Genomic DNA, 112640 nt, shown 5'->3' with positions numbered 1-112640 from the left:
TTCAAGGCAGCTGCCCTCTGCCAAGTACAAGAACAGCTCTCAGCTTCCCGACAGGCATGCAAAGGCTCACTGCCCACACCTCTGTGGTTTCCAGCAGTGCCCTGCTGAGCCTTGGCAAGCCAAGCATCCCTGTGGCTGGCCCTAGCGTGTGCCAGTGCACTGGTGGCAGTGTGGCCACCGCTCAGCAGTCCCCACCACTGACCACACATTGGCAAAGATCTTCAGGCCCCAACATCCTGTTTATGCTGGCTCAAAGTCTGAGTCCTTTTGGCATAACACAGCAAGCAAGTGTTGCAAATGCGTTTTAAAAATGTAGCAGGCAAATTCCGCAGATTTTTAGTGTTGAAGTACATGATATTCTCGAAATAAAGTATTCTATATACTTGTATTTTTTTTTTTCAGTTAAGATTTTCGCCCACCTTTCTTATCCTAAATATTGTATTGTACATCCTACTGTGAGCAGCTCTTAATTAGCGTGTCAGTCAGCATTTTATCACCAGGGTGCACAGCAAGGAGGCTCCAGCTCTGCAGTGCAGAAGGCAGTCCTTGGGTTTACTGCTGAACCTTGCAGTGGTCTGTACTGGAAAAGGAAGTTTCCCAGTGCAGCCTGCCTCTGTGTCACCAGTTCACATAATTTCCAGCACAGTGGGAATTTCACCCCGCTCTAGGATATTCCAGATTGCTACTGGAATAGACATGAATGATAAAAGAAGGAAAAAATCATGACCCAGCTTCTGAGGAGAAAAAAAAAATAGAAAAGCATTAAGACATTGTTATTCTGAATGCACCTGGAAACAAACTGGGCCACATGTAGAGCACCTGCAATATTGTCCTCTTGTCAAACCAGCTGTACTGAGGCCCAAGGGCTTCTTTTGCTTCCAGAGGAACATTGGTTAATTTATTTCCCAATCTTCAGTTCTTTCTCTCTCTCCTGCTTGCTTTTTTCTTTTTTTTTTTTTTTTCTGGCATTATGTTTTTAATAAAATGCTGCCTGTGGCAATTTTTCCCTCTGGCCACAAAGAAGATGGAGTGAGTTCAGTTCCAGACTGTCTGCCTGTTCCTGAATGCAGTTTGGCTGCCTTCATGCTGCTTATTACTTGGCAAACACTCCTGCAAGTCGGTGCACACCATGTGCGTGTTGAGAAGGCTCTTGCTGTGGGGGAGATGGCAAAAATTCGAGTCTCAGCCTGGGTCAACATAAATGATGCACCTCATTGCAGGATTTTGGTGCTTGGTTATTCTTTTTCTTTCAGACACCTGTGTCCTACTGGGTTACATTTCCCAGCACAACCCACAAGACTCAGCTGGCCTGAGCCCATGGTGCCCCACCCTGGTGGTCTGGACCCTGTTTCCTCTCCATGCCTTGACCTACTGGCCGCTCTCACCTATTTTTGACCTCTGGATGCTGAATGGCATTGCTCATGGGCAGAAAGCTGGAGACAGTCAGTGGTTTGTTGAAATAAAGCCAAACTGTGAGGCGCCTGAGAGGACCAAGCCCAGGAAATAGATTTAAAATTCTTGACTAATGAATGCTTTGAGCACCATCTAATCACTTCATGAAGAGGCAAAGGCAAAAGGCAGCTCATAAATTATCTGTTGTGAATTATTTGCTCAGCTGTAATGGTGATAAAACAATCTCTTCAGACAGTTTAATTTAGGCAGCTAAACTTTTAAAAAGATTAGACAGTCACCTGATCAAGTTTGGCATGATTAAACCCCCACTGCTGAAATGCCTCTCTTGCAAAGATGTTGCCATGTGAAAACAGGGAGAGCAAAGATCCCTGGCATTTCTTTCCAGGCTGACCTTGTCCTGTTGTCACAGGGGGGAGCACTCACAGCTGAAAACACTTTTTCTCCTCTGCTGCAGCAAGGATTTTCTGTGGAAGAAGAAACAAAAAGCAATTCACCTGACTCTTTGTTGTCTCATCCACGGTTTCAAGCCCAGGCTGCCAGCAGCCCCTCCTATCCCCTCCTCTTCCCCAGCACCTTCAGCTGCCCAGCAAGGGCTGCACCGTGACCTCACTCTGCCTCCAGTTTTAGATCAGGGTGCTGGTCTTTCTCTCACAAAAACTCCCCTCCCTGTTTGTGTCTCAGAAAAAAGACCTGCAGCAGACATTGAATGACCTCCCAAAGGACACCTCACCATTGTTTCTTATCAGTCTGGAGCTGTGCCCTTCCTCCTTGCACCCCTCTACCGCTCAGCCTCATCTTTACCCCAGCAGAGACCGCCCTGACCACCAGGGTCTGTCCTGCAGAAACAGCTCCCGAGCAAGCAAACCCACGGCATACACCTGTTTAACACACTGTGCCTTGGCTCACCGAGGGCAGAAGCGATGCAGAGGAAGCAAAGCCCAAGAGAACCACATATCAGATGTGTATCTAATGGGCTTGCATGGACATGGTGATGACGTTTCTAGCCAGGTTTGCTGTCTTTCTGCTCCCATGAGTGGTTTCATGAGGCTCCCTGGACCACAGTTGTCTTCTCTTTCTGAAGGAGCAGACAACCACATAATCTGCTCCTGGTACCGCTGGGGTGAAGCTTCCATCAGTTTGTAATACACATGAGCAACTTGCATTAGGCACCCCAACCTCATCCTCAACTCTTAACCCCCTCCACATGAATCCCAGGTGCTGAGCCAAGAATGAAAATAGTCCTACAACATTTCCAGCCCTGCTGGAGCAGGAGTTTCTGTATTTCACAGCTCAGCCGCCTGCCAGTGTAACAGAAGGCTCTCTGAAATGTCCCAGTTTTTACAGAGTGCTTCAGCCACCAGCTGGCAGCGTGTACAGCATAGGTAAGTGCTTTATTTTGGATGAACTGAACCAGCTTGAGATGCAGGACCTGTTATCAGAGCTGTATGCTCTGAGCTGCAGAAAGGGAGCTGTATGCTGAGCTACAGAAAGGGAGCTTCCCCCCACCCCAACTCAATAAAGCCTGTGCTGCACAAAGAGCTCCAGAAATAGAATCCCCTCTGTTAAAAATATGCCAGGGTCTTCATGATTCAACCTTTTAGGAGGCCGTTTAAGGTTAGAATTTTTTTTACAGAATCTATTGATTACATCTAATTCCTGATTTTGCTTGATGGTGAAAACTGTCTTTCTAGTTCTCAAACAGAAGCCAGTATAAACTTCTCCTCAGATAAACATCTGTGTGTCTGTGGCTGCAAATGTTCAGCTCTTAAGGCTGGGCTTTATCTGCCTTCCTTGTGCATGTATGTGAGTGCTGAGAGGATCTCTGCACTCACTGATCAAGGCTGTCTATACTATGACTACTCAGTAAAAAAGGATTTTAAAGATATCCATATTAAATTTAGAATACATTGTTTGGCAAAATATAAGAAATGTTTTCCCAAAACCAGAAGTGCTGAGGGTTGTTGCTTCAGAGATTGAGATGGAACTACAAGCCCTATTATGGGGTCTCTCAGTGCATTCTCACATGACTTTTTGAGAATCTAAAATACTATTTTTTGAAAGACCAAAGATTTTTGTATTCCTAGAATGACAAAAAACAGTGTTTCATCTTTGATCCAACAAAATTGAAATAAAGGCTGTCAGGAAAAGGATCCAGTAAAAGAAAACGCAAAGCCCATCTGCTCAAAACTGCTGCCACCAAGGAGAATTACAATTTGCAGCACATGGGTTAGCAGATAGCATATTCAGGAGCAGACCATCAATAAGACAGGCACTAAGCAAGTTAAAAATAATAACTGCTGATACTTGAATCCAGACATTTCTGGAAAGATGAGGTTTCCTCCTTTCATCAAATTAAAGTCAAGCTACTGATTCTTTTCAAGAAAAATACTTGCTTTCCGTAAACCATCTGGTGCTCCTAGAGGCAGAAGAAAATCGGCTATACCTTTAATTAGCTAAAAAAATTAGACAGGACATAAATCTCATACCAAGACTTTTTAATTTTCCAGTTGGTAAGTCCTGTACAATTCTATGCAGACTCACTCATGTACTTTGGCTACCACCCCTTTTGTTCATCTAATCCCCATGTGAGCAGCAGGAGCAGTGTTTCTGTGACCTGACATCACTGACACTTCAGCCCCAACACTGAAGAAGAGTCTGCAAAAGCAGCTTGCAGGGGGAAAAAGTTCTTCCCCCTGAGGGTGGTTGGGCACTGGAACAGGCTCCCCAGGGAAGTGGTCACAGCACCAAGCCTGACAGAGTTCAAAAAGTGTTTGGACAATGCTCTCAGGCACATGGTGTGACTCTTGGGGCTGTTCTGTGCAGGGAGTAGGACTTGATGATCCTGATGGGTCCCTTCCAACTCAGCCTATTCTATGATTCTATGATTCCAATACTGAGAATGCCATAGTGGAATACTCCTGCGTTTTGAGCATAAGGACACCTCCCATTAAGCAGCAATTTGTTTAGCTTGTGTACATCTAGAAAGGACACATAAGCCTTATTAAATGGGGTGGGGAGGGGGGAACTGCCATAATTTCCTTTTAATTTAAGAATGTTAACATTCATTTTGTTGCCTTGAAATAATTTCTGGAATAGTTGCTTTAAGAACCTCACCTTATGAAAGCTGCAGAAAATGGAAGAAAGAATTTAAATTAACTTGTTTCAACATTTCTCAACTGTTTAGGTTAATCACAGTAAACCAAACAGGATCCAGCCATACTTAAACACAGCCTTTGCCCAAGTATAAACTGTTTACTCTAGCCATGACACACAACCAGACAAAATTAATTCCTGATCTGGGGAAGAGTCTAATTTGCTTTTATTAGGCCTAGATGAAAACATTTTGGCAGAATAAGGTTTGCTTTTCAATGTGAAAGAGTCTCAAAGTATCCCGGGAGCAAGCAGGCAATGCAGCAGTCTCACCATCCTCACCACATCAACAGCTTGGCCCAAATGTGGCTCCTGTGGCCGGTTTGGAGCAGGGCTGTGCAGGGAGCTGGGGGAAGCCTGAGCATGGCAGCAAAAGGTCCCACAGCTGAAACCTGGGGAGGAGAAGCCTGCTTTATGTTCTCTCATGGGCTCGCTTTGAGACCATCCCTTCACCTCACCAACACACTCAGGTCAGTAGATTTGACTTCAGCAATTTGAGTTCTCATGTCTATGGATTGCAGGCAAATTTTCAGCACTGACACCATGCTTTGCCCACCAACACAGGCAGAGTGCTCACAAAATAGCTTAAAGGCTGGTTGTTCCATCCTTTAGGAGCCTTCACATTAGTGCTAATAATACAAAGTATTTAGCTCAAAAATACAAGCAAGAAATACAATGGATTTTTACAAAATTTTTTGCCTTTCAATTTTCCAATGTGCATTTTGACAATGCTTGCTGAGGCCTGATTGCCATGTGGAATGGCTAGGCTGGAGCTCTCTATTTTTGCACGACTTGTCCTGATGTTCAAAGTCAATCATCTTAGCTTCTAGAAGAGATGGAAATTTTTTTTCATGGACAAATGCATGAAATAAGCTTTGGATACAGGGTCAGAAAGGTCAAATGCTGATGTTCATCTTTTTCATCTCCTTTTCTGTATGCACAGCCAACACATTAGCAATAGGAATGTATGAATGCTATGAAGTCAATGCCTTCTCTTTACCATCATAGCAACACACTTCTTGCTTGAGCCACATATCTTGCCAATCATAAAACTAACTTGAAGATATGTGCTGGATTTGGCTGAGGTAATTTTCTTCGCAGTGGCTTTTACGGAGCTGTGTTTGGATTTGTGCTGAACACAGGGTTTATAATAGGGAGATGTGTTTGTTGTTGCTGAGCAGGGCTTACACAGAGTCAAGGCCTTTTCTGCTTTCTGTACTGCCACACTGGCACGGAATTTGGGAATGTATGGGAGGTTGGGAGAAGACACAGCTGGGACAGGTGACCCAGACTGACCAAAGAGATGTTCCAGACCTTAGGACATCATAGTCAGTTTATAAAGTAGGGGAAGAAGGAGGAAGCGGGGACATTTGGAGTGATGGTGTTTGTCTTTTTACGTCACTATTACATGTGTTGGGGGCCTGCTCTCCTGGGGATGGCTGAACAGCTGCCTGCCCATGGGAAGCAGTGAATTAATTCCTTGTTTTGCTTTGTTTGTGTTTGTGCGGCTTTTGCTTTCCTATTAAACTGTCCTGGCTTTATGCTGGCTGGATGCCAGGCACCCACCAGAGCTGCTCTATCACTCCCCTTGTCAGCTGGACAGGGGAGAGAAAACACAGTTCATGAGTGGAGATAAGGACCAGGAGAGACCATTCATCAATTATCATCACAGGCAAAAGAGACTTGAATTAGGTAAATTAACTTAATTTATCACTAATAAAAATCAGAGCAGTATAATGAGAAGTAAAACAAATCTTAAGACACCTTCTGCCTACTCCTCCCTTGCTTACAGGCTTTACCTCATCCTCCACAGTGGTGCAGGGAGACAGGGAATGAGGGTTACAGTCAGTTCACCACAGGTTGTTCCTGCCACTGCTCAGGGAGAGGAGTCCTTCCCCTGCTGCAACCTGAGTCCTTCCCATGGGCTGCAGCTCTTCACAAACTGCTCCAGCATGGGTCCCATCCATGGTGTGCAGAATTGCGTTTTTAAATGACTGCTTTAATTGTCTTCCAGTAGTAATTAAAATGAAATCATAGGTATTGTGAGCTGCATGTTGTGCTTTGGTTAAGACAGTAATTATGGGGAAAGAGCACTTAATTGGAAGGGTAATTGTTTTTTTGAGTGCCATATCTCCTACATGTTTGTCTCATCAGGTTCAACACTCTGGGTCCAGAGCAACATCTTTGTCCTCCAGTTCTAAAGAAACCTGGCAAACTAAATGCTGAGGGTATGCTTTATTAAGAAAAACATAAAAAAGTATCAAAAACACACAGAAAATAAAACCCACCAGGAAGAACTGAAAAAGAGAAAAGTATCTGGAAAGGTCAAACTGTTTTGCACTTGTTTGGCTATATTATTCTTCTCTCTAGCTACAATCAGACAATCAAAGATTAATTTTATAAATAGCACAGGATAACAAGAAGGTGAAGAATGCTTAGAGTATTTTATTGTTTCAATTTCAACATGACTATCTGGGTGAAATACATTCTCACAACCTCATACGTAGCCTCAATTCTCTTTGACTCTGACTTTCCTGCATAAAATGAGAGTACATGTCTGGCTCCAAATCCGGATGCACATCCCAACCACATCATGACTCTGTACCAAGGCAGGATTCCACTGTTCCCCCATCTTTCCCTTCCCATGTTCTTGCTTTCCCATGGAGTCAGCAGCCAGGCGCATGGCCTTGATAGGCCTTCTTGCACCTGCCAGCCTCAGCTCCACCAACATACAACCTGAGGTTCAACAACTTCAGGACCAAATTCTCCTAGCTGCAACATGCCCCCAAGAGGATTTCTGCAGCTCCACATCTTGATCCCATGTTGTCCAAGGGGCACAGCTGGCACTTGTCATTTGAAAGAGTGCAAGAGGAGCTGGGGAAGCCATTCAATCCCCTGTATCTCAGATAATTACAAGGGGTGGGAAGAATCAAACTGTTGATAGACAACTGGAAATCAATGAGAGAAGAATAGGAGACAACATGGATTTAGGCAGCATTTGAATATGGTTCCACAGCGACTCTAGTTCCTATCCATTCTTTTAAGTAATAGCCTAGGTGATGGACAAAAATATCAGCTTATTAAATCTGCAAACTGCATCATGCTGGGAGAGGTTGCAATTGTGCTGCAGGACAGACAGACTGTCAATTCAAATTGTTCTTGGCAGATTAAATAAATATTTTGAAAAAGCATTATTCTCTTTAGTGGAAACGCTAAGGACTAATTAAATGTTCAGATATATAATGGGGAAAAGCCACTTGAAGCAGTTGGCCAAAGCAGCTCTAATGCCCAGGAAGGATCACAAACCTGGCAAGAATCAATAATTTCTTGCTGTTACAAAAGAAGGTGAACATCACACTGTGGTGGATAAACAGCAGTTGTCACTGAGAGATGTACAGAGTGATCCTGCCACTCTTTTAAAACCTGGTAAGGTTCCAGAGGACTCCTCTGTCTTGTTTTGAACAAAATAATCAGAAGATTTAAAAACATGGCCTCATGAGGCCTCTCATGAGGAAACATGAGATCAATGACTGCAGTGCAGGACTAGACAAGAAGACAATTAAGGGGGAATAAGACTATAATCTTTGAAGATGTAAAAAACACAAAGGGGGAAAATACTTGTTAGCCCTAATCATGGTGCTGATCAAGGACATAAGAAAAAATCTGAAACATCCATTACAAAAACCTCATGGGAAGGCTGCAGATTTTCCAGAATTTTTGGTCATGAATTATAGACTAGAAAAGGTTGGACACTAGTTCTCTGATGTCATTTATCCTGTTTCAGGATGGAGGTCATATTTTTTCAATGAGATCTTGAGATCTTTTCCTGCCACAGTTCCAGGGCTGTGTTCAATCAATGCCTCCAAATGTCTCAGTTCAGAGTGGCCAAGAAGCTGGAAATTTTGTTCTGTGGGAAATTGCAAAATGTTCTGGAGCAGGGGGGCAGGACATCCTCTTTTGCAACTCCCTATAGAACTTTGATATTTCTCATGGAAAGGAAAATATAAAAAAAAACCCTGATATTTGGATTGCTTCAGAATAAAGGTCCTTCATTACTCTGTTCTGGTGAAGACTCATCTGGAGTTGTGGGTGCAGTTTTGGGCACCACAATGTAAATAAGACATTAGGCTATTAGGGAGTATCCAAAGGAGAGCCACAAGGATGGTGAAGGGTTTGGAGGGGAAGACTGGTAATGACCAGTGATGGAACTCAAGGAAATGGCATGAAGCTGGGTCAGGAGAGGTTTAGGTCAGATACCAGGAAAAAGTTTTTCACCCTAAGGGTGGTTGGGCACTGGAATAGGCTCCCCAGGGAAGTGGTTACAGCACCAAGCCTGACAGAGTTCGAGAAGTGTTTGGACAATGCTCTCAGGCACATGATTTAATTATTGGGGTGTCCTGTGAAGGTCCCAGGAGTTGGACTTGATGATCCTGATGACCCTTCCAACTCAGCTTATTCTATGATTCTAGGATAAAATCAAGCCTGGAAACTGAGCATTCTGAACCCATAAATCTTAAAATAAATTTATATACTCCTAAACTCCTTTTTTTACCTTGGTAAAAAGCAAGGGTAAGGAATTAATGCTCAGCTGGATGGTTCAGAATCAGGAAAGTGAATTTTTCATGTTGCCATGAGTTCCCCATTGCTCATCTTGGATGCCTCAAATACACCAGTGTCATAATGGGTTACACAGCATGGAAATATTCTGATCACTATTTAGGCAGGATAAAAACAAATAATCACTGGTCTGCATATTTTTCCCCAAAATCCATCGAAATCCAATGCTTTCAAAGGAGACTGCCAAAATCAAAACAACTTTTTCTTAAAGATCATGTTTGTCAAAAAAATCCCATGATCTTTCACTTCCATTCCCTCCTCTGCCACATGTGAGAGGTCCAGGAGTGCTCTTTGGAAGAGACTTCCTGAGTGTGGTACAAGTGGGTTACCAGAGGATACACCAGTAGATGGAGCACATGACTTTGCAGAGCTATGCTTTGGCTCTGTAGCACCAATTAATATTTTCACTGTTCACTGCTCGCAGCTTGAGGTACAACAGAGCAGGACCAGACACTGCTGTCCAGTTAGAGTTTCCTTGCTGCTGTTCTCCATATGAGAGGCTAGGTCTGCTTTGATGATCACTGAATTTCTTGGCTGAGTGAATTTATTTACATGTCATTTAGGCTTAACTCATACACTGCTTTTATGCCATCATTATACTTATTTTCATAATTTTCTGTTTAGCAGGTGTTTAGTTTGTCCTACCTTAAACAAAAAGAAAAATGCTTGCTGCTTTTTTGCAAGTCCTCAAAAATTTTGCACTTTTTTTTTTACTGTCTCCTCTGCCACACATACTTACAAATCACCTAGTTCTCCATGAACATCAAACTCTAAAATTTCCAAGAACACAATTTCACAAACATATGTGTGATCTTTCTGGAAAGGTTAGTGATGACAGTATGAAGTTAGATTAGCTCAGAATCAATACCAAAGTATCATCCTGTCCCCATTACTCATCTTTCACTAGTAGTCCCCTTCACTTTACATTTTCAGTTCTGCTTCCCATCTTATGTAGATTGTCCCAAATGATAAAACAGCAAATACTTGAAGAGTTCAGTCTAGAAAATCAAGATTTTATTTCCATAAAATTCTCTGGCTAGTCTAGCAGCACTCACTCTGCTAAGCCCATATCAGAGTACGCCCCATTTTTCACTCACTGCTGTTAGTGACTTCTTCCACAATTTTTCTAAAGCTACGGTACAAGTTTTCACAAAAATAGAAGTTTTAAGTTCCTTCTGTATCATTCATCTGTAGAAGAGGACAAATAACATTTCTCTCTGGCACTCATTGTCTTACTCAGTTTCTCAAGGCCAAACTGGTCTCCCATGCGAAGTCTTGATTTTGGTGTTACCATAGTTCATCAGAAGCTGTGGCTGCTCATCATCTGAGCATCTGGACAAATCCATTACTGGAAAAAGGAAGGTAAAACATCCCATCAGGATAACCTGAGCACAACATTTGCTTCAACTTTCAATCTTAGCCCTTATGCTACTCTGACATTTTTCCTATAGCTCCAAATACTGAAAATACCCCTCCGAAAAATAATTTTACAGGCATGAGAGAGGGTACAGAAACAGAGAAAGAATAAAAATCCATATCAACTGGCATGAAAAGAAAGGATGGATAAAGCTGCCAGTGCCAGCTGAAAGCTTTCAGTGCCTGACAGATTTAAGGAGTCATTTCCCAGAATGACAAGCTGGGTGAGAGTTTCTTGGAAAAATGGTGTTGTGCACAGTCCTAAAGAAAACCGTTACTTTCCATGGGTCTGTGCTATTTCATGGCAAGTACTTTCCATTTTTAAATAGTTTTTTACAAGTTATAAGAAAGAAATTACTTCATCAAAACAAAACATCTGTGTTTGACAGAATTATTGAGTCCATATCTTTCTATTATTTGTCTTCATCCTTGATAAAATTAAAGATTTTACAAGTTTTCTTTCATGAGTTTTAGAAATGTGATCTACTGTTTTTTAGTTGTACATGAGCTACCAAGGCTGAAAGTGGTCCCCTCTATTGGACTTTTTAAAGATTACCCCTTCAGAATCACTTTTCTTACTAAGACCAGTTTAAAAAAACTTTACCTTGATACATACAAAAATCATCAATGTACTGCAAAGTGTCCAGACTTCTGGAAGGGCTTCTCTAGGATAGTGGATGGGCCATGGCATGCTGGAGCAGATTGCTGCAGTGCCAGGGTGTGTACAAGTTCTTTGATGATTCCATGACTGGAACAGCTTCCCTGCTCCACTCCCGCAGCACAGACACACAGCAATCCACTTAGCAGAGGTTAATCATTCACACAGCCATTCTGTGGGCTTGCCTTGAAACCTTTGATATTCTCTTTTTTGTTCCTCTTGAAGAGCAAATTTCCTTGTTTTGTTTTATTTCTCAAAATAATTTTTGGTTGATTGTTGTGCAGTTACAGAATTAGGGTAATAATATCTAATTGTACATCTGAAGAAAAAAACGTAATTGTGGAAGACTAGATTCAATTTAAAGAAAGAAAACCCCTTCATGAGGGCTTCTTGTGGTGTACACAGTGCATTTGCCAGGCAGTGTGGCTTTGATTGCATCTAACCCGCAATTAGCGTGAGCAATTAAGACAAAATTAACCTGTGCAATTGCATTATTTCAGGATTTAACAGTAGCAATATTTAGCAGTTACTGCACTAGATACAGTGCTCATAAGCTCAAATAATTACCAGCATTTACCAGTTATACCACAGAAAAGAGGACAGGAATGAGTGGGCCGTACCTGCAACATCTCATTTCCAACAACTGATTTTCCACACATTACTCAGTCAATGAAAAATCATGAAAGCAGCCAATGGGGAAGAGAGGCTGGGCAGATTTGGCACTGTAGAAAATATGGGACTCAAATCTCACTTTTAGCTCACTTTTGGCACAGAACTCATGTGTGACCTAACAGAAGGGAGCAAACTCAACATTTAGTAATTCTGAATTATTCTCCTCTTCCTTCAACATTTCATATCAGTTTTATAAGCCCTATCATGACACCTGGAGATTTAAAAATAAAATCACTTGAGCATGAATCAGTGCTGTGGGCTGTGTGTATGAGGAAGCCACATGCACGTAACAGGTTTTTACATACTCTTGGCATTCTGGAAATGCAACTCTTCCAGTTCTATTAGGCTTTTCTTAAAGAACATTTCTTGTCCTTTAAGGACAGGTCAAATGATATTTGAAAAGCATCTTAATGCATCACTGAAGGATACAAATGAAAGTACGCTTCAATTCAGTCTCACAAAAATAAAGATAAATCTAAATCTCTAGGCACGAACATAGAGTAGATAAACTGAGATGTTCAGAGTGCCAAACTGGTGTTGAAATGAGAGATCTCAGTGATAAGATTCAGGGTCCAATCCAGCAAGGGTTTCCAGTTAAATCAGTGGGACCTAGAAGCACTAAAATCATATGTAACCAGACTCTGAGGATCAGTGCTCATTTATCACAGAAAATCATAATAGAAATACTGAGACAGGGACTGCTGGCTCTAGGCACAATGATTTATGTGGGTGATTTTGCACATGGACCCATCACAAAATGCCCAAAGTTCTCACAAGATGCAGCCATGTAACTAAGAGTAAAATCTACCTCTGTATCCTTTCTGTCTAAATATTTCTTTCCCTTTCTATTGAAAAAATTATTAAAGGTAGACACAAGAAATTACAGGCAACAAATGGATCAGCTTCTATACTGATTTATGCATGTACCTCACTACTTCCAGAACTTTGTTTAGCATCCTGAGTGATGGAGCTTGCCAGTAACTAGGAGAGGGAGCTCATGGGCCAATCCCACCTAGCTAGAATAGCAAAAAAATAATAAAAATTCAATGTCCTTTTGCACAGACAATTTATCTTCTGCATTTGAAAGCAGGAGTAAGATAAATCATTACATATTTTCACCCAAAATGTTTATTAAAGATTATAGGCAGAGCACACAGATAAACCACATCCTGAAACAGGGTTAAACTAAGTTTCACATTTTAAAGCCGAAGTGCTATTTATCCGGAGTGCTTAGAGGTACCTTCTACGCTTGTATATGCAGTTTTAGATTGATAAATGACAAAGACAGCCTGTATTTATAAGGGTGTCATTTACTTCACTTTTTATTAAAATCACTGGCTACAAAATAGACATTTTGTACATACTACCCCTACATAAGCAACTATGAGAAAATTACATTAGTCCTGAATTTAAACCATCATATTGTGCACCTGCGACATGGGAAGGGGTCAGAAATAATGGAAAATATATGGAGATTGGATAAGGTACTCACATCACACTGGAAGGTTAACCTATATCTTCAAAGAAATCAGTGCACATGTTGATCAGAGACTTATTTTCTGCAACTATGAAAAAGGTTCCAGTTTACTCTCATTTAAAAATACTATAGCCACTACCAATACAGAAAGGAACTGTGTTACTTCCGCCTGACATGTGCCAGAAGTGTCTGGAAACAGAGAAACGCACTGAGAACATGAAGAGAAATAAGACAGTAACACTTTTTTTGATCGTGGTGGTGTCACAAAACACCACAGACCAAATTCTTAGCTGATGAAAGGTGTTATAACTCCTCTATGAATCAAAAAATCAGGTACTCACCAAGAATCTGGACCATAAACAAAACATCCTGACACTGTATTCTGTATTTCCCTTCAAGGTCAAAAAAAGAGAAGGAGAAGGGGTAATGGTCCTGTCTAACTTAAGATGAAAGAGCAAAGTTGTCCCCTTCATGCAGCATTCCTTGTGCCCTCTCCATTCCACCCTGAGTGACTGGGAGGCAAAAAAAGCCTTATGGGCCCTGAATTTAGGCTTTCCAAGATCAGGAGAACTGGTATAGCCAGAAGCATACTCCATCAACAAATGATGGAGTGATTTGTGGGTATTGAAGGGCAAAACCCTGGGGCCATGTTGTGACATTCATTTAATTATCAACATGGGTTTTGTTTAAAGTCCGGTGAGTCACTGTGGATATTCTCAGTTCAGTCAGAGAGAAAAAGAGAAGGTTTTCTAACCAGGCGAGAGCCTGGGAGACAGTTGGGGAAGAATGTAAATAATTCTCTAATCTATCTTGTTGTTCACATTGTTTATAGATATGTTCTGCCACTGTGCGTCATTCACTGCACACCAATGGTGTGAGATGTTTTTACTCTAAGACCAATGAAATTAGTCCGCACGATGTTCTCTATATATAGAGCAGTGCATTTGAAATAAATCAGAGTTCATTCTCTTTGCCTTTGATTTGGAGTCATTCTCGTTACCGTCCTGCTCTACAGCGACAGATGACTATGATAACACAAGTATATCCACTTCCAGGACACTGTTAAGGGCAACTGTCAAGGGCTGCAGGTGACCCTTGCTTTTAACTACTGCTCTAACAGTGTGACCTCCTTGGTTATCATGACCTTGTTAAGCTTTGCACACCAACATCCTGGAGACTGGAAGTAGGAATTTCATCCAATGTTGGATCCTAGTACAATGCACGAAATGAAAACAGGGAAGCCTTGTGTTTAAAAACAGCTTTCAGGAGGACAGAAAACATTATAGCAGAAAGGTTTCATACTGGTCAGTGCTACCTCAAATACAGAATAAGGAACAAACAACAAAACATTAACGTTGAGCAGATGTTGATTACAAAGTGAAAGACATGGCTATTTCCATTGGTTTGCTGCAACAACTTCATCACAAGAAATACATTTCTATCTTTAAAAAATGGATTATTTTTATGGAATAAAAAACAGATGAAAAGTATAGCCAAATTCTTACCAGAAAGATAAAATGCAGAACTTAATTTTGTAATTTAAGATTGACCAAAAATATTCAAACTGTTCATATCCTAAAATCACAGGAAGACCTTCTCTGATCACCACTACTGCAATAGCAGAGTAAAATTAGAAATTATACACTGATAACATAAGATGGAGTCATCTCAAATCTGTAGGAAAATACAAACAAACAATGACAAATAAGCAATTTCCTATATTATTAATATAAAGTAATCATGCATAAAAAATATGTATCTTCCAGGTAAATATATATATTTTTTTCTCTGTTAAAATTTTAAAGTGCATCTAAAAGCTTCTAAATAAATCTTTACATTTTAAAAATAGATTAAGGTAAACAGCAATTCAGAAATGATAGGTAACTCCCGTTGACAAAGAAGTAAAAGTTCTAAATGTTATTCCAATATTTTCAACTCTCCTAAAGTGGTGATATTTTGGATGGGCAACCCTGGCAAACACTGACTGGACGAAATGACTGTGTTTCACAGAATCACAAAATCCTACAGGTTGCAAGGGACCTTAAAAAGTAATCTGGTTCAATCTGCTCCTAGCAGGGTCAATATTGGCTACTCAGGGCTTTGTGCTTTGTTCCTCCTGGTGTGATGACTACACTGAGCCTTATTGTACTGTCTGCTCGTGCTCACAGCAGAAAACCCAGGCAATGCACCTAGTCAGGTGGCCTTGAGAAACTCTTTTCACATAAGTTCACAATTTCCAGTCTTATCATGTTAATTACCAAACTAAAATATTGACAGAGTAGATAAGAGAATTAACGAGCATATTAAGGCTCACTGACAAATCCACTTGTAATAGCAACTTCAGAGGAATTTTGCCTGCATGCATAAGTGACCAGTTTGAGCTACACTGTGCACGGGCACCCAGTGAATAGCTGCCTTTCCCGGGGCATAGACACCATTTTCAGAAGCGCTCCCTTCTTCAGGAAACACTTCCCAGAATGGCAGCAATGGTGCTGGAAGCACCTGCCTGCCCCCCAGCCCCTGCCAGCAAATGCTTTCCTGTGAAGGGGTGTTCTACCTGCAGAGTTCTCAACACCAATCTGTAAAATGACAGTTTCCAAACTATATGTCAAGCTTTTTACTACCTTTCACAAAATAGCATCAGAATGCTGCTGCCACTCTCTCTCCATAACTATCACACGTGAGCAGCACCCGATGCTGTGGAGCTACAGCTACAAGTCCTTAGCAAGAAGTTCAATTTCATCCAGCAGGAAGTCCATGTCCTCTCGGCTAACTTGCGGGCTGATAACCACCTGGCGGAAGAAGTTGACTTTGCCCCAGTGAGGCTGGTACCCAAGCATCATGCTGCCCTTCTTCATCATCCTCTCCTTTATTACAGGAGCAACCTGAAATAGAGAAAAAAAAAAAAATAAAAGGTTTGATGTCACACCCAGAAATACAGCATGTTTGGGCAGGAAGTGTATTTTGTGACTTACAGAGTTTTTCTGAACTGTCTGAGTTTTGCACTCCTTGCCTGACTTCCCCACTGCCTGTCCCAAGGAAAGCCAAGCTCAGACCTGCAGGTTTAAAGCACTGGGACCCTTGTGTTCTGTAGGTCCTGAAAGAATTGAAGCAAGATCTAAACCTTAGTGCTTGAGGCATTCATCAGTGACCTGGAAAAGGCTGGGTTAAGGTCCTTAGTCTTCCTACTTTAGATCAAAGGTTTGAACTCAGGAAAAGCATCAGCTGCAGCTGGTTAAAGGCAGGGTTTGTCTCCTTGTGCTAACCAGGATAAGCATGACTTCTTGCCCTTGATGACCCTTCTCCACCACATCTGCAAAGCAGCTGTCCCTAGAGGACATTCTGCATTGAACCCCTGTGAAACTCAAGTTGCCAAAAAACTCAGTGTGATGCAATATTAAAGGACAAGGCCCAATCCTGACATGGAAGATTTCATCTCGTAGATTTACACATGAGTAGCTTTTGGCTACACTAGTCTTGTGTTGCATGGAATGAAATCCCACAGCTGTCTTACTGCAGAAAAAACCTATGAGCGAGACTGGCAGAGTCAGATCCTTATAGCAGAGCATTTGATCTTATCCCAGCAGGGCTGTTAACTTTTGCCAATCAATCTTGTGCATAGTTTAAAGCATGTGAGTAGTTCTGTATTGTCATGCTTGAAATTACATTGCTAGACTATTCCTTGGAAGGCAGAACTAAGTATTTTGACAGGAGTATTTTTTAAAAGATCTTGCATTTTAATATATTAGTAATAACACCAAAGTATTTCAGAAGAGTGAGCTCCTCTCCTTCTCTTTGTGATGGTTTGGCTTTGAACTTAGAAAACAGGTGTGTGACCTAACCTTGCTTTCTGCATTAATTTCTTTCAGCTCTTAAACTTTGTGCCCGATTTGCAAAAGAAAAATGATAATGCCAAACTTACCAAATAGCTTTATTTTTACATGACATATTTCAGTAGCCTTTTTTGCTTAGATAGAAACAGATAAAGTTCTCAACACTAACAGCCTAGCTTTACTGTGTTTCTTTAGTGGCCAAGTTCGCTGAGAATGGGTCACAGCAGCAGAGAAGCAGCTGCCATTTCCTCAGAGCAACATCCCAACAGCGCAGACGTGAACTGCAACTAGTTACTTCTAAATGTATTCATCTAGTTGGCTTGTGGGAGTAGCGTGCAAATTAACAGCAAATTAAATTAAATTTGTTTCTTTAAAAATAAAATAAATTCCTCTCCACTTTAGACCAAACATTCCAAACTGCACCTGCACCAGCTGCGTCCTGACATTACTTTGACACTAGGGCATGGTTCCCCACATGTGGTGTGCAGGGCACCATGTACACACAGAAAAAAAATCCTCCACCTCTGTCCTTGACAGAGCCCCCAGGTGACTTTTGCTCATGGAATAAAGACACTACAAGTGCAAGGGGAGAAGTGAATTCTTCTTAATACACTTTCTCAGGCTCTTCTTTAAGATTCAAATCCCTGTGGCAGCTTTTAGCCTTTATTGATGTTCCATCACAGTTATTTCATCTTTTGTATCACACTATTGATTTTCTTCATCCCAACACCTGGTGCTCCATAATCCATCATCCCAAAATGTGCAGTAGTACAGAGGCCATGAAAGCAAAAACATTTACAGCTTCAGTAATTTGAGGACTGTAAATATACTGCATTTCTGTAGGTCTTCTCTCGTGGAAAAGATAGGTAGAAAAACCACACTTTCATGATCTCGTTTATTATCTCATCCATCCTCCACACTAATGAATCTGTCCTCTTAATTTGAAATGTATTCATCCCTTTTTGAAAGCAAAACAAACTCTTCCTACATACATAAAACAAAACAAAAAACTGATTTATAAGCTTTTGATGGGATTAGTTTTGGAAAGACTTTCCATGACATATTTTGCATGTTCTTTTTGCTAAAGTGGTGCAGTCAGTGTAACAAAACTGTCAAGGGTCCTATGCACAGAAAACAATAAGGAACAGAAACTGTGTTCGAATGTTTAAGCACATGTCTCACAAAAGAACAATTAAATGATACCTGCATGTTGAGGCTTGGACTTGAGTGGCACAGGGTATGACTGCTAACAGAAGGGAAAAGCAGCTACCACTTTGCAGCAGAAAAAAATAAACCTGTAAGAAACTAATTGCCTAGTGAGGAGTTCAATGAGTTTAATTCTCACTGAAGTCAATGAAAAATGATGATGCTCAAATATCAGAAAGAGCTGCACAGCCCCATTCAGGATAGGCTCCTTGGAAACCAATTTAGTGAGAGTGAGATTGCTTCACCAGTCCAATTATTCTCCTACAGAATTTGTTCAAATTGTATATCTGATTCTTTATGTGGCCAATCCATGGAGCAGTCTCAGAATTTTAAGTGTAATATATCCTAAACCCAAAGGTGTCTTCTCTTCTTTGCTCCCTGCACCTCTTCCTTCCCACTGCTAGTCTCCCCTGCCAATCTACCCTAGGGATTATTGTTTCAAACACTCACTACAGCAGAATAAAAGCTATCAGACAGGTTCTTCTTTCACCTCGGAATGTGGGGAGTAGGTGCTGTGTGTGCTAGGCCATTCTACGCCAGTTTCCCACATTGCACTGTGCAGCCAGCACCCAGGGAGCTTTTCCTAAGGATTGATGGGTGCATCACAGTCTGCCTGTGCAGAGCTACACAGTGGCTGTAACAGCTCATACTTCCCTTACTCCTGATAGCAGAGCTTTTTAAAACAGAACAAAGATTGCAGAATACTTTAGCTCCTTGTCTGCCTACTTGAGTGACAGGGTAATCTCTTTTCCCACTCTCAGCCAGGACTCAGCCACACTACCAACAATAAAAAGTTTTAGCCCTAAACTTTAAGCTGTTTCTGTCAAGAGTCCAGACCACAGCTGATCCTCATACATATTTACATGGAAGATGACAATGCTCCTTTCCAGCATATATACACACAGAGCAGTATAATAATTAGCAGGGATCAGCTTAGACACTACAGCTGAAGTATCTGGTGCACCAGAAGAGCAACAGATCTGCTTCTCCATATCTCAAGTATCCTTGAGAAATGTGATTCTGCACAGTACAACATTTTTTTACCTTTAAACCACTGTGTCCTACTAATTGATTCATCAATGACATTTAATCCAAATTTCTCAAACACTTTAAGAATCTCCATCAGGCTCAGATTATAACAGCAAAATAAACTTCAGCAACCACCATTACAGTCTGACTCAACAAAAGGATTGAGCACATTCTCAGCAGGAGAATCCCATACCCAGTGTCTCCAAGAGTTATTTCCCAAATTTGGACAATAAAAATCTATTCAGAGGATTTGATGAAATTCCTATTTGAGAAACTTTCTTCTTCCAAATAGCAAGGCCTCCAAAACCATTCTCGCCTTGGTCAAGCTATGCAAGCCTTGTTCTTAGGCCAAGAACAGCTTTCTAGCACATGGGTTTTTTGTGCAAAGGGCAGAGCAGCTCTGTTAAATAGGAAATGTTCTCATTCCATTAGTCATGACACAGTATTGTGCTTTGGAATTCAATCACCATTAGCTGCCTTTTGGTGAACATTATGGACATTTGTAAGAAGAACTGGTTTGTAAGTTTTATTCTAATAACAAAACAAAAAAGGAAAATCACAATAAGATTAAAAAGTGCTTAATTTGTTCAAAGCACATAATCTTATTGACTTCTAAAATACATACCCCACTATCACCAGTTTGAAGTTCAAGTCATACACTTAGTCCAAAATAGCAGATACCTTCTGAAGCGAAGGAACAGAACAGAGTAATCTGGCTCCTTTGCTCAAACGAGGTAAATGCACCGAGCCCCAATCCCACTGCCCTGGTGCTGCTGGGTATGGATAGCTAAATAAGTTGTCCTAAAGAGAAGCAGAATTCCCAAAAAAACATGCTCTCTTGGGTTTGTTTTTTTTTTTGTTTTGTTTTTTTTTTTTTGTTTTTTTTTTTTTTCCTGAAACAAAGAAATCAGCACCTACTGGTTTTAATTAACCCCCTACTTCTCCATGCTAATGCTGTCCCTGGCAATTGCAATTAACAGATATGCTGAAAGTGCAAGAAGTCTGGACATCTGCAGACTGGCTTGCTGATAATGGAAGACCATGTCAACCTTGATTATAAATTTATTTCTCTAGTATCCTCCTTTAATCTGTAAGTGACCTCATTTTAGACCTAATTGAGAATTTTCAAACTGTCCCATCACAAATTATATTCCCTGCCCCGACACATCTGTTACCTGGATGCCACCACGTTTGCCCTCATTCTCACAGACTCCAGCTAGATTTTTCTAGTCATGCCTGATGTTACATATCACAATAGTTTTTCCAAACTGTAGGCTAGAGGCTATAAACTCTAAAAGCAACATAATGTTATTTTTTTTGTTTAAGCACTAAGGCAAAAGGAGTGAGTTGCAAAATTGCTAACAATGCTGGGTAAAAGTATTCTGCTAAGCAATGATTTTATGAAAATATATTGCTTCAGGAGAAGAAAAAAAATGTGAATTTGAAAAATAGCCTAAGATATCATCAGCCAGTAAAATAAAGAGACCAGAAAAGACTAAACTTTTTCTAAACTTTGGAAACAAACATATTTTGAGTATTTGTTTCAAAATACTGTTTTCAATTAAAACTTAAATTCAATTGAAAACTGACCCATTTTTATTAAAGCCCATAGAAAAGGACTGAGAAAATTTAAACTATGTAAATTGCTTCATTTTAGCTTGCCTGAAAACAACTTTCTGATCAACTAAAACCAAGAATTTCTTCCAGTTTCTCAATTCAATGGCCAAGCAAAAAAGAAATTCATTATTTGTACAACCATAAGTATGTGGGATCAAAAGTGCTGACACTGCTGACAATAAAACATCTGTAGAATTGTTGCCCCTCAGAAAAGAGAAGAAAGCATGAGAAAACTCATGAGACTGCCCATTCTGTTGGCCAAACCTGTCTTGACATCCCGTGTGAAGAGTTTTGAGTAGTGTGGATGAGTCTAAATGTGCTAACCCAGCAAGGACTACAAAGACACAACGCCTACAAAAACTAGTGTTAATATTGGCAACTGGTATAAGAAACATTTTTCCAAATCTTTTGAACAGTTCCCAGGTGGCTAAGCATCTCTGCAACACAAAGCTGAAGAGTTGTTCCAGCTGCTGGCAGCAGTATCTCCCAAACACGGGACCCCATTCTACTTCCCCTGATATTAATTTCCAAAGTGCCGTGGATTTCAATGGAAGCAGAATGCAATTATCTAAATTTCCTGCTTGAGCCTCTGCTTCAGGTGGCAGTTTGCAGCCTTCAGCTTTTTCTACAGAAACCACATTCACAGTAAATCAATAACCTTTCTAGGGATCCATAAAAGCAGGCTAGACAGCTTTGGAAGAACAGGAGCATATTAGCAGCTCAAACTATTTCTCTTCCTCAAATACAGCCTTGATTAAATTTTCCAAGGTACAGAATGCCATATGAGGAACTGGCTGAAGATTCGTAGCTAAAAGACAAAAAAGCTGCCCTTTTGACAAAATGGAAAGATCACATTCTCACGATTTTACAGATATGGGAAACACATTTTGTGTCCTTGTCTAAATTGTTCCTTGCAATAGAAGACAAGATTATACAGAACAGTCCTACCCATCTGACCACAAAAATCTATTTTGTCTTCTCTAGAAGGGGCAAATATTCATTTGGAAATTCATGATTTTTACTTAAAAGGCAACTATTGGCTGTTCAAACTCTGACAAGTTATTCTTCCTGCTAGAAATGACCAGTTTGAATTCATGCATTTTCATAACAAAATAATCATTGTATAGCAATTGCCACCAAAGAAAAAAGTCAATAAAACCCCAATTTATGAAGTATTTGGATGCAATCTTAAATTTTCACATAATGATCTATAAATTTCAGGGTTTTTTCACCATACAGTTCCTTATCTTCCTTACATGATAGAAGAGGGGTTTGAAGTACTGGATACAGACTCCACAAATAGAACTGGTGCCAAACCCTGCCAGAGGCTGTTTGGACAAATGACTACATCTCTTTTGGGTAACACGCTTCTTTTTCCCTATATAACCTTCAGAACAGTTGAACATTGAACACCAGAACATTGGTGAGGGTTGGTCTTTTCTCTCAAGTAACAAGCAATAGGATAAGAGGAAAGGGCCTCAAGTTTTACCAGAGGAGGTTTAGATGGGATATATTGGAAAATTTCTTCACTGAAAGGGTTGTCAGGCACTGGAGGAGTCTGCCCAGGGAAGTGGTTGAATCACTATCCCTGAGTATATTTAAAAACCGTGTCGATGGTTTAGTGATGGACTTGGCAGTGCTGGCTTAATGGTGGGACTCAATGACCTAAAAGGTCTTTTCCAACCTACTTAGGTTCCATGATTCTGTGATTCTATCTATTGCAATTGGCCTACCCACTACACCCCGATCCAAGTGGGCAGAGCATCCACAAGGTATGATATATGTATTTTATCATTTCTGTGTTAAGCAGGTCTCACAAAGACCTGCCACAACATGCCTACTGCAATTCCCAGTGTGCTGCAGAAGATAAGCATGATATCAAATATACTAGTCAGTATCAAGTAAGAACAGTAGCTGACATTTTAATATCCATCACTGGATGCAATACAAATGAACAAAACACTTTTCTTGGTTGGCTGTGATCACAAAACTAGCTAAATACTACAAATATTTGGAAATAATAGTGTTTTCATCATATTTTAACACCAAGAAAGTATATTCCCCACTGTTAAATATCTTTTCTTGCCTTTTGCTGCAACATCAGTTGCTGGCTTTAAAACAGGCTTTTCCCCTCCTGGTGATAATTAAAAACAAACTCAGACCATTTTTCAGCTGTCACAGCAACCAGGACAATCGAAATACCAAATATTTGCACACCCAATCACAGCTTTGTTCCTGTAGCCAAGGCTCTCTGTAAAACCCAAACATGTTTTTCTTTTGTCTAGAATTTGTTCTGGGCCCACATCCCTAAACCACTAATAAATTATTGCCTTACACTATTGCGCCAGCGTTCCCTTGTGCCACACCATGCAACAAAAGCAGAAATAAGTGCATTTGTCAAAATAGCAGTAACCACTTCCACGTTCTTTGGGCAAGTAACATATCAAAGAACAGATGCTGCTGCATTTTTGTCCCAGAACCAACATTCTCTGTGTACCTTCGACTCACACTCAGAGCTGTGCAAGATGTCCACACTACCATATATTGCACATCATCTTCCCATCCACTGCTTTTTGCCAGAGGACTTGTTATGAACCCCACAAATCCCTGAAAATTACCTGAATAACAGGAAATGGTGGGCTGGCTTCAGATTTTGACTGTCTACAACAACTTTAGGCTGGTCATTTATAAAGAGATTTATATATAAAGAGGGAAGAGAAAATAGCCTTCAGACAATGTATTGGCTTCTGAAAAGGAGAAGCCAGGACAAACAGCCCCCAGAATAGAATAAGCACTTGAACAAGTTAGTGTGTGTTTTTACTTATAGCTAAAAAGTACATTGGTAAACCTGGTTTTCCAGGTGCTCAGTCACATGTCTTCTTCTTTCTGAGCATATGTGTGCTTTCAAGACAATTCACATGGAATTATTATTATTTTTCTGTAATTACTGTGTTGCTTTACCAAGATCTTATTAACAAGCCATGTAGAAAGTGCAGGCATTAAGAAAACACCAGAAGCTAGCACACAACACTATGATTCCAGTGTTCTGATCTATTCAAAAGAGTTGAGCATTACTGCCTTTATAAAATTATTTTAAAAGCTTTCACAGCATACACAAGTCTCTTTGTGCATCATTTTATTAAGTTCCCATTTTAGTGACTAGGATTTCCAGTCTTTCAACCCTGCCAAAGCTCCCCTTCTCCATCCAAGATGAAAGGGTAGCATGTTGTCTTGAAAGCAAGAGTAACAAAAAAACCTATCCTTTTTCATTTGCATGAACAGGGCTGAGATTCCCCTCTACTCCACTGAGGAAATAAAGAAATCATAGTGCAATGTGAATGTCTGGGGCTGGGAGGGACACTTTACAACAGGAGACAGTTGCATTATGTGGTGACACAAGTTCAAAAACTCAACATGCTTCTAGTATAGAAAAAGGAATGTCACTTCAGAAACTTGGGATTATTCCCCACTGTTAAGATCTTATTTTCTATTTACACAAGTCAGCTTCTGGCATATGATATCAGCACCTTCTGTATTTGTAGTACAGTAAGAACTACAGAGAAGCAATGCATATTCTTTAACTAGATCTAAAGAAAAATGGGTATTTCAACAAAATTAGGTAACTTTCATACCTTCTTTTTTTTCTCCCTAAAATCATCCTACTGACTTTCTCAGAGGCTGCATACAATTCCTTAGGGAGCATAAGGGGATGGTGTCTACCATGACCCAAAATGCTAACACAAAAGCAAGGCAGTTGTCTAATTTGATCATCTAGTTTAACAAAGTCAATAATCCCATTTGCCCCTCCACACAGTGAAATACGAGACCAGTAATTGTCAGTTACCAAAATTATTTTTCTGCCTGACTCCTTTTTGTAAAGCCTGATATGCCAATGAAATAAAAGCCCTATCAAAGTCAACACAACATTTCTCCCATGTACATCTTGCCCCCAAACAATGTTCACTCCAGCTCAGCCTTGCTCCTCTCCTTGTTCCCAGTGAACTATTTTATCGTTTTTTTTTAATCCCCAACTGAAACCTAACATATGTTACAAACCTCTGTGATTAATGCATGGACAACCAGGAAATTGAAAGAACAAAGCAGGATCTCCAGGGTGTCAAAATGTGCAATTCTATTGCAGTCTGAAAGGGTGAAAAATGAAAGGAAAATAATGATTTGCACCTATGAGTATTTGCAAACTAAGGAGTCAGAGTACAGGTAATGATGATTAATAACAGTCTGAAGTAAGTAGAACTAGACTGCAGTCAAACCCTAGATAATTTAAGGTCAGTTGAAGGGGGAACAGCAGACTGGGCACAAAATTCAGAATCCATTTTCCAAGGATTTGTTACCTCAAAGGAATACACAGAATAAAAGATCTGCTAACCTTGGGCCTAAACCCTTAGAGATATAGATATGGCTAAGTATTCAGAGGTGCAGGTGAACTTTTCTAGTCCTGTACACCAAATTGCTCTGAGGATCTTATTCTTTCACCAGTCTGACCAGGTATCAATTTCCCTTAGTGCCACATCTACATATAAATCACACACAATCAGAAAGAAAATAAAAGCAGGGTAAAGTACTGGCATGTTTTTGTTAGGGTCCTGCACCAGCATAGGTATTGTACAGAGAAGGAGAGAGAGTAAGAACAATGTTTTGAGCTCTGAAAGCAATTATGATCTGCTACACAAAACTCATCCAATAAAGTCTGATAGATACCACTTCCTCTATTGAAAAAGTTCTGCAGAACACAAGAAATACAAATAGTCTTCCTTCCAAAATTTATAAATTTTCTGATTGGCCAGTGTGTCTGGAAGAGGTTCTCCACATTAATCAACATTCACCTACAGAACTCTGCCATTGAAATCACAGGGAGTTTTATAGTTAAATTCACCTGTGATAGAGTTAGACTAACCTGTGTTTCCTTATAAATATCACCTATTAAATTATCTATTAAATTTGAAAGGAAGATCTAAATATTGGCTGAATGGATATCAGCCTCAAGGATCTTCAACTGGTTTAGAGGAATGATTCTCAGTTATAATTTTTTTAGACTTGTAGATATTTCTAACCATACTGACCCCTTTACTGACGCCTTTGGAGAGTAACAAGAAATCCCTCCCTTGTAGGCATGAAAAAGAGATATATTCCATCTCATTCCTCTTGAAACTCTTACAGCTAGAAAGGAATTTGTGCTTAAATATCTGAAGCACACAATGAAATCTGAAGTCCTAGAAACAACTTTGTATCCCACTACACATGAAAGAGTAAGATTTCCTCCCACTCATCTCCAAAAATATTTTTGACATCACTCACATCATACAAGTATAAAGACTGCTTAATCACAGAGATGATGCAAGCTATACACCTTTTCTGTGGCATTAATAGTGATTGATTTTTTCCTGAACATTTCTGAAATTTCTTATGAAGCAACAGCAAGGAAGGACAATTTTATGTGAAGAAAAGACAGTTTAAGGCCCTTATTAGACCTTTTTAATTCTATCTGCAAATTCAATGTTTACCTTCAATTCTTGAAAGAAGTGTTTCATGCAGCAGGAGAGAAGTGCAGCTCCCCTCTCCTCCTAGTGAAGTTGATGATAGGAAACAGAAGAGTGCTAACGCAATAAGTAGATACTAATTTAAGTGGACACAAGCTTAAGATTTATTGACCTGAGAGCAAGAGGTCAATATTTATTCAGAGAACAATAAATCTTTATACTTCATTCTAACAGATGTTAATCCAATGTATTATTAAATCCATTCTATTACAGTTAATTAGACTGTGTGTCCTCTTGAGCCTTGTTGCCAATAGTCATTAGTATTGCATGGGTCATTATTACTGTGCTTTGATAATTAAATCATATAATATTCAATAACATTAAATATATGGGGATAGAAATATTTATTTTTCTCTATCATGGCTATATTGTTGTGCATTTCATTAGGTTCTCCTTCATGCTGCTCTAGACCTTTCTTGCATTCTTCTGCCAGGACCAGCACCGCTAAGGAATCAAAAGCTCTGTTTGAACTGCACCATTTTTTAAACTTTTTCATTTGTCTTAAAAACCTGATGCTCTTAAAGCCGCAACCATCTTCTTGTCATGCTCTAGGCAGGTAAGAAGGAGAGACACAAATCAGTAAACAGCTACTGCTAGGGAAAAGAAAAAAAAAAAAGGAAAAGGAGCCATATTCCTAAGTATAAGTGAAAATTTTCTTCTATCTTGGAGTTTCACAGTGCTTTCCATCCTACACATTTCAATGTACTTCTTACATAAGAAGAAATACTATTATCTCTACTTTAATCTCTGAAAGGAACTGAGTCACACAGAAAGGAAATAATGACAGAGCTCTTAATCACAACTCTATGCCAAAGCTAGACTCACTCAGGTACATTAGTGAGCAGGACAGGGTATTTTTAGTGCAAATTGGCCTTGCAAATACTCTTGCAGAATACACATAAACTCATCCAATTTGGGTCAAAGAGGTTTCCTTCCTGGAGGAACCTCAGCTGAACAGCAGCAGCAGGATGCAATGCAGAGTGTCCCCTTGCAGTGCAGATGCCAGCTCCTTCAGTGGGTAGCACTCCACAGCGCACAACCAGGGCTGCTGACTGCTGTGAGCTTCACTCTTGGTGAAGGCTTAGTGAGGGATCACAGAAAATCAAATCCTGGTCACTCCATCTTCTTTATACCACAAACACCGCTAACACAGACTACTATTTCCCAAGTTCCACCTCTGTATATTGACTTAGATTGATCTTTGACAGCATTTTTCCTTCAGGACCCACACTGTTTACAGACTGTAGTTGGTTATTTTTGTAAGAGCCTCACACATAAGGGGAGCAACAGCTTGAGAGGAAGTGTTAGGTACATTGAACTTTACAACATGTTACCCAGAGACACAGCCTCCAGCACTGAGGATAAAATGTGGAAGTAGGAGTCTATTCCCATCATTTTGGCTGTCTAAAGGTTAGGCATCTAACCTGTGCTAGCCATCTAGGTTCTGCCTTTAGTTAAGGGAGAAAAAGAGGCACTGCTAGAGTCATTCATCTCATCCTAGAATAAGACAGGCCTTAAGATAGACAGGCCCAGTTTGGAAAAGCTTCTCTCCTCCTATATGGACTTCAGCAGAAGACCTCTGCCTAAGTTTTAGCTGGATAAAGCAAGGTAAGATGAAGTCCATGCAGACATTTTATCATGAATCAAAGCTATCTAAAACCCATGTTCCTCTGCTGTTTCTAATCTAAGGTGGACTGCCCCAAAAGCTGCACTGGACGAAACAGAGAGAGGATATCCAGAGTACAAGAAGATTCAAGGGGAACCAAGTGTGAAAAATGCATTATGCAATGCCTAAGTGAAGAACCAAAGGTGTGAACAGAGAGAGGTCAGGAGGTCTTTTCCAACCTAAGTGATTTTGTGCATTAAAATACAGGGAAAATAAGATTAACAGGGCAGATACAAACAGACAGATGGTCAGCACCCTTACCTATCTCAATCCTGCACTTAATCACTGCAGACTATCCTTTATTCTTATTAAATCCAGTTTCTTTCTTCTGTGTGGGTGTGTGAACATTAATAAACTCCAAGATGGACAAGCCAGATAGCAGGACAGGAGGTCTGAGTACCTGCAGCTGAGGTGTAAGCAACTGGATAGACTCCATTTCCAAAATCAGCTACTAGAGAGATGGGAATGTACATATATTTCAAGACTTCAGTCCTTACCAGCTGAAGAGAATATGATTGTTTGCAGTGCCCATGTCTGTATGACATGGTTTTAGATGTGTTCATGGGGATGCCAGTAAAGATACTGTTCTCTGTGCTGATCTCTGCAGCAGGCTGTGTGTATATCACCTATTTTCTCTGTGTGTCTGTGTGTGTGTGTGTGTGTGTGTGTGCACATCTTGGAATTTGTGTACTCATTAGACTTGAGGACAGGGAACCACAGTGGTCTCACATCCATTGGGCTGAAAAAGGAGGAATGTTGCTGGGCCCCAAGGCCAGTCACCTTCTGACATTGTCCTGAATTGCCACTGCTCTGAAGTCTTTTCTGTGGTTGATAAGCCAACCCAAACCATTATGCGATTCTGTGGTTTTCACTGAAATGGTCGAAATCTGTGCTTTGAATAATTTTCTGTATGTAAGAAATAATTTGCATTTTATCCCGGGGTCATCCCATTGGTCCCACAAATGTACACTGATCATTAGAAAACTCTGGGGTGGAGCTTCATTTGGCATGAACTTGAAATAGAACTTCAGACTAGGATTAAATCCACATATGTTTTTACCTCATTATTTTATCATATGTTAAGTACTCTAAGATCAAAAACTTAAACTGCACAGAATGAATCAATATGAGGTTTGCATTTCTGATGCTGTTTGAGCAAGAGCCATCTTTAACCAAGAACAGTTGTGAGAATACGTGCTAGCACCATCCTAAGGGTGTGCCTCAACTCTCTTGACGCTATTTCCCTTCTATGTTTGGAGCCAGTTTTTATAAATTTAGCACATACAAATTCCTTTGGTGCACTGCTGCCAAGCTAGCCATGTGTACACGCAAAGATTAATTTTTCCTGAAAGCACAGATTATTTGCATGCATATGTTATATATATGTATACATGCAGCTGTGTAGGATCAATTTAGAATTAAAGTCAGGGCTGCAGTGGACCCCTCCAAAAAACACAAAAAACAAGCCAAAGGAAAAGCTCCATCTTGCATATGGCACAGCTCTCCAAGAGGCTACAGAGCAAATGACTCTCGCATCTAGCATGGCTATAGGCTACTGCCCTCCTACAAGCTTCAAACTGTGGTTATTTTACTTCATTCAGATGATTCCCGTTATAACTGGGATGAGTGCTGAGTGAAAAAGTCAGTGTATGAATCATATCATCAATTCAGTTGTCTGGAATTTTGCTTTTCCATGCATTTCCTCGTTGCTACACAGATCACCAGTGTAAAACACGTTGTAGCTGCATCAAATTTCCTTTTACTCTTTTAACCCTACAATTGCCTGTGAGCAAATATGTATTTGCTGCTATCCAGCTTCCTAACCACTGACGATCTGTGCCTTCACTGCCTGCCTGACAGAAGTCACAAAGAGTTACAAATATGTACACTAAGGTTGAATCCAAGAGGGAATCTCTTTATCCAGCTTCTGGGATAAAGACTCTGCACTGAATGCCTGCATTCTGCTCAGGGAAAAAAAAAATCAAAACAAAACAAACAAACAAAAAAAAAAACCAGATGTTCAGTTTAAACCTAATTTAAACTATGCCATTGCTCCTTGCATCATCAGATCTCATCCATCTTTCCATACTTGGAGGTGGCTCTAGAGCACTGCACCTTTAGCCATCACCCATTGTCACCAGAGGTGACAACCCATGGCACCTCCTCCCACACTGGAGCAGAATGAGTGTTCTCTCCATCAGCTTTTAACCTTGCCAGAGGAAGGATGTATGCATGTGAGTGGCTCTGAGCTCTAGTCACAAGACAGGCTTCTGCTTCCTTACAGATTTACACAGAGAACAAAAAAGAACTTTTCCCTGCTATTAACATTTACTGTTCATGTGACATGCTCCCTCTTTTAACTATTTATTTGATCTATATTTTTTTGGCCCATAATAGCTATAGTACAGTCCAGTGTGTTGTACATCATCACCTTACAGTTCTGTGTTTTGTACTTTTCCCTCTTGCTATCTAAACACTGCACCATTGATATTTTCTACCTACAGTCACTCTGCACTGTACTGTACTAGATTTCCCCTTGTCCCAGATCTGTCTAGGTTCACCTATCAGCCTCCATTCCTGAATATTATACCTTGCCTTTTTCAGTAAAAGAATATTTTTGACTGATTCTCTTCAGTGGAATGCATTTTTTTCCAGCTACAGAATCCAAGACATGTTTTGCAATCTTCCCTTGAAGCCAGTAGTAAGCTGAAAGTACAGGGCTAGAGCAGGTTTTATAATTTCAGGGTGGGCAGTACAGAAATGGTTTTTCCTTAGTTTGCTTTTAATCTTATAAAAAACTGTAATCATGTTTTCAGATGATTTTTCTGCTTTTTCATTACTACCTTGTCTTAGTCAATGGTAATCAATCTGCACATTCAGAGACATAACTTTCATGCCATAGGAATTTTAAGAACTAATATACTTGAATTCCTGTATTGTGGAAACAACACTAAGCCCAGTTGAAGTTATGGAATATTTGATGAATGTTTTACGATTTGACAGAGAGAAGCACCTCCTACACTTTTATCCAACAACTGATTTTTAAATATCACAGTTAGAACAGGATATATGAATTTAGCAGCAGCTCTATCTTAATCCCTAAGATGATTCCACTAAATAAATTTATCATTACTGGACAGCGAGAAAAGTTTAAAAGCTTGGCAGGAAAAACTGTCAGTCTTGTGCTTTCATTTCCCAATGTCAGCTGTGATTTTGGGAAGAAAATATAGCTTGGGCTGCTTTTGATCACCATCTAGTGCATGAATTAAAGAACTGCACATGTTTAAGGACTGAAAGATTTAAAGTTAAGCAGCAGTAGGATTAACAATTCTTTTCATCATTTCTAGAAGACCTCAGATAGGCTTAGTGAATTGAAAAAGCAGGAATTTCCAGATGCCACTAGCTGACTGAAAGATGTTTCATGAAAATACTGTTTTCCAGCAGTCTTGATTATGACGGTCTAGGGATATAAAGAAAGCAAGACCTGCATAGTGAAATAGTGTGTTTTTCAGTCCAACTTACTTAGTGAGAAGGAGCAACATGGTTCCAAGCAAGGAGTCCTGTCACCAAGCCTCTTCCATATGTTTAAATGCTACATTCATTTCATTGTTTTTTGATTTATTGTCAAGTCAGAAACACTATTTGCAAAATTCTTCACTTACAAAAATTAACTGTGTGCATTGTTATAACTAAAGCCCAACTAAATGACTCATGTTCTGATTGTGCTTCAACATTTATTCATGCAGTGGGGAGCACTTCAAGGCTGGTAAATCAGTAGGATAACCAGACAAAGACTACCAGTACCACTGGGGATAAAAGCCCCTGGCAGCTTTAGATGACTCAGGACAACTTGGACTACACTTTTCAACAGTACTAGCCAACCAAGGCCAATTCTTGGATAACAAACTCACTTTTCAGAAGTCATACTGTAGGTCCACCCACAGAAACTCAATATCTTCACCCTTAGGAACTTACTTTAAAAAAAAAACAAAACAAAACAGAAAATATGTCTTTACTAAAACAGGCTCATACCTTCAATATCAAATATTAATATTGTGAATTTCCATAAAATATTAACGGGAGTTTCAGGAGACACTGGGAAGAAGATTTTGCCTGTAGACAGCAGAACAGCCTTCTTTTTAAGGGAAAAAATGCTTCCTTCCCCCCATTTTCTTATGAGGCCAGGTGAAGGAGCAGTCAAAGAAGCTTCAACATCATGACTTACCAGTAGCCTATAGACACTGTTATACAAGATCTACCCATGCTAATAACCTCATACAGCAACAAGCCAGAAATAATGTCTATAGGTATCCCTTTACATCTGAAATTCAGACCATCAGCTGAACTCTCAAGGAAAAAGCAAGAACAAAACAAAAAATAGCACTCAACTGCTGTTAAATATATATATATACACTAGCTATATATAAAAATATAATATCTATATATAAAAATATAATATACCAACTCCTCAAATATTACTGTGTTCAGACTCCATATAAGGCACTCAAATGCCTAGGATGAATTGTAAAATCCTCACAATTTTCATATTTTATTAGACACTGATCTCTCAATGATAATTATTCAATACATCTTATTCAAGGTAACTTTTTAGTCTAAACCTTGCAAATGAATATATAACTTTAAACAAAGGATTGAAAGGGGAAAAAAAGAAAAAAGAAAATAAAGGAAAAGCTAATGGTGCCTGGAAATGCTTGCTAGTTTATTCTTTAACAGCTCATGCCTTCAAATTATTCCAAATAGAGCTTGCAGTATTACTGAGGAAATTATGTTGATTTAAGAAGTGGAAGAAATTCCTTGCCGCGCTCAAGCCCAGGGTTTTTTTTCCGTGACTGCAGCAAAGAGGCATTAACAGCCCGAGCGCTAACCAGCAGCTCCAAGGCATTGCTGTCGTTCTGGTGCCCTCCGATGGTCACCTGGCTCTACTACTACCTGCGGCTGGAGATCTCCTGGAAAAGCCGCGCTCCAGAGGTGACCCCCAACTGCACGCGTAGCTCTTCAGCTGGCTGGACGCGAGCCCTGAGCCCTGACACAGCTACGGACACAGCAGAATTCCCATCCTTGGGATCCAGAACGGGGCATCCAGGGCAGGTCCTCCAGCCAGGTCCTAACCACCATCCCTAACCACTTCCAGCAGAGCACCTTGGCAGCTTCAGCAGTGCAGTCAACACAACCACCTCATAGCTACTGTTGATTGTGAAAAACAACCTGATTCAGAAGCACAAACGCTACACGGAATAAATAGTACATGTTGACCTTTCAAGGTCATCTGGTCCAACAACCCTGCAGCGAGCAGGGAAACTTTCAGCTACATCAAGGTTGTTCAAAGTCCCATCCAGCCTGACCCTGAATCTTTCCAGGGATGGGATAGCTGTAGAAATCTACATTATATTAATCAAACTGAGGCATCATTCACTGAGGTATCCATTCCACATGGATACCCAGCATTGGCCTTGTCTTAACTTCCTCCCCAGCAGTCACCACATCCCGTTACCACACACTGACCCGTCACATCCACAGGCTCTAATTCATACAACAATCAGTTTTGCACACCCTGTCCCAACTCACCAGCAGATCCAGTATGATACATCTTCATTTCCAACCATATTGTGGCCCAAAGAAATTACTCACCGGTCTATAAATCAGCACTGTGAACTCATCACAGCTTCACTATACTCAGTGAAGCCTAAGGAAAATGATGGTCACAATCACAAAGACTGTTTTAAAAGACTTAATTTCCAAAAAACTTCAGGTGGAAAAGATAGATGAAGGCTTAAAGCTCTTTAAGAGATTAGATGGCCAAAAGCTGCAATCCTTCAATCAAGAAAGAAGACAGCCTTATCTAAAAGCCCATCCCGATTTATTGGCAAAGGGAAGATAGAAAAGCAATATTTAACAAGTTGAAAGAGGGAAGCAGATCAGATAGCAATCAATACAAATGTGACATGAAGAAAATTTATCAGAAGGAAAACAAAACCTTGATTGACAGAACTAAAGAAAGAAGAAGCAGTTTAGTATGTACATTAGGGATGACTGAAGCCCTGTGCATGGCTAAATCATTAAAAATACAGGCAAGGCAGAAATGTTCAATAAGCTTTCTTTTTCTGCTGGGAGGGATTCCTACCACAAATCTGATGAGCTTTCCAAGTCATCAGCAGCCATCAGGATGTTAAAGATATACTGAAGAGAATTTTTTAGGTCTATAGGCCTGGATGGCTAAGATTAAAAACAGTTCACTGAAACTGTGGATGATTTTTGAGGATAGTGTGGCAACTTCAGAAAACAAGCACTAGTATTAGAAGTGGTTAAGGAGATAGACCACATGAAATAAGGTTGCTTATTAAGGTGAACCTGAAGTTAAAAAAGAAAAGTTCATCCTGGATTTAATTTATAATGAGTTAAAGGGTAAGAATACATTGAAATTCTAAAATTTATAGAAACAGATTCAAAATGTAGTCTTTTGTGTTCAGTTATATTTATATCTTTGCCAAGCATCATTTTTTGGGTCAGCCCACCTTCATTATTTTGCTGATATTCCAAGTTTTCTTGATGATTTATTTGCACTTAGAACATTAATAGGAAAGCCTTACACAAGCCATTTAAATGAAAAATAGCAGGACCAATTCATGCAGGAACAGCACAAAAAAATTAGGACCACAATAGGAATGCGGTCAAACCATGCAAAATTTGAATGACTAGCATATCTCCCCACACAGGAAAAACAAAATGTCAATCAAACATTGCTGCTAGTGAGGCTCCACAGAGACCAGGATTAACCTTAATGATGATCCTCACTGTTGGTTTTCTGAAAGTCAATAAATGACAGCTGATACCATTTGTAAGTGAGAGACTCACAAAGGGAGAAAAACGAGGAAAACAAGCCATTGCACAGACCTGGACTGCTCAAACTCACTCAAAAGGTAAGTTATGCATGCAAAGAAAAAACCAGAGACAGCTCAAAATGGATGACAACTCTAAAAACAGTGACTCTGAAAAGACTGTAGCAGTCAACAAGAAAACAAAACTCATATGAGCTTCCAGGTCACACATCAGAAGCCAAAAATCCTTCCTGGTAAGACACTGACTTCTCTGCAATTTTTTTTAACTCTACACCCAAGTCAAAATCAGCTTTTAAAAGTTCTGTCAAGAGGCAGACTACAAAGTTTTGCAATTAGGTAATTTATGTGAGTGCTTTAAAATAGTCAAGACTGCTCTTAAACAAAGATTCACAAGATAACAGGACCACTGGTTTATCTGGGATGTCAGTTTGGTTTCCATAGGCCAGTGGGAAAAATAACCCAAACCACTCAAGGTGCCTTGACAATTTATTTTGTTCTCAAATTAGTAATATATACACACAAGAAAATTTTTAATTTCAGCATTAATCACCCATGTATATATATATATATTTTTTTTTTTTTACAGAGCCTCTCAAAGAAATACAGTAGAAGAAAAAATGTAATATGATCCATGATTTTATAAACAAGTGCACAGGCATTAGGGAGACAATTTTATCTCCATATACAGTAGTGGAAACAGAGGTGCTAGCAAACACAGGTGCTGGCATGCAATACCTAGTTCAGATGTTCATTGAGGATTTTTACAATAATGAAAAATGGGAAGGATGATGATGACAGCCACAGTAATAATTCAATGTCTAATGAAGATCTAAAGATATTAATTTATTTAGTTTATAAATAGAAGAATGAGAGGTGACTTGATGATAACTTATGAGAAAAAGGGAAAAACACATTAGCAAAGGCTATTTTAGTGTGGATAGCATTTTTTCACCACCATTTTGTACAGGAAGACTAATTAGCTAGTGAAAGGAGGTACCAAAGAATGTGTTAGTTTTACCATTCCTTGATGTTTTCCAGTCAAGAATAGATGCCTTTCTACTAGATGTGCTTATACAAAAGTCACTGGTCTACCCAGAATGGGTCCCCAAAATACAGAGCTGGCCAAGTAGACAATGACAGTACCCTAAAACAACCTCTAAACAGTTCTTTGATCGAATATTTGTGAACTATGAATTATGATTGCAATTATGTTTTAGAGATGCTGCATTTGCCCAATTGCCCACATCCTTTGAAACTCCACTGATACGGGAGTCACACTTATGCCTGATATAACAAATAGAGCGAAATATTTCCCCAGATAGGCTAAGCCAGTGGTGAAATTGTCACCCATGTTTCAGACTACAGTGGAAGTTTAACTTTACTGTGAGGCAAAATAAAAACTTATTCTGTTCAGCAACTGCTCTTTTCTGGCTGATAAAGCAGGAAAAGTATCTTATTTTTCCATCAAACACACAGTAACTCATGTTGTAGCAGACTGTTAATTAAAGGTGAAACTCAAAGACTTTATTTTCCTTCTGTCCAACTCACTAGGAAATGACCAATAAAAATCACTATGCTATTTATCTCATGATCACTATTACTGCACTATGGTAAATTCACTGCTGTTATTTATTAAACATGTCAAACCAACAGAATGCTGGAAAACACTTGTTTCATTCGGAAACCACAGCAGGTACCAGCTGGCAGGGCTGCTACCCCCACCAATACCACCAGAAAGAACTTTATTGAGTAGTGTAGAAAAGGTTCATTTAAAAAACCACCACCAACAGACCACGCTATTATTCACTGTTCATTCACCCACCTGCAACTTCTGATATTCAAGTACCATTTCTATCTAAAGCACTTAGAGAAGGTCCTGTTACCACACCCTTGCAGAGGGAAAGGCACCAAAAAATGGTGCCTTCTATTCCACAGTGCAGTTTAATTAGTGCAAAAGCCAGACAAATAATGCATTAACAATTAAACAACTGCTAAGAATGATTTTTGCTTGGCCATGCTCTTGGCTTTCACTCTCAGTGTGATTTATCCTATGCATAGGAGCAGGGGGAGGGGTAGATGTTACTGTTATCTTACACATACCCTTCAGCATTGAAATATCAATTATTAGTGAGGTTAATGAGTATCTATAACCATCATAAAGGAATATATATAGCCATCATGTACCAAGCCAGTGGCTCTGGTGGGCAGTTCCCTTACCAGTCCCTAGTGCACGCTAAAATGCTCACCTAAAAATCACCTCAGTCATCAACCCCATTCAGTTCAAACTCCCACTGTAAAACAGATCCTCTGAACTGCATACCAAAATTCTCCCAGTGCCAGGGAGCCACAGCTTGGGCAGCTGCAGGAAGGCAGCTCTAGGAGCAGCTTACAGGCACAAGGTGAAACAATGCAGTGAAAACCTGATGGTCTTTGAGGAGCACCATTAAACTCTCTGAGAGGGGACTGACCTGGGCTGCATGGCTGCCTCGCTGCCCCAGTCAGCCCTGAGGGCTCCAGATCAGCCAGCACAGCCAGCACCAGCCCAGTTCTGGCCCAGTCACACAATGCAGCCCTGGCACACCAGCCCTGTAATACTCAGTCAAGAAAGGTTCAAGGGTCTCAGTCTTTCCAGGATTCCTACAGTTTCATTCCAAGTTTTTTCTCTGTCAGGGTGCTGGAAAGGTCAACTTTCCTTCTACCACATTTAAATAGGAAAAGAATTTATCCCTTGTGCAAACCACAGAACAGCAAGTCCACAAAACCCTTCTGTTACTGCTATTTTTCTGAGACAAAACTATATATCCTCCCCATACCCACACAGGACCACCTGTGCAGCTTCAGGCTTGCAAATTATTGTTTTCCCATCACCAGGAGACCAGTTAGGATCCTTCAGAGAGCCCCTGAGGCTTCTCATATGAAAGGAGTAAATTCAGAGCTGGCAGATAGATAGATCAACTTCACAGACCCAGAGAACATGTTCAGTGCTCCTGAGGGACCATTCTGCAGACACCCCAGACAGAGATGGGATAGTCATGAGTCAAGTGTACTGAAGATACTCTGGAATGCTAATGTCTCTCAATGACTGTTTTTCTCATTTGCAGAAAATTAGGAGGTGGAAGGGGCAGAAAAATGAGTTTATTGTTCCCCTGAACGTCAGATAAAATCATTTAAGTCAGTGCATTAAAATATGATTACAATTTGTAATAAAAAAAAATAGATTATAGGGCTTTCTTCAGGTAAAAACAGCACAGAATGAAGCTTCTAGGGATCTCAGCACCCCAGTACTTAGACATTCCCAGAATGCTTCAATTACTGAGTTCCCCTGTGATATATACTGGGTTTCATTTTGATCCACAGGCTATTAAACATGATCTATGATACTTTCAGAAAAGCAGTAGTTTAGAGTTCAACCTGTAACTCGAATTTTTTTTTTCTTCTATCATTGGTTATTAATGTGCATATGGCACCGAGAGAGCAGAACGAAGGGGTGCACAGATATTCAGGAGCACAGTGCTGCTTTAGGAGAACAAAGTCCATAAGGCCAGGCAGAGCAAAATGTGTTGAGTGTCTTCAAACTCTGCCTTCTTGTTAAAAGCAGTTCTCTTCACAGAGAGGTATAAAAGGCCATTTTAAATATTAACCAATATGTTATAACTCCAAAATGAAGCAAAGTGTAATTAGTCCCATTTAAGCAGAGGGAAATACATGCTGATTGGGCAAACAAGTGCTATGTAGTCAGGAATCTGAATGTACTTTTTCATTGTCAGGGTGATGAAACACCTGCCCAGGGAGATTATGGAGTGTCTCATCCTTGGAGATATTAAATGTCACCTGGACATCGTCCTGGACAACTGACTCTAGGTGTCAAGAGCTCAAAGACCTGCAATACTCCCTTCAAACATCAACTGTTCTGTGATTCCTTTTACAAGTTTGTTTTTTTTTTTTTTACAGTGATGTAATTTGAGTAACACTGTATGTTATTCCATCCTCTCCCTTTCAATAATAATTTTCCTTTATATGATACCCATATACATGTGTATGCATAGGAACACAAATGCATTTACATTGAAACACTGCATATGGACAGTTCTAAAGAGTTTCACAGTGCTGCATTACAAAATATGGGGTTTCTTTCATTTCTATAGCAGCAATGAACAAAATTGCAATACTGTTCTGTGGGGCAACATGACTCCAAGTAAGAAGTACTTATTTTTGTTATGCTATTGGGAAATGATGAAAGGTACAAACAAGGATGAGATTGAAGTGCTCTTAGTGCAAACAAACAAACAAAGAGACACAATAAACCCTTACATTCATTCCAAATTCTCTTTTGTTTTCTATACTCAGAAAATAGTTTAAGATTTGATTGTTAAATATGTCATAATTGACATAGTTTTCATATTAGCTTTTTCAATTGTGCCCAAACACAGAGAAAACTATTTTCTGTTGCCAACCAGCTGCTTAATTTCTATGAATTGCACCACTTCCACATAGTCCCCCCAAACATTCACCTTTCTGGAAAAGAAATGGGGTTGTATTACCCTCTTGGTCTTTCCACAGTTTAAGAGACGCTTAACAATGAGTGCAAAGCATCTGCTGCTCTGGGTAACAGGTTGCATCTATTTGAAAGCCATACAAATGAAAAAATACTGTCTTTGTTCACACAGAAATAACAAGGAGCTCTTACACAGTGCTTAAGTGCCCTTTAGTAAATTGAGTCTATGCGATAAAGCAGAGAATGCAGTTCTACTGAATCCCCACCACCTCCGTCAACCTATCAGTCACAAAATAAGACCTTTTAGAAGCTTCCTGTATACAAACAGAAAGATTCCTTATATATGAAGCTTTTAACAATGCAAATATTTGAAAACAGGTTCTTTTCAATGTCTGAACTGAAAGCTAGAGTGACCCTCAGGTCTAAGGAGGCAGCATGCAAAAATTGTAATATATTGGACAAGTGGAACCCTTGCTTTCCCTGTAAGAAAGAAGCACGCCTACACAAAACATATACCACTGCCATAGGTGATTTGCATTGGTCCTGAAAGAACAGTCATACCAACTGTTCCTTTTTTAACCTGAATTAAGTACCATGTTTAGCCTGTGGCCATATGGCTCCTAGTACCTGAGCCAACTAAGGTATCATCACAGAGCATTACATATTATGATGGAAACACACCCTGCAGTCATGTCCCTGGAAGGTTTGGTCCTTTACTTTGAATCTGTGGGTCTCTTGTGACTTTATTACCTAACGATATTTCTCTCCACTTTGTCTATTGCCCCCAGCTTCATTCCATGCCATTATGTGTATTACCACATGGAGAAATTACCAGACTCTCCATTATCGTTAAAAGCATTTCAAGCAAGAAACGACTGGTGTGAAACCTACTTCATCTCTGGAGATCTGAGCAATCTTGCTCTGCAGGTGGCTTGGGGAAGATGAAATCCTTGTTCAGCTTGAATGCAACATATGGAGTTGCAGCAGACTCCTTCCCACCAGCTTTGATCGTTTCAGTAGGCTGAGCACCAGGGATCAATAGACCTCAGTCCCCAGTGTGCCTTGAACACACACAGCTCAATGTTAAGTCCCTGACAAAAGTTGTCCCGCACTCTCATCTAGTAAACCACCATTCAGCATCAAAATCATTGGGGTTTCTTCTCTTTTTTTTTCTCCCAAGAATTAAGGTGTAGTTTTAGCACCTGTGCAGCAAAGCTTTTAAAATAGAGTTGTTCTGCTGCCAGATGTATTATTTAGTGATATTGATTGCTGTCTATTTGCATCAATTAAGACAGGTACTACTGGCCTAACATGTGTAAAGATCTCTGCATGAATGGGACTGCCTGTAACTGGAGCCCAACTGATACTACACACCCCTGAAAAGTCAGTCTGGAATAAGGAGCAAAGTAGATAGCTAAAACAGAAATATCTATGACTGTCAGAACATTAATTACTACAGTATTACTTACAACTATTATAGAAAGCATGTGCTGGAAGCAGTTCACACCCTTGCCTTGTCTTATTACATCTCCTGTAGTCACAATACAGTCATACAAATATACGTCTGTTCTAGTCCTATACACACACCTGATATGCCAGACATCCCACGGAACAGCAAGTGTGAGATCAGGTCACTCTCACACACCATTATATGTGGCTGAAAGTTAGGCAGGTGTACAACTTCAACAACATAAAATATGAACTGAAGTGCCCCTAACACCTGGGTGGAGTCCTAAGGTGAAATGGGCACTGTCAAGTTCATTGACTCCTACTTCTCCTGATGAAGACTTCACCAGCCAATTCAGGCCCTTGGACTAACACTACTACTTCAGTAATCATGCAAGAATAAATACAAAAGAGAACAGAAACATAAATTCCAGTTATAAGCAGATATACAGTCAGAAACCAAAATATTTTACTTTGAATTAACAATTTTTTTTAAAGCATGATATTTTTGTATTCTTATAACCCAATTCTATGGATGATACATTTAAAACAAAGTAATGTTAAATACCTTGTTTAATTAACAGCTACAGTCACTTTTGTACTGATGAGTTATATAAAACTGCAGAAAAAGACACATATTAAAAGGGAAAGTGTGCAAATCCCTCATTAACGAGGTACTGAAACACTGCTATAATTTTTCTCTGCTATTATATTATACTGTACTGTTTCATTTCATTTATCAAAGCCTAGACCTTTCTTCTTAACAGTAACAGTCATTTGTATGCAGCCAAACTACAAAAATTTTGTTCATCTGCTGCAGTATATTATGCAGTATCAGTTGCAAAATAAGAGATTTTGCTACTTTAAAAAATTAATGCTTATTTTATTATTAAACTTCTAAGCATCACATTCTGCTGACCTTGATTCCCCTGGCAAATCAAATTTCTTCAAAGAGCCCCTTCAGAGGTCCCATCTGATATGCGGAAATGACAATCCACCAATCCCCTGTCTAAAAGAAAGAAAGATTGCCAAAGCAATCTCTTCCACCTGTGCATTTTTGTTTCTTGAAGTCCACAACAGATTTGAAGGGTGGTTTAAGAGAAAGCAAGGACCTTAAGGGATGGCACTAGTGAAGTCTAAATGGACAACACCCACAGCCTTTCCTTCCTCATTAAGCTTGTCCTGAAAGCAATGATTTGGCCAATCTAACTCCTGTATATTTCTGTGCAAATCTTACCTTTTTTTTTCTTGTCATTTTTTGTGGCCCTCCACCAAAACTGGTGTCAAACTGAGCTAGACAATAGAGGCAGTAGGCTACTTGCTACCATAAAAGTTACTTATGTAAGGAAGGTTCACAGAACCCTGTCTCTGTCATTACTCTTCAAACACACACATTAAAGTATCATTTAATTGTTTCCTTGTTCAAGTGTAAGAAAAACTCAGAGTGGTAGACAGGGATGCCAGCAAATCAAATAACATTTCGCACACAAATCCCAAGTAGAAATACATTTGCAGTGACATATTTAGGACCTTTCTTATGCATGAACCTGATTTCACTGCATTTAATACTGTGGTTATAACTTACGTAGTTTTTCTCTTGTTCTTCCAAAATGCGGAGGACAAACTTTGTTAATATTACCAACTGGAAGTCTTGTTTTCCCTTTCAATCCAAATATTGTACCATAATCAATAGGTATTTTGAATACATAAATACTGCTGAATCTGTTCCTTGATTAGTTTTTTTTTTTTTATTTATACTACAAAGACCACAAGATTCAGGGGTTGCCAAGGCAACACCTCTTCAACCTCCTTACATTTATGCTTTGATATGAAATCTCTCATTACACAAACGTATCACAACACCATTCAGCGTGACAGGCTATTTTACAAATATGCCTTCAGATAACAGATATATTGTTCCCCTAAACAGGAGAGAAAGGCTGGAATAGGATTACCTTTTACTAAGGTGAAGAGAGGAAGGGCAAAATGGCAGTCCAAGATATACAAGCTTTAGTAGAACATGACTACTTTAATATGACTTTGCATCCTGAACCTTTTATTAGAGCCAATAAATTTTGTATTACTTGGCCAAAAATCTCAAAAGGAAAGGAAGGAAACAAAACCAAAAATCACCAACTGCATCACAAAAGTAGAGTCTGAGACTGAGATTCTAGAATTTTTGAGTTCCTGAATCTAAAAACTGTGTATAAAAGCTTTACAGAACCATTGGAAATCTAATACTCCAGAATATGTTTTTTAGAACTACAAAGAGAACAAAGTTTAGTAAATCACAAAATACTTACTAGGAACATATTGCCACTTTTTGAACCTGGATTTTGAGGTCTAAAGTGGTACTTAGCAATAAACCACTAGCCTTCTTTACTGAGCAGTATTCATTACATAGTACTCTACCCACAGCTATGCTCCAGGATCATTTGGCAAGGCCAAGGCGCTGCAGGAGGAGGGATCTGTTAAAGTCAGTTACTTATGGGTTGTCTTTTAGTCTGCAAGACCAAAGTCTGAGTTTAGGCAGACTAGAAACTGATCCAGAATGAGTAAGACATGGTTAGCTGACTGGGTTAGCAGCAGGATGGCAACAGGACCATTCCAAATGTATCCCTCCAAACACTTCCTTGTGCCTTAGTATCCTCTGTGCTGCCAGGAGGCTTTCCAGAGATGCTATCACTAACAATCAGATAATTCTACATCATCTGCAGGCATTTCAGTATAAGATGAGAAAGCTGACTTTTCTAAAGGGAGGATTGTTACAAGAAAGAATATGCATAGATATTTGTAGGTATGGAGAAAATACAAAAATTGAAATTATATCTGCTTATGTGTTTTTATTTCTTCCCTCAGTCCCATTTCTGCATTGCAATTTCCAGTTCAGCTTTTCTCACCGTGACCCTGTGACACACCGACCACTCAGCAACAAACAAAATAAATCCTACTGCGTGTCACCAAAGGAAAAGGATAGAAATTCCCACTGGGGGGCGCATACAGCACTAGCAAAGCCAACGCTCCTTCATCCCGACAATCATGTCAGTTCCAGGTCAGAGACAGCAGCCCCCAATCTGCAATGACAAAATAACACCACTGACAGATACTTCCAGTTGGATCTACCAGCAACTCCTCAATTACCACAGAGGACCCGTTTGCAGGGTTTCTACAAGAAGAAATCTCTCCTCACTTGTGAAGAATGGCAATGGAAAACACCTTACCCGGGATCGTTTATGGGCTATACTGTCTGCTATTGCCTCAGCATGCTGCTCAGTGCTCAGGGCATGGACTATCTTGGACCATCTAACTGCACCCAAAGCCTTGCTGCACTGTTTATAGAACTAGTTTCACTACACAGTCAACTGCTGCTGTAATCCCAAAAGATCAAAGTGGTGTCAGACTGTGGATGTGCACAGAATTCCCAATTTCACACATAACAAAGGAATGTACCATTCATGCTGTTCTTTACTTCCCCCACCATCGTGTTGTTTTCTCATTCCCTAAATTGTTCAGGTGATGAATTAAATGACCAGTTAGTGGCTGTTCCAAATCCTTCAGGCTTCTACCACCTCTCTGTTTTGAATGTAGGAGATTCTGAAGGGACCAAATTTCACAGCTGAAGTTGAAAGCTCCAGAATTTAAAACAAACAGCCTACCCAAAAAAAAAAAAAAAAAAAGCTTCTGGGAGACACATTCTATGTAGGACAAGAATCAGGTATCACGCTACAATCCAGTCAGTCCTGACACATTTCCATATAAAATGGGCCACGGAAACTGGAGAAGAGCCAGTAGAGCAGAAAACCTCCAAGTTTATTTTGCATAGGACTATGCAAATTCTTCACAAAGCTTAGGATTTTAGATCTGAACAATTTGCTTATCAACTTTCACCAGCACTAAAACTCATATAACTAGCCTTAGAAGACAGCATGATATTCTGAATGATATTGCCGAACAAGTAGTTGAATACAATCAATTACTTGCCCTAGGGATTTTTAAGACATATGTTTCCTTAATTGTTGTCAGTTATGCAGGTCAACAAAAAGATTGATTTCTGGATAAACAGAATAACTGTGATGTTAAAGTGTGGTGTGAAAAGAAAAATTGTGAATGAAAGCATTTTAATGCTCATTTTCGTGACATTATGGGAATAGTCAGGAACTGCTTGCAAGCAAGAAACTGTCACAGCCCCATCTGTCCATCAACAGTACCATGTAGCAACCTCTCCAGTCTTAATGCTCTTATCATTTACACCTTGCTGATCAGGATGCATTTCTTGTTGTCTTACAATATATTTGTATTGATTAATGTAATGTAATGACCATGCTGGTTGCATCCGCAATGCTAAAACAAATTGATCTTAGCTGAAAAAGTCATGTCTGTCTTATTTTTTCTGACCCAGTGCTGTCATTTCATCTGCTCACTGATGCATGTTGTGCCCCAAACTGGCCCTCAGCATCCAAAAACCAGAGTAACCCCAGACCTATCCCTATAAATAATCAGTGAGGTGAAATAACATATTTTCACTGTGAAACAGGCTCACTTCTGTAGTGTCAAACTGCTTCCCAGCAGTGTCTAAAATAACACAACCAACAATCATCATTTTTTGTTTCCTCCAGGAGATAAATTTGTGCCATTTCCTAGGGAGCTTTTGTCTGTTTTGCACTAGATTTTTTTTTTCCAGGCTTTTATGGGGAAGAGTGAAATTGTTTATGTCTTAGAATTTGGGATTTCTTAGCTTTTCATCAGAGGGGATATAAGAATCAAGAAAATGTCACCTTGCCCATGAAAAGAGTGGTTGAGATCTGCAGCAGTGGTCAGTTCCTGGAAGAAATTGTATGCAAGCTTCTTTCCCTCCACGCTCTTTTCCAAAAACACTGGCTAGGAAATCTGTGTTTCCAGAATCGATCTATCTATATTGGTACATAAAATAAATCTATTCCCTACCCTGGCTAGAAGCACCATAGAGTAACAGAGCAAAGAACCAGTAAGTTACACTCCATAAGCCACTCAAATATACGTGCTCAAAGCCATTTGTTGTGCCTCATCCCTTCCCTCCTTGGTCCCATCTGTAGCCACATAAACAGTGATGGTTGCAGCATTTTTCCTTCTATGTCTTCCAGTTGCTCATTCCCAAATCCTCACTCCTCCATGAGTAGATGAGCTGTTATACAGCTCTGTATACATACATACATACATGCACACACACATATATATACATACACACACACACATATTCACATATAAGATTTCCACTCTAAGGAGAGGATGGGAAGCCCCAAACAAAAGGAACACAACTTTGTGAAAGGATGGTAAATGCCAAGTCCTTGCATCCATACTGTGGCTACACATGGTTCTGGACTACAAAAGTATACTTTCCAAAACAATGCAGATAGGGTTAAGGAAGAAATTTCTCCTAAAGACACTCCAGCAAAAATTGAAAGCAATTCCTGTGAAAGCTGCTGAAATACAAGCAGATGTTACAGGAAGCATGTACATAAAGTATGTATGCTTGTTTACATAGTATGCAGATGATATACACATCTATGTTCTAGTTTAAACTTCTAGTAGCAAATTCTATGAAAAAATAAACACAGAACACCACAGCTCTTCCAGAGATGATTAAACAATGAATTAAATTCAATTCCTCACAGAATAATTTATTCAGTAAAACATAATACCACAATGTCTAGTGGTTTCTTAATTAAGTCTTAACTAACGATTCTCCACTAGAAAATTCAAAATTTTACTGCTGCTTTTTATCCAAGATGCTCATGGTTTTCTATCAGCATGGAAAAGAGTTACCAAAACACTCATCTGTGAAGCTTTTCCCACAGCATTTTCCTATTGTATTCCTTCTGCCATTTATGTTTAACGTCAGAAATATATTCTTAAGCACTTCCTTGCTTGCATTATCATAGATTATCACAGATAATGCAAGCCAAGTTCCAAGGACAGCACTAAGTATATGAAACAGGTAATGAATAATCTGTCTAGACAAGAGATACACCAACACTGTTCCTCTTCTCTCAGTTCTGCCAGCTGCTAACAGCTTGGATAGCAAGCTGAATATTTGTTAATGCTTACATCTCTTACAGTAAGAAAAAAATCAATTAGATTTGTCTAAACTAAGAAAAACCTTAAATCTCACCAACATCTATTTGAGGATTAAATCCCCAGTCTACTGATTGGTTACAATGGTGAGCAAAGCTGAGGGCTATTTCACATTCTCACCTGGCACACAGATTAATCAGTAAGCCTCAGGTAACACATGACACTCACCTGGTGCAGCTTTTGCCAAAATTCAGGTCCATCCTCCATTTTTCTTAAGCTTGGTGGAATGTACCAAAAGCAGACGTTTGCATACTCCGGCTAAACAAGAGAACAAGTGTTTGTTTATAAGATGCAATAGGGATACATATCACAGCTTTTCAAAGAGCTCTGATTTATTTTTTGTGAGGGTTTATACCCTTTCCTTTTGTAAGAGTTTATACCCTTTCCTTTAAAGCTTCCTTCTCCAACTCATCTTTTGTTTCCTTTTTTTTTTTTAACTAGAAATAATTTTTCATATAATCCATTCCTCCTCCTGCTGCCAGGGGCTCCTTTTAAATTTCTTCTTCCTATATCCATCTTTAACTCTGTTTTACTCAGTAAAAAACTTTGTCTAGACAAAGTATAAGAGAGGCACAGAAAGATAACTTACAGAATTCCTATTTGAAGCAACTTAAAAGAATACATTTTAAGTGTTTTGGAGTTTTTAAAATGGAAATTTCCAATGATGCCTTTTACACGAAACACAAAAACTCAATTTTTGTGACCATTTAACACTTCCACACCTCATCATTTTTCTACTGAACAATCCCAATCTCCTCTCATATCATAGAGCCCACTATACAGTGCTGGAGTTAATGCTGAATTTCTCAATTTCCACATTTTATAAGAATCTCAAGACCCCTTGCAGGGTGTGCACCATATCCTGAATGTATCCTGTCTAATATCTAAGCAGGCCTTTTGAGCAAAGACTGAAACATCACGTGTCTGCTTCTCTCCAGGGAAATTTTGCCTTTAAACTCAGCAGAGTTAGCTGCAAGGCTCCCAGCAAAAGTGGCTGTTCACCATGCATTATAAAATAAGGCATTTGGTGCTTATGAGGTTTCTGTATTATATATGATTGAGAAAATGTTCCCAGCAGGCCAGCCCAGTGTCTATACATTTCCTGCTAATTAGAAACTTTTTTCTTGTTTACCTGTAAAGAGAACAATAATATGAGGAATACATATACCTTCTGATCCCATCCCACACAATCCATAAATCACCAAGTAATTCTTGACCTCAACTATTTGCAGCACAGCATTCAGATGGCAACTAGATTATAATATGGATTATGATAATTTGGATTGTGAACTCACACACCCCACTCCTCTCCCACATGCCATCCTCATCAGTACCAGTGGAAAGAAAAAAACAGTGTTAAAAGGGAGCTTGGTAGCTGAGTCACACCATCTCTTTGCCCCACTGTGGATGTGGCTGCTATTATAATCCCAGGCAGTCTCCTGAATTAGGAGCTGAGAGATGTTCTTCCATGAAAAGCCACTGAGAGCTGCTCATATAATTTTCTGCTTCATTCAAAGAATGCATTAAAGACAATGAAATCATCAAGAAGGATGTCATTGTCAGCAGGAACTGAGCTGCAAACCTGCCATGTGCTGCTGCTGGAATAAAGATCAGTTCTTAAAGTCCCATTTCTTCTCCCAAAGAGCTTGCTGTGAGTACACATGTAAACACAGACTCTGAAAAGGCAGCGTCTTCCCCATAAGAGCAAGGACTAGCTCTGTGTTACAGGGTTTATTGCAAAACTATTTAAAATCAGATGGCAGGAGCAGACAGATGGCATACATTACCATATTGCTATTGCCTCTTTTGCCTTCTTGATTATCTCAGTTTCCTTTCACACATCAAATACATCATTGCCTTCTGAAAATACCATTCATCCTAGAAAAGCACCCCCAGCTGTGCTTCATACTCTATTTCTGGTTGTCTTGTCACAGGTCCTATCCAAGCAGGTAAGCAATTATACCACAGAAGAGTTCAAGATGACTCAAGCACAAGTGGCATTTCCAGGCCACAGAGCAATTCTCATTACAGGTTTTTCCTCACTGCATGTATCAGAGGATCATCTTCCTAAAATCCTTGTCTGAAGTCCATCTTCCCTTCAGAGAGGCCTTGCACAGCTGGGCCTCGCTGCCTCATAGCATCTTTTCTTTGAATTCCCATTGCTTATCCCTCTGCACTCCTGAAAACTTTGTTAACCCTTTCAACTTCTCAACTCATAGAAAAACTCATAGAACTCAAGAAGCACAACTTCTTTCTCTTAGTCCATACTACAACACTCCTTTCAAATCCATTTTAAATCCAGGTGTCCTATTCCTGCAGGAACTACACAGTAGTTCTGCTCTTACCAAGAGTTTTCACGTCTACAGCAGAACTGGGCTCTCAGCTAAGGTCTACAATAACAATAAATGGACAGCTTTTAACAGACTTGTCACTTTACTGACCCCATCATGAGCTGCTGGCCTAAAATTCTTCAAGTGATCAGCAGTTTTCAAAGTTAAAGAGAAAAGTTTACATTGTATGAATAGTATAAAATATTTTTCATATTTTGTACTTTGTCTAGCCTAACCTGGGATGCTCATGGTGGCACTTACTCCATTTCTCATCCTCCTCCATGTACTCTCTTCCTCCTGAAACCACACAGCTACCTGTCTCTCATACAAGTATTCTTCCAAAAATGCAAAAGGTTTTTATAAAAATGACATGTCTTTGCAACATCCTCCAATATCAGCGTCATTAACCAAAGAGCAGAGAACAGGTGGAAAAACATTACTCAAGTTCTATTCCCTTCACCCCCTCTCCCCCAAGCAAGATCTCAGGAAATAAGCTGAGAGGTGTAGTAAAATAAGTGAAACACACAACTTTTGTGTAGTTTTTATGAAGATGGGAGTCAAAGTAGAATGAGGGGAAAAAATATGGACTTTAACAATGAAAAGTCCATTTTAAGGATCAAACTATTTTTCCATCCAGCACACAGTCTTATTTGTAAGTCTGGCAAGCACTGTTTTTTTTTACAGCCAGCCTCTTAGCTCTCACAGAAAAGGGCTCCATCTCCACCCCCTGAGGCAATACAGGACCGGAAACTAAGTAATTGGGTAGAATGATGGTAGGGAACACAGCACATGTTATGTGTGTTCAGTCATATCTGTGGACCTCCAATACATAAACTTACTTAGATTAGATACTTTATATACAAGTTGGTAATTGACTAAAAAGAACAAAATCAAACAATTGACACTTCCTAACAATAACAACAACAGTTCAGTTCTCTTTTCACTTACCTCTAAAAGAAGCTGGAATCCATCTCTCTTTTTAATTTCCTCCACTAGATACCTGTAATTAAAAAATCAGGGGTTTAAAGTATAGAACAATACACAGAGACAACAGCAAAAACAGGGTCTTCTTTTTCGGGTTTTTTGGTTTTTTTCCACACTTGGAAAACAATAGAGTTAAACCTCATTTATACCTGCTGTGAAAATGCAATAGCTATCGGTTCCTGGAAACAAAAGAAGGCTACAGCCAGCCAAGGAGCATTGAGGAGAAGCCAAATTCTGTCCTCAGGCGGAGATTTGCAGCAGAGCCACATGGCACAAATTGATCCTATTTGCATCAGGTTGTGAACTTTCCCACTGCAAATTAATACCTCCATCCCTTGTTCTCAAGTGCCAATGCTGGCCTGCCATGTTATTTCATGGTCACTCTGACACCTCTTGCATTCTACTATCACCAGGATCTTTTAGCTTAGCCCAGAATTTTAAAATTTGAACATACTTCAAGCTCAGCAATTTTCCCAGTACTGCCCACATTCCACACAGTACAACAGTGCAACTTTCCATTCAGCAGGCCACTGCTTGTGTACAACAATCCCTGGACCTCCCATGCTAACATGGTATTAACATGGGAATTTCTTTTCTTCCTCACCTGTCACCTGTGAAAAACACAGAAACCTTCAATGGAGAGGTGGGTTTGAATGAAAATTTTGGATACAAGCAGCTTCAATTTACAGAATTTTTTAAAACATGGCCGCAACTTTGCCATGGCACATATTGCACAGGAATTCTGAAGCAAAGAGGACATAGATGGGAATTCTCTCTTCTTCTCCCCCCCCCCCGCAAAGCCTCACAAAGAAAAATCTCAACAAATTCACTGCAAATTCACAGTATTTTTCCATTCCAACAAAATTTTAGTCTTTTACATGAAGATATTGCTGTCTAACATTAATAAACCTGACACAGTTAAACTACTGATCGTGCACAAATCTGTTCTTCTCTTGCACTCACTATTTGGCATTTTCCTGTCTGAAGCTGCATTACTGGTCATCACACTACTAATTCTTTTTGGTGAAAAAGAGAAATATCGTGAGAATAACCTCCCTTGGTCCTACCCACACGCCTGAAACTTGCCCCCAGCAGGGACAACCCTAGCAGAGTTGTCTCTCCAATGCCTTCCCCTCCGCAGACGCGCTGCAGAAACAGGCTGGCTGGGCAAGCAATTAGCAATACCCTAGATGGCACACATTTTTCCAAACAGCGCCTGGGGAGTTGTCACGCTGTTTATCATTACCAAGTGCTGTGCCTGTGACTCATTGCCTCCCCGCAAAGGCACCTCTGCGGTGGAGAGCCAGTGCCCACAGCACACCACTCAGGAGTTGTGCTGTGCACTGGGGAGGGGTTTCCTCTCCCTGGAGCAAGTCACAGTTCTGGTCATTTCTGCCATCACTGCTCAGATGTGCACTTGTTTGTTATCTGGCTGTTGATGTCCACACTACTGCTTAGGTTGAGAGACATGATTATCTGTAAGGTAATTATCTTATGTCAAACAAGCTTGCTAGTTCTGTCCTGTTTATTACAAGATGCTTGTCTGTGCCATAAAACCAATATTCAGCAACATCAGCAGGCTATTCATACGGCAGTGGCCTCCAATTATTTTTTTTTTTAATAAATTATGAAAGTGAAACCTATGCTTTCTCTTTTCTTTTTTTTTTTTTTTTAAGGTCTTGAATTGTTAGAGCAATTTTGAAATGCTTAATATCTTTCCCTCTTACCTCAAGTGCCTTTATTTTACATCACCTAGGCATAAAATCTGACATAGGCTACCTGGTGTCAGTCAGGTTCACAACACTGTTAATCACGTTCTTAACTACACTGCCAATAACCTGAGAAGGCAGCCATTAGAAAATCCATTGCCCATGATTTATCGTGCCAGGATCATTTGATGGCAGTGGAGCAATTTACTTTGTGCATCTCTCCACAGCTGACAGCGAAGTTTTATTATCATGTCACAATTGTAGTATGTTAGAGGGGCTTGAGTCTCAGTGAAGACCAAAGTACACAGAGAAATGTCATTTGCTGTGATTAAGCCTTGCAGAAAATGAGGGGTGGAGATCTGCTGTGAAAGTAGACATATGTCTGCTAACAGTGGGTGTCAGAAGAGGAAACAGGCAGAAATATTCCAAAGAAGCTGAAGCATAAAATGCAGAGGTGCTTATGTAGTAACTATAGCTGTATTCTAAAAAGAGTATATGTCTCTTTTCTTTTTAGTGTACTTTATAAAGCAACATCTCTACATCAAAGACAATTGGGGGGAAGAAAATACACCAAAAAAAATCTGAAGCAATCAGTGGGATGCTCTACTCTACGTATTTAAAAAGCAAGCCTTTCCAAATAGACAGCATCACAATATTCCTGGGATATTTAATACCCTGAAAGCATGATTCATCTCCAGAACAAGAAGATATTACTGGAATAGCCAATAGGCAAAGTTTGCTGAATCAGAAATACATGCCTGCGATTACCCTAAAACATTTACAGCTCTGCTTGACTGCAAATGAAAAAAAAAAAAAAAAAGTCAATCTTGCCCTTAAATTCTATAGTCAGTGGACTAATTCCAGAATTAATCCACGTCTGTGTTCAGGAGCACTGAAATACTACCCTTGCAATTGAAGTAACATCTAATGTAACAAATGAGAAAGGCTGCACAGCTGAGTAGCTGGCAAACCTGGTACAGTGCCCATGTCCATGCAAACTCAAGATGGCAATGCCACCTCTGTGAAGAATCTATTTCGTTAGATAATGTCTAAAAAATTAAATTTCATCCTAATGGAAAAACAAACCAAAAACCAGAAGAGACAAGCTAGTCACTCCTTAGAAGTGTTACCATCTGAATCCTAATGTTGAACAGAAATATCGATCCCAGAAAGGTCATTAATCTCTACACAGTCAGTCAAATGACCTTGGCCAGTGATCTTGATAAGGCTGAATTCTCCTACTGATAGTGGAAAGAATTACTTACCCTAAACAGACAAAGAACAGCGCAATGCTTCAAAACAAAAACAAGGTGCAATTTAACCAGAGCATATTAAAGAAAGATATAACCAGTCAAAAAATGAGTGGCTTTAAAGAAATAAAACAGTGAAAGTCACAACTTTTTTTTGGTTCCACTGGTTTTGGTTCTTTCTTTTTATGCCTTTCAAATCCACTCTGGGTTTAGGTCAGGGGCATTTTAATTTTTTTCTTTTCTCTGTAGTAACTTCATTAGAGTCAGACTATTCCTTCAATTTTGATTGAAGTAAACATTCAATTCTTTTCTACTTGTTATTTTATATAAAAAAGTAAAATGTCAATACCAATTATTTGACTTAAGGCAGTGTGTAGCTAGTTTGGTGTAGTTTTCATTGTGCTTTGTCTTGTATAAATTCTGAACAAACATTTTATTTAAAGTGAACTTTTTTTAATGGGCCGTTATCTTATTTCAAAATAATTTCTTCTCAGAGAAGAGAAAACCACCTGTGTATGGAAGTCTCTTCCTGGAAATGAAGACATCACCACCACTTTATAAACACCTTCTACCAAGAATTTTGCTGAATTCACTTGTGAAACTCAGCTCTGGAAGACCAAAAACTTAATGAAATTGAAGAGGGAGATCACAAGAAAAAGGTGTTTCAGTCCCTAACAGAACATACTGTAAGCATTAAGAACTTCAACAAACTTGAAAAAAACCACTCAAGCATGTCAGAACAATATTGCATTCATACACCTCTACTAGATCCTAATATTAACACAGTGTCCTCATACGAGTTTTCCATTATCAGTTTTTTGCATTTCATCTTTCACAAGGAATGACACGAACAGGAAACTTTGGTTCTTGCCAGACACAGCTTGGATTCTGGCACATAGAACTTCTTTTACACCAACACCAGAGCACATAGTTGAACTAAAAGAAAGTGTTTTAGTAACTCTGTCCTATGTGTGTTGTTCAGGTAACATAAATGTTCCACTATACAGACTGCTAGCCTAATTTTGACTTCCATGCTTACCAACATTTATGCTTATTGCTAAAAGCAATAACTACTATTAAATATTGTAGGAAATGTAATAACACCAATTATTATTGTTATTAGTTCCACCTATTATATACAAACAAAAGGATAGAGGCAAAATGTAACAATGGGGTCTGTTCCAGGATATGGAGTATCAGCAGTGCCAACATTTCAGCCATTAAAACAGTCTAGACACACTCAAAACTGTGAGATGGTACCTCGCCAAAGCCAGTGCCCTGTTCACTCTCTCCTCAAGGCCTGTAGTTCCCAAAGCTTTCCACATCAGCCAGAATTTGAATGCATCTGGACGCCTGCTGCACTGAATGGACTTGTCACCAGTATCGTAGCTGACATCATAGAACTTGTCCTGCTGGAACAGGTACGCAGCTTCGGCAGAGTAGCACCTCTTCAGGAGGCCCTGTGAGGAAACACGATGGAGACTTCAATTGGTGATAAGCATTTTCAAACCTCCTCAGAAGCCAAAGTCTTTCTTTTCTTGTCTGTATCAAATGCTTATTAAAACAGATCTGGATATGCAGGATACCATCCAAAGCTTATGGTGGATAAGGACCCTGGATGAGCCTAAAGTAAGTGAATTCACACTGACAACCAACATTTATTTATGATTATTTTCTTCATAATGTCATGAAAGAGCAGCAGGCTGAAGAGGAATTTTGACTCAGAGCTCAAGAAATCATGGGAGTGGGTACCACAGAAAGAGCTGCCCTAAAACACGTATGTACATGTATGGATGTGAAAGAGAGAGAAGAAGGAGACACCTATATGTCCACTGCTCCAGTCTTCAGATCACAGAATCACAGAGTTTTTTAAGTTGGAAGGGACCCACAAGGATCATTGAGTCCAAACCAAGTAAATGGCTCATACAGGGTCTGAACCCACAGTCTTGCAATTATAAGCACCCTGATCAAGAACAACACCTGAGGAACTTCCTATATGTTCACAAATTGATCAATCCATTCCTGCTTTGGTTAGTTGCCGGTTTTCTTTAGCCCAAAGAAATAAATGTTTAGCCCTTACTGCCAAATAGTCACTGTGGATTTAGCATAGGCTGGCTGCTTCAGCAGAAAAACCACAAGGAGATTAGTACAACCCAATTTTTTTCTCTTTCACATTTCAGAAAAATGTAGCATTTGAAAATAAACCTAAGAAAATATACTTTCACATATGCTAATCATGATTCCTAAATAAAATTATTTTTATTCAGGAATCACCAGCCTACAGCTTCTAAGGGGCAACCTGGGCAGAGATGAACAGCATAAAACAGACAAAGATTAATGAGTGATGTGGCACGTTCCAGCAGAGAACAAGGCTGGGAAACAGAAAGCACAGAGGCTGATACAGATTTAAAGGTTCAGAGGAAGAGAAGAGACATAGGACTGGCTGTTGGCTGAAGAATGAAATATCAAAATATACTCTGTACTATGAAGTAGAGAGAAGGGCTGGCAGAAAGCAGGTTACATGAGCAGAGATGAGGGTGGCCCTAGAAGGCGCCCAGGAGACAGAAAACACTGGTCTGTCAGTGTTAAGAAGAGCACAACTCATTTTCCAATTCAATCTCACTCTTCAATTTGAGCAAATAAAAGAAGCATTTCTCATTTCACCCTTTTCTCTGCATCCGCTGCAAGTCTGATTTTGAAATGGCACAATGTCTGATATCAGTCTTAATCAAAGTGTCATATTCCCACATCAGAGGTACAATTCTTGATCTTCATTCCAATATCCTACTTATGACTTTGGGACTGGCAATAAAATGGAGCAAAAAGGTCAACACCAAAAAAAAAAAAAACCCCGATAATTAATGAACTGGTATACACAGAATAACTCTGCTTCTCTCCTAGACTTCTCAATTCCCTCCAAAAAAGCAAAGCAAATAAAAAACCCCACCTACACACCTATTTACAGAGCATGAAAGGAGAACACCACCAAGGTTTCTCCACAACTTCTGTAAGGGTTTGACTATCCCATTGTAATATTTCATAAAAGTACAGCAAATTTGGTCTAAACACTTTAGTCACAGGAGCAGCCTGGTGAAAAGACAGGTTTTATGACCACTTGGGGGAAAAAAGGGTCAGTTTCTGCTCTTCCTTTGCAGAGATAACGTGCAGCTGCAGCACAGCTGGAAAGCCAATAACGGATGCAGTTTTGCAGCATATAAGATTCTAACACCTACTTTCCAATTTTCTCAAATAAAGAAAGGCAAGGCGATAATATTAGAAATGACAGAATAGTCAAGCACTGAGGCACCCAGATTTTAAGGTTTTTTACAGCTTTTTTTTTCCTCTCTGGCTAGCAGCTGCACAACAAGAAACAGGAGTCATTCTGTCAAGACATTGTGGTCTATTCATTTAGACCTTCATACCTTTACTTTCAGGAAAATAACAAGTTTACTAGACATGGTGCTTAAAAAAGGAAAAACAAGAAAAAAGGCAGCAACATCCACAAATTTAAACTAATTGCTTTGTTGCTCACTGACTTAAAATGTTGAATGATGTATCTGCAGTGAGTGTACAGTAGGGTTGATCAATGTGGCACTATCTTCTGCCTTATCAGAATGTAATGCAGCTGCACAATAGAGGATGTTACAGAATAGTAGCTCCCCTCATGCCTGTCATCTGATAAATAGTAACCACTGTTTATCACAAGAAACCTAAATGCAATTGGCAATATTATAAAAGACTGAGAAGTTCACTTAAGATCACAGGACATTTGCATAGTTACATCATTTTTTAAAAATGCTCTAGCAGGAAAATGCAACAAATATTTTGATGGCCTTGAGTCAGCTTGTATTGTTGATAATGTAGGTCATTTATATTAAAAAAAAAGGCAGGTACTGTGCTCATCTCCTGGCGCATCTGAAGCTGACAATACATGTGACTTGATGATCCTTTTCCACCTGCTTATCTTACTAAGAATGCAACATGCTCAAGAAATCGTGCTGAAGATACTGATACTATCAATCTCCAGAGGCAAGTACAGTGACATCCTCCTGAATGTCATTAGAGCAGAGAGGAAAAGAAACAAAAATCATGCTTTGTGAGAAAGAGAAAAATATTCTAGAAGAAAGGTGGAGGAGAAAGAGAAGGGAAAATAAAGGGGATAAAAGACAAAAAAGGCATATCAATTTTCCTAGTCAAATGATGAAAAAGTAGAAGAAAAAAGAAAGGAAAGAAATAGGCTTTAAATATGCTTTCTACCTCAGTGTTCTCAGTCCCAACAAGATCCCAACATTTTTCCACAAAGTAACTGAGCTGCTTCATCTGCTCAGAAGAATTGCAAAAGTTTCATTAGAACTGCCCCACTGGACAACGTTGAGTTTCTTTCTTCATCATCTTTTATCTTTCTACCCTTTCTAATGCAAGTTCTCAGCCTTACAGTCAGTCTGTTAAAGTTTAGGAAATGGAAATACTATTTTCATAGAGCCCCAGTCCACTGTGAAGCTTCAAAGAGCTTTTGATTTTGATGAAGTCTATGTAGAGTTTTTGTGTGTTCTAATTAATGGCAAATTGATGAAAAAATATTGATACTGAAAGCAAGAGCTCCAGATTCATAATTCAATATATTTTTCTCATTGAACAGACTTACCTACAGCAAGTCTTCTGATCTCTTTCCATTTCCATTGCTAGTTAAAAGTGAATTTCAATTGCATTAATAAAATATCTTTTTCCCTAAGACAAGCCTCTCCCTGATTTGCCTTTTTTGAGGCAATAAGGACAATCCTTTGAATAGCATACTTGAAAATTGTCAAAAACAGTGCAGTGTTAAAGGACACTATAGCAATTCATTTCAAGAGGTGAGAAGGAGCTCTCAGTTGTATTAAACCCAAGCAAAAGCACTGAGAATAGAGCATTTCCTGCAGCTGTCCTGGAGGGAAATCAGGGAGGTAAATATCTCTATGCTATTGCTAATGCTGAGGAAGAGATTACATGTGGGTGGCTACCATCATCACCTTAATCAATTATATTCTGTACTAAAATGAGATTTCATTAGTTACATTGAGACTTTATTCTTAACTAATAAGTTAAAATTCTGTTTGTTACCTAGAACTGATTTTTAATTACCTAAACTAAATCTAAACTTCATTCTCACGAGTCACAGAACTTTGGCACTGGTGATAAACAGTAGTTCTCTGTTTATGGGAAGATAATATTGACACAGATATGGATGACAGCAAGGACAAATTGGAGCAACTCCGCTTTTTAAGGGAGTATGTATAACCCAACACCAATTCCTAGCATTCTGAGAAAATGCAAGACCAAAACTGACTACTTCAATGTTTTGAGATTTATTGGTCCCTCTAGCTTTGTGTTTAAATAGTCACTGCAATTCATGTTTCAGCAATACCAGTGTGTTCTGACTAAGACTATCTTGGAGAAGTGATGAAAGTTACTCAGGGCACGGCAGTGAAAAAGGAATTGCTGAGCGCTTCTTGAGTACTTTAAGCACTGAAGAACTACAACCATTGATATGAGCTTTTACAAAGGATTAGCCAATCCTTCTTTCCCTTTGGTGAAATTGCTTCTCTCTTCTAATCAAATCAAACACTTATATCTCTTTTCTATGTCTACCTTCCTTGGAAATATTCCAATTTTGTTTCACTAAGGCTGGAAGATACTCTTTTATCAGCATTTCACTGCAGTTAATATTTTTTTCAATTTTTTTTTTTAATCTGTACAGGAAAATATTTAATTACAATGTTTCATTCTAACACATCAGTTGCAGTGTCTTAAAAATACTAACACTGCTAAAACCCATTGAAGAAATATGGCAAAAGAAAAACCCAAATGGAAAAATAAGCCACTATTACCTATGTTAGTGGAAAATTACACTGTTACTAGAACAACTGAAATGTGATGACATCTTCTAAAGATTATCTTTCATACAGAAAGTATGAAAGAGAACAAGAAAAACTGAAGGGGATTAATTTGCTCACTTATAATCAACTAAGCCTAATTCTGAAGTATTCCACAATTTTCAAATGGACCTCAAAGCAAATGGGAAGATGGGCTAACAAAACTTCCTTAATCAGTCTTTCAAAGGGAGATAGGGTAATCTATAAATGGGGCTTAACATTCATGATTAATATTTTGCTGCTTTGATTTCTTGGAGGATTCAGAACCTGAGGTTCCTTGAACATTCACTCACAAAGCAGTGTGTGCCAGACTCTTCCAGCTCACATCTCAGCATCCAGTTCCCACTGATGCATCCTAACCACAGTGTGACGGAAGTGTGCTCCCATATAAACGTGTGCTTCCTCTTAGCCATAGGTATTTATGTACTTCAGGAGAAGTGGAACAAGCTCCCAAGTGAGAAACTGATATATGTACTTTTCCCTTCTCTTACTGGTGCAAAAATAGCATTTTTAATGGAAAACTGGATTCAGTCGCCTGTTCTGGTATGGTGAGGATCAAAGTTAAGCAACACTTTTCTGTCAAAGTGTCTCAAATATGCATTTGATCTTTTTTTCTTAAGGATTTATATTCCAGCTAGTTAATAAGAAAGTACTCAAATCTCTATGTGTGTCTGTTTGCATATAAAGCTTCACTGGCACATACACAGAATGAGTAAGAGTCAATTTTCCAGGAATTAGACACAGAGTAAAACAACCTTTCTTCCCAATGCAGACAAATCTTCTGCATTCCAGAACATGTCTCACTGTACAATGGGATCTGATGCTGCAATTCATAATTCTTCTGTTTTCACTCCTCAAAGACCTAAGATTCAACTCGACAGGTATTTCTAACACAATAGTGCCTAGCTGTGGTTTAAAAGGGGAATAGGATCACTCTACCAGACCTTACACTGCACTGAAGGGAACCACAAAAAGGCTGCCAGAGCCCTGAAGTTGGAACAGTGCTCATAAAGTGACTCAAAAGGCTAGAGCAGCTAGAACACTTCAATCCTCTACATTTCTTTCCTTTTTCTTCCTGAGAAATTTCCACTATTCAGTCCAAGTAGCCTAATCATTACCTGGGGTGATATCTATGTACTGGGCCTAATTACTTAAAAGTACAGCATTGAAATCTTCCCAAACCTGTAATTAAGACACTGCATTAATCTCAGTCAATAGTTGTATTCTGTTTGTTTTTCAGCTTGGAATAAAGATAAAGTGATGAATGGTAACCCTGAAATCTAATCCTCTTCAATCCCACAGGCTCTAAGGAAATGAGGTGGCACACTCCTCCTTGCTGTCCTGCCAGGTCTCACCTCTGACCGAGAGCAATCAGCTCCAAGAGAGTGCTGATTAGCAACTCTGCTCTTTGATCCTCATCAGTTCTTACCAACAGAAGTTCGAAACAAATCACATGGATAGGTAGCCCCAGCAGCTAAATAGAACATATCAGTTGTTTTGACAGAGATTTATAAAAGCAATTTACAAACCACGGCCACAAAATAGTGGTGCAAACCTTAGGGGCTCAATATCATGGTGAAGTTCAGTCTGTTATAACCTATGGAGTACAAGGTAATACTCACCCATAATGCTGGGCAGTTGGCATGAATTTTAGCAGGTCTGATTTTTAAATGAAGTTTGAAATAATGAACCTCTTACTGATTGTTGGGTTTTGTGGTTTTTTTTTTTTTTTTTTTGACATAAAAGAATTCCACAAAGACTCAAGAAGGGATTTTTGCTACATTGCAAAGTCATCTTGAGATTAGAGCGTTGCTGTTTTCATGCTAGACCTTTAAATTAGTCATGGCTTTTGGGAAGTCTAAATCAGCCTGCTGATGAGGAAGAACTGGTAGAGTGTGGAGAGAAGGCTCAGCACCTTTACCTGGATGTGCTCTGACTCCCATCCCACTCCCACTCTGGCGCTCCCTCTCGTACAAAGGGACGTGAAGATGAGCTCTGCCTGCCCTTAACAGATGCAGCACTGCTGCAGTCTCGATGGATGGCAGCTATTCTGAGGGCTTTGATGAGCTCAGTGTTTAAGTGTGTCAGGCCCAGGTGACAAAATACTCCATTCTGAATGCAAATTATGTGCAGAAGTTAACTAGCAAGGGCACCAGCTGCAAAATTTGACCACTTGTGAGTACAGTGACTTGCATCATTTTTCACCCTTCTCTTTTATTCACCCTTTAGTAATTGATTAAGTGGTGAAATTCAAAATAATATAATTCAGCCTTTGTACTGCAGTATAGTAAAACTGACTTTCAGCTGTTTCCTAATAATTTCTACTTTCCTATTATAGCAATGACAGCTTATTAGAATACAAAAAAAAAAAAAAAGGGAAAAAGAAAAAGAAAATAAAAAAGGATCTGGAGGGCTTACAGAGTTGTCTTTCACAAGAAGAGCACAGCACTGGATTCCTGCCAACAGCATTTTATGGGGATTCCAGGCAACTGAATCAGCCCTGCAAAAATCATAAATGGAGAAAGGGAGGTGAAAATTGCATCTATAATCATGGGTACTTAAGGATCGAAAAAGACCAAACACAATGCAAGCAGACAAATCAGATTTCCCATACACCCACCCTCACCACAGGTTCAGAAATTTCTCCAACTATTTTTAAAAATGCAGCACTTATGGAAGCCAACAGGCCACATAACTTCCACCTCAATCCCTAGTAAGTGGATTAAATTGACTTACCTGTGGATACCATGAAGAAGTCTGCGATGCTTCCTTGATATCAAAGCTGAGCCACCCCAAGAAGCCTGTTGGAACATTTATAGAGCCAAGAAAATATTATTTGCATAAAGTTATTTTGATAACACTTCAACTAATAATTTCTAAAGGTGGCTTATCTCATTTAAAACTTAATTTACTACATGGTCAATGGGCTAAATTTTGCCTCTAGTCACATCTCCTGAAATAAAGGTGGCAGCCTGGGGCTATGCCTGAAATAGAGGAGGTTGTGGTCTGTGCCAGAACATGAGCCACAAACCAGAGTGGCCCTTCTGTGTAAGCAAAGGCAATGAATTGAAATGTCCTTACATAACCAGACTCACTCCTGATACCAAAAAGTGTTGCTTCCTTTCCCCCAGCCTCAAACTATCAGCGACAGAAGAAAGCTTCACTTTGCACATCTTCCTCCTGCTAGCCAATTCCTTTCTGAGAATTTCACAGTGGAAACAGTGGACTATGATAATCTCTGGCAATTGCAAAGGCCAGGCTCAGATTTTGCAGAGATATGAAAAGCAAAGTCTGTCAGTGGGCAATAGCAGCATTTCTGTCACCAGCAACCCAAATGAGCTTAAAACTACTTAAGACTCCCTCAGCTCATCTAAGAACTAAGTGTGTGTTCTAAGAGTCACTTAGACCTTCTCTGTAGTGAGGAGCTCTCCACTGAAACTCCTTATTTTCTTCCATCTAATCTAGACACCTATCTTTGGGCTATACCTTTGGCAGATGTGTCTCTCCAGGGACTATAGAAGGAACCCAGACAACAAGTGTTTTATTATACAAGTTTAATTTCTGGACGACCTGAGTCAGGGAATGTGATACTTTTTCATGAATTTTGCAAGGATCATCAGGTGCTGTGACCCTTCAGCTCCCAAACAATAACATTTATCCACAATGGAAAGGTGAGGAGATCATGCAAACACTAAACATGTCACACAGTACATTTGAACAGTTACTGCTAGATAAATAAATACATAAAACTATTTTCAATATTCATGAAGGCAGAATGCACTTAAGCAAACTACCTGTGAAGGAAGAAGAGCTCTTCAGAGACATACAAAAGACATCAGTCCACAAAATATTTGGACTCAGTTTATTTAAAAAAAATTGTAAAGAAAAAGAAAATCGCTGGTGTAAAGATTCCTGACCTAAGCATAGAAAATATATGCTTGTTTGGGTTTTGGTTTGTTTTTCTTTCCTTGAAATAAAAATATGTGATAGCTGATACATGAATTTATCATGGGTATTTGCTACACAGGCCATATATTAGGAACACGATCAGCTATCTCGGGAGATGGCAAAGGCTCACAAGGGAGATGAAAGTTATTAAGCTGTCTTAAAAAGTGATCCTCATTAATGCCACACATTAACAGGTCACATCACATTTTACATTGTCATGCTCACAACATCCTTCCTGAAATAAGGGCTGCTGCACAAACTACAGGTGTGACCTAAGGTAGGAAATTATTTTGACTCAAACTTCATGGTAATCCTGCAGCACCATGACTTGCAACTTTATTTCTCCATCTAGTCCAAATTTGCCATGCTATGGGATGACAATCAAACTGGACTTCCTATTCAGAGACAAATTTTACTCCCCTCATTCTGTGACTCTATAAAGTCAAAACAGTTGTTAAATTATTCCCTGATTTTCAGAATTTATAAACAACCTGTTAGAATATAATAATTTTTTACAAAATTTGCACCCAGAAGTTCTGTTTGAAAAGGTTGACATTCTCACACTGTTAGTGAAAAACAGGCCTAGAAAGGCAGTCGAGAGGTCATCTCAGTGTGCCACCCCCAAAGACAAGATTAGCCATACTCCTCTCATTTCTCTCAACCACATCTTTTCTAGAGGTTATTGATCAATGAATCAATTACACCTGTACTTAGCATTGAAGTGAAAAATAAAATGCAGAGAGAGACCAGCAATTGCTGCCTCCACAGCATTATTTGTCCTACTTTCTGCCTTTAAAAAAAAAATACTACTGGAGATCTAGATGAGAGGAATTATATTACTCTCCTTGAGCCACAGCAATACAAGATGAATTTGTGATCCATGTTTCTTTACCCAATTCAAAGAGCAAGGATCCAGGGCTGGGAAAAAAAATAAAAGCCCAAACCAAACCAAAAAAAAAAAAAAAAAAAAAAAAAAAAAAGCAATAACAACCAACCACCCACCCAAACAAACAAACAAAAACCAACAACAACAAAAACAAAAAACCCCTCACCATGAATGAGAAGGCAGTTAAGAAGACTGAGAATCACTGCCTCGGTCTGGTTTTAAAGGCCTCTCTAATGATGGAGGCTGCACAATTTAACCACTTAATTTTTAACACCTTTTTAATTTAAAGTGTCAGTCCTAAACAATGTTACCATTTGTCACATTTCCAGGGGTCAGGGGAACAGATTAGTCCTTTTCTTTTAGCAGCACCTTTTAAAGCTTCTGTAGACTATTATGTTCTGTTTATTTGTCTTTTCTAGTTTAAATAACATCAGTGCTTTCCATCTTTCCTCATTGGTCATAATTTCTAAATATGATTCTGTTTATCTACATTGCTTTCCCATTTTCTAATCTTTCTCCTGTAGGGCCTTCTTGAGCTGCACCTTTATATTTTGACAAAAATTAGATAAAGCAGATGGCATGTGAAGCAGAGAGAAGGAATCATTTTATTTATCTCCTTTATCCAATTCTGAAAAGTATTTAACTCTATTTGAAAATATCACTGGTTTGTGAACTAGAGAAATATCTGGGCTTTACAGTAAAGATCTGCTATCTAGCCAACACTCCCCAGCCTGTGTTTGTGTACTTGATTACTGCAGCTTAGAATTCTATCTTTATTGAACTGTAGCCTAGTTTTTCCACTTTTTTTCTCCGAATTGTCACAATCCCTTTGATTTCTAATCCTGTCCTCCCACTGCCTTTGTCAGAAGTCTTATGTCATTTTCAAATTTGTCAGCACATTCTTTTTCATCCAAGTTATTTAACAAAAATACCAGATAATTTCTACCCTAAGATAGACCTTTGAGGAATCCTTCTCAAATGTTTTTCCCCTTTCAGAGAACCACTGGTAACTGCTCTGTGGGAATGGTTTTCTAGCCAGGTTTTCACTCACTACCAGAACTGCAGCTTGGCACGTTTCTCTGGCTTTTTGATTTTATTGCAAAGACACAGTGAAGTTGACTGTTTCTCCTCCATCCAAGGAGGACTACAGAAGGAGGGCAGGTAGATCAAACTAGAATGATACATTTTGTTTAAGACAAATCCAGCTGAGAGCAAGACAGGGTAGGTCAAAACATGACTATTATCAACCTGTGTCCCACACAATATAATTGGTAACAAGGTATGAGAAAATTTCTGTTTCATATTCAACAAATCACTTACAGCTGAATGATGGGAAACACAGTGTGCACTGCCTGATTAAGCTAATTACCTAAGTATGGGCTAATAGGTCAAGCCTGATTTTCTTTACTGGCCTAATAAGAGGAGAAAATAAATAGTCAAAGTCAGAACCATCAGGGAAAAAATACTCACACATAGCATTTAAAGCTGTGTGAAGACCATACGTGACGTAAACAAATGCTGGAGGGCATATTGGTGATACAAAACAAGTTATTAAGAAAGGCATCAGAGATGGAGATTAAAATACAATAAGCAACTGGAATGCTGTAACGCGGACAAAATAAACTTGGTATAGCCTCTGCTCTTAGGCTTGACTGAACAGTTTGACTGCTAGGGCACTTTGGACCTACTGGTATTATCTCCGTAACACATTTTCCTTAACTCACCTTTCCTTCTCTGGTTTGTCTTCATGTCAGAGCTTATCTACTATTTCTGACTTTACTGAAATTTATCTTCCTGAAGCTTAGTGAATTTCTGTTGACATTCTCCCTTTTGCCCTTCCTAAGAATCACAAGCTTTATCATTTCATATTTCATGAAAAGAGCCTCCCTAAGGCAAACACATCAATTTTTGGGATCAGAAAATATTCTGAAATGAGATAAATCAGTGTAAATCTGGAAACACCACCACTGACATTCATATAAGATATTCTTAGTAACAGTTTGTGAGAGCACTTACAGTAGATAAACCTGATGCTTATCAATGATACATGAAATGTTCTAAATTAGACAGAATTTTACCTGGATTTTACTCTTTGTTTTAATTGTACTGTACTATTTGCCTTCAAAGTTACAGCAGGCCTAAACAGAAGTACACACTTGTTAGACTGTATAATGTGTAAATCATTCAACAAGAAGCCAGGCCTTTCAGCAGACTGTAGATTCTCGAGGATTTTTAAAAAAAAAGAAAAATAAAGTAAAATAAAAAATCCAACTCTTCTCTGTGTTTCTTATAGTCTTTCTGAATGGCAGAGACCCAGTCTCAACGTACCTGTTCACATACAATTTCAGTAAATCTATTTCTAGTGGTGCTGTGAAGGAAAAAAAGCCACACTAAGAGTCACAGTCTGCTCATTTTACCAAAGCACACTTGTATGTACATGTGTGCCTGATGTCACTTCTGTGGAAAGCTTTCAGTCTTTCCCTATACCCTGTCCTCTTATAAATATAGCTAGAAGCTTTTAACAAAAAAATAGAGAAGCAGCCATCCACCCAACCCTTTATATAGTTGAGAGGCTCATAACATGAATCACTTCTTAAGAGAACAACTGATATTCCAGACTGTAAACCCAATTTATTACTGGACATTTGTCCTTCTACTGGGAAACAATTAACATCTGACAACTACAGTCATTTCAAAACAAAAAATAACTTAAAGATATTCCCGGACATTTTTACCTTAGTTTAACATGAGGTAAAATTGGAAGAATAAAGTTAGTTCTTTTCAAAACACTGACAACTCACTAAGGTTCAGAACAAGACCCAGGCTTATCCCACTGTATTTTAGTTCAGGTTCAGGGAGACTGCTCACTGCTCTCCTACAGCCACTGGAGATGGCTCCAGCCACATCTATTTGACTCACCTAAGGTCCAACACAGATTCCAACCACATCCCTCTCTCCACCAGCTATACACAGACACACAGGAGAGTTGTGTAACAGGAGTGTTGCACTCCTGCTGAAAATCTGATGAGTTCTCAGCAGCACACAGCCATGAGGAAGCTTGGCAGACATTTTAAATATTAGGCCTAAATTCTGCATTTTTGTCTCCAAGAATATAAAAAAACTCTTGACTCACGTGTATAGTGACTTTATTTATCAATGTCTGTGAGACATTTATTTGAAAAATGCATCAGTACCTACAGGATCTTTCTTTAGATGCTCAGCATTATACAAACATTTCAGAAATTTAGATCTAGTCTGGAAATCTCCACAAATATTACTCCAGATTCTCTTACTGCTCCATGACTTTTAATCAATCTGTTCTGGATTTGTGGCATTGCAATTATAAAGAGAATGCAATTTTAGAAAATATGAAGTGGCCTATCTTTAGAAAAATACATTTACAGCTAACTCTTTCATGTCATAAAAAGGCACAGTGATTATTCAAAAAAGATTCATTAGAGGGATTTTAATATCCAAACCTAAAATTACAAAGAATTTTTTTTTTTTAAAGAGAAACATTTCTGAACCGTTTAGGAAAATGCAAGGACATATACAGGAAATTCCAGTCAGTAAATATGAAACAGAATAATTTATGACTGGTTGAGTCAGAAGCACACCTTTATTTTAACCTGTACGAACCTCACACCACAATTCTAATGTATCTATTCCCCAACAAAAAGTGAGGAGAATCAAAACTTATTTTGTATATCACTCTTGAAGCATTTCTAGGAGGTAGCAAGAAGAAGAAATTGATTATAAAATAATTTTGAAATATATCCTGACAACAAAAATGGCTTTGGCTGCTTGTCAGAACCAAGTTATTTGCTCTTTTGCAGCATATGTAACAGAGTCAAATCAGAACGTATTTCTGGTCCCTGTGCAAGGAAAAAGAAATGTTATTAGAACCCAACTTCTAAATAAGAAATATCAACAGTCAAAGTAAAATAGCAATTATCAAAAAAGCAGTGCTAAACAAAACCACGTAGTATACAAACTCACATCAACATGAAACCAGAGGCCATGCTTTTCACAGATATCAGCAATTTTATTCAGAGGATCAAATGCTCCCAGCACAGTTGTGCCTGCTGTAGCACAGACAAGAAATGGTGCTGACCCCTGCAATAGGATTCAAAACAAAAAAAAATTATCATTTGCATTGCTCATCTCTTCCTTGCATACTTGCAGAGCTAAAGTATAAAAAGATCTAGGAATGTAGGACAAAGATGTGACAATCCACATTTTAGTTTCCCAGCAGAAGGTACTGCATTTTATAGTGCAGAATCTCTTTTTTTTTTTTTCTCCATTTAAAAAAAAAAAGGTATTTTCCATTTCTACTTAACACCATCCCAGGGAAGACTTCTGCAGCTTCAGACTGTTTTGACAGATGCTAGTTTTGTTAAAATCAAAACATACCAGATATATGACATCCCTCTTTATACACGGATTTTCAATTCTCAGTCTTTCACATCTCACTACCATATATGCTGTCATTCTGACTGATAAAATAAAGCAATTAGCTCAGCCAGCAGACTACCCATGCAAGGAAAGGGCTCATCCCTTTAGGGTTTCCACCTGTACTCTCTACCACAACCCTGTTCTCTGCCTGGTGAAGAGGAAATTTCAGCTAGGGAACATGATTTGCCTTCATCCACATTGGTGCACACCATGACAGGGACAGTCACCACTGTCTGATGCCATGCCTGACCTGCAGCTCAGTGCTATTCCCTTGCTCCCACTCCTGTCTGGGAAAGAAGAAGGGCTGTAGACAGTAACTGAATGTTAGGAGAGAGACCGCTGGAAATCTCAGATGGTGTTAAGGTCACTCAGGTGGGATAAGGAAAGCTTTTGTCAGGCTGGGGTCTCAGACAGCCACGGACAGCCATCCATCCTTGCTTTCCTTCAGCTAGCAGCATTCCAGCTCACAGACCCTTGGAGATCTGTGTCGGATCTGCGTAGGAGCAGAAACTGCAACGAAAAGAATGGGTGGAGCCTGTAACAGCTCCATGAAATTGAGGGTATCTGCCCAAGCAAGACTGTGCACTCACAGTCACTCACTGCTCACTGCTGGTAAGTGCCTGCTGAAAGAGCTGCTCTGCGTGGTTCAGCATTTGACCTCCAGAATGACAACACACTTACTGCAGAGGCACTAAAGGTGTTATTAAATTGTACAAGCTGGGATGACTGAAGTTTCTTTGGGTTTTTTTTTGTTTGTTTGTTTGTTTTTTGTTGTTTTTTCAGTGAATTAGATCACTCAGATGATGTAAGTGTGTAACTCAGTGGAGCTTTAGTGAAATCAGACATCAGTTAGAAAAATCAGACAATCAGTCTGAAAAATCAAACTCCACACAAGTCTTCCATGTATCTTCACCCAGCTGAAATCCAATATATTTCTTTTTCTTTTTTTTTTTTTTAAGTGTTGCTACTTTAAGCATCTACAGAGATAGACAGGCTTATATCACATTTACACTCAGATAGTTTTATACTTCTTTACAGTGTGGAAGACTGTTAGAATGGTACATAATTATGATGTATTTGTATTTTAGATTTTCTTTACAAATGGCTAAAGCAGTGAAAAGTAACACTGGAATGAACTTAAATTAATCCCATACATTCACAAAGACTTACCAGCCTTTAATTCACTTCTTGGTCATTTATTCTGAGTACAAGCTACCACAATAGTCAATCAAACTTACAAATCAGCCTGAATCTTGAGTATAGAACACTTGCAAGTGAGGCAAAGATGTATCCAATGCATCTATTTTCTATTAGTGTTCTCAGCAATTTTGCCCCACAGCTACATCAAAGTCAAAGGCTCTCAAGTAGCCAATTGGTAGCACAACTGAATACGGGGACAAATCTCAGACATCTACAAATTCTAGTAATTGCTACCATTATACTTTTCCCACAAAGAAGGGAATTACATTTTTATTACTCTTGACAATATAGTTAAACTAATCTTCCTTCTTAAGTTCTCTGTAAAGAGAAGACTCTTGCCTTTCATATTCAGTAATCATTTTGTGCTTCAGTCATTAGCAAACACATCCTCTGTTGTCTTGTGTCATTAGAATATTTACTGTAATTCACTGAAGCACCCTTCTGTAAAAGTTGTAACAGACACAGTTGGACAGACACACTGAAGCTCTGATTAAATGAAAACCTTCCAATACACCTGTAACTTCCTTTAAAATGCAAGTGTTTTCCTGTAAGCAGAGCATTTTAATATAGAACATTTGTTTTTAAATTGCGGGGTACCATACTGAGGCTGACCTTTTTAAAAAAATCACAAATGCCAGATGATTTCATTCAAATGACCATTACATGTATTGTTACAAGAACAAACAAGAATACTCTTTCTGCAAAAGCAAAGAGTTGATTCTCCTGCAAGCCTGCTTCCTATTGCTTTATTTTCTTTCAGTCCCTTTTCCCTCCCCAGCTTGCTCAAATGAGTAAAGTACAGGTTGTCTTTCTCAGAAAATGCAAAGTAGAGAAAGAGGCAAAAAAGAGAGTTTGCTAGGTCATTAAGGCCCCCATGTATCAATAGCTATGCTATCAAGCATGAAACTCAAATTCGAGATGGTTGTTTGGTAGAAAATGTACCCAAATCAGAACTTACTGTAAGCTGTGGTGGCCATGCCAGTGCAGGACAGGACAGGACTGCCTTGGCTTTTCCATCAGCCACAAAGACAGATTTCCCAAGACAGAATTCCATGGAAGGTATTGTCCATCCCATGGACATTGCACTAGCTGCTTTGTATTCACTCATCATGGTCTAAGGGCTGAGCTCTGAATTCTACTGCTCTGATGCACAAACTGGAAGTGAGCTAACCAAGCCAAAAGAAGATCCTCTTCGAAGTCACATTCAGACCTTCAAGCTCTCTAAAATAAATTATGCTGATCTAGGTAAGGACTGTCTTACAGATTGTGGAAATGCATGTTAATGTTGTCCAAATACACAACAGTGCCTTTCCAAATTCTTGCCTTTGACTTTCTACTTGGCAAAGTCCCTAGGGGAAAAGAGGCACATCTCTGCACTCTTGCTAGAATAATAGAAAGGATGGAATTCAGCATTTAAACCTTGTAAGACAGTTTTAGACACTAAGCCACATGTTACAATTCTTGCTCACTGGAGAGGCAATAGAGCAATAGCTGCTGTAATTAACTGAAAAACTGTTTTAGGAAAACATACTGCATCCATTTAAAAAAGGATCAAGGGCAAAAGAAATCCTATAAGAAATGCACTAAATGCTTCAGAGCAGCATTGTACTCAGGACTTTCATTAGCAGTAAACACCCTGTGGAATTTTCCTCCCTTCTAAGAGTGTAGAACCCATAAGCCTTGGCTTGTCCCACAAGTTTGTGACAAACAGATTGCACCTGTAAGAAAAACATTGTTACATTAACTGCCCTACTTTTAAGATTTTGGTCACTCTTAGTTTTCCTTCCTTTCACTCAGACACAAGCACACAGTCTGCATACACTCCTCTCTCCTTCACGCTCTCTCTCCCCCTCTCACCTCTTTCCTGGCCCGCTGGACTTGTTTCTCCAGTTCCTCAGGTATCATCTTACCTCTAAGGGACACAGATTTAAAACTTTTTCAGTTACATTCAAATAGGTTAGTTATGTACAGCACTACTGCATTTTTAAAAGGCTGAGAGATCAGAGCCATGGCTTTTGCTTTCTTACCTTTCATCTGTTTTGATGAAGTACACGTTCTCTGTACCAATTCCCAGGAAGGAGGCTGCCTTCTTCATGGAGTAATGGCACTGTAAGTGAGAGAGGCACAAAAAAAAGTACACACACAATTAAACAAGAGAAACAAATTCCTTAACATAGGGAACAGTGGCAAGTACAACAGCACCTAATAGCCATGACTACAGCATATTCTAACACGAAAAGCAAACTGATAAGGTACATATCAGAAAGCCCATCTTGTACTTAACACACACAGAAAACTAAGACAAAAAAAAGCTGTGCACCATGTTTAAAATGCAGGCTTAAGAAAAAAATTAGAAGCTCTATTTCATACATTTTTTCTTAGAGCTCGTTCTGCATTAGAATGAAAAGTAGAAACTTTGAAGTGTCATCAGAGAAGATTATTAATTGTTTCAAAATGTTTAATATAACTGAGTCAAAAGTATCAATGAGTGTAAGAGTTAGGAAATGCATGAGGAAAAGGGTCTAAAGGCTGTTTAACTCAACAGCCTGGAAACAATTAATTAGGTCTGAAAGTCCAAAAGCACCACTCCTTGGACATGGGACTCTTAGGATGTATACTTGAAGCTTCTACTACTTTATGTTTGTAACAATTCTGTATGCTTTCTCTAATCCTCAGCTGATGGCCACTGCCAGAGACAAGATACTCCAGAGACAGGATACTCTGCTAAACTGACCCAGGGCCTAATACAGCAACCCATGTTCACAGGATCAAGGAGCTCAACTGCCAAGACCTACTAAAGCTTCTGATGTGGTAAAATGGGGATTTGCAAGGCTTTCAACATCCTATCTCTGCAAAAGGATCTGGGAATCATGGTGGTGTGTAGCTCACATGATTGTGAACCTTAGAAACTACTGTGAAAGCAAGCAGACCTTAGGACTCAGCACATCTTAATACTTTACTGTGGATTTTGCAAAAGGTTCCAGTGTGGAGCAGTCTGCATTTTTCAGAAAATTAAGTTACTATATTAGCAAAGAATTTTAGCTAGGTCTCATCACAGAGACATATCTGAGTGAGTACACAGACACACACAGCCCACTTCTCACTTTGCACTGAATAAAGGGCATCAGTCTATGAAGCCTGTGGAGTGCAAAAGAAGATTTTAGAAATGTGTGTTTATTTAACCAGAATGTGGTAAAATGACTAGGGTGAGAATGCTATTCAAGCCCACAGACCACTATACTTTTTAGAAACTATTTTCTTTTCAACAAATGGTAATGGTTTATCTAACCACTTTTCCAACATTCACCTTTATAAGGACCTAATCTACTGTGGATACTGTTATTCCAGCACAAAAACACTTTGTCTTATTCCAGAACAAGAGTACACTGATCTCTGCTTAATTTGTCTTCAAGATTAGCCTGGGAATTCAAGATGCAATAACCTTCTTAACCCAAAGATATTTAGACATCAAAACTACCCACTTATAGCAGTGGAGTCACGTTTGAGAGTACACCACATCCCGTAGAACCAGACAGTTCTTCTCAGAACCATCCAACCCTTGGATTATCACTGCCCTCCTCACAAAAATAAAATTGTCTCTTTTACACATTATTAGTGAAGGGTTAAAATAATGCATACTCCAGGAAACGCAAAGATGTCTAGAATTGTTACTTTTCATACAGGAGGTGAAGCCAGGTGGTTAATTAATTCCATTTTCTTCCTGAGAGTTCACACAAATGCAGTTACTGCAGAACATAATTATGAAAAATGTACAACATTTTAATGTGTGGGCATGAATATATTAAGGATATTAAAGCCTGTCACGCTTATTTTGATGAGATGGTGATCTCAGAGGGCTCTTTTTCTTTTGGACAAAGAGGTTTCCCCCACCATCACCCACTTTTTAAACAAAGGCATACAATGACATGATGCTACTGAGTAGTTTTAAGAAAGTTTAATTTGTAACATGACACATCCGCAAGGCTTTTAGGGCTCAGTCATTTAGACTGTCACAAGAATAATAACATAGGTGGATAATTAGTCTTACATTACATCAGCAAAGGTAATAATGATTGTAAGTGGCTCTGTGTTGCTCAGCAGAAGTATGGAGATGTTTTTGACTGATGAGTGAATCACTTAAAATACAAGTTGCCTCCATCACTGATTTCTAGCCATTACTTTCCAATGAAAGGTTTGAATCACCAATAATAATAATCAGATTGTTCCAAACTAAGTAAGCAGCAGACTTGCAAATTCAATATACTAGTAAGAAGACAAGCATTAAATTATATATTTTATTATAAACAATGGCATGAGAGATTGGAAGAAAGATAAAAGAAGCTTGAGTACCAGAGAGATTATACCAAAAAGCAGAGGAAAAGAGAAAAACAGAGGGAATATAAAAATAAACAGGCTGCAAGATAAATTATTTTTCCACCAGAAGTACCTCTGTACTTCTTGGAAAACTCTGTAATTCACTAGGACAGAAAAAGAAGACTCATACTACATAGACTTGGAATATGCTTTCTTTGATGAAAAAAGAGATTTTTTAGTTATATTGATTGAATTTATGTAAGAATTTCTTCCCCCCTTCCTTCATTACTAGAAGCCATTATGCTAAACAGCATTGTATCATTTTAAGAAAAAATATACCAAAGAACATTTAGCAGCTACAGCCACAAAAGCACGAACTAATTTCCTTTTCATAGTTCCCTTTCCAAAAAAAAGAGAAAGAAATATCCAGATTAAAATTATTATTTTAAATACTATGAGTTCAGATTATTCTTGCCATGTCTTTCACAGTTTAGTTTGTTTGGACAAATTATTAAATCTGTAGCCATTTGTAGTAAGAAATTACCATCTTTGAGCACAAGATCAAATTGGAACATTGGTGCATTTAAGATGTGCTGCTGTACTATTTTACCTATATCTAGACATAGTTTTCATTTCCTAATAATGTTTGCAAAGACAAGGTACTTTCTACCTGTGCTCATTAAAATAGAAGATAAATTTGTATTTTCTTGATTTTAAAAAGTTTCCTAGAAACATGATTGCATAAAGCAATTACCTTATTATGAGATTGTTTTATTACCCATTTTTGTCTGTTGCAATTTCAACAGGGGACAACAAGATAAGTTTATGTTGTGTTCTCTCACTTTATTACTTTCATGATCAAGTTGCACTGGGGAGGAATTTTGTTTCATTTCATCTAAAAAAACTGCTCATATCAGCATGTACATTTCAACTGTTTGCACATCCTCTTCTACCCTTACTTACCTCAAACTTATCAGATTTCTACCTTTCAGATCAATGTAACACATACTTGTGCCAGGATAAGATTTAGATGGGACTCAAATAGCAAAAGGGAATAAAAAGGTGGGCTGATACCTATAATTAGATCAGCATTTACCTCCTACAGAGCCACAAATCATGCCCCCAGAAAGTGGGATATAACAATTACTCTTCTGCTGCTACTGTCTCAAGGGGAAACAATCTGTAATGGTCCACAAAAGTATTACAGAGTAATAGCAGCATGAACAGTATTCACTGTATATCACCACAGTTTTAAATATCTAAGCATTTACTTACAGGAACAAGGAGTCTTTTTTTTCCTGAAGGCCAAGAATATGTGAGGACCTTGGGTGGGCCATGCATTAAATATACATCTTTATGTTATCCAAGAACATACAGAAAATACATAGCCCCGGATCACAAAGCCATTGAAAGTCTGTGTATAGCCCTGCTCTGCAGCAGGGCAACTCTTTCAACCTGACAAGTGTCCAACTGAAACTTAGAGGCTTAGCAAACCAAGGCAAAAATCATTTTATTTCAGAACAGCATTGCAGCCAAGCCCTAAAATGGCACAAGGGCCTTGAACAGTCTTGTCTTTTGACTCCTTATCAATACTCTGTTCATTATACTCAAGGTTTCTCCATGCCAACATTCATGCCTGATTCATGATGAAGATAAACCCAGATGGTTAATTTCTCCAAGTTTTGTTTTACTTTTTGTTTGTTTGTTTTGGGGGGGGGGGGGGGGGGGGTGTTGACAATTTGCTTCTCCAGATACCTCTTCAGTTAAAACAAAACAAACAAAAAAATCCAAAAAAAATGAAGGATGTTTGGATGAGGGGATTGAGTGTACCCTCAGGAAGCTCACAGATGACACCAAGCTGGGTAGGAAATTGATCTGTTGGAGGGTAGGAAGGATTTGCAGAGGAACCTGAACATGCTGAATCCAGTGTGGGCAAGGCCAAGGGTGTGACATTCAATAAGTCAAAGTGCCCAGTCCTGCACTTGGGTCACAACAACCCCAGGCAGCACTACAGGCATGGGGAAGAATTGCTGGAAAGGGGCCCAGTGGACAAGGACCTAGGGGTGCTGGTTGACAGCCAGCTGAACACAAGCCAGTGTGTGCTCAAGTGGCCAAGAAGGCCAATGGCATCCTGGTCTGTATCAGCAATAGTGCGGCCATCAGGACCAGGGCGGTGATTGTCCCCCTGTATTCAGCATTGGTGAGGCTGCACCTCAAACCCTGTGTTCAGTTTTGGGCCCTTCAGAGGCATGTCCAGAGAAGGGCAACAGAGCTGGTGAAGGATCTAGACAGCTCTATGAGGAGTGGGTGAGGGAGCTGGGGGTGTTTAGCCTGGAAAAGGCTGAACAGAGGGGACTGACCTTATTGCTCTCTACAACTGCCTGAAAGGAGAATGTAGCCTGGGAGGAGTCAGGCTCTTCTCCCAGTCAACCACTGACAGGATGAGAGGACACAGCCCCAAGCTGTGCCAGGGGGCGTTCAAGTAGGATAATAAGAATTTCATCACAGGAAAGGTTAAGCATTGGAAGTTTGCCCAGGGAGGTGCTGGAGTCACCATCCCTGGAGGTGCTCAAAAAACAACCAGACGTGGCATTTAGTGCCATGGTCTTGTTGACAACATGGTGGTCAGTCAAAGGTTGAACCTGATGATCTTAGAGGTCTTGCCCAACCTAAATGATTCCTTGGTTCTGTGATTCAAAGGTGCAAAATGTTAAATAAGACTCAAAGTAAAAACAATAATAAAAGAACTAAGATGGTATGACACCAGTACTTTCGTACTTGTCTCAAGTGTGGACTACTGATTACATATATTCTCAACATGCATATCTGAACAAAAGTTTCCAAAAAGTCATCTAGCTTTGACTCAGTACAGGCGGATCTAAAATAATTATAAAAGAATACGCCCATTTCCTCCCTCATAACACTGAATAAACACTAGTGATCTTAGAAAATAGTCACACTATCTAGGTATTAAAAGCATCAGTTTTACAGTAAATGTTTATTGAGAATTAAAGACTACGTAGTTCTTCCAAGCAAACAAAGTATTAGAGAAGAAAAGTTTGGCCTTACAAATAATGTACCAATTTATTTTTCCTGGTCAGCTTTATGTTTTATGGTTTTGGTCTTCCTGGTGAAGCAAAGATATAAAAATAAATTTATTCTGGCAGACAATTAAAATTTATTTTGATGTGAAATTAAATGTTTGCTTATTTCAGACTAAGAAAATACATTGTAGTTAAACAATGCAATGAAATAAAATGTTACTTCATGATGAAAGTTTCAAGGGCTTCACTTCAAAAGCATTCATGGAACTTGCTTCAAACTCATTTTTTCCTCCTTAACTATTTTGAAGATGTAACATGAGGGATTAAGTATGAACTGGCATGTATTTTCATACACACACTTTTCAGAAAAAAAAAAAAGAAATCAAACAAGAAAATATGTTTTTGGAGGGAAAAAACAAACAAACCACCTTGATTTAGAACATGTAGGCTCAGTTCCAAAAGACATGTTATCTTGGAAAACTTACACAATGCCTTCATCCCTCAGGCTTCTTCAAAATAAGCCTCTCATCTATTTACACTGCAAAGTGTTTGGAGCATAAACATCTGAGCTAAAATTATCCTAGTAAGTCCATATTTTCTAATAAAACAAGATTCTGTGCAGGCTTCCACTGGGACTTTTATATAGTAGAGTCAGAATTAATAACAACTCTACACTAATCAAATGATAAACTCTCAAAACTGAAGGGACAGGGAAGAGAAAAAAGCCTCCAAAAACTACCTTCAGAATAAATATATGAATGTAACTCAATTTCACACAGGCATTTTTGACTGATATTATTCAAAAACTTTAAAACCTAGACACATATTTTCAATTATTTAAAGAAAAAAAGTCTAAAGGTCCAGCTTTTTTTTTTTTTTTCTCTGAGTGGCATACAGTGGGTTTGACTCTGTACCACAACCAATCTGTATTCAGACATCGGGCAAAATGGGAGCTTCAGAGAGCCATCTCACAGGCCCACAAGTACTCAGTTTAGTACAAATTAAACATGCAGAAAAAAACCTTTGACATCAAAAACCTACCTACAGTTCCTGCTAGACTTTATGCTGTAGGATATCAAATGCTGCAGACCACCACAATACAGCATACGCATTCTGCTTCAGGTTTGCCCCATCTACAACCTACTCCTGTATCAGCAGTTTTCAAAGCAGCAACATCTGTGTTTGTTTCCTGAAAGCCAGAATGCTTCTGCAGTGAAATTTACCATCAGACTTCGTTGCAATATTCCACATCATACACTGATGTCAGAATTACTCTACCAGTGCTCCATCAGATATGCAAATTATATAATTTTGCAGCTACTGAAAAAATAAAGTTCAAAAAGCTTTTCTTTATTTTTGTTTTACCTCTTCCGAAGCGAACAGAACTAGTCTTGGCAGACCTGAGAGCCCTTTTTCCTTTATCTCAGGGCAAAATTTGTACCTTGCTAAGTTCATAGCATACATATTAGAAACAGAGCCACCTGCAAAAAGAGACATACAAATATTGTATTAGCCACAGTATGAGTACCTTTCCTGCATCTGAGTGCTTGACCTATTAAGGGAAAAATAAACCCCACAGGCATCCTAGTGATATATCCATCACAGTTTATTTCCTCCCCTGAAGGCTACATCCATAAAATGAACCTTGGGCTCTGCAGCAGGCATGGAAGCAGAGCCTGTTTGGATGCTCTTTGGGGATATTTGCTGAGGAATAAGAGCTGTGCCCAAGAAGTCCTTCCCAACAGAGAAAACTCTGCCACAGTACCTTCCCCTCTACACTGAAGCAGAGCAGCTCAGCTGCCTGCACCAAGCTCAGAGCCTTGGAGATCTCTTGGGCAACCAGGCCTCAGGAGACCAAGGGAGAAAAAGGTCTTTGGGGAAAAAAAAAAATAAACACAGAGAGTAGGAACTGAAAGATCTGCAAGGTAAGATCTAGACAAGTTTTATTCACTCAGGACAGGTTTTATTCACCTAGAAGAACAAACCAAAGCAGTAAGAAAAACCCTTAAATAAAACTAGAACTAGAAAAAGAACAATTTATTTCTCTTCTCTCAGTAGATCACTAAGTTTTAAGCCAGAAATTCTTCTGCAAAAGTAAGGCTTCTACCAAAAATACACATCAAATTTAATGTGAAAAAAATCCATACCAGTAATATACTTTAAAAATAGGGATTTTTAGCTTAATTATTTTTCTACTACTCATGTGTAGACTAGAATCACTGACTTTGTTTCAGTTTGGGAGGGGGAGTTTAAACTCATGTACACATTTAATTTCTCTTCTCACCCCCAAAATAGACAAAAGCTTCACATCTAGCCCGATTATTTGTTACCTGAATAATATGTGAAATATCACCATTATGCTTCATTATTTCAGTGCAGTGGGCTGAAACACTGCCTTACAGTGCATTTGAAAAACATGGTTTATCAAGCAGCTTAAGAAATATCTATTTGGCCTGCCTTATCATAATGTTTAATAAAATAATAAAAAAATTCAAAGGAGCTAAGATCATGTAAACTCTTGCTCCCACTGTTCATAGGCAGGATACACAGATCTATGCCCTCAGGCACCATGGATTGGCATCTAGCACATAAGTCAGCTCCCTGTCTGTCAGTTGAGTTAACTCCTTCCAATGAGGCTGTTGGTATTGTTAATAAGGTCAGGAAGGGCATCAACTACAAACAATTAATTAACAATTAAAAAATTTATTTCAAATAATTCCATATAATTATATTTAATGTAGAAGTGTTTCCATTCATTTACTGGTCGGAATCGCTGAATTATTACTAGAAACACATAAGATAAGCCTAGATTAAATAGTTCTGTGTATCACTACACTTTTGCATGCATTTTCAAATATTCTACATTACTCCAATGTTCATAGAATTAATGATATTAGGCAGTTTATAATGACTCAGCTTGAGGTCTGAACAGTTCCTACCTGGATTAAATATACCATCCCCTTCTTCCCAGCCTATGAATTCAATCATTTTCTTGATGACTGCTTCCTCCACCAACAGAAACACAGGGGATACTTCATATGTGTATCTAAAGATAAACAATATCATGATAATTGGTGTTAAAACTACATAACTCATGACACAGAGCATTGCTAAAACTAGATAAAGGCTTCTTGCACCTTTCTCTAATCTATCAGCAGCTGATCACCACCAGCAGTAGGACTTCAAACTAAAAACATTATGGATCTGATACAATAGAGCAATTGCTCAGTTTCTGGCAGTATCTCATTGACACTTCCACGCTCAAAGTAATACACCAGAGTTTTGTATTAATGTAGGTCACATGCTTAAAATTCAGCTTTACGTTTGCAAGTAAACAGTAGACAGGTAACCATTTGCATTCAGCTCTGTGCAGAATGCCTTAAAGGAATGAACAACTAAGTCTAATTAATTTATTTTTATGTATTAAGTAAGATAAAATCTAGGTTTATTAGATGTATTATTATCGAAAAAAAATCTCTCCTCATAAATCTCAATTTCAGGCAATTTAAATCAGAGGGTTTTCTTTCACAAAGTCTTGCACAATTCCTGCCTCTTCTGTAACACTGACAACAAGGAAGTAAAAGCAAGGAAGTAAAAAAAGCTGTTATTCCAAAAAGCATACTAATTCATCATGAAGGGGACAAAGAACCACACTTACACACTGGGGTTCAGTGCTTCTGTAATGAAACGAGCCACTAATGAGTAATAATCTATTCCAGCATACAGCTGATTGAAAAATCTCGGATGATCTGGAAATACAGATGAAAAACAAGTGACAGGATATACCAGAAAAGGGAATACATCACATTCCCTCTCAGCTGAATGCTGATCATTGCAAACCACAATTGACTCCATTCTCTCAGTATTCTCTGGATTTTCTGTCCTTTCCTAAAGCTAGACATTCTATTGAAAGTAAATTTAATAAGTACTTTCAAACTTCAAAACATGTCTTGAGAAAGGCAAGTGGTGTACAGAATAATTGTGAGTAGCTTACAAGTTTTATAAAGCAAAAAATAAAAGGGATTGACAATTGAGTATACATAGTGCCTTTAAACAGTGGTTTTGAGAGGCCACAATTGATGTTCAGCCAAATTTCGCTAAGCTGTAGAATACAGGATCCCAAGCAGCCGCGCCTTTTCTCCCACCAGAGTTTCAACACAGAGAGAGAGAGAGAGGCAGTCTCTCAACAGCTTGGAAAATTTTGCTGCCCACTTAAAATGAATGAGAAGTTAAGAAAATTTATTTACCCTCCTTTAAACACTGAGATATAACTAATTTTGACAAAATCCTACACTATTGCTGACTATAAAAACAACTCTGTTCAACAGTAGAGTCACCACCTAAATTTTAATCCATAGCACACAGCATTTTTACATGCAAAAACAGGTAAACAGTATGACTCAATTTATATTATAACTGGGGCTTCAATAAATGTCTATACTCAAAGACTATTTGCACAGCGTATTTTTATATACAACATCCTTTCTAAGGTGACATATTATAATCTAAAGGCAATTTGAAAAAGATAAACAGAACATCTTCCACTAACTCAGTCATTATATCTACATATTATTAGTACACTACCCCTGCAGATCACTATCACTACTCTTCTGTGGTTTTCAAAAGCATAAGTTCCCTCTCAAAATTATTTTACAGTTTTACTCTGCAGCAACAGTGATTGTAGCAGGGAATGCAGCCCAGAAATGCACAACAAACTATATCAAATGTCTTTCTTACTTAACAAAATACAGCCTAAGCCATACAACATCTGAAATCCTGAGCTACTGATTCACAGTGCTATTTCCTGAACAGATGTTGTTCATCCCTTTTCACCAAGATTGAATTACCCTGCACATGCTGCAGAAAGGTTAGCTATAGAGAGCTAATCCTGCAGAGCTGTGGTGTACTGTCTCTGAAACACTGCAGGCTCTCTTCTCATGGTGTCTGGAACAGGAACTACTGCCTATCAGCAAATTAACAGCCTACAAGACCATTGCTCAAATAGAACAATAATAAATGGAGGGTAATCATCACTATGAACATATGAGGGCAATGACAGTGACTCCAAATCTCATCACTCAGACAGAAGGAAATCACTCAAAAAGGTCCTTCCCCTGCCTGTTTTGCTAGACTGTTATATAGTTTGTCTACATGACTTTCCCAAGACTTCAAAATGACAGAATCTACCATTAATGCAAACGCCATTACGTTAATACTTTTTGATTAGTTTGCCATTGTTATATATATTAGCCAAACCCATGGTGACCAGAATTCAGTCAAAGAACTGTTTGCACCTTTGTATAGACAGAAGGGAAACAAACATTCACACTCCCTGTTCCCTGAAAGATGACAGAGGTTTGTAAACATTATCCCATCTAAGTTAGCATGTGCTTAAAATCCAGTTCCTACTGGTTTTGACGCTGTATTTTATAACATCACGGCAGAGCTGCAGGATCTTCTGATGACATTCTCCGGTGTCCCTCATTTCCAGGTCAAGAATCTGCTTAAGCTTTTCAGGGGCTTGCCATTCACAGACCTAGTGATGGGGAGCAGGGCAGACACTGTCAGTGAACAGCTTAGCCAGGAGCAAGAGGTTATAGAGGTATAAGGTAATCACCCCGTTCAGCTCTGCTTTCACAAAACGCCCCATGGCAGGGCAGCGTACCACCAGAAAATATATCCAGCAAACTGGCCTCATGGGATGTTGGTTTTATCATTTCTCAGGCAACACTCAACCATAAACATTAGAGTGGGAAATGCTGAAAGGCAGAAAAGAAAGAGGCTTGCAGCTCAAATTCTGCCCTTAGCTAAGGATTCGTAATCACAGCATTTTCAGCTGCTGTTCTGCCAAGGGGTGGGAGCAAGCAGTGCATGCCAAAAGGCAAGCATGGTTTATTTGCAGGACCTCTTCCCATACAGCCTCTTAAGCAGGTTCTGCAGAACTCACAGCAATCTTATAATGCTGTCCTTTCAGGATGGTACCACACCCACTTTTGTCCTTCTCCAACACCAGTGCCTCTGAGGAGAAAACAAGTAACTCAACCCCACTCCAAACATGAAAAACATGCCATCTATGATCTCAAAGAAAATGACCTTTGTATTCTGAGATTTTTTTTTAAATCATCATTTTTTGGCAGATATGTATGCTAATTATGTTATTGGAAGATTTTATAATACATTCTTTATAAATTTGTATGGTAGTATTTTATTTTTAAGCCAACAGACTAGAAGCAATTTTGAGGCTACTAAGAGTACGATAAAATAGAGCTTATAAAAAATTGATTTATTGTTCATTATCTTCACTACAAAGTCTCAACAACTCTCTATGGCTTTACCTTTTCTGTTACATCATCTGCTTTCTGGACAACTTCTTCCATTATAATCTTACAGACATCTTCCACAAGCTTTTCTCCTGCTTTTGAGTCCATTATTGGACCATTTAGGATGACTCCATCCACCAAAACAGCATTCTTCTTCTGGAGCATCTCCTGCTTGCAAACACCAACTGTAAGAGAAATAACTTATCATTAAAGCAAGGATAAATAAATAATAAACTAAAACAGTATTCTTTCAATGCTGGAATTTTAGTCAACTTAAGAAAAAACTCACATGGACTTTTTTACCCATACAAATATCCTAGATTTTGGTGGAAGAACTTTACAGAAAAAAAAAAACAAAACCAAAAAACAAACAACAAAAAAACCAAACAAACAAACAAACAAACAAAAAAAACCAGGTAACTTCAAACATAGACTGTTATTCTGTAGGCAATAATAGCCTACTTTTATTGTATCTACTGCTTTCTCTAACATACAAAAGCATGCAAGGGACCTTCCAGTCACAGAGGAAAATACAGTTCTGGCTTAGAACATGTTACAGCTGTACAAATAGAAAGACAGTGAAAGATAATGGGCACTTTTCTTAACTGGAAATTATTCCCTCCACAAGCCATCCCTCTGCTCCCACTTTTTCATGAAATAACTTTCAGCTTTGTTTCCTGTATCTTTATGCTTCTCCTTCCCACCAGCCAGTCCTCTTGCTCAGAGTTCTGCATCCTTTGCAGAGTTCTTCACTGACCCACACTCCATGAAAATAAAAAATTTCGATGTCACATACATGTACTTCTTTTGGCCCTTATCCCATTAAGTGCCCTCAGTCACTACTTACAATAATCTTCTGGGCAGATTATCTTGTTTATTCCTTTCTCCAGTGATGATCTCTTTCCCCTCCCTCACCTTCACCCAGGAGATGTACTCTCCTCATGCGCTCCATGAACACATTTTTACTTCCACCTTTGCATTACTCCTGAGAGCTCATCCAAGATGCTTGAAAGACACTGGCCAACAGTGGCAACTATGTATCACTTTCATGTATTGATTTCTTATGGCAAGATCAGGACTCCAGTTTTCACCAGCATGAGGATGATGATGAAATTGAGACATTTGGAGATATCAAGGGAATAGATATTTGAAACAGTATAGTGCTGAAAGGAGAAGCGGTAACTGCTGTAGCCAAATTATCTGGGTTACAGGCAGTATCTGTTCACTGATCCTGCTTTAGAATAGCTGAGGTCTATGGAGCCAGGCAGCACTGCCACCATGTGTTGTCTTCATTTACAAGGAAGATGGGGCAAGGCTGGGGTGTATGGAAAAAGTTCTGTGCCCAAAACAGCTTTATGTTAGTGCTTTACTTTTTGCTCCACTTACAAAGTAGAGAAGACAGGTGGCTCTTTCACAGGTCTAAACAACCAAATTTCCAGAGGACTGCCAGGCTCTGCAGTCTGACATATTCATCATGCTTACCATAATTAGCTCCTCATGCACAGGAGGACATAGAAGAGCAACAATGCTGCTTAGAAATGTGCATCACTTCAAGGTCCATTGATTGAAAGAAACCCTGCTAATCCCATGAGCTTTTATTTTCTGGTGACTCAGAGAAGCTATTCAGTTCACTTTGACTTATAAGGAGAGATATGACAAACAAGATAAAATTCTAACACGAGATGGGTCCTCACACTTCTCATAATACTGCCAACAAAAATAGCACAACCCCCCAGCCGCCCCCACACACACCCACCTTTCTGAAATTACTTCTATTTTTAATCCAAATGAGCAGCATACTAAATTTTTGTGAACAGAGTATCCTTCAGCCAATTGTTATAGGAAAGGCATAAATGTTCCTCCTGGACAGATGGAGAACAAGCAGGCAAACAGTATTAAATCTTCAACAGGCAAAGAGGGAAAATCACAGACATCAAAAACGTCAATTCTCATTATGCTTTCCAGTACACCACAGCAGAGGCTCTGTAAAGAAACTGCAGCTTTGAAAAAGTCTTAGATGTTTATCTCAGGAAACACAAGCTAGTAGGTCAACTTTATAAGATTTAAAACCCTGGGTATTACCAGGAAATGGAAGACATCAGGATTTTGGGCAGAGAGAACAGAGACTAATTTTGTGTTGAGACTTAGTTATTTGATACATAAATAGCTGCTGTAAGTACTATTCAGAATTTAACATAAACACAAAAAAGGATTTCAACCTTAACATCACCCGGAGAATCTATGATCTTTAGGTATGCCAAAGGTGTTTTGTTTCTACAAAAAAGAGGACAGGATCTAAAAAAAACTATGTGGGAGATTAATATCTATTGCAGAGCACAAATATTGATACTTCCTTTGGTTGAAAGCAGAATAGATGGCAGAGCAAGAGAACTCAATAACTATTCAACTCCATTTTTTTGTTTGTTTGGGGTATTTTTGTTGGTTTTGGGTTTGGTTTTTTTTTTTTTTTTTTGGTGGATTGGTTTGCAGATTCTTTTGTTCTCCTTCAAAATCTCTGCTAGAAGCAGAGTTGTGAAAAAGGTAACTCCCTTAGCCCTATTCCTGTCACATTTGCACAGAGATAAGATACTAGTATTTCCATTACTTTACAATGATCTTTTTTACAGGAATTCTGAAACAGCAGAACTTTACATTACTTTTTCTACCAGATCTTTAGGGAACGAGTCATATGTCTAACAGCTTCGTGTTTGAAGCAGGTCTGTTCACCTCTACACACAGTTTTACTGTTTCCTAGGATGCTTTGTGGATCCTGAGGAAGAAGATATGATCTGGAAAATGGGTGATGGTCTACCCCTAATCCTCACATCTGTTTCAGAACTTGAGCACAGCCTATGAAAGAAAGGCAAAGCAGAGAGGTTAGAAGGAAGAGATGGAAGACAGACTTCATTTCAACAGCATTTCACCTGTGTAAAGTTCCAGCAAAGAGTTTGTAACTCTGCCCATATTTTATTTCATGGAATAATACTCCTTGCAATTATTTACCACTTCTTCAATTTTTTTTTTTTTGGTTATCACTTATAATTTGAACCTGAATTTGTTGCAAACTCTGCCCTGGAATATACCATAAGACCATTACCTGAAATTAGCAGAAGCAATTACTTCACAATCAGGTGTTAAATCAAGCCCCAAGTACATACATTTTTCTGAGATGGTCTTCAGGTTTCAGAAACCACTACTGGATACATTCACTCTTCTCACCCCTCTGGATACATACACTCTTCTCACCCCTCATGATCTTTCTGCAATTGATGATACTTAATCTTCTATTTGTAACTGTCTGACTTCTGGAGTTTCTTATGAGATGACCAAACTCTTCCCTATCAAAAAACTTATGTGTGTCCTCTGGGCTGCAGTAAAACCCTGAAGGGGAAAACTAAGTAGATGATACACATCTGAAATTCCATAATAATTTTTCTTTTTATCACATTTTTCAAAAGAGGCCAAAAATCAATTTATTATCCTTTAGCTAGATGAATCTCCAGAAAGATTCCAGGTTCACTTTCTATATAACAATGAAATAGATGCCTTTAACACATTCTCAGACCTCAGCATCCAAGCTAAGAAACACACACTATGCTGATGATACATATTGTGTCTTCTAAAAAAATTCATTCATCAAATGCTCACATTATTTTCCAAAATATTTTAGACCTTTTATATATCTGTCTCAGATTCATATGACTGCAGTAAAGGAAAATCACTTTCTTTGAAGTAGGAAAGCCCCACTTCATAGAAAGAGCATCTTGCCACATAGAGGTCTTTTGTTTTCAAATATGATAGTGAAACCATCTAGAGATGTGACTGTAATAAATATGCTCTTTCCTATTTGAGAATACAGAAACATACTCTGAAGCAGACACAGAAAACAGACTTCCAGAAAATACATCAAATACTATTTCAGCCAAATGGCTCCAGGCTTGAAATAGAACTAAAAATTTAGCAAATGGAAGTGCTTTAACACAGAGATTAAGAATTACTGACTGTTTAAGATATTTTTCTGCAAAAGAGAAGACTCAATTCTGCTCCAGTTGAAGGCAATTGGGCATTCAGCCACTGGCTTCAGCAGCAGCAAAATCAAGCACATAATTCTCATATTTCATTCTGAAAGAAATATTCTATTACAGAAGCCTAAGTATTTCCAACCAGCATTTCATTTTTATGATCAATATTATTTTCCCAGCAGCAAACATAAATTAATTGGAGTTGGAATAATGTACAGAAAAAAAATAAACATTTTTTCAGATATTTCTATATCTTTATGTAAGTATTACATTTATTTTAAAAGCTTCATCTGTTTCCATACTTGACTGCTAAATCCTTGCACTAAAAAAAGAAACTGAAGCATTGTACTTGGCCCATTCTAACAATATTTGGGAGAGTAGCATGAAATGATCAAAAAGATTTACTGCTTCCAAGGCAAATGAGGAAACAGAAGGGGGTTCTTGTGAAAGAGTAGCTTGTGCTTGAATACCAGAGCCAAATCCTGTTCAGTTTATACTGTATTAGCACCAGTGACTATTCAAGGGAATGCAAAAAGCTGGCTTTGACCAAAGGCCTACTTCTACTTTGTAACAAATGCAGCAGTAATTTACAGCATTAATCAGAAAAAATAATTAAATTTCTCATTCTGTAGGGCCTTCTTTTAGTGTGTCCAGCAAAGGAAAAGAAATGCCTTCAGTGTCCAGACTCCTCTCCACCATGTTTAATGAATTACTGTGGTGTCATATAACGTATCAAAGCATTAAAACACATACTTGTCCCACACTATGCAACTATTTGAGTTCCTTGGTATAAACAATCTTTAAAGCCACTTCTGTTTCTTTAATCACTGCTTTCTGTACATATGAATAAAGTAAGGCCACTCCAGTCTTAGAGCAAAAATATATTGTTTTTTCATAAACTGATTTCCCTGGTCTGTCATCAAGTAAAGGAGATGCAGTTTTCTTAAAATCCAGTATATAAAATCACTTGTCCTGGAAAAGCTATCCATATGAAAAAAAGGAGTTGGCATGTTTATGGTAGGGCTTATGCAATTCCTCCTATATTACATATTCTTGTTTTGCAGATTTATGGACCAGGCCTGTGGACAGAGAACAAGTTGGATGCTTCTCCTCAGAAGGTCTGCAACAGCCACCCCCACACAGGAATCCTCTGACTGTGAAAAGGCAAATGTGACCTTTATAGAGAAGGACCCAGGGAAAACAAAAGTGCTTGTGTCTGGGCTCCAAAACCCCTGAATAGACTCATTGAGCTCACTGCTAGCACCGAACAGTAACAGCACTACAAATGGGTCCTATTCTCCATCCCACACCTGGATTTCCCTTTCCTAAAGGAAGGGCTGGGAGAATGAAATGAGGAGAGAAGACCCAGTGAGGAATATCTGACAAGGAATGCGAGGACCACGCTAGGACATAGGTCCTGCTTTCAGAGGTATTTCCCGAGTTCTGAGGAGGGACTCTTTCTAGCTGATGCTCACAACATGTCATGTTGTGTGGTCCTAGGCAGGATTTACTTAAAAGAGGCAAGTAACAGTTAAAATATAACATTCAGACTTTTTTTGCAGCCAGTCCTCAGGAACTGATGTTAATTTTTCATAACTCTGCTATGCCCTGACCAATAAGTGGGGGAATGATTCATGCTGTAACATTTCCAGTAAGGAAGAAAGGCTGTGGAGAATTGGAATTCACCTTGCTGCAAAACTGAGAAACGGCAAATGCCAACTATGAAATGGAAATACCAACTCCCTGACCCCAGTGAGATTCTTTTGCACATCTTCTTACACTTAACACCTGCTAACAGTGTAGGAAGTATTTGAGAAACAAAACTCTTTTCATTTTAATTAAAAGTTGTGTATTGATGATGAACATCTGATGAACGTTCCTTTTTCAGTGGAAAAGTGACAGAATCTGCAACATTTAATCAAACCACTGTGTATGTATAGAAAAGTTAACTTCAGAAGGCTGAGTTCAAACAGAAATGATGAATACAGGTGTGACCGGCATAGAACATACAGGATCCCTGAGACTTTTATGGTCCACTGGGAAAAAAAGGATTAAATGAAAACACAAATAGTTTTTTATCCAAATGGAAGTTCTGTAGCTTGTTTCAAAAGGGTTCCTGACAGCCTGCAATTTCATGCAAGAACTATGTTTTTAATCATAATATAAAATCAACTTTTAGCTCCAGTCTTTCAAAAATCAACTAAGAAGGCAGTAATTTACTAAAACTCAGTTTTATGGGATTCAGTGCAAGTTAAAATGTAGAAATAGATGAAAAGTCTAAATTTCATTTTAGGAAGTTTTACCTGCACATTCAAGCTAGAGTCAAAACAAGTCTTTTCCTCTCACTTTTTCATATCATAAACACTTCCATATTTTCTGCTTCCCACAAAGGATTTCTGATTGCTGTTCAATAACTCATGCCCACAACATAACTCTGAGATATGCCCTTGTTTACACAGGGAAGCTAGTGCATAACTAATCAGGATGTAACTTTCCAGACCACTAGGTTCTCTGAACTAGTTCCTATGTAGATATTCATAATTTATTAGCCTATCAGTTCAATGTAAAAGTAGTTTAAAGTAGCTCAATGCACTTTCAAGGAGCAAGTCGCCTTGTCCAGGCTATTATAACACTGCTGGCCACACCAGCAGAGACGCGTCACATAGGTGAGGGACCCAGGGGGCTCTGTACACACCATTTCAAGTTGCGCCTGCTGTGGGTTTACTACCTGATTTTGGGAAAATGCTCCTGAGATGCAAGAGGCCAGGCTGCTGCATGGCACTGGCCGGTGCCAGCAGAAGACTCTAGCAGTCCTTTTCTAGAGCATTAGTCTGGATAGTGTCTGGTGGAAGACCCTGATCCTACTGTGCATGCTAGGCTTCAGCAATGGCAAGCTGAAAGAGACCCAAACAGAGCCACCACACTGCCTGTAGTCTGACTGCACCCAGGTCTTCCATTTCTCCTCTATCAGAGGTAGAAAATGGATACCTCATTTTGTTTGGGGTTTGTTTGGAGCATGCTAAAACTTAAACCAGTCATCTGACATCAGCATTAGCACTGCAACCAAATACCAGGTACATACAACATTTGTCACTTGCTCTTTCCTGTTCAGGCTGGTGCCAGAGCTTTTTAACATGATATATTGGCCCCAAAGAGGGCTCAATAATCCCTGAACAATGGAGTAGGGCCACTCGTGAAAATTTAGTTTAAGCAGCTCAATGAGACCCTGTAAGCTGTCTTGCAGTGTAACCAGCAGAGGGATGCCAAGCCACTTAAAGACAAGTTTTCTTGTAGAAACCCTGACCCTTGCCAATGGACAAGGTCATATTTATAAGGCTTTTCAGCATATATAAGATGAGATGTTACAAAAGGCAGAGATAGCTAAGCTTTAGAGACACAAGCATTTCCAAGTTATCTAGATTTAACTAAGTACCTCGTAGAGTCATTGCTACTTTGCTGACAAAAGGCAAAAGGTGGTCACTAAGAACCACCTTTCTCACGACAGTCATGGGACTGAAAAGCTGCTGGTCCAGTGGCTTTTACTTTGAAAGACAATTCTATTTTCTGACACTTGACAAGTTTTTCATTAAAAAAATAAAGATCACATATACTCAAGAAATGGTAGCCTAGATGGACATACATACCTCTGAATCAGGTCAAAACCTATTATTACCCTTAGATGAGGCCTGACAATAATTATCAACAGAAACAACCACTACTGACATGCTACAGGGCAACAAAAATTTGCCTTTTCAATTCATTATTCCTTCATTGCACATGTATAAATGTCAGTAATGCTAAAATAAAATTACTTGTGTGCACAGAAGGGAGAACAAAAGGGGGGAAGTGGCCCACAATTAGCCATGTCCTGATGAGTGTCCTGGACTCATCAGTGCTTTACCAACAATTACTTCCTACAACCTCTGCAGTTTGTGACACGAGACAAAGCAAAAAAGGCCATAAGAAATCTAACTTCTGATTTCTGCAAAGTTTGAAGAGGTAGTTTCCATAAATACCTGGGATGAGCATAAAAAATTATCTCAGATGGGACCATAGAGTGGGAGGAAGTCAGAAATACATTCATGTACTTCAATGTGTCCATTTTTTCTGTCTTGAATACATAAGAAATGCTTATGCAAATATAAATGATCTTTAAAGAAGCAGGCAGCTTAAAATAGTCAAGAGCAGAGAAATTAAGGCAAACTAGATCTAAAATGTTTAATAGGCAATAATAGCTGAATCAGTATGCAACAAGATCTCATAATGCATTAAAAAGTGACAATTCTTGGTTGTATAAGTGACAGTTTAAAAGATGCCTTAATCAAGAAAGAAAAGTTATTTATTGAACTTCTCAACTGTCAAATTAAGCTTCTTCACTAAATGTTCATTAACTGCCAAGAAAATTCTTATTAATTTTAAAGCACCATGAATGCACTCACACAGAATGGTTTTATTTGATGCATGCTTCATTTCTTGCAAAATGATGTCTCCCTTCCTTTGATGAAGTGATATTAGAGAAGATCCAAGTACCTCTTTTATCAGATCAGATTTTAAGACACAGGAGAGATTCTATCCCCCTGCTCTGACCAAAATACTAACCTGAGTGTCACATTACCAGTGCCTTAAAGTCTCCCTAACTCCCAGGGTGTTTTACCACGCTTCACATTACAGCTGCTTGAGATGGCAACATGGCAACACCTTACACAAAATGTTTGCCAGCTCATCTCCCCGGTCTGCTGGTGGCATAAAACCACGTAACTCCCCATTCATACCAAATACACACTGAGCCACCAGCAATTCAGAAGTTTAAAGGCAGCATATGGCACAAATGCTGGCTGCTCCCTTCCTCTTGTGATTGCCAGCTCTGACTGTTGATGAGCTAGCAGCCTGCTTGAAACTCTGCTTAGGACATTCAAACTTATGCTCCACAAGAAAACAGCTCACCTTTTTTTTTTTTTCTCCAAATACAGAATTTGCCAAGCTTTCTCCATGCCAAATCAACCTTGGAAAACTACCCTGATGTCAAATGACTGAAGGATATATGCAGTGAAGATCCCTTTCTGCAGATAGGAGCAGGAATTTACAATTTGGCCTCTTCTCATTAATGGGATTTTGCTGTCTTTTGTGTGAATGAAAGCATAGCCAAAAAAAAAAATCCTCTTACTCATCCATACACAGTCATTAAGGTTCCCCTTGTGGACAGTGGTGATGTCTGAGAGAAATTAGGCTTAACTATCAATCAGCAAGATGAAATTCAAATGTTCACTTTCAGATACATTGAGGGGGGAAAAGGAAAAAGAAAGAAAAAAAAAAAAAAAAACCAAGGAAAAGAACCCAGAGTGTCACCCCTCAGCGTGCTTCCACTGTGCTCACCACAGCAGCTTCTGCAAGTGTTAACTCTCTGCACATTCAAGTCTCCAGTCCACTTTGCCAGCTGTTCTAGCTGTGCAAAGCAAACACAATGCTAGTGCTGCAACAGGCAGGTGCCTTCAGCCTCTCTCCCAGATGCTTTCCAATAGGACTTTAAAAGATAAGAGCCCATAATATTGGTTCTGAAAGGAGAACTGCACTGATCAGCCCAGAAGGTCTAGATTTAACAATGGACTCACATTTGCTTATGGGAAAAAAAATATTTCAGCAGGCAGCAGAGTTTTACAACCTCAAGAACCACAGAGCCAAATTTCTACAATAACTTGAGCTTCTAGAGAAGGCTACAAAGGATGAGCCTAACCTCATCCACCATCCCACTTACAAGAAGCTCATTCACTAGATAGAACCTGGCAGAAAAAACACCAAAGACAAAGGAAAGAGAGATCTGTGAGAGTAAAGGATTCCTCATGAGAGGGAAAGCGCAAAGAAATAACAGATGCTACTCACTAGCAAGGTAGAGAGACTGGAAAACCTGGAGAAACAAAGGTGGAAATCACATTACCATTAAACACATTCTGTCTTACCAGCACAAGCCAATGGTTTTGGAAGGAAATTAGGACTTTTGGTAGCATACAACAGGCAGAATTTGAACAAGAACACTACCACCCAGCTAAACCACCAGAATCTCGGTCTTAGTGATTGCTGGCAACGTATCTTTGGGCTTGTTTTTGCAGAGAATACAAATATAAGCTGCATCTGAAGCAAAATACTTTGGGAGCTGCTGTTACTCACACAGTACAGCCCCTGCCACTCACATAGTACAGCTGTCCTGACAGTACAGCCTAAACTACTACAGACACCAGAACATATTTACTGCACACCAAAATTGTCATATAACTTTACAGTGCTCCTTCAATTTACATCAAATAAAGAAAAAAAATGTATCAACTGTTTTTAAAATACTAAGTTTATGCAATTTTCTTTCAAAAATATGGTTTTGTTCAGAGACTTTTTAAACAATATAGTGCTAATAATTTGATCACCCACAAATGTAAGAAAGGACTGTTTCATCCATGTTTAGGATAAAATATAAAAGAAACTTATTAGGTCTCAAGTCTTTTTTGACAGTTTTCATTAGAGAGTCACAACTTGAGATAAGTTAAGAAATTCTTATCAAGAATATTGATCTTGTGGGAGAGAGCCATCTGCAAACACTTTTACTATTTTCTGACTTAGCAATCAGCTTCCATTCACAACATCAAGGACTTCCTCCTTTCTTAACCTTGCAAATTTAATCTCTACATTTTCTAAGCTCCTCCGGCAGTGTCATTATTGTATTAGCCATAGTTCATCCACAGTGCCAACTTTTACAAATATATGGTCAATGTTCACTTTTCATTAATGATGCAAGGCCTTCCTCTTCATACGGGCAAAGAACTTGATAACACCTTTATAAAACAGGATTAACTTCTCCCTTACTGAGACCTTTTGTTCCAAAGCAAATCCCTATACTGCTATATTTCACTATGTTATTCTGGTGCCTGATGAAAAAAATTAAAAATTTAAATTAAAGGCACCGCTCCTTGAAGATCAAATATTTCAACAAAACAAACCACTGCTCTGCAATGTTTTTATGTTGCAAAGTCTGTACCTTATTAAGCCATCCTGGCTACGCTACTGCTGCGCTGTAACAAAAGGAAGTTACAGGTGCATCCCCAGCAGGCAGCCCTACACCTGCGCTGCGAACCGACCCTGCCCCTTTCCTCCTGCCCCGAGGCCCCTCTCCTCGCCAAGCCCGGGGTTCCCCGTGATGGGGAGGCTGCAGGACGAGGAGAGTGTTAAACGCCCCGAGCGGGGCAGAGAGCGAGCCGCTTCCCTCCTCCCAGCCCGTCCCGAGCCCCTCCGCCCGCAGCCCGGCCGCAGCGGGGCGAGAGGAGGGACAAGGCGGCTGTGTCCCCAGCGTTTACCCTCCATCCCGGCGTCGCGCTGGCAGCGGAGAGGAGCGGGGGCCGCTCCCGCTGTGCCCTGGCCGCTGCCGCAGCCTCCGCGCCGCCCGGGCTGCTATAAATACCCTCGGCACGGCCGGGCCGCCCCTCCCGCGGGGCAGGGCGAGCTGGCACGGCCGGGACGGGACGAGCGCGGCTGCCAGCCAGGGCCCCGGGGCTGCCCTACAGCGCGATGCCCGAGGCTGCCTTCCTTGCCAAATCGAGGGGTTGCGGCAGCCGCTGCTTGTGAGAACGGGCTTCTTCCGCCGCCTCTAAAGCCTGAGCCGGTGCCTTAAAGCCCCCGCCGGGGCTGCGTGGCTCCCCTGCAGGCGGGCAGCCCTGAGCCCGAGCCCTGAGCCCTGAGCCCTGAGCCCTGAGCCCTGAGCCCTGAGCCCTGAGCCCTGAGCCCTGAGCAGGGCTCGCCCAGCCCACGCCGGCAGCCCCGCCGGGCACCGCCGCCCGCCGAGGGGAATTTTCACACGATCACAGAAGATTCTGAGTTGGAAGGGATACACCAGGATCGTCAAGTCCAACACTTAGCGCTGCACAGGACATTCCCAAGAGTCACAGCATGTGCCCAGGAGTGCTGTCCAAATGCTTCTTGAACTCTGTCAGCTAGTGCTGTGACCACTTCCCTGGAGAGCCTGTTCCTGTGCCCGACCATCCTCTGGGTGAAAAACCTTTATCTAATATCCAACCTTACCTCCCCTGACACATCTTCAGGCCATTCCCTCGGGTTCTGTTGCTGGTCACCACAGAGGAGACATCAGTGCCTTCCCCTCTGCTTCCCCCGACAAGTAAGCTGCAGGCTGTAGGGAGGTCTCCTCTCATTCTACTTCTCCAAACTCAACAGACCAAGTTTTAAGGGCTCTGGATGAGTTGTGGCAGACATCCCTGTTCCAGTTCATTCCAGGACACCTGCCCCGTACATCACAGCATAGGCCTTCTTAATCCTCATCCCTTGATTTCCTCCTAATTACTACCTCTTAAAATAAATTTCCTCCTAATTACTACCTTTTAAAAGAAAAAGGTAAACAAGCTTTGTTTTTAAGCACTGTTGTAGCAGGAAGGTGTGGAAGTGTCCAAAAATGACCTACCAATGTCCCCAAAATTTTATGTCTCCCCTTAAAATTAGATCATGATTAAAATTTGACAGAGATGTTTGGAAGTAGTGAAATATTCACACATGAATTGAACATCTATTCACAGTAGTATCCTAATTTTTCTTATTTGCAGGGAAACAAGTGTAGCCCTTTTGTGGCTCAACAGCAGATTCTACCAAGCCATTAATGACTTGTACAATTGGAGAAGGTAATTTTGTAGCCCAATAGATATCCTACCCTGCAAGAGATAAGTATTTGAACCTCATTTTAACAGATAAAAGGGATTGGTATTACTAAATTAAGAGTCTGTAGTTGCCTGGGAACAAGCAATTGTGGTCTGATTGTTTTCATTGTGGGTAAAAAAAAGACAGCCCCAATCAAAACTATTTATTTCTGCTGCTTCAAAGAGCTAATTTCCCCAAACTGAGAATAACAGTAGGGACAGCTGACAAGGAAAAACATATTTAGTGTGAACGTCAAAAGAGGGGCTCTCATAAAGCGTCTACTAAATGGCCAAAAGACTGTGACTTTGCTATCACAGAGAGCAGTAACTTTGCCATAAAACCTCAAAGGTGGCAGTCAGAAAGCAAATTTAAAACAAAGAGAAATTACATAAATTACAGTTGCTATAAATTGCAAGTTACAATATCAGAAATTAATAATTTAATAGGCAAGAAAAAATATCCATGGCTGTGATAGCTAAACAGGACATTTAAAATGTGTTAGGAACAAAAGAAAACCTAATGATGATTCTGGCCCATGTAGTAAATGTAGTTCATAAGTGGTTTTGTGCTGATGTAAACATGCTTTATATGTAAAATGTAAACATGTTTTATATGTACTTCTGTGCTACAAAAGAAACAAGTAGATCTCTCTCAAGGGGATTTTGAAGAACTGCTCCAACCTCCTAGTAATTAAGAAAGAAAAGAATCATGATTTGCAAAATTCCAAAAGGGTGTTGATCTTACACCAGTAGTCAAAAAATGAACAAGTGCAATGAGAAGACAATACAGGCCAACACTGGCACCCTAAATAATAAAGGGAGAAACATTTAATTTAAAAATATTTCAAAGTAATTAATAGAAATAATTCCAGTCTTTTTTATGAAGATCAGGTCTAATCAAACTTCTCTAAATTAATTCTTCAATGAGATTTCTTGTTTGGTTACATGCATACTGATGGTTCAGATTTTAAGTCTGAAAGAAAGTGTGGTACCCCATGGTACCATTAAAGCAGATGTTAAATTGGGCCTTGCCTAAATGACTGATGACAAAAAGCAACAAAAAGTAAAGGAGCCTTCATTGAATGGATACTTTTGCCTGAAAATTACCCCAAAAGGAGAAAAATGACAAAGGTACCAAGCAAACAAGTGTAGTCTGAATTGAGCGGCAAAGTGGATCTTGTCAAACAAAATACATCTACTATAGCTAAATCCCTGTAATAAGCTTGAAGGATTGTAGGTGTTGTGCACTGAGCGGGTGATGGCACTCGCTGAAAGCAATTTAGGGGCTGTAGTCACCAGCTCATCCTAAACACTGACTGTGATGTTGCTAAAAGGAAGGATTGACCTGCATCAAGGGAGTAGGAAATAGGGAACATAGCTTTCTCTCTGGATATATCACTGATCATACCAATCTTGCATACTGTGTTCCTGCCCATGTTTTGAAAAAAAACTGTCGATAAATAGTAGAGGGGGCAGATTAAGAGCTGAAAATGTGATTTGAGAGTTGAAGAAAAATGCTGCTAAGTGAGACATAAAGAGCACAATCTGTTTATCGTATCAAAAAGATTGACTTGATTACAGCATATAAGTACCTTGATGCAGAAAAAAAATACTGCATTCTGAAGGGCTCTTTAATCTAGTGGAGAATGGCATAACAAGAAGCTGAGGTAGAAACTGAAGTCAGACACATTCAAATGTAGCAATTTTTTTTCTTTTTAAGGTGACAACACATCACTGGAGCAGCTAATAAAGGCACCAAGAAATTTTTAATGGTTTTGTGTCCCTCAACCAGGACAAGATGCCTTTCTGGAAGACAGGTTTTAGCCAAATGCAGGCTACTGCTACTGCTCTCACTGCTTGTACATGTGTGAAATTTAATGACATAGGATACAGAGGAGATCAGACCATATGACTAAAGAGTCTTCTGTGTCTTATTTAAATTTTTCTTCTTATGCTAAGTAATTATAAGAAGGGTTGGCTACTGGTGAGCATCTGCTCAAGATGATATTTTTTGTCAACTGACTGGAATTAGTCTGAAAAAAATGACTACCCCAAGTGTGTAGGATCCTAAATGATCACAGTACATAAGACATTCTTGGCAAGAAGCATATGAAATACCAAAAGACAATCAACATTAGTCACCTATTTTCATTTGTCAGTGCACTAAGCTGACAAGATTTCAATTCATTTGTGTCAAAAAGGAGCTCAGAAGAGCTTAAAGAGGAGCTGAAGGAAAGGGCAGCAGTATAAATCCATTAAAAAGACTGGCCATCAGACTTAGGTAACGTGGTAATTAAACACAAACTTTGAAATGCTGGCAGACAAACCAGACAACCAATTCAATATGCAATATTGCACTGGTAAATATACATTTTCAGTTTTAAATATTTATGAATTTCTTGCCCAGTTTGTGCATAAATGTATCGAGTTACCTCACCTGAAGTTATGATCCCCCATAATGAGCTGTGGTATGCAGTGAAGACTAAAAGGTTTGACATGATGAGTAATGCCTACCTCTCTGAAAGCAGCAAGGACCACACAACTGAATTGCGTTGCACATAAACTATTGAGTACTGCATTAAAATATTAGTGAACTTCTTAAATGGTTGTATTTGCCAGGATGTGAACTTGCATCTTCTCTCTACTGCTTACCAAGCTGATATGGCAAAGTTACAACATACACTTGCTGATGTTACAAAGCTAAAAGGTCTCAGTGGCCTTTCTGATCTCGTTACCTGTCCCCTTGCCTGGAGTTTAGTATCTGAGCACAAAACCTTTTGAACAAGTCAGGAACCTCCTCTAAACATTGCAGAATCCAAATGCTGCAAACAAATAGTTAACACAGAAGATTAGAATAACAATTCATTCTTTACTGAAGGAAGAAAGAATTGTGTTGAAGAGGGATAGTTAATTTTGCAGATCAGATGTAAATTTTTTTCAAATCCACTACCCTAAAATTCAGAACAAGGGTGGTTTCCAAACAAAAAATTTAATTTTAACCAAAAAGAGGTTCAAAGATTTTGTAATGTCTAATACTGGTATGCAAATTTTAATACCATGTGATTGGTTCTGGCTTTTAGAAATTGTTTAGAAAAATGCCAGAGCCCTTAGATGGTCTTAAAGATGGAAGCTTTTAAAATTACCATATACTCAACAAATCTAACCTGGAAGGTGCATAAATTAGGGTCTCAGCTCTTCCTCTGTCTTTTCCCTGGAAGAAGATGTGGGCTTCATTTTTAGAATGAAAAAGAATTCACAAATACAAATGGAGAAAAAAAAAAAAGTTGCAGGATCCTTGAGCTTATGAAAATCAGATCCAGACCCGAGGGCATTAATAATTGAAGTGTCATGGTTACCTCCATTGGTGTCAACATCACCTATGGAACTCAAACATTAGTAGTCTGGTGCAGGTAACTGAGACAGGGAAGAAAAAGCATTAAGGAGCTGAAGGGCATTCATTACCTTTTTGATGCCTGGAGGAATAATGCTGCTGTGCTAGTGGAGGCCAACCAAAGGTGAAGACTAATCATTCTACACAGTAACGTGAAGAAGTAGTGGGTTCTCAAGTTGCCGCATCGGATGCCTTCAAAGGAGCAATATGGCATTAGATCGCTGGCAAAACACTTAGTTCAGAACATCAAAGCAACAAAACATCAGCTGCCACGGTTTGGACCCTCAAGGCATCAGCAAAGACAACAAAGCCAGCAGGAATTTGAGAGTACTGAATTTAAGCTGCAGTACAGGACTTTTTCTGGAGATGATATTTTTCAAATCAGAGATGAACAAATGTCATTCCCTTGACACAAAAATAGGCCACGTGTTCTTTTGGACAGCACATCTGCAGCTGCCCAGAGGTTGCATACATTATAAAGACTGGATGGGGGGAAGATGGGGAGCAGTTCACAAAAGGCAAAACCTCCTGGATCATGACGAGGCAGTGCAAGGATATGACAAATGCCAGGACTCTGCTGTCCCTGCTGGTGGTCTCAGAGGCAGGATGAGCAGGAAACAGCAGCCTAAAAGAGTCAGAGGCATTGGAAGGATTTCTCAGCATTCCACTGCAGGTGTGGGCTGGGCATCCATCTCAGGCCTGGGGCAACCTCATGCTGCTAGTTTTATCCCAACTTGCTGCTCAAATGGAAACTTACTCCACTTGCTGGCAAGGTTTTCGTGGTTTCATAGACCCAGCTTAGATACCCATGTTGTGCATTTAAATCTATTAAATCACATCTGTATTTTCTTGAAAAAGTAGGGTCTGTCTATAACCATTCAAGGCTGACTGTTGTTCATTCAAGTCAATAATCAGAATTACAGATCTGTTATTATTCCCATGTTTAATAAAAACATCCATGCAACATATATTATTAAACAGTAGACTGCCTACAGTACCTGATCTCAAAATTGAAATACTATTTTTGAATAACTAGTATGTTTTGTACATTGTCCTTTAATCAATCTTGGCACACCAGGTCATGTCATATCCCTTCTCTAATGTTGATTTTGGTGGGAGATAAAAGAATTTAAAATCTCTTAGGAGGAGGAACCTCTCATGATTTGGGAATCAGCACACAGTTTCACATCTTCATGGTGAAATAATGCTTAACAAATCTCATTACTCAGGTTTATGGAGTTTCATGCCCCTTCTGTAATTCAGAAGGATTAAATCGCTCCTGCAAATTAAAAATAGGATGAGCAAGTGATTAGAACAAGGCTTCTGTTTGCCATTTGAATCAGACAAAGAGGGAACAGGTACAATAAGGAAATCACAATCGAAAATTGCAGAAAAAGTGAGGATATAAAAATAAGACCCTAATTTTATCTGAAGATCTCATTGATTACAAAGAAAATGTCTAGACAAGCTTCATTCCTATGATTTACAATATTACCAAAATCTTTTCATAGATATATATAACCCATTTTTACCTATTTCACTGTGTTTCACTAGACAGCAAAGCATAGGGGAAAATAGTTTTAAAAAGCAAGGTATTTTCACCCTCATTATGTGTCTGTATTTGATTTATTTTAATAAACAAAAATATACACACATGCACATAGCTTTTGTCTTGCTATTTTTAACGCAAGAATCTTAACCTATTTTAAGCCAAGGGGATCACAGAGAGGGATAGAAAAAATTAGAGAAACAGTAGATATCACTCTTCTGTGATCACTGCAGCTAGTGTGGGCTTGTATGAGCTATCTCTAAATTAGCAGGGTTAGATATTGCTAAAGAAGTACCAAAACACAATGCTCAGGGCAAGCTGCAGACTCTTGCTCAAGGCTGGGTATTTGGCCCATGGCCCACCTGGAGCCACATGCTGCTGCAGCTGGAGTGCTGCCTTGCACGGGAAGGTAGCAAAGGATTGTATGGGCTGGCTGAACAGATCTAAGATCAGTCCTTAGGTTATCTTGGAAATTAGGAGACAAAAGCTGTATACAAATATTACAAAAGTTGAAGATTAAATGAGTAAATAGACAGGGTTTCTCTCCTCAGTCAGCTACATACTAATTAGATTCTCCCACATCTCTTTTCCTAAATTTTTTATAGATATTGTTGAATCAGGCTTCACTAGATATTCCTGAGACAATAAACTGTGAAGGGCACAGAAGTAGAGATGATGAAGCAGAGAATAGGCAACTCTCCATTTTGACATTTTGTAGTCTCAAGAATCTTAAGAAAACCCTATATACCTAGTTTTTTCATATAAAGTAACTTACATGTTTATTCCACGCCTTTAAAAAAATTAATCTTTTGTGGTTTTCCAGAAAAAATGAAACTGGGAAATTTTGAGAAGGTGAAGTACATGCCATCGTGAAATACCTTTGCAGCAAAGGCTGTAATTTTCACATTAGCAAGCCGTAAAATAAAAGGCATGAGTATTGTTTCTAGAATCAAGATTTCTGTCCTTTGTAACACGCAGCCCCCAGAAGGTAACATGAGTCCAAGAAATGCACTCAAAGAGCTCTAGCACGCCATCCAGTGCAGCTCATTGTGTGGAACCATTTGTAAGCAGATAGAGACACCAGACTGTGAGAGACATCTCCACTGCCTTCCAGAGCATGTAACCATGCTAAGGAGGGTTAATGCTTCAGCTTCCCATCTCTGTAATCTCCAGGAAAGAATGAAGTTTATATCAATTCAAGAAAGATTTTACATGAATTCTTTCCAGTTGCAAAACAAGAGTCACAGACCACATAACATTTAAAAAGGATGCAAAGCAGCAGGCGATTTCAGAACCACACTGAGCAATGTTATTTAGCAAAAAAACTAGCCTGTGGGTTCTGCAAATGAAATTACTCCCAACTCTCACTTCCATGGAAAATGTAGAATTCTGCATACAAACAATGTACACCAAGCCGCATGAAACTGCATTTGAGGACAAAAAAATCTTCTTTGAGCCATCTTCAAACCTGATTTGACCTTTGACAATTTCACTGCAATGAGCACAATTCCTTCTCTTTGTGTGAACACCTGTTACGGATAAAGAAGTCTGAGATAAAATGAAATTGCTGCAAGCAGGGATTACAACAGCTGATGTCATGGCTGGGATACAAAGACTAGGAACAGACAAGAAACAAACAGCTGTTACCATCCCACACCCAGAACAAAGGGGTTTTTTAATGGTGGCATGTTTTAGATAATGTAAATACTGCATGTAGATTAGAGAGACAGTTTCAGTTCAGTGGCTTACTGCTCTTCAGTGTTCCAGTAGAAATGGAGCAGCAATAGGGAAAGGCTATATAGGGGCTTTAAAGGCTATAATTTCAACATAGTATTAGCTGAAATTATTAGCTGAAAGTATTAGCTGAAAGTGCCAGAAGGCACTTCTGGCCTGTGTCTGCTCTCTCGTGCTAGCACAGGCAGAAGAAATTCAATGGCTCCTTTTTGTCTGAGTATACACTTTGTTAAAAAGCACAGCTACACCAAACACTGTGATTGTGACAACAAAAAGTGGTTCTGATATCTAAGTCCCCATGCAGAAAGAGAAGTGACCACTTATTTTCAGTGGACACACGTTCAACTGTGATTCGAGGCTGACCTGTTGCATCTGCTTTTCACACAGCTTTCACAACACGGTGCAAATAGGTAGCATATGTGACAAGCTGACCTTGCAAAATCAAGCTTAAGACTAGGAAAGAGAGGACTGGAAGCTGGACACTGTACAGTGCATATTAGTAATATTTGCTAATTTTTTTTTTTGGTTGTTATTTCTCCAGCAGCCTTTTAGTAGCAAAGGAAACGGTTCATTGGTGACAAAGCATCTTTTCTGAGATCAAAGGAGATAAACAAGAAATAAAAGCACCTCTCAGGCCAAGAATTATGCTAAGCAGCTCACTCCTCTTAGCATTCTAAGCTCTTACATAACTTTAAATGTTCCCTTTGTTAAAGAAAACAGCCTTTAATGCAGCCAGTATAGAGGACAGGAAAGTCAAAGCAACACCAATGTGTTGGTGAAAGTTAACTACAATACTCCTGAGCGATCAAGGATCTGAACTCTCATCTCCTGCATCCCTGCTTATGGAGCACATTTCACACTTTGAGCTTGGGTCAGTGAATCTAAATTATGATAGGGCAAAAAAGAAATGGAAGTCCCAGCCCCTAACTAGGAGAAAAGCCAAATTCTTGTTGCTGAAACACTATAATCCCTCTTTCTGCTTCTCAAGGAATCAGAAGACCACTTCCTCCAAAGAAAACACCATGAAAAGTGCCAGATGATTATGCTGATGGAGCCGAGGCAAACCTGGGACAGGTTTACTGGGAAAGGCACTGATAAAAGATGTGGCACTTAATGAGTGTAGCACAACTTTATTCCTGGGCTGTAGCCTTCTGACATGGATACTTTTGGATACTTTTGTAATATGACCATTATATAAATAAAGAAGAAACTGGTGTTTCTAGGTAGAAACGGCAGTGTGTAAACATGAGAAAAGAGAAAAAATTTGAATAAAAGGTTGTTATCACTGTTTTCAGCTACATTTTCAAATTGGCAAAGACACAGCTGAAGGGCTGAAGTGGAGCCTGTGTGCTGCCGTTTCTTTCACCATCAAATGCTTTTGGAGCACTATTAGATATTAGGATTTTGTGAATTGGCCTCCTGAAAACAGCAATACATAGAGTGGTTTTGAGAAATTTTAGGGAGAAAAATAGATTAAAAACTAAGCTGAAAACCAACAATTGCAACTTGAGGGAAGTGTTTTAAAATCTTGGCTCTTTCAGTTATGTAGACTCCTTCATGGGATGTGCTGGTATTGGGTTGCTCAGGCAGGAAAGAGGAATCATTATTCCTAATACTATTTTTTATTTAATCATTTAGAACTGATTTTCTCCTGAGACATCATCCATTCATACTTTAGTTGCATTCTTTGCCAAGATATCTTTTCTCTTGGGGTCTCTCTGGATTGCATAGGTACAGAAATGCCAACAGTGACTGCTCACTCAACCAGTTGTACTAAAAATAGTAGAGATGACAACACTGCACAGTCTTCTGTATTTGACAAAATGGAAGAATACAAAGACTTACTCTACAAGCACATCAGAAGGAATAGAGGCAAATGAGTCAAAAAATACAAGGCTTGTCAGCAGAGAAATGGAAAAAAATAAAATGAATTTCCACCTTGTTTTAGAAAAGACCCCAGTAATATATTCCAAATAAACAGAACTCTAGGGAATATCTGACAAATATATAAACCAAGATGTATGAACACACTATTAAGAATTAAATAAAGAGAAAATGCATTATTTTAACATATACTTTCAGTACCTACTTACATATAGTAGTTGAGAGAAATATATATAACACATTTAGACAAAAAGACACCATTAAATTCTATACTTCACAACCAACTAGAATACATTAAACCCAGTTGCATTCCCTTCTGCATCATAACCGTCCTCAAACATTTAATGCCAAGAACAACTTAAAACCAAAATATGTAATTTTACGTCCTCTGTGTTGCATCCTGCACATAAGCAAACCATTTTGAAAGGTTTGTCAAGACACACTTCTGGTATCAGTGTAGCAGTTCACACAGAAAAACCAGCACAAGCACTGAAACAGATTCTCTTACCACTGATATTTAAAGGTGTTAAATCGTTAGATTAGACCAGCACATTGTCTTTTAAAATAGAGCTACATATATTGACACAGATAATTATTAATCATGTAGATATTTGATTTCACTTCAAAGTTCAATCCCTATAGTTTAAAACTTCTCAATAAATAGATAGCTCCCTAACATAAATTGACTTACTGTAGCAAAATTAGTTATCTCAGATTACTTCCACTTTTACAAGATTACTCTTTAAGGCCTTTTGCTTTTTATTACAGTGTTTGGCCATCACAGGATAACACTACTACAATTTTTGACCCCTCTCTGTAAATATATGAATATACTCTTTAATCTTAGCCTCTTGTAACTCAGTTCATTTACAGGAGCAGAGTCACAGTAAGAGATTTTGTTCCATTCTGGATGCTTTGGTTTCTTTACAGATGTCAAACAAATTCCTGAGTATTCTTAGTACTAGAATGGATGTAGTAACTGTACCATTAGAGTTGTCAAGAAAAACCTCTGTTGACAGCAAACAGGACTTTTTGCTTGATAGTCCCAGCCCTGTGTATCTTGCACACTTTATTGCTCTCATTTTCTCAGAGGCTAATTTTAGGAACTGGTTTAATGAAAGAAATATCCCAAAGAGTACTCTCTTTTCCTTTCCAAAGCACATATAAATTCGTTGGAAGAAATACTTAAATGTCTGATCCAGTCCAGAATCATTAGGAAAAACCCATATTTATCATTTTGTTACTCTAAGGCTTTTTTCAGTATTCTCTCAACAATAAAAATTAGATACTAATTTGTTTCATAATTAGGCAAGCTATCAAAAATGGAGAGAGTTAATTGGTATTTCTCCCTTACCAGCCCAAGAAAAAATTCTATTCAATAAAAATGTTGCAGCAAAATGATAAATAATGGAATTCCATTCAGGAAGTTTTCAGATTCTAGTTAGCACTAAAAGGAATAGGGAACTTTAGGTATATTGAGGCATTATAAACCAAATCTTCCCCACCTGTTGGGAACTATGCATGAGACTTTTCAAAGGTTTGCAACTCAGAGTTGAGTTTGTCTCTTTGGGAACTACCTGGTGATTTGTGTGCTGCAGAGCCATTTTCTATCTAAGGACAGCATAACTACTAATGCCTCTTTCACAGTCTCCTCTTCTCTGAGTCCTGCTCCAGAGTGCAATATGCAACCTCTTGATGTAAAGAATGTACTGAAGCTTTCACATGATTTCTTGTTTACAATGTCAACCTTTCTGCTTTCTTCTCTTTAGTTTAAAGGCTAGAAGCATATGGACCTTAGTGGCCTTGAAAGCCCAAAGGGTAATTTTAACAGACATTGTGTATGATAGAGACTCTAAAAGTTAACCTAGTTTGACAGCAGCCCCACCTGAAGGAGTTTAATTTATAAAAAATGTATAAGAAAGGACAGATTTTTCATCTGATCTGTGCTACTCTAGACAACAACAGAGAAAAACAAAATAGATGCATAGAGTGACAACACAGGAAAACAAGCTTACAAGACTCCTGTGCTAGTCTCTAATGAGCTCCTTCTCCCTCACCCTGCAGAGAAATCTAACAGAAAAACAAGCAAACATTTAAAAAAAAGGTTAGCTTATTTTCAGAATATTGTTTTTACAAGATTTGACACAATCTCTCTAACAGTGGGCTAACGGTCACCATAAGATGCATCTGAAAGTCTGTGTCCAGTTTCTTGTGTGTCTCACTATCACTATATCCAAGATCATCAATACAACACAGAATCTAATTAGCTGTCTCAGAAGATAGAGGCCAGTAAACAATAGAATGGACATGGAGGATGAACAATTGTCCAAATCAAGATGCATCTTGCTCAGGCACAAAGGGTTAAGCTGGTCCCCAGGAATGAAGCCAAAAAATCTTTCCAAATTAGATTGGAAAGAAAGGCTTGGAAGGTTTTGGTCTCTATTAATAACATGATGGATTGTTTATTTTGTAGGACCTTCTAGACGTCTTTAAAGGACAAATTCTCCTGGTAATTTAGAGTCTGAACACACTGGTATTGCCCCAATATCTTCTGCTTTTTTCCTGCCATGCAGTGTGCTTTTGCATTTCTGCCTTTTATATTAGTGCCTTTTGTTATTACAAGTTTGGGGGAAGTTCTGTGGCTCCAGGATATACACAGAGTAGCTTTCTGTTGACTTACCTGTATTAATCATTAATCACAGGGCTGTCTGCTATTGCAAAGGACTATATTTGATGGCTGAGGTGATTCCTTCAAGATTTTTCTTCCTTCAAGGTAGTCTTTACAGATTATGCATTAGGCAACTTACTGTGCAGCTCAAAAGGAGCATGCTCCAAACCCACCCTGCCCAGCCAGCAAAAAGAAAGCTAGGCAGTCTCCAGAGCCATCAACACAACATAAACTCAATATTGCTGTTAAAATAAACAGCAAAAGCAGAGCTTTCTCAGTCTGACTGCAGCTGCTGCTGCTTCCACCCTCTCCTTTCTTACCCCAGGGAATCAAACTTCGCACTGCAGATATTTCCACAATACATCGTCCTGCCCAGCTGCCTGGTATTTTAACACTGGGCTCAAAACAATACATGGTCTCCATCTACCTTTTTCTTCGGATGATTGTAACCCTTTGGCTGCAGATTTTAATCCCTTCCCTCCTGAAATTTGCCATCTTATTTTAGACATTTTTTCACCTCAAGCTGTCATTGTCACATACACAATTCCAGAGCCACTGCTGAGGGCAAACAGCACAATTAATGTGCTATCTAGATCCTGCCCTCAACCTGTAAAGGATTACAATGAGAAATGCTGTCCCCATATGAGTCAAGAAAATTAATTACTACTAACTCTAACAGTCAGATTTTTCAGCCTTGGTTACTGAAGCTCCAAGTAAAGCACTTTACACTGAAAGCTTCCCCTGTGGCTGCCAACAGAGGACCCAAATCAATTAGCAAGGTATTTGTAGGAAAATACAAAGGCAAAAGTGGATCCACGTTCATGCACACACTCCTTCATCCATTCTCCTTCTCCAAACCATCAATATACCTGACCCATTTTCTAACTCCCTGTTGTTGCAGATGCTGCTGATGCAAAGCCTGCTTCAGCTTATTGGGAAGATACATTCATCAGAGAAATAATGCAGTGCAGCAGTGTCTTCTTTTGTCAGGAGCAGCTGGAATTATTGCTTATTTGGTGTCACCCCAAGGCATTCATAATTAGGAGCAGAAGATGTGTGTGCCAAGATAAGCTGTAAAAGACACATTTTATGCCAAAAGCAGGTTGGGAATGTCTTTGTAAGTATGGCAAATGGTTTCATTTATACCTTAATGAAGGCACTTTTCTTGGATTTCATTTTTGCCATTTGCATAGAAGAATTTGATCTGCTGCAATAAAGATTCAAGTAGCATGCATCTATGATGGCGAAGTATTAAATTCCATTATTTCAGTCTGCAACAAATTCATAATTCTATGATAAAGAAAAAAAAATCTCAACAACTGCTCACAATTCTGAGCATTTAGATATGAATCTGAGGATTTAATTTGACAATGAAAGAGCATTATTTTACATGATTTTCAACTAATTTAAAATTAATTTCAGCATGAGGTGTGTTAGTTTCAACCCTGCTCAAAAAAATTAAAACAAAATCCTGTGATGCCCTGATGCACCTGATAGCTGGTAATACAAAAGGACGCGTATTTCCACTAAGATGACAGACTGTGGATGGAAATAGCAGAGGCATGGGTACACGTTTCTTTTTGCCAGGTTTCCCACTGCAGTAGTAACTGCTGGCAGAGTAGCAATCAGCTAGGAAACTATAAGATCTTAAACCTATGCAGCTGTTTTCTTGGCAGCTGACTTAGCCTTAACTGCAAACATATAGTTCCATCAGCCTCACCAAATGGGTGATAAAGTGTTATCCCTTGTCACATTATCTTGCTTAACCATGGTCTAAATAGAGGTATCTGTGACAAAAGGCTGCATCCAGCTCAGGTTCACCACCAGAACTGTGCTGTGTGCTTTCCTGGTGGGACACCGTCCTGTCCTCTTCTCTCCTGTGGACAGGCTGAATAAACCAATTCAGCAGTCTCTGAGCAAGCCTGTTGGGACCCTCCCTATTGTCAGAAGGAATCATTGCTACTTATTACTAAACAAGTCCTACCAAACCTCTGTGCAGAACTATTCCCATGCATCTGACAGCACCAGCCATTCCTGTGAGCAACGTGGCTGGGAATAATTGTGTTACAAAAGTCTTCAGTGTGACACATGGCAGGCTACTGACTACCAACTTTTTTAGTCCAAGCCTCACTCCAGTGACCCCAGTGACTGGTGGACCCCTTTGTCCACCAGTCATAGCCACGAGCTCTTTGGCATAGTGGCTTGGTGAAGGGCTCTGCAGAACACTGGCTGAGCATCTCTGCATCATCTGCATGTGTGAGTGCAGACCAGTCATACTCCAGAGGTCCAAGTCTTGGGTTTCATTACTTAATGCACAAACATCCCCCATGACCTCAAGTGCCTCTGTACAGTACTCAGATAAATCCCTCTGCCAAGATCAAGTTGCAGGGCCAGAGACAATCACACACTACACAATACCATAAAAAGCTCTTTTCTCATACCTCTTCCTGGATAAATAAAACTTAACCTCCAAATGATACAATATTTTTAAACATTTAAAATAAAACAAACAAATATATATATATATATATATATTTCAAATATGTTATCAATTTCATTCTCTATCAGAAAGCTTTTTAACTGGAGTTTTCCAGAAAAAAAAATGACCTGGGATTCCCAGATGACTTTATATTTTAACCCAACCGAGTGGATGACCATTATTCTTCTAAAAGCACAAAAATAAATTAACAGTCACAACACAGAGGAAGAGAACACTGATACATTTTGACACTTATGACTTGCATATCAGAGACCTATGAAAACAGTACTGTCCTGTCAAGATTTTAAAAAATGAACTGGATGAAAATCACCTACAGTATTCTAATTAGACCTGTGCTTCTCTGTCCATCCCTGACATGCCACATGTTGAACTTCTGCTTCTTCCCTCTGCAACGGAAAGTCAAAGAGTGAAAGGACTGACATTTGTTGCTGGGCTGCGCTGACCATTAAACAATTGAATGAGGTGACATGAGATGAATTTGTTGGGTCACCTCATAACTGAGATGAAACCCATGCACTTTTAGGGATGAACGGGAAAGCATGTACTGAAGCACAGGATTATGACCACATGATCAGAATTGTACAGGACAGAGTACCATGGGACAAAAGCCTGAAAGGACTTGGTTCAGAGCAGCCATGTACAAATGCAGAGTTTCCATGGGAATAAACTAACTAGGCCCAAAAAGAAACTACGTGGAATTCAAAGTGGGGCAACTCTTCTAAGGCAAAAGGACCATGTGGTCATAGTTTTTTCTCCTTCATAGGAACAAATGTTTTCCAATCTTACTCCACTTACACATGCATAGTAACAGAATATGTAAGCATTTCAAAGACAATGGACTTTGTAAGTGGACTGAGTATTCACACTTTCACAAAGTTTTCTTACTACTGCTGGAAATTGTTAGGCTTTGATAGCAAAGGTTCTTTTCCTTGTTGGTCAACCTTGTTGCTAATTGTCTTCATTATGGCACTACCATCACAGTGATCATCATTACAAAGTATTGCAGTAGAACATAAAACACTCAAGTTCAATCATAATACTGTAATAGATATATAGAAGAAATTCCTTACTGTTGAAGCTGGCCTGGCACTGCACACATTGCCCAGAGAAGCTGTGGATGCCCCATGCCTGGAAATGTTCAAGGCCAGGTTGGATGGGGCATTGAGCAAACTGGTCCAGTGGGCAGTGTCCCTGCTGATGGCAAGAGATTGGAACAAGATGATCTTTGAGGTCCTTTCCAACCCCAGTGTAGTGGCTTTTAGCCATGTGAAAATGAGCTAAGCTACACTGCCTGGCCCCAGCTTCATCTAGCTTTAGAGACACTGCCCCAACACAATATTCACAGTACTGTGCAGCAGAGGCCCATCTTAAGGCCAAATTGCTGAACTAATTGCCACCTGGAAAGCCTCTGCATTTGTTGGTGTTGTATCCAATGACAGACAGAGAGGGAAGCTGACCTCAGTAGCATCTTAGACTTTGCAGTACTCTTACAGGTGTGCTTATCTAACAGACGAAGGGCTCTGATCTCTCTGTGAGCTCACTAAGACTCCTCAGTGAGACTGAAGCAATTTTAATCATTGACATGCGGCCAAGAAGGGCTATTTTTAAAAAAAAGCTCTCTGAAATACAATAGGTATATATTTAGGTGTGATAAAACAAGAACATTTTCCCAACAATAGAAATCATATGACACTGTTCACAGAATCTGTAAAACTTTCATTGGAAGAGTTCAGATCATCAAAGTTTAGTCACCAATTTTTTTTTTTCAGGAGGAAAATAAATTTAAAAAATCTGTTGTATTTTGGAATCATTAAAGATCTCATGTAAATTTTTTCCACAATGTTTACTCCAACAAGGTCAGCTGCAGCAGTCTATGCCCAAGTTCAATGGATGTGAATATATAGTGGTTTTAAAAACAAAAATAAGACAGTATCTCACTATCTTGTTTTGATTCCTCTTCAGGAAATGTTCTCCATATGGCTATTTTCCTAGTGTTACAACTGAATCAAAGACCTGCAAGACATTTTGAATTGTTTCAACATCATCAATTAGATAAAATGCTGTTGAAGTTCGCAAAGTGTGAAGTTGCTAAGATATCAAATGTTGATGAGACATTAATAAGTTGACATTAAAAAGCTGATGAGATATTAAATTGAGGCCAGGAGAAAAAGGAAGATGCTGAGTATTTGGGAAAGGAAATGGAAAAAAGAACATCAAGACCAAAATTTCTGAGAGATCTTATTCCCTGCAATATCTGTGACCTGTGCAGATCACAACTATGTCAGAGTCCCTGCAAAACTAAAGGACAAAAGATAAGAAAATCACAGAGTTCTCACAGGTTGCTGAGTTAAAGGTAAGTCTCAGGAAAGAAGAACATACCCCTACAAAGGCTAAAGGCCAAAATAATAAAGCAGAGGGACAGTTTCGAGTCTCTCTGCCAAGAATCTAAAAGAGCAAATTCCAAGTCCCAGAAATATTAGACAGCAATCCCTAAACAGAGATACCAGTTCAGAGCATATAAGGACATTGGGTATGTGCACACAGATGGAGAGGCCAAGACCGTGAAGTTCAGAATCAAATTTCCAGAATTCAGTGTTTAGGGTATCAGGTATAATAGGAAAGAGACATGGTCATGAAT

General features: G+C 39.1%; 1 protein-coding gene across 7 annotated transcripts; it reads right to left on the bottom strand.

Moving 5' to 3' along the window:
* Positions 1–14912: 14912 nt before the first annotated feature.
* GADL1 (glutamate decarboxylase like 1) lies at positions 14913–95065 on the bottom strand. 7 transcript variants are annotated; one of them, XM_068206199.1, is made up of 15 exons: positions 94933–95065; positions 83589–83758; positions 82663–82789; positions 80912–81002; positions 80193–80299; positions 78619–78734; positions 71923–72002; positions 71753–71807; positions 68240–68356; positions 62143–62207; positions 61825–61906; positions 54755–54954; positions 50500–50551; positions 47390–47479; positions 14913–16288 (listed from the first exon to the last, which is right to left on the bottom strand). In XM_068206199.1, the coding sequence occupies exons 1-15, from the start codon at positions 94937–94939 to the stop codon at positions 16115–16117; spliced, it is 1533 nt and encodes a 510-aa protein (XP_068062300.1). In that variant the 5' UTR covers positions 94940–95065; the 3' UTR covers positions 14913–16114. The 7 variants fall into 7 exon arrangements, with proteins under 7 accessions (XP_068062300.1, XP_068062308.1, XP_068062318.1 ...); XM_068206207.1 differs by lacking the exon at positions 94933–95065 and adding an exon at positions 94358–94380; XM_068206217.1 differs by lacking the exon at positions 94933–95065 and adding an exon at positions 84236–84343.
* Positions 95066–112640: the final 17575 nt, after the last annotated feature.

This window comes from Anomalospiza imberbis, chromosome 1, assembly GCF_031753505.1.
Source record: "Anomalospiza imberbis isolate Cuckoo-Finch-1a 21T00152 chromosome 1, ASM3175350v1, whole genome shotgun sequence".
In the NCBI taxonomy this organism is placed as follows: domain Eukaryota; kingdom Metazoa; phylum Chordata; class Aves; order Passeriformes; family Viduidae; genus Anomalospiza; species Anomalospiza imberbis.
The sequence above is the reverse complement of the archived record's forward strand: the minus strand, read 5'-3'. Positions and strand labels throughout refer to the sequence as shown.

Bases quoted from the DNA above. Each gene is read 5' to 3' on its own strand.
- GADL1 (XM_068206199.1), bottom strand. The intron at 68,357-71,752 runs GTGAGAGGGGGA...ATCCTATTGCAG, and splicing joins TCCAGCGGGCCAGGAAAGAG to GGGTCAGCACCATTTCTTGT. The intron at 16,289-47,389 runs GTGAGTGTCATG...TCTCTATTTCAG, and splicing joins TTTGGCAAAAGCTGCACCAG to GTTGCTCCTGTAATAAAGGA.